At 42.4% G+C, this 144,179-nt stretch overlaps 4 protein-coding genes across 15 annotated transcripts in view; 1 reads left to right on the top strand and 3 right to left on the bottom strand.

The window, feature by feature from the left end:
- Positions 1–26,293: 26,293 nt before the first annotated feature.
- FAM76B (family with sequence similarity 76 member B) lies at positions 26,294–36,771 on the bottom strand. 8 transcript variants are annotated; one of them, XM_039718319.1, is made up of 9 exons: positions 36,621–36,771; positions 36,341–36,395; positions 34,667–34,822; positions 33,595–33,791; positions 31,599–31,646; positions 31,319–31,399; positions 30,515–30,650; positions 27,757–27,858; positions 26,294–27,123 (listed from the first exon to the last, which is right to left on the bottom strand). In XM_039718319.1, exons 1-9 carry the CDS (start codon positions 36,686–36,688, stop codon positions 27,034–27,036), a joined length of 933 nt encoding a protein of 310 aa, XP_039574253.1. In that variant the 5' UTR covers positions 36,689–36,771; the 3' UTR covers positions 26,294–27,033. The 8 variants fall into 8 exon arrangements, with proteins under 8 accessions (XP_039574253.1, XP_039574254.1, XP_039574259.1 ...); XM_039718320.1 differs by having other exon boundaries at positions 30,515–30,647; XM_039718325.1 differs by having other exon boundaries at positions 36,341–36,443; positions 36,595–36,725.
- A 674-nt stretch (positions 36,772–37,445) lies between these two features.
- Positions 37,446–59,949, top strand: CEP57 (centrosomal protein 57). Of its 2 annotated transcripts, XM_039718310.1 has the most exons (12): positions 37,449–37,572; positions 39,184–39,240; positions 42,176–42,332; positions 45,309–45,488; positions 45,804–45,925; positions 46,814–46,930; positions 51,405–51,482; positions 52,888–52,992; positions 53,152–53,229; positions 53,570–53,811; positions 57,187–57,331; positions 58,713–59,949. In XM_039718310.1, the coding sequence occupies exons 1-12, from the start codon at positions 37,531–37,533 to the stop codon at positions 58,947–58,949; spliced, it is 1,560 nt and encodes a 519-aa protein (XP_039574244.1). In that variant the 5' UTR covers positions 37,449–37,530; the 3' UTR covers positions 58,950–59,949. The 2 variants fall into 2 exon arrangements, with proteins under 2 accessions (XP_039574245.1, XP_039574244.1); XM_039718311.1 differs by lacking the exon at positions 39,184–39,240 and having other exon boundaries at positions 37,446–37,572.
- Positions 59,950–60,766: 817 nt separating this feature from the next.
- Positions 60,767–123,402, bottom strand: MTMR2 (myotubularin related protein 2). Of its 4 annotated transcripts, none has more exons than XM_039718314.1 (15): positions 123,362–123,402; positions 100,987–101,092; positions 86,138–86,213; positions 82,816–82,910; positions 82,528–82,638; positions 80,396–80,497; positions 79,624–79,707; positions 72,659–72,808; positions 71,680–71,868; positions 69,459–69,644; positions 68,430–68,636; positions 66,770–66,862; positions 65,317–65,430; positions 63,729–63,905; positions 60,767–62,749 (listed from the first exon to the last, which is right to left on the bottom strand). In XM_039718314.1, the coding sequence occupies exons 3-15, from the start codon at positions 86,181–86,183 to the stop codon at positions 62,588–62,590; spliced, it is 1,716 nt and encodes a 571-aa protein (XP_039574248.1). In that variant the 5' UTR covers positions 86,184–86,213; positions 100,987–101,092; positions 123,362–123,402; the 3' UTR covers positions 60,767–62,587. The 4 variants fall into 4 exon arrangements, 3 of the variants coding, with proteins under 3 accessions (XP_039574248.1, XP_039574247.1, XP_039574246.1); XM_039718313.1 differs by lacking the exon at positions 123,362–123,402 and adding an exon at positions 119,899–119,953; XR_005628553.1 differs by lacking the exon at positions 123,362–123,402 and having other exon boundaries at positions 62,614–62,749; positions 63,729–63,861.
- Positions 123,403–138,480: 15,078 nt separating this feature from the next.
- The window catches only part of MAML2 (mastermind like transcriptional coactivator 2), a 210,278-nt gene continuing 204,579 nt past the window's right edge, over positions 138,481–144,179 (bottom strand). The window contains exon 5 of the mRNA XM_039718525.1: positions 138,481–143,208. Coding sequence (XP_039574459.1) covers positions 142,226–143,208 — 983 coding nt within the window. The 3' untranslated portion in view covers positions 138,481–142,225. The remainder of the gene's footprint in view (positions 143,209–144,179) is intronic.

Raw genomic sequence — 144,179 nt, 5'->3', positions numbered from 1 at the left:
AGCTGTGGTTTGGACACACAGAAAATGAAACCCTCTCTGTGCTGAAGTCAATGCTGAAGCCTCAATAGGAGTGCAGGTTTTTTCCCAGCTGCTGAAACAAAATATGGAAAAATGTTAAGGACCTAGATGCATCTCCTTAAAAAGGTTGATCTTGGAAATCTGCACAGAGGCAGGCATTGAACATGTTTCTTGGGTCCCATATCTGTATATTAAAACCCTACTTTTTAGTTCCTAACTCCTAATGCTATAAAATATAAGTGGCAATAAAAGAGTGGCCATGACATTGGTCTGAGCTATGCAATGACAAAAGCTCTGTTGCTGGTTCTTTGATAAACTGTTCTAAGCAAGTGACAAATGCCTGGTCTTTACAAAGGAGAGCAGAACCTCACGCTGTGCTGTGGTGAAATGTTTGCAAGGCCTGTGCTGTCCCACTGCTTTCAGTACCCTTGTCTATGAATCCATCGTTTTCAGAGAGCTGTGCCTGGTGCCATCTCTCTCCTGCCTCCAGATGGCTGCAAGGCAGATGTTTGTGTGGGAGTCAGTCATTTCAGCTTCCTAGAGAGCTGATGTAGAAGGATAGGTGATTCTGAGGCACAGCACATGTCAGCCAAAGGCTGGCAGTGAAAGTGAGGAGATCACATGATAGCAAGCTGGAAAAGCATAAGGCTTAAAGATTGAAATGAAGTAAAAGAGGGACAGGAGGAAGACCCAGGGGAAGGAACTGACTAAACCATGACAAGATGCACAAGGCACCAGCTGGACCTCTTCCAGCTCCCGTTCTCTCCTCATGAAGAGACCTATATAAACTCGTACACACACACTCATGTAATGAATGCTCCTTCATATAAGCCAGCTGCAAATGTCTTGCCTGCACTAGATTATTTTTTTGAGGTCTGTTTTAAAGGAAGGCTGTATTTGAGGGGGGATGATTAGAAATGCTTTGACTTTTCACCAGAATCCAGCCCCAACACAAACTGGAAGAGCTGCCATTTGACAACTCTAATTGTTTTCAGGAGACATAATGAAACAAAACCTATCAGCAATAAAAAAAAAAAAATAGAAAGGCAGAGGTGAAGGTGCTTGCCAGCTGGACTAGGAAGAGGCAGCTGTTGGTTATAAAATGGCTGCTTTGGGTCTTTGTCTTGCCAAATTTGGAGAGAACTCATACGGCTTGCAGAGAAAAAAGTCTTGTACTTCAAAAAATGAAGTTGAAAGTACTCTCGGGTTATGATCTTCGTCAAAGTGTTTTCTGCAATTTTACAACTGAAGTATGCTGCTTATAAGTGGAAAGGTAAAATTAAACTTTTCTTCAAAATTATTAATGATTGCTGTTTTTTCTGTTGCAGTAACATCAACATTGATAACACAGATAAATCAGATAAATCCACCACAGTTCATCAAGAAGATTGTTTGCCTCCAGCCTATTCTCAGTCAAATTAATCAGTTTCCCAAACATGGGACTGGACTCACAGCTCTAAGATCTGTTACAGGCTGATGCCCTCACAAAAAACCCAAACTGCAATATGATTCTCCCAAAAAGTCTAAAATATCTAGTTCAAGTCCCACTATATAACATGTCAAAGTCCCAAATAATATCCTGCTCCCCAGATTAAAACAATAACAACCAACAAAAAAATGATCAAGCAGGACCATCATTTTTTTGAATGGTGTCACTGTTGAAGGAAATTTTTATCGGCAATCTGTAGTATCCTAAATTAACTTTTGCCACTCAAGTCCATAATTTTTTATTGCATCTGACATGCTGACTCAAGATATCTCACTGTTCAACATAAAGCTTGCTCTGTCTTATTAGCCACGCAGCCCATAGGCAAAGCAGTCAGCGTGATGGACCCCATGTGGCACAGAAATGTCCTGAATGAACAGAAACATCAGGAGGTGCATTCTTCTGCTCAGAATGAGCCTTAACAACAGCTGTTCACAGTTTCATGATAAACTTCTTCCAGTCTGGGGCAATTCTAGCATCCCCTCCCCCATGTGCACACACTGTTGTTGTGCTGTTATCTATTGATGCCTACTCAGAAGCTGAGAGGAATGGTCTTAACACTATTTGCCTTAAAATAATATATTTGTCTTAAAACAGATGTTTGGTGGGAGCACATAAATTAAATTAAAGCCAACATGAAATAGTTATAAATTTTTTTTTTTTGAGGAAAAAAAGCACTCACCTTAAATATATCTTCTTATCTGCAGATCAGCCACAGTCAAGCAAATCAAAATTTGACAGAAGTCAGAATACCATATCCGTGTTATAAAAGATGATACCAGAAATATGGATAATTTCTTTCGATCTTGGACAGAAAATACATTTAAAATCTCTGTGCTATGGAATCTGCATTAAGGCTTTTGAATACCATGTACTCCAGCAGAAGAAAATTCTTTGTAATAAAGTATTAGTGAAAAAACTCTCAAGTTCATCAGCTCCTGGACTGTCCATTAATGTGAACAAAGTGAGGTCATAGCAGTGAAGGCACTTTGCTCTGGGGGCTGCTACCTGTTACCTCATTATACACAAGCCAAAGTACACTTGATGACTCAGTGTAGACTTCAGAGAGAAATGTGCTGTTCATTTTTTGTGACCCTGTACAATGTTATTAATTCTTCTGTCCTCACAGTGGTTCAGTAATATACATATGGATTTGAGATATGTGCTCTGAATGTGAAAGCAACGTTGTTTTCAGATGGAGTACAGTTGTGGGGATATTTAAGCAAGAACAGGCTGCTCCAAGCAGAAAACATACTGAAAGAATCAGCTCTAAAACCAATATCAGACAGAAAAGTGTATCTTAATATGAAGAGACATTGTTTATAATTTGTATGGCTAAAAAGAGAATGGAAAGCAACATCTGTGTCCTTTTTGCTAATTTTGTTTTACAAATGCACTCCAGCAGCACACACCATTTATTCTTTGTGGAATAAGAACTGGTGCAGATTAAAAGATGAATAGATAAACACTCTTCCATAATTGCAAGGTAGAAAGAAGGTAAAGAGGAAAGTTCTTCCCTATAATTATCCCCAAGCTTTCTGTCATTCCAGCAAAGCTATTTATTGATGATATACATGTTACTTACACAGAAAAAAAATATTAAGGCATCAGTGAGGGACTGGATTGTAAATGGTTAATGGCTCAAACAATCAGCAGGGTGCTTTGCCAGTGATGTGCAAAGAATCCATGCAGGTGCAGAGGGGTGCACACCCACCACCAGAGGCTACAGCTGGGTGTTGAAAAAGATAAGGGAAGAGGCTGAGAAGAGGCAAATCCTTCGAAGTGAAGTAGTGCTTTTTATCATGCCGAAGTCCTTACACCAGTGGCTCAGCTCTGAAAACTCCCCACCAGAGAAGTACCAGGATGTTCAGCCTGAAGGCATTCATCCCTTCTGGTGGGCCAGAATTGACTCAACTACGTGTAACAGGCAGCTGTGGTGTCTTAGAAGGCGTCAAAGACTCCTGAAGTGTCCCTGATCCACAACATTACATCATCCAGTGTAAAACTCTCTAGAGAAGGTAACTGGGCTTTCCCACTGAGCCTGAACATAATAAAAAGCCACCACACTTTGTGTTTTGTGGGTTTCCCCCACCCCTGATGGATCAAGACTTGGCACTAGTTGTACTTTTTCCATAAAAATGTATCTCAAAGAGTTGTTCTCAACCTTGGTAGCCTGCAAGAACCAAGATAGCACAGGGGCCTTCTACCCCCCAGGGCTTGGAGCTCTGGAATTTGTTTTGTCTTTCTGCCTAGGGAAAGGCCATGGATCCCTGATGGATCAAGGCCATCATTTCAACCAATGCAGTCTGGTTGTGTGACCATGGGTAGTGACCATGTACCTTTCCACTCTTATATTTTCTTTCTTTTCCCTGGTATGTTTTCTTAAGTAATTTTTTGGGGTGCTTTTATATTCTTGCATTTCTAGCCATTTGAAATGTGGCTAGAAATGAAATTTAAAACACATTTTAAAAGTGGCCAAGAACCTTGCTCTACCTTACTGTTATAAACTTTACAACTAAAAGTTTGTTATTGGACTTCCCGAGAATTTTGTTGTCCCTCCTGCTCACTGGCACTCCTTGACACTCCTCTGCTGTCATACTCCGGAAGCCACTCCGGGCTGGTGACTCGCCTGATCTTCAGCCACTGTGCAGAGAGCCAGCCCAGCGTGAAGCCGGGGCCAGCAGCTGCCCCTGACCTGGGCTGAGCCCCTCTCCTGAGCTGGCTGATGGATGGGCGTTGTGCTTCTCTTCTTCTGCCCAGAGAAGTCTGCTATGCTCTGATTGTAGGGAATTGAGTGCTGTGTCAGCATGGGTGTGCAAGCTCCAGGGGCACAGAAGGGAGGTCTGAACACCCTGCTCCCCTTTACCTTTACTCCTTATATTTAAGACATGTCAGTAATGTGCTTAACTGGAAGCCATAGGACTTCTCCCTCCCTCCTCCCCAACATCAACAAACAGCTCATGGCACTGGAGTTAAACAAAAGCTCTGCCTGTGCTCTCCCTGATGCTGCGGTAAATCATGCTGTCACGTTGCCATAGAAACGGCAGCTATCACAAATATCACTACATCGTGGCATCAGAGCAGCTCCAACAGCCAGGTCTTCCTTCTGGGGCCAGACTTCTCATCCCTCACCCAGCCCTGTCTTTCCAACTCTTCTACAGCGTGCTGCAATTTTTGATGAAGAAAGAGAAATTCAAGTTTTATCCTTGGGAGTGGAGAGTTTTATCAAGGAGGATTAATTGTAAAAACCCACACTTGTTAGCTATCAAATACTCCATGTATTTTTGGAGTAGGACAACAGACCATGGAGACTTGAGACTTTGGTGATATAAATTTAGCTTACTCACATTTGAAAGACAGTGAAGAGAAAACTAATTAATTGCAAGTTGATTTGAAATAATCTGTAAACAGCTTTGGTGGAGAGGACAGAGAGGTTTTTTTTTCCTCAAATATTTATGAACCTAGAGATACAGATGGGTAGTGGGTGAGATTTTTAAGAGACATGCTATGCTAATTTATATTCAACAGGGATTTTTGCATTTTCTATAGCAGAATTGGAAATCATTAAAACATTTCCCTCCAATCCTCCAGCTCCCCTATGGACAAATACCTATTACTTTCATTGAAAACCCTTTATAACTTCAGTATTGTCCAAATAAAGGACATTGAGCTGTGTTTTAACTAAAATGAGCAGGTTGCCCTGCTCTAGTGTAATGAAGAATATCTATTGGGGTAGGCTTGAAATCTCACCACTTTTGACTTACAAGAAAGATTTGCATTCACATGAGTACATGTTTCATGCACTGAGTAGAAAAGACAACTCTAATTTTTAAATTTTTTTTCAGGGAACAGTAACATGAGCTTTCAAAGACACTGGCTTTTTTATTATGAAAATGCCTTTTTTTTATTTCATTTATTCTGCTTTTGCTAGCCACATGGTTAAAGTTAGGAAAACAAACAGCAGATACTTTCCAGTGAGGAATGTTTACATTACATCTAGCTTATCTGTGCGAAGAATAATCTATGAACTCTCCCTGGCCTTTTGGATAAGCAAACATAAACCTCATTTCCCTTTATTGTCCACTCCACGTAATAACTAGCCTTTCCAGAGGGTTTCACAGAGGTTATTCAGTCCAGGATGGCTCCTGGGGATTTCCTTTAATGACTAAAGGGATCACTGTGTGCATTATTGAGCAGTCATATTGCAGTTGGGATGGTCGAAGGATAAAGCACAAGAGTTTGGAGGGAGAGGCATCATCTTGTATCAAGACTAGTCAATATAGCTGGAAGAAGAGAAGTCTTCAAGCATGAGTCTTTCCTCGTCTCTCTGGAGGTACACTGATATGCTCCACAGGTTCATGTCCCCAACCACACAGTCCCATCTCTTTTTTGTGAGCATTCATGCAAATCCTCTGTGAGTTAAACCAGCTCAGGAAATTGGTAAAGGACTAATCTAACAAAAAGCAGTGGATTTTTTGGGGAGAGTCAACAATCTGATCTGGCTGTTTGCAAGGTGACACTCAGTGCCACAGGTACAGAAGATGAAAAAAAGAGACAGAATGCCCTTTTTGGTGACCATGAGATGTATAATTGTTGCAGTTGTACCATTTCATGGTGGTGAGGCTCTGGTTTGGACATTTCAAAGGGCTTCTTTAACTCTGCTCACATGACATTCTTCAAAAAACAGCAATCGGCCTAACCAAGGTAAGGATACACTTAAGATTTCCATAGCAATCAAGAGGGGGATGATGCTGTTAACACCTTTCATCAGAGCCTTTGCACATTTCTTGCAGCCCCTGCTCTTTCTGGCAGGTAGGCACTGAGACTCTGGCTTTCTCAGGGCACTCACAGAGCTGTTGCCAACACTAGCCAAAATAACATTCCTTGTTACTGATCCTGCCTGTATCTTTATAAAGAAAGCAAGATGAAACAGCTTGAGCATCATATTCTTAGTGTGGGGGTCTCTTCCCTAGAATACCAAAGTTACTGAAGTTACTCATGCTAATTTAAGTGATATTTGGTCTCACACAGGTTGGCATTCAAAGCATGCTGAGGAATATTGTTCTGCTGTAAAGATTATAGGATTTTAAATGCAAGGTAAAACTATAAAATCTAAGCTGCAGGCTAAAACTGGGGTGTCACCAGAGCAGAGGAGGAGAATCCCCTCCCTTGACCTGGTGTCCAGTCTGCTTTTCAGGCAGCCCAGCCACGTTTCTGCCAGCATTCATCCTGCTATTCTGATTTCTCTCTCATTTATTGAGTAAACATCTGAGAAAGCTAGGTTAGGTTTCAGGGTTCACATCTTGGATTCAAGCCTTGCAGGCCACCTGCAAGAAACATGATATCCCAAAATGCCTGCTACATGCCAGATGCTTGCAAGGCAGAAACGTCAAGGTCTCAAACACCCCGAATAGAAGAGGGCTTTCAAGCTTTCCACTCTTCAGTGAGGAACATCTTGTAGTATTTCCTAGGTCTTGCCCTTTGCATTAGCAGGTGCCCTGACCAGGCCTGCCAGAAAGAGCTCAAAGCCATCTTGAAAACTAAGATGTTCTCTGGAGGGCTTGCTATACATGAGGGCAAGTCTTCTCCATAACTGGCAGCACCTGGAAAGGAACCTTCAGATGCCCAGGGTCAAGCCAGGTCAATCAGGGGATGCAGATTGGTTATCTTACCTTGGGCCCAACTCATTATCATACTCTGTTTTTCAGACCTTTCAGATTTTTTCCTAATCCACCCTGGGAAACTGAACTACATTGTGTCTTGGGAAGGTCTGTGTTGGGTCAATGTTCTGGAGAGAGATTGTAGCAGTGGGGTGCTCTGTGCATCCTCAAGAAAAGAACACAGTTTTCCAACTCGAGTGAATCACCCCGCCAATTTCTGATACAGACCTCCCCAGCACTCCTAAATCTGTACACAGTATGGAGGAGGTTGAATGTCACCTCAGAGGACCTCTCAGAATTAGCACTCTTGTGCCAGAGAATTTAAAAAAAATAATAATTCTTAGATTTAATGCCAAGTTCTGTATCTTTGCTGAATTTTACAATTTAATCTTCTCTTGCACACCTTTTTCACCATTTCTGTGACTGAAAGCTGCTTAGTCACCTCTGTTGCAAGATCTTTTGCACCTAATTTCCTCACATTTTCTACAAAAATAAAATTTAAACACCTTAGGGAAAACTGATGCTTCCTAGGTAATAAAATCTAGGCATCCAGTGGTTTATTTCTTGTCCACAGATTCCTTTTAGGGTCTGCAGGCACTCATAACACCAAGAGACTCATTGCATTTCCTTCCGTAAATGTGCTACCAGTGCTTCCAACACTCCTGTCACACTACCATCTATTGCTCTAGGCAATCACCACCCTGGAAAAGAATCTGCTAGTATTCAAGTCTGTCATGATGACATAATTCCTTTTTTCCTCCTGCATTTGATGTTTGCCCTCGCTTGACTTAGTTTGTATGTCCAGGGGATTCTGTTTTCCATCTGATATTCTGGGGAGGATAATATTCTAAGTGACACTACACTTTCCTTTTGTTGATTTCTTTCCCATGCACTGGGGAGAACATAATCTTAAGGTGAGCATTTTACTTGTGCTGTTCATTTAGAGCATTGGTTGTTGGAGCAAAGATTGGTGAAAGACAAAAATATCCATTTTCCTCTGCAGGACACTGGAACGTATAGTCTGAGCTGGAGAAATAGTCTCAGAAGCAGCTGTGGCGTGAGGATCTTCACAGGGCCCAGATGGCTCTGACTTCTCCCTTGTCCCACAACAGTGACAAGTAACAGCCAGCCCAGACTAGAAAAAGTTAGGGACTTGTACTTTATCATTGCTTTGTTGTGTGGGCTGGTTCATGGGAAAAGGGAGGAAGCATCATCAGTATTCTCAAGTGGATGTGAATTGAGCAGGAGCAGGGCTCGAGTGAGGATCCAGCCTTTCATCAAGAGCACAACACTCCCACCAACTTAGCCTCACAGGTAACCCATGCAAAGGAAAAAAATGGAAATTTCATCTCACTTTCTTCCTCTCTGTAAGCAAGTACATAAAATTAATTTCCTTCTTTTCCTGCAGTATCTTCTGATGGAAATACTTGCATTCTATAAGTTTTTGCTGGAAAAAAAAAATCTACACATTTGTTTAGCTTGGACTCCAAAATTCTAAATAATGTTATTTGGATTCTCCTTGGTTACACAGGTTCAGCACTGGCTATACTGGAGTGATGTCAATCAAAGTGGAAAAGTCATCTCACTTTATTATTTCTCCATCCTTGATTGTCTTTCTCTGCAGTTTATTCCTTTGCAATTATATAGAGATTTGTCACATGATTATTGGATGGAATAACTAAGTTCAGCAGTTCATAATCACTTACATTTCCTTGCTTTCAAATTCCATGCAAAAAAAAGAAGGTATATCAAGAGTTTATTTGGAAAAACAAATGTTCCAGGTTGGTATATTCATTAACGAGATTTGTCACATGATTATTGGATGGAATAACTAAGTTCAGCAGTTCATAATCACTTACATTTCCTTGCTTTCAAATTCCATGCAAAAAAAAGAAGGTATAGCAAGAGTCTATTTGGAAAAGCAAATGTTCCAGTTTGGTATATTCATTAAAGACTGCCTAATAATCAAGTTCTTGGCACATTATTGTTATAATTTTTCCCAGCAAGACACAGAAATTGGCAAAGCAATCACCAAAGCATATAAGCATATATCTTAAATAGATGCTTCAAGTTAATCATGTGGCCAAGTACTTTGCTGAACTGGGAACTCTGCATTACACAGCGACTGCTTCCAGAGGTCTGGCCCACAGACAAGGAGGTGCAGGACTGGCAAAAGGAAAAGTAATCTTGAAACTATATGGTAACTACCTCTGCTTCTGATAATATACAGTCTTAGCAATGTAATGAAGCACAAATTGAAATAAAAAAATAAAATTCTTTTACTAGTCAAGACCTATCCACAGCCTTGTATTCAGCCCATAACCATGGAAGGACATCCATGAAAAACAGGCAGAGGCCACATGGATAGAAAGAGTGTAGGAGGAGGCAAAAGGTGATTTCTGGGAGATGAGAACAAATGACATGTCAAGGCTGATGCCACCAGCAAACCATAAAGGATGGTTGCTGTGAGAACATGAGAGGCATGAATGAAACAGAAGTACAATTCTGATAGAAGGAGAAGCTTTAAACAACAGAGATTGGAAGAGTAAAGATCTATGAACAATTGACTTCATGCAACCCTTCTGATTTGACTTGCTATAAGCACGGCTTGACATAAATGGGCTGTTGTACCAGCAGTGGCTGAGAGCACTCTGCCTGCATCCTCTTCCACAGCTCACCTGGTCAGCATAATCATCTCCACAACCTTTGTGAACATGTATGAAGAGGCATTTTGCTCCATTTCCATATGCAGGGATACTTTTAAATTCTGTGCTTCTATCTATTGTTCAAAAACGATTCTTTAGTCTACAAGCCTGACCTGTGATGCTATTATCACAAGAGTGTTTGAAGTGTTTTTCCAAATAAAAGGCAGGCACAGACTTTTAAAAACACTTAAAGGACTGTTGTTCCATGAAACCTGAAGTCTCAAGATAAGAGAGAGATAAGGCACTGATTGGAAGATTCTTCTGCGCTTTCTGGTAGGAGTGTCAGGAAGACAGAAATTAGCTCTAAAATGGCTTTAATGACAATGTAATTTTCCAAGAAAACAAACATCATTTTCCACACAAAGTTCAGGGTGTGCAGGTTTGTAGTGGAAGTAAATATTTTTTTTTTAATATGCAAACAAAGTACTCAGTAAATATCAGCATCTAATCATGCTATTTTACAGTAACAAAGTTTTTGCTATAATGGCTCCCATGGCAGGCATGCATTATGAGAAAGAAATAAATTTGAAACAAATTATCGCCTCTAAAAAACATAATAGCAAGAGTGAGGACTGCTTTTGTTCAAATGTATTTTCTGTTTTGGGATGTATGAATTATTAAACATCACTGTACAGGGAAGTGACTTCCACACCAAAAAACCAAGACTAAAGTTAAAACAAAGTGGGCTCAGATTCTTATCCTAAACATATGACTTTAAGAGGAGAGTGTCTCCTGTGCCTTTAGTATAGTCTTTCTGTATTTAAGCAATTAAAGCAAGTAAAAATGAGATCAGCATACCTTTCAGACACCTGCAAGGAAAACACTCAAATAGCAAAACATCATTTCCATACAGTTCCAGTAAGTGCATTATGTTGGTAATTTACTGACTAATTGCAAAATCTATTATCTTGGAGATGAAAAGATTTTTGGAAGACTTAGGATCAGATTTCAAGTTTAAGAAAAGCAGGAAACAAAAAAAAGAACAATAAATACTGGAAAACACATGCATGACTCAAAGTCCTGCAATAAAACAGCTGTAACTTCCATACACACTAACACGATTACAAACAATGACATGATATGCTGGAAAGTCGAGCTCTGTATCAAATGGAATAAAAAAATTTCAGAGAACAACTGAAAATGAAAAGGACAAAGAAGCATGTACCTTGCTTTGCCAAAACAGAGCAGCAAGTGCCTGGGGGACCGCAGCAGTAACACTTACCAGGCAGCACAGCAACATCTGGACAAGGCTTGGGGGTCAGCATCTTCCCAAGCCATCCATCAGAACTGCCAGGTGTGCAAAGTGTCTCAGGCTCTGGAGTGTCTAAGGCAACTTACTCAGCAGCGTACAGATAAAGGAGTAGGGGGACAACAACCCAGGAAAATGTGGATAGCAAACTTATGTTAGAGGTGAAAGAGCTTATAAATGTTGTTATGGGGACCTGGCTGTGTGAGCAACCCATGGTTGCTCAAGTGGGACAAGCCAGTGGCTCTTGCTGGGTAAAATCTGCCTCTGAAGAAAAGGCCAGTTTGTTTTGAAGACTTGAGTCAGACATAAATAATGGAAAAGCCTTCTAATGGCTTCTCTCAATGGACTAAATTTAGCCTCCTGTGCCTACCCTAATGACTAGAAGCAGAAATTGAATATTTGGGGCAAGAAAATGCATGCTGAGTTAATTTAGAGTTGCTTTTCAAATAGGCTTCTGGGCCAGAGGTTGGTATTGGCCTTGATGATCCTTGTGGGCCACTTCCAACTCAGGGTATTCTATGATTCTAGGTCTCATCCACATTTTGGTAGGTTTGAAGCATTTTCTCTTTTATCTCAGTCTCTGAAAGGAAAATAATCTTCAGTTTTCTAGACTGTACATAACAGCTTCAAGTGCCCAGAGGGCACAGAAACCTGCAAATCCTTGGCCTATCTGGGAAAAAGAGTGTCCTGAGAGTACTCACTGAAATGCTGGAAACCATGAGCCATTAGTGGTACTGGCATAGATACATGTAATGTAAACTGGCAGCACAGACTCAAAACATTAATACCCAAGCAAAATTAACTCTGCACACTTGTAAGTACAAAGAAATGCCAAATAACTGCTTTGCAAAGAATGGTAACATATGATAAAATAGAGAAAAGCAGATGATAAACACTTTAAAGGAAAGAACAGTTGTATTGGTGCCTCCATTTTCTTCTGATCTTGTTGGCCTTTTTCTAGAGATGCATACATCTTATGCACACAGCTTATGCACACAGCTTATCCTTTGTAATATACCAGTGTGTTAACTTAAATGATGCCAGTGCTTTGGAAACAAGAAATCAAGGATGATAGCAGATCTGTTGTGCAATGCTCACAGGCAAGGGAAGGACAGACACCAGCTAATTCAAGAAGACCACAGAAGACTAGCACAAAGAAAGTGCATTTCATTTGGAATGAAGTCAGCATACCCAGTGGGACATGAAGCAGATTCCAGAACTACTCCTACTACACCACCACCATTTCGTATAAGACCAACATTTACACATACACAGAAAATAATAAGAGGAAAGGTCTTCTATACACACAAATCTTACCTCTGTCATAGACTCCAGGGCATGATGTTAGTCATCCCTGCAGTAAACTCTAATCATTCAGGGCTATAATTAGACAAGCAGGCAAAGGTGAGCCAAATATGCCTTTTAAGAAAATCAAACCCAGTCTCTCGGCCATTCAGGTCAACCAAAGCCAGGGTGGGAGGCATTGGGAAGGACAGAAGTGAGACCAGACACTGACACATGCTGGGAAGCACAAGATTCCTTCTTCTACTTCTCTTCCTTCTACCCCAGCTCCTTTGTAGCCATTGATCCTTCCCACAGCCATAATCCTGCCTCCATAGGACCCCTCAGGCTGCACCTATTATCCTGATCCTAGAAGCTGTTTGGAAACATCTCCTCCTCAACCCATCCTGAGAGAGGAGGGGATAAGCATCCTAATCTTACTCTCACTCTCTGCAATGAACAGGAGGAAACCAAAAGGGAAAGGAGAAAACGAAAAAGTGTGAACATCTCTAGTCTAAATGGTCAAGGAAGACAAAAAGAGCATGGGAAAAAGTAACCTGAATTCCATCTGTAAATGGGAAACTAAAAGCAGAGGTGAAGTCCCGAGAAAGCTGGTGGAGGAACCAGAAAGGCAATCTTTCTCTCCTTAAAGTGATGCAGTATCAAGCTCAAATCTTATTTGCAATATTCTAAGATTTAATACAAAGAAATGAAGTATGTGTCTAATAACCAGCATTCAGAAGGTAGTTCAGCTATGTCTTTAAAGTCTCTCTAATTTCCTTATTTTATCAGATTTCCTACATCTAATGTCAAATATTTACTGAGATCTATTTATTTTGCTTTGTATGCTTATCAGCCCATGTAGCTATCAAGCACAAGGATCTGTATTTTACTAAAATATCTGGAGTTACTGGGGTTTTTTCCAATATTGTCTGTTCTCTTTTGTCTTATCCTTGTGCTTTTCTAGTCTCACTACATGAAAGCAAAACCAAAATTAATATCCACAGCCAAATTGAGGTGCAATTCATGAATACAAACCTAGAGAGGGATAAGCAGAAACTCCCTCTGCTGTCATGCATGGCATTCATTTCTCTGTTAATTAATGCCTCTTTTCCCTTAGGATTGCTTTGTCCATTGATATTTTCTCAAAACAGCTCATTAGTTTATCCATCTGATTATATTGTTGCTTTATAAAAGGCATTTATTATTTTTCGTCTTAAGAATTATTTTTATGGCCTCAGTGTAGAGACAAGATGTTTTGTTCTTGTTCTTCCTGAAGGGCTTGTATTTTAATCAATTCACAACATAATTGCAGTGTTTTATATAAACACCAACCTTAAATTTAGATCTTAACTAGAACATTCTCCATTTATCCAGTTAAGTGCTCCAGTGTTTCCCAATAGTTTTGTGTTTGACCGTCTAATGTTGCTTAAGGTATTTTCATAGGGCAGAGCTATTTTCCTGGATAGAGAACTGAAGAAAAGTTGGAGAGTTCATCAAAAGAACAAACAGATCCAGATTTGCACTACTGATGGGGGATGAGCTTGTCTCCCACACAGCCAGCCCAGGATGCTCCCAGGTTCCTTGGCCAGCACCAGCTCTGACCCAGTGCAGCCAGCCAGGCTCACCAGTCACTGAATTACAGCTGCTTTTCCCTGGGCATCAAGGCCAGGTACTTCTGCCTGTTAAACCCTTTTTTTGCACAAAGCATGGATGGGGCTTTGAGCAGTCTGGTCTACTCAAAGGTGTCCCTCCCTGCCCATGACAGGGATCTGGAACTAGATGATCTTTCAGCTTCTAAAATTCTGTCTTGTGAAGTAGTTGTAATTTGACTGGGATGGGATTCATTTTTTTTTCCATAGAATTTAGTTCAGCCTGCAAGATGTGGCATACAATAATATTCTTCCTCTAGAAGGATGCATGTGCTCTCCTGGAAAAGTCTGCCAATTCATTTTGGATATTGGCAACAAGCTGGATCTTTCTCACAAAGCCAAGATGCAGATCAAACAGGAACAGCAATAAGCAATAGATCTCCTCTTTGCCATGAACAGGTACTATAAATTCTTAATCAGGTTACTAAGCCTCTTTGCACTCTTTGACAGAACCAATTGTGGACTTGGCTATTTATTCTATTGCCAGAAGGAGGAAAGAGGAGCAAGATTACACAGCAGTGATCTCATGATGTCCTCTCAGGATACCCCAGGACTGCAGTTGTGATTGTGTAGCTGCCACTAGAGCTCTCTGCAATCTCAGCCCTATAGGAATGGGACTGGAAGAGCTTATCAGCAACACAGATTGAAATGTCAGGAATAGTTCAGCTATTATAAAATGGCATAGGTTGGAAAAAATATAGAAACGATAAAAAAGTAATTTAGGGTGAAAGGAAGTTATTTTTAAAAGCTGCATGCTATCAAACTGTGAGAGAAAAAGATCATTAAATCCTTAAGATGGTCTGCAGCCTGACATTTTTCACTGCTCTTGGATTTCCAGATAGTTGTGATTAAGGAAAAAATACCTTGGCTATCAGTATCTGGTTCCTCTTCTGGGATCCTCTCTTGGCAAGAAGTAAGACAACCTTCCAAGACATGTTCTCCCTCCCCAAATACAACTAATTTTTGTTAGAAGACTAACATCATCCCCATTTCATGCCTGCTTCAGGACAAGATTGCCCATTTCTAAGTGTTGAATCCCAGGAAGCCATCTGTTCAGGAGACATAGGTTTCCCAAAGTACACCAACCTGTCATTTAGCTCCATCCCAGACTCAGACACAAGATAACAACAGACAAACAGTTTGGGATCCAGCTGGTGATACGAGGCAAGGGTTCATTACACCTTTGAGTACTCCTCGATTTTGATAAGTATTAACTTACCAATAACATGAAGGATCATTTAAGACCTATTAAAAACACTGGGGAATAAAAGAGTTATTAAATTGTGTTGGTTTAGAGTATTCCTGTGATGTTGCTTTAGCTCTAACAGTTATAAATTTGTTATTTGTTTTTCATGCTAATATGTCTCCATTTACTTGGCAAAAGTGATGACAACAAAAGTTCTGTCAAAATGTCACTGAATCACATGAGAAAACAAATACTTACAATAATGATTTGCTTAAATTATCTCTTCTGGCCTCCTTGGAGGTAATTTAGGATCACTGAGTTCTAGTATTGTCAAAAAAGAGCCTTTGTAGAATACCATATGGCTAAAAACATAATGAGTTTTACTGAAGTTCGGCAGAAGGTGTGTGTTTGTATGCAGTGACTAAGCATATGCAAGTAGGAGGCAATTACAGATGGCTGGAAATATGCTACTACTGCAGAACACATATGATGTTTTGTATCGCAGAGCAGAAAGCAGAAATGCTCCAAAGTACCAAGCTTGGCTACTAGCTAATACTGTGATTCGGAATTTGTGTTATTTAGGGCCACAGCATCACACTCAGCAGCTGCAGACCAGCAACAAAAAGTTGCTCACTTCTGTTTCCTACATTGAAAACAAGTTAATGCAATCATGGAATGTATGGGGAGGTAAGGAGACCAGACCAAGTGGGAAACAGTGTGATACATCCAGTAAAAGCCCCATTAAATCAAAGGTATGAATTAACTGTGACACAGCCATGCTTAGAGCACTTAGGAAATGAAATCTCTTTACTACATGTATCAGAGTGGTTAGCCTGCATTCTCTCCTCCACTGTGGGGTTGCTTCATTGACTTTTTAAGATACTACAGTTCTGAGTTTGCTTTGGGCTTCTGCTGACTGTAAGATGTTAATTTGAGGAGTGTTCAGTCACTAAGGTAAACTATACATGTGTATTTGTTGCTTTACCTAAGCAGTCGCTGGTGCATTGAGATATCAGCCCTCACAGTATTTGCCAATTTTCTACCCTAACTGGAGAGGGAGGTATCCTGGAGAAGCTTATCAAGGGATTGCTTTGGAAGTGCTGAGCGGGATCTGTCATAAATGTGAGGTTTGTTGGAGAGGTCAGGGAAATAAACAAGTTGCAGTCCCTTCCCACCCATGCGAAGGAACAGAGACCTGGCATTGGATAACAGGTTTGTATTTGGAAAGGAGGTATTTACAAAATAAACCCAAAACAACAACTTCAAAACCAAACCACAAACCACTCCCTATTCCACCCATTTATGTTTCAAACCAAAGAACAATCCTACTGATGTCTACCAACTGATCCAAGGTGGGCTGAATGGAAACGCCCTGCTTTTAAGAGAAAATAAGTCTATAAAAGGATAGAAGGCATGACTAGGACCCACGCTACTGATCCCATCAGCTTTGCACTAGGCAAGAGAAAAGACAAATAACAAGGCATTTTATAGAGACATGAAATTATATTTATATTCTAAATAAAAAATATTATACAATACATTATGTATTATACAATACATTGTATTGTATAATATTATCGTATATTATACATAATTATGTTTTATATAAATGATATCTATAATTTATATAAATTAGAACTACTCATTTCTTCTTGCTTTATTTTCCCCTCTAAGGTCTGTTTAGCAACATTATTGTAGGGTCAGCAGGGCACAGAATTCTTCCTTTAAGCCTCAAAATTGCATCAATGAGTGCAATTGCATCTTGAAAGTCTGGGAAAATGAAAAGAAGCAAGCATTTCCCACTTGGATACAGGAGGTAATACACATTAGCATACTCTGGCCAAAATTTGCATGTGCAGCAAAACCGTAAGAAATAAGTCAAACAGAGGCCTCTTTAGGGAAAGTTACACTAAGAGTGTTCACACTTCCTCTGTTAGGGAGTTAAGACCCATATACAATGATGTAAAATAGGCTCATCCAGAGGACAAAAATGAAACCCCATTTTTTTACTCTAAATTGCTCTCTGGTGACTTGATGGGAAGCACAGACTGACTGTCCCCCACGTGGGCAGTGAGAATGGCCCTAAGTGCCAGAGATGCTTATTGTGGTGGAACTGGTCACTGAAAACATGTCAGCTTGATCTCAAACCAGCCAGCAAAGGTGTACTCTGAGCAAGATGTGGTCTACCCCTCAGGGGCCCACGATCTGCATTGCCTCATGGATTTTCCCTCTCAGGGCTTCCATCTTGGGAGTGGCCATCAGCAATGGTTGCAGTGAGGCTGGCAGCACGCCTTCCCCCACCCCTGCAAAGGGACTGAGAGAGAGAAACCCGGGTGGGACGGGCACCCAGCAATTCTGCCTGCCTGTCTCTTGTCTAAGAAAACAGAGCCCGTGCTGAGGCAAGGTGTGCTGAGGCTTTCTGGGGTGTGCAGAGCTGCCAGCCTGAAGACCTATGCTCCACTGCGCGGTAACGTGTGGTGGCTTGATGTGCACAGCCTGTGCCAGCCTCTTGGAGAACGGCTGCAGGTGGACATGGGCTGGAGCTCAGCCATCCCAGTGCGTGGGATGAACTGGAGAATGGAGTCACTCCAGGGTGGGCCGGAACAGCTTTCACTAGTGCCAGCACCCAAAAACTGGGCATTTTTACTGTTGCTAAAAAATAGCACCAGAAAAACAGCTGGAAATGTATTTTACATTAAGGAGCTGGTGCCTCTTTTTTTTATTCTCCCCCAGATGTACAGTGACTAACTTATTGACTCCTGGAAGAACAAATCTTACTGCTAAGCGGAAAAGTCAATGGTGCTAATAAGCAACAAAGTGGCATAATTGAATACAAGTGCTGGGAGAATCTTTGAATGCACTGATCCTTGAGGGCAAAGTCTCAGTCTTTAAATCCTAAGCCAATGAATGTATTAACGAAGAAAAACCATCACAGAAATTGAGATAAAATTGATTGATTTATGGACTTTTTGGCCAGAGAATGCAACCACAGTTACAACGTTAGTAAGATTTAAGAAACAGAAGTTAATCTAGAGGAAATTTCCAGTGGGTTTAAAGGGAAAATTTATCTCTCAAGAAATGATTTTCTGTCAACTACCAAAAAAATTCTTTAATGTTCTACTGAAGAAGCAGAGATATTTTTAGACTACATAAATTACTGTTTTTATAAGCTCAATTCTATTTTAGTAAATAATATATCAATATCTGTGTTCCTAACTATAGTCGAAGAATGAAAAGCATGTTTTTGTTCTGTTTTCTAAAGCATACTCATTTTTTTGTCTTTTATAAGATCAAGCATGTTTATCAGCCTGATAACAATCTTGACAGTAGAATCAAGCTTATGAGTGCATTCTGAATCACTATAAAATTAATATTTACCGCTTTTAAAAATTATCTCAATAGCTTATGTTTTTTTTCCACACTATCACCTAGTTTACTCAACTTAAAATGTTAACTATGACAGAATTATGAATGGATTAAGATGGTATCTGATTTTTGCTATGGTTTCTGTATGCCTCAGGAACAATATTCACTGAGTCATTGCAAGGATACTTTTCAGGAAAATAAATGCAAATTTTCTCATGATAGTAAGTCAAAAAGAAAGCTACATTCAAGTGGAGGACTATTCTCCTGACACAAGGAAAGATGTGAGCTACTCTGTACTGTGAGTTTGGTTTTCTGACTCTTGCCTTAGTATTTTGATACACATCCAAACCCAGGTTTAATAAAGCAGAAGTTGTTTTAGAAGTGCAGTGCTTGGGACTTCACTGACAAGAGGGGATACAGCCTGAATGTGATCTACAACTGCACTTCAGCCACAGGCCCTTGGAAAAGGTAAGATGTATCTGTGGATAAAGGGACAGGAGCACTATAAATACTGTTGAGGTCCTACATGCCTCACACTGAACTTAGAATGCTGTCTCTAAACAAAAAAAAACAAAAAAAAAGAAAAACAAAACAAAGTAAAAGGACTTTAGAGATCTGCACAGCAAGATAAGTACTCTTGTGAACTTTACTATTTTCAAACAGACTTGTTTCTGACTTTGCATAGTATAAGAATTATATCATGTTGGCAACAGATTAACAGGAAAGAAATAGATGGGAAGTTACTTCTCCTTGCTCTGTTTATTTGAAATTTGCTACCAAAAATAACTTTTAGAAATGCTTCTCCATGCAAAGCTATTTCTTTTACAAGCTCAGCAAATCATCTTGATGGTTATGTAACAATCATACATACAATTTAATATGTTTCCCTAGTGCAGCACTCTGCCTAGCAGGTGAATGGCTATTACAAAAAATGCTGGAGTTTTTTCCTGTTCTATTCAAATGAACTGAGCACTGTGAGGGAAAAAATGAACACATAAAAATGTTGCTTACCTATTTTTTTTGCATTAAAAAATACTGTATTTTAATAGATGAAGGAAAAGAATTATTGCCCTGTTTAGGTTTCAGAGTCACAGGACAGGTGAGGTTGGGAGTATCCTCTGGAGGTCATCTGGTCCAACCCTGGCTCAAGAAGGGTCACCTGGAGCCAGTTGTCCAGGATCGTGACTGGGTAGCTTTTGAGTATCCCCATGGATGAAGACTTTACCTGGGGAACTTGTTCCACTGCACAGTCATCCACACATAGAAAAAGCATTCCAAAGCACTATATTTCAGCATTTAGGATATCCTCATTTTAGCCTCAGTGTTGAACAGGAACAGCTACCCACTGTGGGTGCTGGCTGCTGCACAGAAAGCAGAACCACACACTATGGGCTTTAAGCAGCATCTAGTGGCTAATCTTAGGTAGGCAGCCATCCTATTTAGCTCTGTTTTCCCTTAACATATTTAGCATCAGGAAATAAGGGAAGGGATGCATTCCATCAGTTTTGATAAACATGATCCAAAAGTGTGCTTGCTTTAAAAAAATCTTTACATATCACTACCTCTAGAGCCAACTAAGAGAAAAAAACCACTGTACTAATCACACCTTAAAAACTGGAGCATATTTATCACCAAAGAAAGACAGAAATATCTTCAGTGAAGGAATAAAGAAATAATTTTCCAATGGATCTTGCAAGGCAATTTGGTTTCTAAGCAAAATAGCACCATGCCATTCCATAAGAGGAGGTATCAGGTGCTCGCTCTACTTTTGCAGATGTTATAAGATAGTTGGAGGCCCCATGCACATGATTTTGTGCACAGTGATCATGAAACACACTTCAAGGATGGGGAAGGTCATGGAGCAGATCATCCTGTGTGCATAACATGGCACATGCAGGAAAACCAGGGGATCAGGCCCAACAAGGATGGATTTAGGAAAGGCAGGGCCTGCTTGACCAACCTGATCTCCTTATATGTTGACCCCCTTAGCAGATAAGAGAAAGGCTGTGGATATTGTCTGTCTGGTAGTAAAGCCTTTGACACCACTTCCATGGCATTCTCCTGGACAAGCTGGGTGCTCATGGCTTGGGCAGGTGCTGCTCACTGGATAAAAACCAGCTGGATGGCCAAGTTCAGAGAGTGGTGATGAACACAGTTACATACAGCTGGCAGCCAGTCACAAGTGGGGCTCCCCAGGAATCAGTATTAGGGCCACTCCTGTTTTATGCCTTTATCAGTGGTTTGGGAAAGGGATTGAGTGCCCTCAGCCAGCCTGCAGGCGACATTGAGGGTAATTGTTGATCTGCTGGAGGGCAGAAAGAGTTCACAAAGGGCGCTGAACAGACTGGATTGATGGGGCCAATTATAAAAGGTTCAGTAAGGCCAGGTGCTGGGTCCTGCACTTGGGTCACAGCTGAAAAGGCCTGGGAATGCTGAACAACAGCAGCTGAACATGAGCCAGAAGAGTGCCCAGGTGGCCAGAAATGCCAGTGGCACCCTAGCCTGGATCAGCAGGAGCAGGGCAGTGATTGTCCCCCTGTACTCAGCACTGGTGAGGCCACACCTCCAATCCTGTGTCCACTTCTGGGCCCCTCACTGCAAGAAAAACTTTGAGGGGCTGGAGCATGTCCAGAGTAGGTACACAGAGCTGGAGAAAGGTCTGGAGCACAAAGCTGATGAGGAACAGCTGAGGGAGCTGGGGGTGTTTAGCCTGGAGAAAAGGAGGACTGGCAGGGAAATACTGTTCTCTAGAACCACCTTAAAGGAGGTTATAGTGAGGTGAGTCAGTCTCCTCTCCCAGATAACAAGTGATAGGACAAAAGAAAATAGCCTTCAATTGCACTGGGAAGGTTTATATTGGTTATTAAGAAACATTTCCTCCTGGAAATGGTTGTCAAGCATTGGAACAGGCTACCCAGGCAAATGGTGGAATCACCATCCCTGAAAGTGTTTAGAAAATGTGTAGATTTTGTACTTAGGGACATGGATTGGGGGTGGACTTGGCTGAGTTAATGGTTGGATCTCCATGATCCTTTGCAACTTAAACTCCATGACTGTATGGCAAAGGCTTTTTGCCTACAGTAATTTCATTGATTGCTACACCCTGTCAGGTAAGTGACCAGCAAGCAAATCCTTGTAGATCTTGAAGGAATGATTGAAATTACTGGTTTTGGTTGTGTTTTGTAACATGCACTGCAACTACAGCACTGCAACAGGTTGTATGAGCACTACTAGACTGCTTCAGGGGAGTCAGCTTGAATTAATTGTTTGCCTTTCAGCAATGGTTTAAGTTATTCCAGCAAATACAGCTTTACAGCTCTTCCCCTTTTTGGAAGGTTGTAAAAAGTTTCCCAATGAACCTCTATAAATAAAACTAAAGACATGAGTTGATGCACCTGATGAAGGACAAATTATGAATGCTCTACACCTTTTACTGAAATAAAGCAAAACACATTTATTTCTTGATTCAAATAAGGGAAAACATGAGTTTTCAGCACTCAGTTCAAAACACATTGCTCTAAGATACTGAAAAAGTGGGAGAGGCATTACAACAGGAGGTAAAAATCAATTTGGGAAAAATCAATTTGCAAATTCTAATACCCACAGAAGTCATAGGAGGAATACATCACATTCCTCTGACCCAACGCACAGTAAGGTCACCTGGGTCTAAACTCTCACCTATTTGTTTGTCCACAAGCCTACAGTCAAAAGAAGACTCTGTGAAAGTAGTCTTCTGCTTACACCTGCAATACTGACCTTTTGTATGCAGAGGTGATGCGGGTTTAACTTTAGCCTTCAGTAATATCCAGAAGCTGGAATGCCTGTTTTACAGCTGCCAATTAAAAATTAATGTACTTCCCAAGTACTCCAAAGTCAGAAACCCTTAGCAGAAGGAAAATGGACACTTCACAAACAAATATCTACTGTCCCCTGGCTTGCCTAGCACATCAGCATCCATGGCACTTAAACCTCCTTCAGTCCAAATGCAACATTACCTTTACCCACCACAAGATACACTGAAGAGAAATTGCCAGGAGCAACAAGGCCAGTTAGAACAGTGCCACTGTACTACAATGAACATTTTCAAAGGCAAACAGACAAATCCAGACTTGTTTTCTGTTAATGCAAGGGAAAATGTCAATAATTTATGTGCTTCTGAGTAACATACCTTCAACAACAATTTCTGTGTAATGTGTAAGAATGCAAACAGACAAATCCAGACTTGTTTTCTGTTAAAGCAAGGGAAAATGTCAATTTATGTGCTTCTGAGTGACATACCTTCAAGGACAATTTCTGTGCAATGTGTAAGAACAGAGAGATAGTTACTTGGAGTCATTCAGTGAAACCTGCACCATTACCCAGCGGGGGTTATGGTATGCAGTGGCCTGTTGCAGTTTTACCTGGTTTTTTCAACTTACACAGTTATGACTAACTGCTTAAAAGGTGGATGTTACATCTTTCTATTTTAATTTAATCAAGCAGTTTATTCTGTTCCTTTCTAAAACCTGGACTCTAGTATTGCTAAAAACAAACCAAAAAATCTCCTGTAAGCAATGCTGCATTTCACAGACATAGAAAATATGTATCTCTTAAAAAAAACCACAGCTGTATGATTCACTACATTGCATAACCAAGTAACACAGTATCTCAGAGGTCTCTCTTCCCCATTAGCCCTGACACCTCCATTATCCTCCTCTTTTCTCCAGGAGCACCACAAACATCTCCTTTCACCTCAATAATCCCCCTGTCCAATACCCCTACTTCTTCTGTGAGATTCAACCAAATTGTGTCATTCCTGTACCTCAGTAGTATCCGTCCCTCTTCCACCAGGAAAGCTAAAGCAAATGCACATAATATATCAGAAAAAGTATCTTCTATTGTAGTATCAATATTTTAGTAATCATTTGAATGAATAAAAGTGACATGAAAAGCTTTTACTCAATTTCAAAAGCTATAGTTTATAATCATAAACATCAGTGTTTTCATAAAAATCAGTGTGGATTCTGAACTTTTGAAGGTACCAATGACCATAAAGAACTGCTTGAATGCCTATACACAGGTTATATCAGTTTAAATCTTCTTTAAGTAAATTTGCTTCAAATGATGCAAATCTTTTTTCAGGAGACGGTTACATGGCCAGTTACACACATTTTCCATGTGTCACATGGAGGCCACACCTAAAATAAGTACACCACACATAATTTTTACTCGCTCTCAACTTTAAAAATAAACGACTTCAAAGTTGCTGTTGCAAGTTTGCATTAAAATGAGTCTAAGAGCAATCCAGTATTAGATTAGCATATTGTTCATTAATATACCTAACACAAAGTATCAACAGTTTTGAGATGCTCTGAAACTCAAAGATTCTCCCCTTCTCAGTAACTGCCTTCACCAGAGAGATACAGATTCTTACTCTCTTGTTGGATTTGGGGGGTTTTTTTGTTGTTGTTTGGGTTTTTTAAAATTTGTTTGGGTTTTTTTGTTTTGTTTTGAACTTTAATTCTTGAATGAGAAGTATTCTTCTGAATAGTAGAACAGCAAAGATCGATTGCTGAGAATAATATAAAATGAGATTTACAATCTGCTGCACCAGTGCTCTAAACACTAGGAGCCACTGTGACTGATAGCCAGCAGGATGCTGCTGTGGGCACCTAACTCCTCACACAAGAAAGGGAACAAAGAAATTATCAATGTCACTTCACGTGTTTTTCTTCTTAACAGGAAAATATTTCTATAAATTATAATTCTGTTGTAGAAAACAAAAATATTTTCATGAGACAAAGTAATCTGTAGCTCTAGTTTGTTACAATGTGTAGACAGGCCAAGGTCTCTAATCTTAATAGAAACTGAAATATTAAATTCTGCCCATTTTTTGACCACAGACTTTTAGTGAGTGACACAACATGAAAGATTAACACAAAATATGGATTTTTGAATAATTTTTAGAGGACAGGTGAATGTTTTGACAAGATTTTATTGTGAAACATTGGATTTAGAAAAGGTACAAAATGTCAACGGTCAGATGTGTGCCAGTACAGGATTTCAATTATCTATACATGTGGACAGCTGAACAGCTTCACTGCAGAACGTGGATTTGGACAAACTATCTAAAAGGGGGCTGCAATATTCACAGGCTTAAAATACATAAATAACTTGAGCCAAAATGGCCATTACTGGTCAATGCTAATCAACATCTGGAAACAGGCTAAAAAAGCACAATACAGTACAACAATCTCCTCGCAGATCCACGTTTAAAGAACATCAGTTTATTATGTCAATAATCTATAGCTCCAGAACATGATTCTCAGGACTGGGATTCAGTTGGCTAGTTAAGAATTTAAAAAACTTAATGTTAAAAATGAGATTATGTAAGAAAACCCACAGGTATTTGTTTAGAACTAAACACTCTGAAACCCCTAAAATTTTTTCTGACTGGGATTTATGAAGTCAATTACTTCTAACACAGAACTTCTGCTTGTTTCTTTAAAATGTCCTGACTGCAGCTTGAACTCATATCATTAAGTAATCTTAATACAAACATTTAATTTTGCTATGTATTTCGGTATTTTAAAACTCATTTCACTGAGTATGGGTCACCATCAAAATGGAAAAAAATGACCCAAATATTAATTCTGAATTAATAAAAGTAATAAATTTGTATACTAGCAAAATTAATAACAACCCCAAAGATAGCAGCATTCTTTACCCTAGCTTAATATGTTTAAAGAGGAGCTTTCATAAACTTACAAAGTTGATTTTAGGGTATAAAAATACACATATAGTATATGAAACAAGATAGCTCAAGTTTTTCATATTTTTCAGTAGTCTTTTGCTGCTGGAACTCATTTAACTATTGAGAAAGTGTTCATAGTTTAGTACCTGGGTGAACAGCCAAGGGTCTTTAGACTTTTGCTCTTCAATTAAAAATCTGTAGCTGTTTCTACACAATCAAGCTTGCTGAAATATCAACAGCTACCCTGTTACCAGTCAGTATCCAGAGCTGACTTAAACCTTTACCCATGTAAGTCTACTTCCTTTTATGCTGATTCATAACTTACCTTCCTGAACAGATACCTTGGGGTATACCAAATTATTGTTTAATAGAAATTTCTGAATATGACTCATGTCCATTAGGAGCAGAGCTAACCTTAAACTGATGTAATTTAGAATGAAAATCCAACCAAAACATTAAAACCCACATCCATTCCCTTAATTAATTTCAAGACCGTTAGTTTTGGCTACTCTTTTCTCAGTGTGCATCTTCAGTGGGGGATGTGAATCTTGCAATTCATTAAGAAGAATCACCATAAGTTACAACCAAATACCTTAAATCAGAGAATGGGGAAAAAACGCATTTAAAACTTTGACTGTGTATCACTAGCATAGGATGTAACATTGGAATACAATGTCTGCTATGGAATTAAAATTAGTGCTGTGCCAAATGGGAAAAATGTATAAACAAACCACAAAACTCCAGTGTGGCAAAAAAAAAAAAATTGGTTTTTGTTCAGGAAGTGTTTGGCATAAGCAGCACTAATAAAATTCTACACCTCACAGACACAAGCTACAAAGGTTATCTAAAGCCAATACTCACTGTCCATCAATCAGCTAGCCAGCTCTTAATGCTGCTTCGAGCACTGCACTAGCCACTTTGATCTTTGTTTCAGATTCCTCTGTACACACATTTATATTTACATAAAACATTTATTAAACATGATTTTTAAAACATAAAAACCTTATGTACAAAATACCAACATTCCTATAAATAAACAGTTGGAGAAAGGCACTTGCAAGAAAAGTCTACAGTAAATCTTACAAAAACCACACTGCCTCTGTTACTGTACAATAGATAATCTTTCAGTCAGTCCCTATCACAAGAATGTAAAACACTAATTACTTGTTATAACTAAGAATATAACCGTTACAGTTGTATTTACACATACATATATGCCTCTTTTTAGTTCCACTTGAGAGCACCATGATTTCCATTCCAAATTTATATTTTCATAGAAAGCAAAAGAACAGTTGCCAGAAACCAGTGTTCAGTGTCACTGCAGATTCATGAACTTTTGGCTGACATCATCGTAGTTTAAAAGACTCAGTTGCTACTTTGTAAAAAGTACACCTAGTTTGTTATTGCATGTTGTCCTTTCAGAGAGAACACTGCTATGTTCTCTATGCAATTGTTTAATACTATTGCTGGCAAAAGGTTTCCAATATCAAAAAAATAAAAACATTCTTCAAGCCAGTTGAAGTATTTAATCTGAACAGTAACTAAAAAAATGCTGCATATTAATTATAAAAACATGTAGGAAACATGCCAACTAATCTGGTGTGCAAAAATATTTTTTCCACTACACAGGATTTTAAGGGCTTCACAGAATTACTCAAATGTACATTGAGTAGCAAACCCCACAAAGAACCAGTTCCTCAAGGAGATGTGAGGATACTCCCACTTTTATCAAACTTTTTACCCTTTGACAATGCTGCGACCTGTTTGAGTAGTTCTCTGTTTTTGGCCTGCAATACAGATTAAAAAGGTATGAGTTACTGAAATAGTAGTGCCATGCACTTTGTATTTATCAACAAATTCTCAAAATGTACAAGCTAAGAACATTCAGAGAAGGTAATAATCACTTTTCAAAGAAATGTATATGTTTCTTGACATGCATATTCTGTCTTCACCAGAGAAAGTAATCACACTCCCCATATTGCAAAATTTAGTCTATCCACTATTGCATTGAGTGTCTGCTCAGTCTGTGATTTGTAAGGCAACTAATTCAGGCTTTCCTCCTGATAAAAACACCTTTTAACAAGAGACATCTAGATGACAATGTGTTAATGCTGAGTGCTTAAATCAGATCCATAGCCCAATGACAACTGAGGAATTGTCAGAGAACAGACACAAAAAATAAACTTTGAGAAAGCATGTGAGGTAAGGCTTTACCTTTTAAAGTTCAAAGAGTGAGTTTAACTCACATGGAGACTGTCTGTTGGCTCCAGAACTGCTGTACAATGCATCCAAAATTAAGCATAGCAATGACCACTCATGAACTTGGTACTATTGTATTGGAGTGAACCATCCTGAATGAACATGCTGAATATATGATTCTACCTGAAGTATTTCCCAAGCATTGATAAGCAATTACGCACCTGCAACTGTTCCACAGTTTCCTTGTGAGCTTTCTCCATACTGTTCATCTTCGTCCTCAAGTTAGACTCTTGGTACTGGAAATCTGCCTTCAATTCTGTCAACTGAAAAATACAGATCCTATGAGAATTCCCTGAACTGCAACAGGATACATCTTCTAGTCAAGATGAGAAATCTTTAGTGAAGGCTCAGGAATCTCAGGAAATGCTGTATTTAATTACTATTGCAGTACTGACAGCTCAGCACTTGAGAAGCAGTTTGAAAAATCTGTATACCTGTTTTATATGCAGAAAGCAACTGTAGTCATACAACCATACTATTGGCTCAGAATTTTGTATTAAAAAAAAAATCAAATACAAGACTAGTGATTTATAGTGTTTGCTATTCTTTCAGCTGTGAGATGCTTACCACAATCTTCAGTTACATCTCTCAGTTATATGGTAACACCCAAAAAAATCTTTCCTACAAAGATAATAAAAAGGATGTTTTTGTGTCCTTTTACACTACTTTTGTCCTAAGCAGAAGGAAAAATATCTACAATGTATACATTCCAGATTTATTAGGAAATGGAGCCTCTTTGCAAGCAAAGATGCCTGCCATAACAAACCAGAGAATGCCCTCCTAAAGTGACTACCAAGACTGCTACTGCCAACCTTAGTATGTGTTAAACCACATGTAGTGAAACAGATACTGTTTAAAAGAACAGTCAATCAAATGGCCAAGTGCAGGAATATTACTATAATGGTAGATAACTCGCTGAACACACACTGCTGCTCGAGGCATCCCTTATGGGTGTTGTAGCCTACAGGGCATCCGGTGCAAAGCCACACAGCTCACACTAAATATAAGAGAAACTAGTGGTAGTGTTGCACCACAGTGAAATATGGAACTAGCTGAGCAAACACACTACCTGTGAACATGCAGCACTCTGTGGTCCTCTCCTAATAACAAAGTCTCAGGGCTCCACAGTAACGTTGTAGTTTCTCACTAAGGTTTTGTGCTGGAAGACAAACAGGGCTAGTACTGCAAACAATAAGCACTGATATTGACATGGCTGATACCTTGACTCATAACAGAAAATGATGAATAATCTGTAAAGCTGGTGTACTGAGCTGTTTTTGTTGCCATGCTATACAATTCAGAAGCTTTACTTTTGGAGAATTCAAAACTGTTCAAATGCTGTCCCTTCACAAATCTTGAGACACAACCTTAACAGCAAGCTCCCACAGGTATGGCTCAGGCTTTTCACCCTGTACATGTCTTCTACCTCACAGTGGAAAAAAAACTGCAGTATGTTCATTTGTTGTAATTTTTCAGCAATGCAAACACTGTATAATGTGTTCAGCTTTTGTCCTCTCTGCAGCAGCTGAAAAAGTAAGTGACATTCTGAAAGTGAGGACTTTGTGCCTGAAGGAGACTAAGTTTGAAGAACCCTGAAGTAAAATAGTTTTAGCAGCGGGGACGCAATAGATGCTCTCCCTATGGAAACAGCACAAAACAAGTCACTGCAGTGGTTATGCAGAAGTAGGTGACATTTCCTTACCTACCATTTTTGTTAGCTTTGCCTAATAGATTGAAAATAAAAAGAGATAAGTGAATTTCCTACTAACTCACGATCTTCTCCTAGCTTTGTAAGAGAGAGATCAGGGCCTAATGTCTGTCCTTTGAAGAAAATACCTAAAGAGAATCCTTGACAGGCTGTTCAGCTCTTTCACATTAAACACTTAAAGACTTGAAATAGCAAGTACTTCCAACACTAGGTATATTTTAACAGTGACATAAATGAAAATAGGATCAATATCCTTTACAAAACACAACTATGTGTAGAAATGAAGATAGTAAACTATGGTTTAAAAGTATAAGCATTTTCCTTTCAGTATGAATGAGTCTTTCTTAACCATCAATGTTTGGTAGGCCACCATGCATTCAAAATCAAAATTTTGACTTGAAAATATAATACATTTGTTTGGAATACAATTCCGTAACCTACTCAATCCTGAACAGACATTCTAGAGCCACTGTTACCATGTCCTAAAAGCACCTAGTTATTCAGATGGCAGAGAAATAAAGCAAATGCAAATCAAAGTGTGTATTTGTTGTTATTTCTCTTTTCTTATTAGTCATTAGTTTGTTTAAAGGGTGAATCTTCTGTAAGTGTTTTGCTGCAGCCACTTGGGCCTGACAATTTCACTCAACTTTTGTTGACTGACAGCCACTTAGTCCAAGCTTTTCTTCTAGTCTCTGACTACCCACAAAGACTTGACAACTCATACTACACATACTTACCAATGCTATTTAAAAACCCACTTAATTTTCATACACTACAAATGAAAATTTGGACATCAACTTATTATGGCTAGCGTTGATTTAGATTAAAACTAAATAAAAACTGTGCTAAACTCAGAATGGTTACTACTCTTTGCCATGACTCAGTTAAGAGCATGTAAAACATGCAAACCACATGGATAAAGTGTCAAAGTCTGACACTTTATCCATGACATGTGGCATGCACCCTGAGTAACAGACTAACTTCTTCATGGCTGAGGTGAGGCAAGATGAATTACTCTTTGACTTAGGAGACAAAATATATTCATGATACAAGAGTCCAAAATCTTTCCTTTAGGTGTCAAGATCCGATTAGCTGCTATATAAAACAATTGTATCTGACTGTTGTTTTATCTTAGTGTTTTGACATTTTTAGGAGACTACAAAGCAGAAAACAAAATTATAAAGTTCTTATTAAGCAGGTGTAATTTTTACCTTTTTATCTTTCTCTAAAATAGTCTGATCTCTTTGCTGCAGAAGACGTTTAAGTGACATTACTTCTTCTTTCAGCTGACTTATGAGGACAAAGTTGTCAGTTCCTCCACTGTCTGCAGACTGATTTATAGAGCTACTAAAAGTGAAAACCAATAGTTACTTACAGCATCAAAAGAAAAAAGAAAAACACTTTAAAAATTTTCAAATTCAATAATTAATAATTCCATAAACATCCTTAAGGACTAATGCAAAAAAAGTATGTACCTGACAGAAATGGATGCAACTGGCAAATTACCTTACTAATGGCACACATTACATACACCTGCAGAAATATAATTCAGTATTAGCTTTGAGGGGGACAAATACCTTTTGACTGAAGCAGCCACTTTTAACTTTTATTCTGACCATTTGGCCAGAGACAGAATAAATATTCAGTCTCCCACATTAAGATTCAAAAGAATTCTCTAGATACTGGGTCAGCTTAAAGCAGCAGGTTCTACCCTGCATCTAACTGATAAAACAATTTCCCGATGTGAGGGAACACCTTTGGGTTGATAACTGTTACCTTGTACATAAGCTTTGTTTATTTTTGCCCCAAACAGCTTAAAAGCAGGAAAATAACTGCTAGTTTTCTGCTAATGAAGTAACTTAATTGACTGACAGCACTCAGATGCCACTTAATCCATCTGGCAGGACACAAGTTTCACATCCCTCATTCTTCAGACAAACAAAGAAAGGCAACTAGCCACAAATCAGTGCTCTCTTTGGTTGAAATGGCTCAGCTTTACAAAAATGTAACTTTACCTATCTCCATTTGATGGCTTGGATTCCAGTTTGGGTTTTTTCTTTGGAGTTTCATTCTGAATAGTTGCAGAGGATTTATGGCTGAAATCAAACAAAATGTAAACCTAAAGCCTCATACTATGCAACTCTCTAATATCACCATTTGGTACATGTGAAAAAACTAACTCATGCTGCTAGGTGGAATGCTAGAGACTAGCCAGAAATGCAAGAAAAAAGAAATTCTTTAAATGAAAACTGCAAGGTAAATGAAAAGAAAATTAATAAATAATATCATATTTACCTCTGTTTCCATAGTCCCTGATCTTGTTCTGGACTCAGATTGCTGATTCTGAAATACGTGAAATGTACTTGGTAACTGATCAAACATGCCATTATTTGTAAGCTTATGTGAATGGTATCTGTACTTGATAAAAATCCTTCCCAGTTTTTTTTTCCTAATATGGTGAGCATTTATGAATTTTCAGTTGGACACTGAAGCTCCTGACCATCATTTATAGTATGTAAGGAGGCTATAAAATTATTTATTAGCTAAATATCTACAATATTACAAATGACAAGGGGTAGATCTCAAGACTGATGGCTAAACCTTTTTGCTGATACTTCCCAATTTTTGTGAACTTTGTGTTGCTAATCTTGTACTCAGGCAGCTGGTCTAAAGCAGCTCTCCTGGGATTCCCATACTGCCATATGAACACTGCCTGAAATGGTGCTCATTTGGTGCCATAAGAGTAAAGTTAAGTTTTGGATCCCTGAAAATAACTGCTTCTCAGCTGTAAACATTTGCTTTCAATCATTTCAAAAGGAACTAATAATGAACACTGATACAGCAATGGTAGAATGAAGAAGATTGCACTGAGTGAAATAGCTCCAGGAATGTGCATTTCTACCTCACTGTCTCTATCGTCTAACCTTAAAAAAAACTGAAATGGACAGGGGAAAAGAGTCACATTAATTAGACCAGAAGCAATAGACCTGTAGCAGTCTACAGAAAAAAAGGTGGGAAACCAGCAGCATTGTCATCTGTATTGATACAAGCACTGCTGTAACTCTTGAGTATATCAGAAGCTCTGTCCTGTAGTAAAGAGCTTATTTTTTTTATTTAATCCCTACTGTACCTGTGCCAAATGCATTAAATTAGATTTAACTTTCTGTAATTCAATTTTCAGCACAGATTTGAAAGAACAGGAATAGTACAATATCTCAATGCACAGACGAGAAAATTTTTTTCTTCAAATTCCTAAAATGCCAAATATTTTCTCTTTTTTAAAGTGAAAGTATGGGCCTTTCTCTTTTACTCATTACCAATATAATTTAATCTTATTTTCCTTCTATCTTTAAGTCACATTTAGACAGGCAAGCTTCAGATAACATGAAAAATTATAAGCACTAGAAATGTAAAGTTTAGAAGGAAAATGTCTGTGTGTCTGAGATCAGGGTCATTACCACCGCAGACATAGTATTTACTATCAAACAAAAAAAGTAAGTAGTTCTGAAGTTATGATGCCAGAAATATATCAACGAAAATAAGAATCATGACTACTATTATAGCAGCACAAAATCCAAAATGAATTCTGGAGTTTATGACTAAATAAATGTGATATGTGCATTAAGGTTGGTACGCTGTTTATGCCATGGCCAGAGATGACGTGTGGAGAAAAGCTGCAGAAAATGGGACAAAACTATGTGAAATGTTATTAGAGTGACAGAAACTGAACTGACAGTCTTATGTCCCTAGGTCTGTATCACAGCTACTCCTAAACTGCCTACTCCAGCAAGACTTGTTATAAAAGCTAGCAAAGAGGTACAAACTGCTTCTAGACTGAAGGCAATCCCACACTGTTGTTTCTGCTTCTCCTCTTAATTCTGAGTATTTGTACACAAATAAGTCAGGGTGAAGCAAGTCAGGATGAGGATTCTCACTGCTAATACACAACTTTGGCAAATGCAGGTACCACACAGCAGCTGCTGCATAGAAACCCAAATACAAGTTTGCCCTCAAGTAACTAATTTCTGTAGCCATTCCATGAGCTTTTTTCCTCGACCTGTTACCGATTTTAACATCAACTAGTTGGACAATCACCAAGAATTCCTAATTTTTAAATGAACCACCTTCATTCAAACTCTAAGAATCCAAGAATTTTGAAAGACCATGAAGAACAATTTTCTGCTATTGCTTTTGACACCATGTTTTAAATAGTTTTTCTTACTATCTCGGTACAAACAGAACACAGAAGATGAAGAGCTACCAACAATATTTTGATTTTTGAAAGACTTACTTATGATGACTGCTGCTGTGACGATGATGGTGGTGGTGATGGTGGTGGTGTTTTGAATGATGCTGGTCTTTCTCAGTAAGAGATGAGGATGAGGAGTTAGAATGTGAAGATCCCAGGCTCTTCCTCTGTTCTTTTGTCTTCTGTAGCACTCTCTTGTAGGACAGTGTGCAGAGCCAACACAACAGCTTTCCATCAACCTTTTGAGAAATAATTTGGGTTATTTCCAAGTACATTGCACTAGAGAGACGTACTCAATATTTGCAAGGAGATTTTGTTTCACTTCATCCATTGTCTTTGGGAAAACAGATATCTTTGGCATGAAACATCACTATTGTATCTCCAATGTATGCAAGTTTCTTTTAGTAAAGTGAATCTTACTCCACTTGTCATTTAAAGTTATGCTACAAAGAGTCCTAGCAATTTTTGAACCTGCTCTACATTTCAGAAATAACAATAACTTTTTAAAAAGACAAGTCTTTTTTTACAACATGTTACTTGTCCCAGATAAATTCTTCTGTAAAAACAGCATTATTCTTGGGTTCAGTCAAGAGGCTTTTGAGGTCATTTTCTCAGCACCTTTTGGAATGAGAAAGTGGCACTCACCAAAGCCATTTAACAAAACAGAACACAAAGGGCTGCTCAGAGCAGTCTACCTCTCTGGTGCTCTACTTAAAGGGAAGGCAGGAAAATAAGAAGAGGTAAAGTGACAGATTCAAGCTATGAACATACATGAGATCTAATGGTTAGGAAAATAAAAGTAAAATAAATATCAAAACACAAGGAACCATTGAGCTGCTTAACTTCTGTTCCCCTTAACTTCTGTTTCCTTAGCTACAATTGTCTGCTAACACTTATGCACCTATTTTTAGAAAGAGTGATTTAATTAAAAGTTAGCTCAGTAGCTAAAATACCAGTTGCAAATTACAAAATTTAATTCAAATATTGTAAAGCACAGATCAGCAACTTTAATCCAGTACTAGAGAACTTAAGATACATTCCTGTTAATCTTTCTCTTCTGAAAGAGGAATGCTACTGTCAGCCTAAGCCATGAGAGATGTGGAACAAAGCCTACCTTCCTTCTTCCCTCCTCTTTTCGATCAAAAGCACATTGCTGTTTGCACTGCTCACAGGTCTGGGGCGGCCCATACTTCTTCTCTGAGTTGGTGCAACGCTGGCATTTTGTGCCAATAAATGCTGCAATAATGTTACAATACTGACAAGGCTTGGGCTGGAACAAAAAAAGTTGAAGTCAACACGTTTGTATTTGCAGTAATGAACACAGGTATTTGAATTCGCACAATGATGCTTCAGAACTGGAAGAGCTTCAAACAACCTACCTCAGAAAACGTTTTCCCTACCATTTTTATCTTCAGTACCAAACCTTTCCTCTAAATGATGCTTCTTCAAGGGTTAAAACCAGCCTCAACTTTCCATGAAAACACAAACACAATAAAAGAAACACACACATCTATCTGGTTACTAACCTCTACACCTACTGCTTTTTATTTTTTTTAAATATGTTGACATTTTCTCTCTGTTTTACTACACTATTAAAAAAACTACTTACAGAACTATAAAAGAAGAGTAACCAAGTGATTTTTTTTAGACTGGAAGTTTCTGATGGCACCTCTCTCCTTTGCACAGCTCAGGGATTCAATAACCCTACAGTTCCAAGATTAGTATCCTAATCCCTGCAATCCTGCAGGAAACCTAAAACAAACCAAAAAAGCCCCACCACCAAACAAAAGCCAAGTCCAGGTCTATTTGATCTGAACTATCAGGTCAGGTTATCAACTTTTATATCACACACTCAAGTAGACTAATAGAGTGCTGAAAAAGAAAACTGATGTCAGTTTTCATAGGTTAGAAGTGCTGATTATCTTCACTGCAGTTCTGTTTTTTGATGAACTACTGATAAAATCATTGATGGCTCTGTCCTGTAATTCATTTTGATGCCTTTTTAGCTTTTGAAAGCATTTCTTTGTTCAGTTTACATACACATTCACAAAGTGCCTGACTACATACCAACAGCTATTATGTTTCTCAAATAAGTTGAATTTCAACTAATATGGTTTAAGTATAGGAAAGTTATGCCTTTTTGTTTCACAACAAGATTATCTTGAAACCTCCTAAAACTCCTATCTGCAGGGCAGCTCAAATACAATGTGTGCATTCACATAATAGAGAAATTCATTTTTCCAACAGAACTGAAGCTAAAATTCAATATGAGAAAATGCAAAGTAACATGAATGCAGACAATACTCAAAGTCTTTTGTACTTATTAGCCCGACATGACTAACATGCATTTTTTAAGACTTACATAATATGAAGTATGTGGTATTACTAGATTTTCACATTAACCACTCATTAAGAACAATGAGAGCTAATAGTCTTCCTGCCATGAAGCGTGTGCTTATGAGAATATGCAGGGAATAATTTAACGTGTGTGGCATGAAATAACATTGCTTTGTTACAAAGAGCTATATTGAAATTACTCTTAACTGTTAAGCTATAGATAACCCCAATGGATTTCAATTTGGGAAAAGAAACTGTAACCCACAGAGGAAATCAAGAGATGCCAGGCTTTTCCATCACCTTTCTGGATGGCAATCTATAGGGTGGGTTTGTTTTGGGTTTGGTTTTTTTTTTATCAGAAGAAAATAAGATTAGTTGCAAGAGAACTTTGTTTTTGGTTTGAAGCACAAACAAGCTCAACTTCAGCATAAAGAGCCAAGTAGCTACTCACCGTTCCAAACTGCTTCACGTTTTGGGCACATTTCTTGCATATTGTGTTGGTTTTGCTAAAGAGATAAAATGGCAACAACATTGAATTAGGCGACGAACACGCACTTTGATATTCTTCCCCATGCAACTACTTGCAAACAGAATCAGAGAGGAGTTGGCTTGGAAGGCACCTCCAGTCCAAAGCCCCTGCCAAGGCAGAGCCACCTAGAGCAGGTGACACAGGAACACGGCACAGGAACGCGTGCAGGCGCCCGCCGCCCCGGCCGGGGCCGCCGCCGCACCTTGCACAGCTGCTGGCCCTGCGAGAGCTCCTCGAACGGGTACCGCTGATTGCACTTGGTGCACGCATAAAGCGCCGGGGCGGCCGCCGCGCCCGCCGCCGCCATCCGGCGGGGCGGACACGGGCGGGCCGAGGGAGGGGAATGGGGAGGGGACGCCTGTTCCAGTGCTCTGCCACCCTCAGTTTCTCATGTGGAGGTGAAACTTCTCCTCTTTTAGTTTACGGCCGCGGCTCCTCGTCCTGTCGCTGGGCACCACCGAAAGGAGCCTGGCACCGTGCTCTTGGCACCCGCCCCGGGGATATTTATGGGATTGATAGGATCCCCTCTCCGCCTGCTCTTCCCCGGACCCGCCAGGCCCGGCTCCAGCACCCGCGCCGGCCGCTCGCCGTACCTCTCCTGCTGGAACTCGGAGCGGCAGTAGGTGCACTTCACGATGGGGTGGGCGATGCGGCACTCCTGCGGGGGAAGCGCCGCGTTACTGCCCGGCCGAGCCCCGGCCCGCTCCGCCCCCGCCCGCCCGCCNCCGCCAATCCCGCCGCGGGCGCCCTGCCCTGCGCCGGGCGGCGGCGGCGGTCCCGCTCTGCCATTGGCCGAGGCGCGGGGGCTCCTCTGACAAAGGCCGGCCTCTTCCGCCCTCCTCCCTCCGCGCGTGCCCACGCGCCGCCCCCCGCCCGCGCCGCTGGCTTCAGGGGCCCGCCCGCCGCCCGTCGCTCTCGATTGGCTGAGCGGCGCCCTCGCTCTTCTTTTATTGGACAACTGCCCTGTCACTCAATCCTGAGAGGAAGACGGGGCGGGACCTGCACCCGGTCCTCTCCTCTGATTGGCAGGCTGGCATAGCAGTCAAGCGAGCCAGCGAGCGGCCGCGCGGGTGCCGAGCCTTAAAGTGACATGGGCTGGAGCGGGCTCCCTGATGGCCGACATGGCGGCAGCTAGGGGCGGCTATCCGCACACGGTGAGGCTCTCAGAGCGTCCCCGCCGTGAGGAGCAGGGCGGGCGGGCGCCTCGTGAAATCCGGGGGGCCGCGGCCGGGCAGTGCGGGGCCGGCGGCTTGCGTGGCGGGAGCCGTACAGGCTGTGGGAGCTGGCTTGTCTGTTAAATGATGTGCATATATATATATGTGTGTGTGCATCTACACGTGCATATAGGTGTTTATGTGTGCGTGTGTATGTGTATATATATATGCGTGTGTATCTACATGTATGTATGTATGTGTGTATATACACATACATATATATAGTAAGAAAAAAAAATTAAAGAAAAATATATATGTGTATACACACAATGGGGCAGAGCTGGCGGGCTCTGCGCCTCCGTTGTTTCCCTTCGCGGGCGGGAAGCGCTGCCCTCAGCCGAGGCTCGGCTGCAGCCGCTGCCCGCGCCCTCAGGCGCGTGTGGGAGCGCCCGGGGCGCTGGCACCGGCATTCCCGTGCCGCCCTGCTCCCGGGGCGCTGGCACCGGCATTCCCGTGCCGCCCTGCTCCCTGGCTGTGCCGAGCAGCGGGACCGTGGCTCGGCTGGTGGCAGTGACCCCCGGCAGGAGCTGTGCTCGGCTCCGCACGGAGCCTGGCTGACACCGCAGACAGGTTCCCACTTGGGGTTCCTGTGTGACGTTTTGGCGAGATGTTTGCAGCTTTCTGGAGCAGGTTGCGTTTTTAGTTGCCTTTCCCCGTTCTGGCTGTTTTTCGGGTGAGGAGCTGTGTCCTGTGCGAGCTGTGGAGGAGCAGGGCGGGCGAAGCGGCTGCAGTGGGTGTGTGCATGGAGAGCGAGGCAATCCTGTGGGATTCCTGCTCTGGGTCTCGCCGGCCGGGTGCTGAGCACCCATCCTGGGCTCTGCCCTGCAGTGCGCTCCCGTGCTTACGCCTGGCCAGCAAGAGGAGCTGGAGGACTCCTGTCTCTTTTCGCACCAAAAATGTTTCTAGCACGCCTGGAGAACAATGTCAGAACACTCGTTTTAGTCTTCAGTAAGTAGATGTAGGCCGTTTAATCAATTTAGTTAGCAAACAGAAGCTTTTTGGGCAAAAAGTTTCCCCCTGTAGACTTTCTGTATGTGTTCAAAAAAAGAAACAAACCCTAACTTTATATTTTTCTGAACTTTGAAATTAGTTGCTTTTAATACATCTGGCACTTTATGGCAGACATTTTTTCTTCTCCATCTGATGTAGTTGCTTAACTAAATTAAATTTTTTTATGCCTGCTTTCAACTAGAGGTGTTACTGAAACGTAGAGTGCTCCTGACTCTGTATCAGGGAGGCACAGCCAGCACTTCGTTTGGCCTTTGAGTGATAGGGGCTGTTCTTCCTTCCCCCCTTTCCCACTGCACTAATGAGGGAGGGTAGGCTGCTGATTGAGACTGTCCCTCCAAAATGACTGTGAAAGTTTGATTAACTGGGTACTTGTATGTTTTATAATCACTACATTCAGTATCTCATTGTTTTGGGGTATTTTTTCTCATTCCCTACATAATTTTCCTGCATTTGCTTCTTTTTTTTTTAACTGTGTGCAAAGACTACTGTGTGTCACTTAAAGCATAGCCAGGTATTAATCTTTTTTTTCCTCTTTTTCAGATGAGAACTTGCAATAGCACCCATTCTAATTTAATTCCTGTTTTAAAAACTTTCTGTGTGAGTTTGTGTCTTTTTGTTTCTCCCCGCCCCCACCACTTTGTTTAGCCTTTGAGAGCTTTGGGAGGTCCCTGTGCTGGTGATGTGTGAAGTTATCTCTGGTGTGTGTTTTCAATATTCCCTTCTTTCTGCTCGAGTGGGCCGCTGATATGCAGTGGTGAAAGCCATGAGTTTTGGAAGGCAGTGTTCTCTGACCTGTGGAGACAAAACACGCTCAGCTCACTCTTATGTAATAGCGTGCACTTGGCTCCTTGTGGGACTGTTAAGCTTCTTCATTTACTGCTCTGGGGCTTTAGTGTGGCTTAAAGAAGACTATGAGGAGTACCCTGAAGGAGAGGAGATAGAGTTAGCAAACATGACCTAGCTGAGATTCAGAACAAATATGTAGAGTTTCCTGCTTTTTTTATTTTTCACAATTTTCCTGAGCATTCGAGCATGATACTCCCTGTGAGACTTTCCAAAAGCAGGAACAAATTTCAATGATTTTTAATGATTTGAGAGAGAGGGGAGAAGAGCAGACAATCACTGTGATCTTTGAGCTTTGTGAAGGGAAATCCTTGATACTGTTTCATAAACTTTCCCAAAGTATTCAGTCAAATTATTTAAAGTTGCCATTTGTGAAACTGAATATAAGCCACATTTTTGCTTAAAAATAGATAAGAAAAATATGTGGTAATTTATTATTTATAAAAATAAATTATTTAGACTGAAAAAAAGAATGATTGCTTATGTAATAGATGATATTCCAGCACAATTTTTTTTAGTAGCTATTTGAAGCAGATATCTGTACTGACTACTACACTGTTCAGATTGCTATTACAAGTTACTGTTACTGACTGTTCAAATTAGTGCCTATTGCCCTCATCCAGGCAGAATTCAGAAGACAGGTAACTAGTCAAAAGCCTCAATTTGCTTTGCTTTGTGTTCCTTTGGTGCTCCAGGGTTTTGAGTAGACCAGCTTTTTCTTTCAGCTAGTCTGCTGTTGGCTAGAAAAATATTACTAATGGCAGTAAAAACAAACAGAAGAATTCCTTTACTTTGGTGTTTTCATGCAGTTGGATTTAATTTTCAGACAAGACTTTACCTGTAAAGACACAAAAGATGATAGTGACATCCAGAAGGATTGTGATGCTGTCAGCCCTAAGCTTTGGCTTCAAGCTGATTCCCCTTTTTGTGTTGACTGTTTGATGGGGTACCTTTGGTTTGGATCAATAGCAAACAGGATATTGATATTTGAATCGATAGTTACTGGTTGCTGGGGCTTAGATTGCTGCTCTTGTTGTACTGCCTGCTGCAGAAGTGCTGTGTTTTGCCTGGTTCATTTTTACTCCATCATTTGGTCTTAGTAATCTGTGCTCATCAATGCCATATCCTGTAATGCTGATGGCTTTTTTGATGTTGGCACCTAACAGGCTTTTGATCAGATGGATTATTGTGTTCTGGTTGGACTTGTGAGGCTGCTGGGTTTGAAACAGTGTGTTTATGCATAAAACACCTGTTAAAAATAGTTTCATTAAAATATTCTTAATTAGAGATTAGTGTTTTAATTCACTTTCTGTGGTAGAAAATATATGTGCAGATGCAGTTATTTTGAGAAAAGCCATTATGTTGTGTAGGAAAAATGTTATAAACACCAATGCAAAGCAGTCATAAAACTGTGCTTAGAAACAGCAATTGATACACTCAGAGTAGTTAGGATCCTAATTTTCTTGCTCACAATGAATCACTGTGTTTATAAGAGGAAATCAGCTGTGTATGGGCTTTAAATAACTTTAAAATTTTTTTAATTCTCTTCCCCATATTTAGCTCCTTGTAATGCATTTTGGGCTGTTATTTGATTTACTATGAGATATGTAATATTTTCTGTATTTTTAATTTAGGTCACTGTATGCTCCTAAGGATTGGTATGCAAAAGCGTAAGAACACCCTGCCAAGATCTGCAATTGCTCCTTTTACTTACTCATGAACAGGAAAGCTGTAGGAGCTTTACATCTGCCTGCACCCATCTCTCTTAGGGTGCTTTAAATTCTGTCACTGAAATGTTTAGTGATGAGTCCAGTTGAGAGAAGTTAAAAATAAGCATTTCATTTAATTTGTACATACAGATTGTAAAGCTTAGGCCAGGTAGACAGTTTTTGAGTCAAAACCATAAACACACAATTCTGCCATGTCTCCTCTATTTGGAAGAGCATCTTCCCAGCTAGGTGGTCCTTTCAGGTCATTGCAACATCCAAAGCACAGCAGGTGTTTGCAGAATTGGTGCAGACTGCTGGGAGATCCATGATCTCCACAGCGACGTTTTTCAGAACAGTGTGAAGCTGATTTAAGGCTACATTACTGCTTAGAGGCAAGAGTGCTTTCCTGGCTGTGATCTGCTGGCTTTCCATGGCTGACACCACTAATCAGGTGTAGCATAAAGTCATCTGGATGTGTCTTGTGAAGTTCCATCTATGAATGGAAAGATAAGAAAAATTAATTGAAGTGAGTGGAGTGGGAGGGATTGGGATCTCAGCTCACCTTCCCAGCTGTGTCCTGTGCCCCATGTGCAGCCAGTGAGCTCCTGTGTTACATCAGGGGTGCAGGACCACAGTCCTGGGTGTGCCTTATCACATTTGGCCACCTTAGTGCAGTATCTCCTGCAGTAAATGTGACCAGTAATTAAGAGCACAGTTGTTTTCCAACTGATTGTGGGTTTCCTTCTCCTAATAAGTAGTAGAGAGTACAAGTAAATGGGAAAAAAGTGTAAATCAGAAACTAGTATGGGAAAAACATTCTTCTGTTAGGTACTGGTTTTAGTGGAGAGGGAGTTGCATGTAAAATGACACATCCTAAGGCAATAAAGAAGGAAGTTCAGCTTTTGAGAAATGAGTCTCCTGTAACAGTACTTCTACACATCATCTGATAGAATAGAATAACAGCTTTATTTTGTTTTCAGGATGATCTGCACAACACTCAGAACTCCACAACAGCCACAGATGGACTCTCTTCAGCTTCATTTATAGAATATCCAAGGCACAAGCCATTTATTAATTCAGATTTGCAGCGTTCCCCGTGGAAACCTATAGTTCCATATCCTGAAAGCCACAGCAGAGGTAATAGTTCAGCAAAGTTGTTTTCCTACATGTTTCCAAAATGTGGTAGAATGCTGTATATCTTCCACACCTATGAAGGTTGCAGTCTTTTTATCCTTTTATCAATTCCCAGTGATGTCCAGGTCACCTGTTTTGTAGGTCCTTGGCACTTCTCTTTCCAAAGTACACCTGATGATAAAGGTCGTCTTACAAATGGAGAAATACACTCCTCTTTGGTAGTAGATTTTGTAATTTTGTAAAATTGTCTGTCAGTACAAATTCATGAACTACTCATATATTTTGTCCTTTCTTCAGTCTTCGTCTCCATCAACTTTTCCTCTCCTGAGCTCCTAGCTGAGTTAGAAATAAGGAGATTTTAGTCCCCAGAGTGGTTTGGAGCAAAGGAAGAGGTTTGCTCCTGTTAAAATTGGAAGGCTTATCATGGATGAAGGATGTGTTGTATTTATTGTATCAGTGAAGATTTAAAGGATACAGAGAAGGCTTCAGCAAAGTGCTGAACTGAGAGCTAACAACACCAAAAATGGAGGCAATTTTACTCCCATTTATTCTTCTTGTTTCTAGGCTCTTCTCCCTCCCTTCCCATGCTGGACATTAACAAAAAAACTATTCTTGGTTAGTTTTCTGTTGTTTTAGTGAATTATGTAGTGAGACAGACTCCAGAGCTGCCTTGGGGTGCGTACAGGGTGCATCATCAGGAGCTGGGAGACCAGAGCAGGACCAATCCTTTGAAGGGCTGTTTGGCTCAGGGTCATTGCAGAAATGCTTCCTTTAAGACTGGAGCGTTATGGAGGCTTAAAGATATGAACTGCTTGATATTTTTCCTTATGGAGAAAAGGGAGAAATGTTTAGGATGAATCATAATATTACCCAAACTAAGTAAAAAATCAGGATGATGGCCTCAAGTCCCTGTTCCAGTAACACAATTCATTCTGAGTTACTAGGGACTTGTGTGTTAATGACCTTAAAGATGAAATCTCAGTTCTTGCAGCACTATTTAAAATGCAGTATGTGCTCTCAAGGCCATCCGATTTGAGAGTGCTGTTTACACAAAACTAAAACAATCTTTACAGATGAAAAATTGGATGGGCAGGAAAGAGCTTCCTTATGAATTATTGATGCAGGTGTATTTTTGTAGAGTGTGCTGCATGTTGCATTAACAATAAAGTTTTGACTTCCAAGTTTTCACTTGGCAATTTTTTTTCTAGTGGTGCCGTTGCCAGCTCTGAAATAAAGATGGGTGGTGGTAGACAATTGGATAAATTATATCCCATTTTAGAAACTGGCAAATTTTTTACTTTCAAAAAATGTTTAAATTAAGTACAAGTGAATGTGAGTATGTACTCAAAATTTAATCTAACTTGTGGATGATCCAGTATGTTTCTTTTTGCATAGCTTTTAAAATGCAGAAATGTTCTGGACTGTATATATTAATAAATTTAAGGATATGGGAATGAATTTCAAATGGCAAAATTGATTTGATTTCTTGAGGGTCCTTATTGCTCCTCCCATTCCCCATATTAAAGAAATCTTATTAAAAATCCTGAAATTTGATATAGTAAATTCTTTTTATTGTGGGTTAATGTCTTTGTGTTGTATGTGTCAGCATGCACAGTTGGCTTTAATACTCCAACATGACTGGATAATACTTGGCCTATTGGGTTTCACCTTTATCTATTCACTGCTTGAGTTGCTTCATTGCTGTGTTTTGTTAGTCATTATTGTGTGTATACTGAGATTTCAATGTAGCTTTTAACAATAATAGTAACAAACCTGTTCATTGTTTCAGCTATGCCCATTTCAAGTGAACCCTAGGAACAGTAAATAGAGAAGAGGGTGCAGTTGTTGATTCTGATATTACAAAGAGGAACAAATGATCAATAAGTTCTCTTTAGCTGTGACTGCTGCTGCTACTTCTTATCTACTTAACAGGTTTGCATTGATGTAATACTCTCATGTGCTGTTATTCACTTCAAGATTTGATAATTTTTAAAAGTTTTTTTTTTATGTTATCTGATGGACAAGCCAATATGCAGTCCCAACTCTTGCAGCGCTCAAGCATGCTTTATTACAGGTACATTCTTTCTCTGGAGTGGATTTAAGCACAAAGGAGTAGGCTAATGTGACCTTGCAGATTAGTCTGCTGTTTGAGCTGTGTGTACAGATGTTCTTGTGTTTAACTTCAGCAGCGCTGTATAGGGGAAAGGGTTTATGGTTATGGTTCCCTTCACAGAGTGAAACAGCCCAGCTGAGAGACAGGTAATACATCAGGTTACCAGCAGATGGTCTAATTGCAAGGTGATGTGTGTTCTGTTACAACTGCTTTTCCTTTTGTGGTGAAGCATATAGAAAGCCTTTGTTTAGTAACTGGTAAAGCTGGGAGTGCAGCAGAAAGGCAGAATGGTTCAGCACTAAAGAGATGTGTTTTTAGATGGAGGAGGGGAACACAAAAACCAGAAGAATTAAAAAAAAAAAGTCCATTTATTCATAAGCGCTTTCATAGCCCTTCTCATTGTTAACCTTTACTTTGCTGTGTGGCCATTCGTGGGAACACTATGTATTTGTTGTGGTAGGAATAATATGAATATGGAGAATTGTTGCTGTTTTAACTATCTAGTTGTGACTTTTCATTTCCTTTTGATAAAGGGTCAGAGGATACTCTGTTTGTTCTCAATTGACACAATATTTATATGCCTTGTTCTGGGAAATAGTTGTATCTTTCTGTAGGAAATAGTTGTATCTATCTATGTGTCAGGTGAAGGGTGTGCACTAATGGCATCTCTTTGTTTGAGACTAGTTTTAGACTCAGTTATGGTTTCAAGGGAAACAGGTCTTAATTCCTGGAAGGACTCTTGGATGCTGGTAAGGAACACTCTGACCTTCTTGCATAACATGCTTTTGTAATAACATTTCAAGTCTAATGGTGTCTTCAAGTGATGATTTAATGGTATCTAACAAAAGCTACTTGCTCAATTGCAGCAATATTTTCCGCTCTGAAGAATCTCCAGGAGAAAATTCATCAACTGGAGTTGGAACGGTTTGAGGCAGAGGAGAATGTAAAACAGCTCAGCAGTGAAACAGCAAACTTTAAAAAAATACTGAGTGAACAAATGCAACACAAGGAACGGGACAAGACTGAAGTGGCAAAGAAAAATCAAGGTTATTTCCAAACTGTATATAGATACTACAGAACACTGATGTGGATGAAACTTGATTCTTCTAAATGCATCAACCAATTTTAATTTACTTTGTTCAGCATCTTTCAATTTGCAGTGACATGGGGAGTTAGAAAGAATTTTAAGGCATTCTTCATTTTAGGGGTTTTTATACAAAAGTTCTTTAGGCATAATATGTAAGTTTCTTAGATGGTCCTTTTTGTGTTTGTTTTGAAACTGTCCTGAAAACAACAACAACAAAAAAATCCCAGCAACAAGCAATGCATGATTTCTACTTTCTGCCTTCTGTTGTCTTCAGAACTGACTTCTCAGCTGGCAGCTGCTGAGTCTCGATGCAAACTTCTAGAGAAACAGCTGGACTATATGAGAAGAATGATCCAGCATGCAGAAAATGAGAAGTCTCATCTCTTGGAGAAACAGGTGGGTTCCCAAAACTTTCTCAGGGTTATATCATAAAATTCATTAATTGTGTTATGACTTTTTCATAGTTACTGTAATTTTTACACCTTTAAGTGTGGGTGTTTACTTCAGCTGGCCTTCATATTGTTAGGTATGTATAACATGCCTACTTAAATTTCCCAATCTTCTCATGGCCCTGGTATTTTCTTTGTGCACCTGTTTCTAAGGCAATAGCAGGCTCTGGCATTAATATGAACTGTTTGCTTCTGCGTGATTGGCTTACTGTAGTAGCTCATCCTTATTCTCCAGTGTTATACCTGTGTGCCACTGGGACACAACCTCGCTTTTGTGTTTACAGTCTTCAGGCCTTTGGGGATTTTCTTTACTAGCACTACTCTTGCTAAATTTGGGCTGAAATACTGATTCTGTAGAAATAGCAGTAACATTTCTATTTCCCATCATCACCCAACCATTCCCAATCATCAGTGGTTGTGATTTTGCCTATGTCTAAAATGAATGTGAATTTTGTTTTATAGGTATATGGGTCACCTAGAGCTATCTGTTAATTGGTCTCTGTGGCTATTCTATTTCAGTCTGTTAAATAGAAGAAAAAAAATCAAGAAAGCTGTTTCTAATTTCTGCATAATTCATTTTTTAGTGTTTTGAGTTGGGAGGAGGGAGAGACTGAAGAATCCTCTCTCAGATGTGGTTAAATGTCTGTTTCCCCAACACTGGTGGACCAGTGGTGCAGCTTGTTCCCTGATTGTGGCACCATCTAAAATTGCACAGAGGAAATAGTAGTTCCTTTGGACTGTTTATGGACCTCCTTTGTGCTCCAGACAAAGATGTTACAAAGATGCTTACTATAGGTGGTCTTGTGTTTATAATTGTTTTTCTTCTCCCTTCAAGGGCACCTTGGAGAGAGATCGGCTTCTTGACCAATCTCAGGTTCAGTCTAAGTTGGAAAAGCTGGATATACTGGAAAAAGAGTACAGCAGACTAACTACGATGCAGTCCACAGCAGAGGTCTGTCATTTGTCTTGGATACTGTATCAGATTTATCTTGCTTATTGTAATCTGTACTTCATAGCTTATGGCAAGGGCAGAGCTGAGCAAAATTTAGTGCTTTAGAGTAAGACAGCAACTAAACTTTATTTTAAACTGAGGGGTTGTGAAAACTTGAAGTTATTGCTGCAAGTGTACATGACCATGTAGGCTTTGGGGCACTGTACATGTGAGAGTTGTCATTGTATTATGCCTTAACAGTCTGTTGGTGTTCCTCTTTTGTGCTTAGTTGATGCCTAGGTATTGTAAGATTGCAGCCATTCTCAAGATGTTGACTTGCTTTCCATGCTACTGAATGCCAGCAGTTATCCTCTGTTATTATTGAGATTCATCCTGACTTGTATGAATTTGGTTTTTTTTCCTCTTACTCCTTCTTGTTAAGAAACACAGTTATTACTAGTTAATTTTGTATGCAGACTTTTGTGGTTCATGTTGCAAGACCTCTAGCACTGGGTGACTCCCTGTGGATTTGAGTCAGTCTGCTTTTTCAGGACTCTTTGAATCAGTAGCTTCTACAAACTCAACATGACTGTGTTTGGTTATTTTCTGGTGTGGTGGGTTCACCCTTGAATTTTTGTATTTTTTGTAATTTTATGGTGAGGAAAGAAACTTAATCTCACCATGGGCTGCAGGGGAATCTCTGCTCTGACACCTGGAGTACCTTTTCCCCCTCCCTTGTTGACCTTAGGGTCTGCAAGGCTTCTGTTTTCAAATATTCTCACTCCTTGCTTCTGGCTGCAGTTCCCCAGCAGGTTTTTCCCTCTCCTTAAGTCTGTAATCCCAGAGATGCTCCCACCATTGCTGTTGGACTCAGCCTTGGCCATAGTGGTGGGTCTGTCTTGGAGCCAGCTGGCATTGGCTCTGTTGGCATGGGGAAGTTTCTGGCAGCTCCTCAGAGAAGGCACCCCTGTAGCCCCATGGCTACCAGTGCCTTACCACACAAACCCCATACATCTCTGTGGTGTTGGCCTCTGATGCTCCATCCACATACCTCTTTCTGCTGCTCTAAGAGAGACCACAGGTGTCCCAAGCCTGGAAACTACAGAGATCTTAAGCAGGGAGAGGCTTTCTTCTACAAATTTCTTCCCTGTTCCCCCAAAAAGGACCAGATAGCACATGATTAGATTGTAGTATTGAGGATGGCAGTTCTGGACTCTGTCAAAATTATGGGCTTTCCACCCTGCATACCAGCCCTTACCCCAGGTGATGAAGTAGATGGTGTTTCTCCAGAACTATGTAAGGAGATGTTTGTGTTAGTAAATCTTTAGCTGCTTGGCTTGCTGCAGGACATTTAGATGCTGCACCTCTTCTTGGAAGTCCCTGAGCCAAAGCAGCTGCAACAAGCTTTTTAAGATCTTGACACCCTGCTGTGGTGAGCTGCAGTTGTAGGTTGCATTGTTTACTCAGGCCAAACACTTGCAAAGAGAAATAGGAGTCTCCTGGGTCTGACTCCTGGAGTCTCCTTTGCACTCTGAAAGTAGCAGTGATTTCCTCCAGGGTTAGAGTTGAAATAACCCGTTCAGCAGCTGGCATTCCCTCTGAAAGGCTTTTAATGAGTTTTTGACTGTTAGTAGCTGAAGTTTGGTGAGACTGGGTTGTTTGTCTTTTTGTGCTTGGCTAGTGAAAATAATTTCAGCCTTATGGTTCTTTTTGTGTTCTTTTCTGGATCAAACCAGAGGTCTTTAATTCTTTAGGAATTAGTAGCTGTCACAATTAAATATGCTTTAGAGGAACTGGGTGTAAAATTCACACAATTTTGAAGCTATTCTAGGACCTGAAATGAATCTGGATTTAGCTGTAATGTGGAGTCATTTTTCTTGTCATCGTTATGTAGTTATGAGCCGTTTTCTGGTTGTCAGGTCTGCCTGCCTCTGTGGTTATAGGCTGTTTGTATGTGAGCATCTGTGTGATGGGTATTACCTGAATATCTTCGAGGAGTGACTGCACTCTCTACTCAGAAGCATTGTGTCTGTTCCCTCTTTGATCTCTGCTATAGTTGTGGCAAGATTGGAGGAACATTTTCAAGTTGGATTTGAAGCAAGAAATAAGAGACTGTTTCATACATGGTGTGCTGAAATGGATGGAAAGTGGTGAGGTGATGGCTCATGAGTGAGTGGTGATGTATCTGCCTCTGAGTTCAGACACTGCCAGAGTGTGTGAGGGGTCTTACTGAGAGCATTTAATCTCCCCAGAGACACTGCCTGGCCCTAGAAGTGTTGTCTTCAGGTAATTCACTAATGTCAGTAGTGGCTGTGAAAAAGAAATGCTGAGATTGCTTTTTATGTGGAGTACTTACCCTGAAAATGCTTTTGAGGATCTTTAGTTCAACTGTAGTTCTGCAGTATGCTCTTTGGACAGTTGACTGATAAGATCTGAACATGTCTGTGTGTGAAGATAGAGTAAGAAATGTGGCTGTTCACTAAAAGTGCAGTTTGGGCTGTGGTCTTGTTTGCAGCCAGATGGCCAGAATTCAAATGTGTGTATGTGGATGACATTTTCAACAACGTAGTAATTGATCTTAATGCTGACAGTGAGACTTAAAACCACATCCCCCATTCTATGGATTGGGCAAAACACTGGAACAGATTGTCTGCAGAGGTGGCAGATGCCCTGTTCCTGGAAAAAAATCAAGATGAGTTAGGAGAAGGCTCTGAGCAACCACCTGGTTTAGTGGAAAGTGTCCCTTGGACTTAAGTGAACTTTAGAGGCCCCTTTCAACCTAAACCATCCTGTGATTCTGGGGTTCTGTGAGTAGGTGGTTGCATGAAATTAATTTTCTGTTACAAAACACACCAAAAATAGACAGTGAAATATTTTATTTCTATTTTGTCAACTAAGTTTTTTGCAGTGGCCCCTGGTGATTGAATAGATGTTCAGCAGCCTGGTGCTGACCTGCAGTCTGCTTGCTGCCCCTTGCAGTGCTGTCTGACATGATGGGCAGCACTGCTGGGCGCGGTTTGTTTGCTTGGCTCTGTGGCCTCTCTCTTAGTAACAGTCCATATAAACAAGAAAAAAATTATTTAGGGAATCTAAATTGGATATATAATTTCTAACAGGGTCTGTTGCAGATGATACAGGAAGATACATTCTTGCTGTGTAGTTTGAGCTGCACCCCGCAGCTGAACAGGTAGCTGAGGGAATTCTCATTCATTTCAAATAAAAGCCTTGATCCAGATTCATGTCAGTCTTTAGTTTAAACAGGATATTTTCCTCAGTATTTCCATACTAAAAATTCTGTCAGACTTAAGAGGTTAATAAAAGGTCTTTGAGACCGACCACATAGATATAAAGAGTTGTGCCAATAATTGTAAAGGGCAGAAGATGACTTTAAGATATCTGAAATACCTTTGTTTTGAATGAAAAAAAAAAATAATCAGAATGAGTCTTTCATTCAGAAGAAAAAGTCGGTTCCTATATATAGTGCCTTTGTCCTCAATGTTTATCCAGGTTTTGCCTTTTAACACCTTTGTATAACATTATTCTTGCAGTTAATGCTGAAGTAAAGCAGAACTGAAATATTTAGTACCTCTGTGTAGTAGGTTTATAAACAAACAAGTGTACAAATACAGCTGTCACTCTGTATAACGTGCTCTTCTGTGTTAAGTTTGATTAGTGGCTCTGTGAATTTTCAGTCTTTGGGGGAAGAGAAGGGCAATTGTTTTGGGGACTGGAGCTCTGGGTTGTTTTTTCACAGCTGTATAAAGCCAGAAAGTTATTTGGTAACTTTCACATTGGGAATTTCAGTGTATCTTGTTTAAACAATGTTTTTATCTTGTTGGAGGTTTACAAAGAAATGTGTGCTTTCCCTGTTAACCCTTTCCGTTAAACAAGTTTCAAAAGAGGTCTTAAAGCTTTTGTGATAAAAAGATGAGATTACTTCCGTTTTATTTATAGGTATCACAGGGCATCATACAACCTTTCCTCCCCCTTCTTTATTAGAAGGGTGGCTAGATGTTCAAAAATTCTTTTGTTGTAAGAGTGTAAGCTATGGCTTTTAGCAAAAATACCATTATTGGTCTAAATAAAGCAAGTCTTCTCGTGCCTTATAACAATGTGTCTTTGTTAGGTCTTTTGTAGTACAGAATCTTAGAGGATCATGCACACAAAACAACCTACTATCTAGGATGTTTTTACAATTTAAGAGAAAGAGCCTTGTGTATTGCTCTGTGTGTATTTGCTGTGACCTAACTTCAGATACCTATTGTGAAAGTAAGAATAGAAAAATCAATTTAAATGTTAAGCATAAGCTGTTGACTGCTGTATTTATGCCTATACAGGCAAAGCATTAGCAGTCATTCTAATGCTCAAGTCTCCATTTATGCTTTAAAGTCGTAAGATGAATTCAGTTTTTGCAAGCTCTTAATATTGTAGGCTTCAGAAAGAAAAAAAAACTTGTTTCATTGTAACACTATTATTTTGATTTAACTTTGACCAGAAAAAAATGAAAGAGCTGGAACAGAAGCTTCATGAGGAAGAACACGCAAGGAAGCTTGTTCAGGAAAAAGCAGCTGAGGTAACCAACAGGAAATTTCTTTTGTACTGGTATGCACTGGAATTAGCTCTTCCTTTTTATAAACTTTTCAGCTAAGCTTACTAAAAGTGCCCCCCATATGCTTCACAGAATAGTGAAATCCTGGTTTTGTTTTTTTTTTTTTTCCTTTGGTTTTTCATCCTGCCTGAGGTACCGAATGTTCTGAAATTCCCTGAGCTTTTTGGAAACCTTCCATATGCTTCACAGAATAGTGAAATCCTGGTTTTGTTTTTTTTTTCCTTTGTTTTTCATCCTGCCTGAGGTACCAAATGTTCTGAAATTCTCTGAGCTTTTTGGAAACCTATCACTACATGTGCACTGAAGTTTTGATTTATGTACTAAAAGTTGGAAAAGAGGAGTAGAAATTCAGACTAGTCCATAATTGAGTATGCATGGGAACCTTTTAATAGATCTAAGTCAACAAATGGGCCCCCTTCTTCATAATTGTAATTAAAATACTGTAAAAGGAAGCAAAAAAGAGGCAACATACTTTTGATTTTGAGCCCTTAAGGATGCTGGGTGGTGTTCTAACCTGAAAGTGTGGTGTTCATTAAGCATTCATTGTATACTGGAGAATTATGGACATAGTGTGTTAGGCTCTAACATTAACCTTTGCCATCAGTTTGGTGTGATGGGGAAGGGGTACCTCAAATTAATAATGAAAAACTCTGCTGTGAATGCTTCCTCAGGACATGATTTCTGAAGCCATGCCCTATCTGCCACTTGAGCAGTGAAGCGTGTTAGGATTCTCACTGTCAACAGGAAGTGCTAGCCTTAACTCTTTAGCTGGTTTGGTGGTTAGTTAGTTTGTTTGTAGGTTTTTTACTGTCAAATTTAATAGAACAGCTAATAATGAAAAACTGTGCTGTGAATGCTTCCTCAGGACATGATTTCTGAAGCCATGCCCTATCTGCCACTTGAGCAGTGAAGCGTGTTAGGATTCTCACTGTCAACAGGAAGTGCTAGCCTTAACTCTTTAGCTGGTTTGGTGGTTAGTTTGTTTGTAGGTTTTTTTACTGTCAAATTTAATAGAACAGAAGGAGTAGTTGCTTAGTCATGTCATGGGATCAATTGATGATGGTTGGGTGCCTTGAGCTCCCCCATACCTTGCCAAGTGTAAAGCACAGTTGATGCTTTGGCACTTGCCTGCATGGGACTAATGGACTAAGGCTAGTTCTCCAATTTGCTAGGATTACTGATGAGTAGTGCTAACAGAGGAAGTATTTAATGTTTTAGTTGGCCTTTGACTGCAAAAATAACCTAAAAATTTGCAGCCCTTGCTTCTGGAGAGCCTATGTTTTAAAAATTCTTGAAGTTCTCTGCTTGTACTGTCTGTGATTACTTATTAATATAATTTCAGTAACTGCCCTTGTTCCCTCAATTGTAGCTCCAGACAGGCCTGGAAACCAACAGACTGCTGATTAAAGCAGCATCACCCCTACTTTCTCCAAAAGTAAGACAACCCAGGAAAAAAACTAAGCAGCCAGAAAAGGTAAGATGTGGGGAAGAGAAGGGCAATTACTGAGGAGTTAAATAAGGTTCTGTGCATGTGGTGAGGGAGCAGGTAGCCTCTTTTACTACAAAGTAAAGGGAAAGGGTTTTTTTCTGTAGTATAATTTTTGCTAAGTACTTGTCTCTTCTTTCTTTCCAGAAATGCTCTGTCAGACATCCCACAGTGCAGCCCCATTACAGGTTGTGTCTGGGTGATGTACCCTTTGTGGCTGGGAAGGTGAGCTGATTAATTCCTAAGCTTAGAGCCCAGTAGCTACAGCTCCTTAAGGGACTTTGGGTTGGTGCACTTCTGACACCCAGTGGCCAGATCATTTAATTTTCCTTGACACTTTTCATACAGATTGTCTTCAAAATACTTGTTGAAGATTGACAGCTAGCTGAGCTGGTATTTCCAAAAATAGGCCTGCACTATGTTGCTTGACAAGATGTTCTTGTTAGTGCATATTAATTCAAACAAAAATTACATTCTTGTCAGGAGAACAAAAGTGGCACTGTTTTTAAATGCTCTCCAGTATTATTGTGTTGTGTCATTTAAAAGAAATCTCTTTTCCTTTCAGTCTACCAGTCCCAGTCATTCGGTTACTGCCAACGTGCAACACGTGCTACACCTGATGAAACATCACACGAAAGCTTTGTGTAACAGACGTGTGGTGAACGATACTCCAGCAAAACCCACCAGTACTGGTCATCCTGCCTGCAAAAACAGAAGGCCATCCCTGGCCATGGACTCGTCCTCCTCTCAGGAAGAGCTCTCAGAAGTGTTGCTGACTTTACAAGATGAATTTGGACAGATGAGTTTGTGAGTGTGGTATATTTTCTTCTGTAGATTATGAATGCAGATGTTTCATATTTTTGCCTTGTTGCTTTGAATTTGGAAGGTTTGCCTGAAAAAGTTCTTAGTTTAGGAAATCTCTAGAGTATAATCTTTGTCTTGCTGGCTGGAGAGGCTGTCAGTTGTCCTTGCAGTTAGAGTCTCTGCTAAACAGTCTGAACACTGGACCTGTGCTTATGTGCAGCAGTATTAATTTCAGAAGAGGCAAGGGAAAAAAGTGTGGTCACAGCCCCAGTGCACTGTTGTGGTGTGGACCCAGCCAGCACAGGACCCTGCTGCCACTCACAACCCCCACACCCATCCCTCCCCCGTGTTGGGATGGGCAGTATTCATCCCTTATACTGTACCAAGCCCCACACTTTCCAATGTGTCCCAGTTAACCACCATCACCTTTCCAGTCTTTTGATGTAGGTACACACAGATACCATTCTGTAGTCTATGGACTGTCCCTTTACTAGTCAATTGAGTTAACCTAGTCCATGACTTTGGACTTGGCTGTCCTAACAGTCTTTCAGGGCAGGAAGAAGTGGTGGGGGGGTAGCTGAATGGCTGAAGTGACTTGGGAATGCTGGGGGGTGAGAGGTTGGACATGACCCACCCATGGGCACTCACAGCACAGAAAGCCACATGTGTCCTGGGCTGCATCCAGAGCAGCGTGGGCAGCAGGGCCAGGGAGGGGATTCTGCCCCTCTGCTCTGCTCTGCTGAGACCCCACCTGCAGGGCTGCATCAGCTCTGGAACCCCCTACATAAGAAGGCTGTCGGCCTGCTTCAGTGAGCCCAGAGGAGTCCAACAAAGACAATCAGAGGGCTGGCAATCAGGGAGCACCTCTCCTCTGAAGACAGGCTGAGAGCTGGGCTTGTTCAGCCTGCAGAAGAGAAGGCTCCAGAGAGACCTCACTGGGGCCTTTCAGGGCTCAAAGGAGGCTACAAGAGAGGGACTTTTTATAAGGGTATAGAGCATTCGATAATGGCTTTTAACTGAAAGAGGGCAGAGCTAGATTAGGAAGAAATTCTTTACTGTGAGGATGTTGAGGCACTGGAACAGGTTGCCCAGGGAAGATGTGGATGCCCATTCTTGGAAACATTTAAGATCAGATTGGATGAGGCTCTGGGCAGCCTGTTCTAGTTGAAAATGGCCCTGTCTATGGTAGGGAGTTTGGAACTCAATGATTTTTAAGGTCCCTTCCAACCCAATTCATTCTGTCACCCCTTATTCTTTGACCTTCATCAGCCCCACATCAGAAGGGTCCTCTGAGAGAGAAGGCAGGATAGCTGGATGCTTCATTTCCTTTGTCTCCAAGGCACCTATGTGGAGAGCCCACCGGTACCCTTCTGAGTCCTCAGAATGCCCCAGCCCAAGACAGCCAAGGGTGCACAGAGCCTCTGCGCCAGTCACAATGGGGTGGTTTTGCCAGTCATTTTCTCAGGCTGGTTTCAGCCTCCAAGACCATCAGCTGTTGGGATGCCCCTGTCACTCCAGAACTACAAGTGGGTTCTGTCCGTGTACAGCTTGATGGCTTTAGGGTACACTGCACCAGGCTCTGCTAAAGCCTTGTACCCTCAGGGGCTGATGTGCCCAGGCCATCTGAACCACACAGTCCAGTAAACCTGGATGTCCCTCTCCTGCACCTGGCTTGACACAGGGCTCCTCTAATACTGGTCCTAGGATTCTCCATTTCCTGTAAAAAAGAATTAAAATTCCTTTCCATAGGATCAGGAATAACATCAACCCTGCCACTCTGTCTGGGAACTGCCCACTGAAGACTTAAGCAGCAACTTTCCTGGAAGAATTTCTATTTGTGGTTGTTTTTTTCCCTGCAGTTTCACATACCTGTGCCTCTAGGGTTGAGGCATGGGTTTTCCATCCCACTTGATGTTCTCCCTGTGGTGCCAGAGGTGAAACTCTGTGGTGTGTACCCTCACTATCCTGTCTTTAGTGCAGAAGGTAGCTTTCTCTGTTGTGGTTTGACCAGCAACTCAGGCCCACGCAGCTGCTCACTCACTGCTCCCAGACACAAATCCTCCCCTGATTTGAGCCCCCTTCAGCACCATGCTGGATCCTAGCACTGGGACCACGCTGGTTTGAGCTCCCACGGGATACTGCGAGTTCTCCCAGGCTGCTGTAAGTGGCCTGGAGCAGGAGGGCAGGCGTGGCACATCTCCTCTGCAGGCTTGGCTGGCCGGGCCGGGAGGGAGGGAGCCAGGTGTACTTACAGCGATTCCCCAGGAGAGGGCTCCCGCAGTGCGCGGAGGGCGCCCATTCCCCGGGAATGTCATGGCCAGGGATTCCGTGGCACCATAAACCAGCGCTGCGACCAGCCACTACTAAACTAGTACAGCCATGCCTAGAAGAGATTTATCTTTGCACACTCGTGGTCCATGTTGGGTGCCAGAAAATACTGTCTTGGTTTAACCCCAGCTGGTGGCTAGAGCACTATGCAGCTGCTTTCCTGCCCTTCTGCTCTGGTGGGATGGGGAGGGGAATTGGGAAAAGGAAAAACCCATGGGCTGAAACAAGGACAGGTTAGTAACTGAAATAAAGTGAAATGTAATGAAAAAGGGAGAGAGATAAAATCCAAGGTAAAAACTGATGTGATGCACAGTACAGTTGTTCACACCTGCTGATCGATGCTCATCCCAGCAGCAGTTGTCCCCTCATGGCTAACTCCCCCTGGTTTATAATACTGGGCATGATGTTCTATGGTATGGAATATCCCTTTGGCCTGTTTGAATCAGCTATCCCAGATATCTCCCTGTCTCAGCTTCTTGTGCCGCTGCTCACTGGCATAGCAGGAGACACTGAAAAGCCCTTGGCTTAGGGTAAGTGCTGCTGAGCAGCAATGAAAACATGAGTGTTATCAACATTATTTTTGTACTGAATCCAAAATGCAGCAATGTAACAGCTACTAAAAATGAAAACTCTATCCTAGCCAAAAGCAGGATCTGGACAAATAGTCCATTAGAGGACAGTTTTGCTTGTCCTGGTTAACAGAACGTGAATTGTTACTGCACTGCACAGCTGCAGTAGGTACAGATACACAAAATATTGAGTGCTGAGATCAAGCTCTCATAGGGTTATTTGGTCATTTTGAATATACATGTCATTGTTGGAAGCTACTTAAATTATTGAGACTCAATGTTGCAGCAGCCTGCCACCATGATGTGCTACTGTAATAATGCTGCAAAACAGCAAAACTTCTTACTGGTTTGTTATGGTGTGTGGAACATGTCTGGCTGCTGATGCTTTGGTTTCCTGGAAGTGTTATTTCTGAACTGGGTACAAGATGTAGAAGCCAATGGAACCTGATGCAAGCCTTGTTCTGTCTGAATTGTGTGCTAGTGATCACCAGCAGCTGTCAAAGCTCATCCTGGAGGCCCCAAATGCTACAGTGAGGGAAGAGCTGGAGAGTGAACTTGATGCACTGGTGGGAAGGATGGAAGCAAAGGCAGACCAAATCAGCAAAGTTCGGAAGCATCGTTTGCAGGTGAGTTTCTTTTGCTTGTGATCATACTTAGGTAGAGTTGCTGACTTAAGCAAGGTTTTTTTGTTATATCCTAATCTAGCAGCAATTGCATAAAGCAGAAATAACTAGAGTAGCACTGTGTAGTTCTACCTTTGATGTCCCAAAGTTAGTCTGCATTCCTCCATCCATCCCAGTATCTTTGCAGAACCATCCTTTCTGTCACCCTTGTGCACACTCTTCACTCTGTCCTGGACAGGGCTTTCACATCTGTTCTCACATTGCATTCTACACTCCTCTTGTCCCTTGAACATTGTTGAACAGTTTTCCTTTTCTTGGAGTAAATGACCTATTTATGTTTTGATTTGCATTTTTTTAAGACTCAAAATACCTGTTTTTCTTATTTTATAGCTTTCAGAATGTTTTGGATAGTGTAGCCTTTTCATTCAAAGCTATAAAATGTACTGATTCCCAGTTGTCTTTTGTCTTCATTAATTTTAGTAAATTTCTTTCAAAGAGCTTAACCCCATGTACTTAATCTGGTTCAGTTCATATAAGGCACGATTACCCTCACCTGGTGTAATTTATACACAAAACACATGCTGAAACCTGACATCCAGAATGGACCTGTGAAAGGCTTGCTGTTAGAAGCATTACTCACTTTTGGTAGCTTATGGTCTTCAGAGGAACTGCTGCAGAGAAGCAGATGTGCTGTAGTTCTCAGCAGCATTGATGCTGAATGTGCTCTTGGCACAAGTTTTAGGAGCTGGGGTTTAGGAAAATTGCTGCATCTTGTCAGCTAGAAGGAGAGAGCACCACCACCTGCAGAGAGGGGAGCTGTAGAAGCCACCCATGTTGTGGTTTGGGTGTATGAGGTTCAGACACATTCAGAGTGTCCAGTTCCCCATTCAGTCTTTGCTGGGGACTACTGAGACTCTGTGATGTTGCAGAGCTCTGTGTGGGTACCACCTTTTCACTCCAGCATAGCTCTGGTATTCTTTCAGAGCTACATCTCTGACAGTGACTAGCTATTAGAATTACTAGTATGTATGTAAAAAACCCTTGTTTTGTTTTCTGTTTTAATTACTGGATGGTAACAGTGATAAATCAACTTTTTTCATCTGCATCTTTTTGTTACATTTCTGATGGCAATGTTCCCCCATAATGAACGTCTCAGTTTTTAGAGAAGGTAAACACTGTAAGCTAAACACAGCTCTAAAGTTGCAAATATAACAATGCTTTGTAAGGCAAATAAAGTATTTATTGTTCAGTGTGACTTGGAAACAACCATTTGCTTACCTTGGTGAGATAAGTGGTGGGATGTTTCTGCTGATTATAAGAATTGCTGAACACAAAACTGAAACAAGATCACTTCTTAATGTTTTTCTTTGGGTTTCTCTTTTAGCTAGAGAGACTTAAGAGAGAATGCAAGTCCAGAAAGACTTCTGCTAAACAAATAAAAGACAGCAGGTTCCCAGTCAGTGAGGTTAAAGTAACAACTACAATAACCGCAAAAGGAAAGAATGCAGGTCCCATCAAAGTGAAGCCTGGAGAAAAGAGTCGGAAAAATCTTCAGTTGCTGAGAGACATGCAGACCATACAGACTTCTCTACAGAAAGATGATGTCAGCTGGGACTACTGACTCCTCTGCAGGAGATGTTCTTGAAGCATCCTGGCCAAACTTGCATTCTGGATCTAAAGCAGCTGCCTTTCTTGCTGTGTGGAAGAGACTACTGTACGCTAAGCACACTTTTGAAATACAGGCTTACAGGCTCTTGGCTCTCCATCCCTGCATTTGATTGTATGTATTATGGTCTAGCTTAAATCACATTCTATTTTCAAGGTACAAGGCCAGTGAATCTTAACAGTAGGGTTCCCCCAGTTCCCTATGTTATGGTTCCAGCAGTCCTTCTGTTTTTATTCCAGCACACCAAGCACTGCACATGTGTGTGGGTTGGTGTGTGTGTGATGTGCCAATGCCATTTCCTGCTGTTGATCTGGGATGTGTCTTATGTGAAAACAGTGCTGCAGTCCTGGGTGTTGAGGGCTTTTGTCAGTTCTGTTCTGTGTGCAGCTGCAATGACTCCATCTCTGGCAGCATCTGAGGGAGAACAGGTAAACCCCTTCAAAGGTGTTCTGTGGGGCTCTCCTCAAAAGGCATCCCTGGTTCTTGATCTGCTACATTGCATTAGTCAGCAACAGTGGGAGTGGATGTTTGAGTGCTTAGAAAAGGAGCAAAGTAACTTATGAATTACGTTGCTTAATGATCAAGTGAAATTTTTCTACCGAAATCCTGCTTTAGGAAAATGCTGTAGGGTAGGGGGTGATACCCTGTCTCTAGCTGACAGCTTTGGGTGGTAAAGGAGTGAGAGAAACCATGCAGGTGTTTTAAACTGCAAGTGCCTCAATCGTGCCATTTGGTCCTGGCATCTTGCTTTTAACTTAAGTATGTGCTTTGATGAGCTATCAACTTCGGTAGTACTGCAATTAAGTTTGTGCTCTGATTTGCACAGCTGATTAAATGTTATTTATTATGTTAATAATGTAAAGAATTTCCTGTTAATGGAATGTATAGAAGACCCAGATTACCTGTATATACAGTTGAAAAATAATAAAGCCAGCTTGCCTGTTGAATGAATTGTGGGAAAGCTGCACTTCCTCTATATTGGCTGGGTGTTTGCTGCAGCACTGTGCCACAGCCAGTGGGCTTTTTATGGCAAGGTGACTTCTTCCTGGTCAGGGGATGAATGAGAGCTGCAGGTAAGGTTAGTCAGAGCAGCCCAGCCTTGCCTGTAGCTGAACAGGCAGGGAACTCTGCTGGGTTAACACAGGCAGAAGGGAGTTGAGTTTATTGCCTGTTGGTGATCCACCCAGCTTGTCTCCTTGCACATAAGGTGTCAGCTGCTGTTAGATGCTGCTAACCAGGTATAGTGGTTACTACACCTTACTACTATACTTAAAGTTACTATGCTTTACTACTTAAAGAGCAGTTCATGCCAGGAGTCCTGAAAAATCAGTAGCTGAAACTTACACTTGGTCATTTTGCTTGGGAAGGACCTCTGGAGATAGCTCTGTCCCTGAGAGTAATCAAGGCTCGGTTTGATGGGGCTTTGAGCAACATGGTCCAGTGGAAGGTGTCTCTGCCAGTCAGGGGGGTTGGAACTGGATGATCTTTGATGGTCCCTTCCACCTCAAACCATTCTGTGATTCTGGTTTTATAATACTGAGCAGCTAAGTGCAGGTCTGTACGGGACAAATGAAACTTGTCCAAAGATGAATCTTGGTTTTCTGTCATTCTAGACTTCAGAGGTTTAACATTAGCAACTTGAAAGACCCTCTACAGAAGAATGAGAGAGATTTGGATTTCGCACACTGAACTTGCAGTGCTATTCATTTAATGTCTGCATGTCCTGCAAGTCCTTTGGAAAACCACATAGTTGAAAATAAGAGCACAGGAACTTATCCATTTATCCATTTTTATTAGCATTAAGGAAGCTGAACAGCCTTCATCAAGAAACAAAATATACACACAAAGTCAATTTGCTAATACAGAATAATGCTTTAAACCATCTTACATAGTGATTGTAGGTAAGAGCAGACCTGCCCTTTAACCTCAAAGCAAATCCAAGTCCTTGGGAAGTCTTTTGTGTGGATTCTTTGCACTATTGAACCATAATGTGACAGGCTATCCCTTAACAACCGTGGTGATGCTGTGCAGCCTGTTACTCATCCTGTTGGAAGGTGGCTGTGGATTTCTCTGTAAGCATGGTGTGGTGATTGCAGCAGTAGAGCAGGCAGAAGTGGAGACTGCAGGAGGAATGACTGCTAGCTGCCTTGGAAGGAATATGGCTTTTGAAAGGCCATTTCTTAGGTGGGAATAGGTCTGCTCTTGTGCTCCCCCCCAAAATCCTCTAGTGGCATAGCAGCTGAGTGAAGCAGCTGACAGGCGTATTAAACAGGTGACCACAGTCTGGGATCTGGTCCTAAAAGAGCAACAGAGGAACCCTCAGTAAGCAGTACCCCTTCTCCTCAGCAGAGGTGGAGAAGCAGCCTTGCACACACTTAACTGCCTTTGCTCTAAGGCCCCTCCTCTGCAACCCTGTGCTTACCTGTTGGGAATAGCAAGGGGGTAGTCATGGTTTCACCAAGTATGTGTTGTATCCCCTACAGTAAATTTTTGTATTAAAATTCAATTTCAGCTTGAGTTTAGTTGAGTGACACCAATTCTTGAAGCAGACTCTGAGGAAAAAGGGTTTGGAAAATGGCTAAGCTGTTCAGCCAGCCAGAAAAATCTAAAGCAGCAGTTGCAATGCAGGCAGAAAGGCGTCTTTGGTTGATGCACAGTTGCTTCCATTAGTTTGCAGAAAGCTGAAATACCATAAGTACACCACTACAACCCTGCACAGAAGCATTAACATTGCTAATTATGCTTACCCAAGCAAAATGTAATGGCTGATCCCAGCAGTTCACACGTGCCCCTTGGTATTCCACTACCTTTTCCCTGATGACTATGAGGCACTGGAGGCCAGAGGAGCTGTGGAAAGCCCAGGGGAGCCACGTGCTGCTCCCCACTCTGAAATAAAGGTGCTTAAGTTGCATCCTGGCACACCCACTGTAAACCATAAGTGAGATTCTAAAGTTGCAGAGATGGAAGTAAACGTTGTACAAAATCATGTCCTGTATCGTTGCTCCTCTACCGCAGTGTTTCATTGGGAGAAGCTGCCCTTTCTTTAAATAAGGCATCATTTACATGGCTTCCTATGATCTAGGTTGAAGTGAAGGGAATGACTTGTTTCAGACACTGCTGTTGCTTGTTTCCAGGGGTGCTGGCAAAGGCCCTCATTGACTCTGCTGTGCAGGTGGGTGTGTGATGGCACAGCTGCATCTGAGGCTGCAATACAAAATCAGGTTTGGCCTTTCAAACTTCTGGGCAGACGTTTTTCCTCCACGGTACTTCATGCTCGTGCACAGACTCTTTCAAGCCAAGTGATTTCCAGCACATCAGTGAACAAAGAGCAAGCTCCAGGCTTCTTACAGGTGGCAAGTGCAATTGGCTTGTATTATAAGCTAGCCACTGAGAAGGGTAATTGCATAGGGGGACTTGTCTGTGTTGGTTTTTGCTTTAAGCTTTCTCTAGTGCTACAGTACTAATAAATTATCCTGGAGAGAAATAAATAAATAAGTTGGCATCTCCCAGGCACCATGCTGGAAATCCAGGAGGTTTCAGAAAAGCTGCCCCCTGTGGTCCTGGGAAGGCAGTCAGCAAAACAAGAGTCCGAATTATACAACTGTCTGTACGGGAGTGACGCACTGTGCGGGAGAGCCGGCTCGCTCCGAGGATGAGGTGGAACGGTTGGTGATCTCTCTCTGCAGTTCCTCCACTTTCTTCTGCAGCTCAGCCCGCTTGGCCAGAAGCTCCTTGTAGCGATTGTGAACAGGTTCCTGCAAGGAAATGGGAATAGCTGAGCACTTGGAGGAAGAGGGAGCGTGAAGCACAAAATGCTGCTGACCTTACAGACAGCTGTGAGGGAAGGAGGTTTGTGAGTGTCATCAGTCTCCAGCCCACAGGCACCTGAGTGGTTGCTCTGGCTCTCAGCTGCTCATTCGGATCCAACATGCACAGTGCAGCAGTGGCTAAACAAAACAGTCTGTATGTATTTTGAAAGATGACAGCTGCCAGACTCCGATCTCTGACATTTCTGGGGGACACTGGCCATGGCATCTCAGCCTGGAAATAATTTCAGGGGCTTGGGAGGAAAAAACCCAGCCAGATTCTTCTAAATATTTTTACATAGTTCTGACTGTGGAACAGTCAGTACTGCAAAGTGTTTGCTGGGTTCCTGTCTCTTAACACTGCAGATCTGCAAAACTGCTACCTGCAGACAGGCACTGAAGCAACTGGGACATTTTGTTCCTTTCTATGAAAAAGTGGTATCAGCATTCAAGGTTGTGCTCAGACTACTAGTCTGAGGTGCCTGCCCTGGGCAAGCCAGCTTCCCTGCTGGCTGCAGTCAGGCCCGTGTGCCTCAGGCAGCCAGAGCAAGCAGCAGGTTCCCAACACCAATAATTTAAATACAGCCCCAAAATTCTTATATAGAACCCCATATTCAGAGAAGTCTCAGGGGTTTTAAGATCTTTTGTAAAGAGAACTCAGATAATTTTTCCCACATTCTAAGTGAGGAATCTCCCAGATCGCTGAGAATCTTCAGCTCCTGCAGATTTCACAAGGTGGTGATGTCCAGCTGAGCACCTGCATTAGGCAGCTCTAGGTGGTGCTTGCTCTTGCTGGCATTTGAATTTAAGTGTTTGTTTCCAGATTTAAGCAGCGGCGGCACGTTTGTACACTACCTAAAGGTCCTGACCTCCAAAGTAACAGTATCCGTACTGGCAGAGAGGGAAGCAGGAGTAGGAAGAGACGTACCTGAGGCTTCATCCTGGGGTTCCAGCGGATGTAGTAGCCGACCCACAGCTCCAGGTGGCGCATGCTGGCCACGGGATACAGGACGTGGTTGGAGTAGCTCACGTACAAGGGGTTAGTGAAGTCTTCCAGTTGGCTGTTGATGTAAGACCAAAGTGATACAGTCTTTTTTGGAAGGCTCTGTAAGGGAAGGGGGTGGAGGAGGCTTTATTTGCCATACGAATCCCAGCTATCTACAAACTGTAGCAGCATAGACATATGCCTGTCATTAATATGGAGCTGGTTGGTTTTTGTAGCTGAAAAAAAAAAACCCCAAAACTGTTCTTTTGATGTGGTTATTGTACTCAAAGCACATGCATGCAGGCAGGCACACATGCCCTGGCATGGAACAACCCCTCTGACCCACCCAGCTGTCAACACAGATCAGGAATCACCACTGCTACAGCGAGGGGACACGGCATGTGAACTCCCAGTGCTTTAGTTAAACTTCACTTCTCTGAAGTGCTCCTGGAGGACTTGCTGGAGTATTTAATTGCAAAGGAAGAAAGGAAAACATTTGACTTAGGCCCTGATCTAGTGGAATAATTACGCCTGTGAATACTCCCACTGAAACCAGTGCTGAAGTACTTTCTAGATTAAGTACTTCACTAGGCTGAGGCCTTAAAAAAAAACAAAACCCAAGCCCACGTGCAAACAGCATGCAAATTTTCTTCCCTGGAAATGATAATTATTCTATCACTGTGGACTCCAGAGAAACAAGGACACTGATTTCACTGTAGTAAAACACTATCACTTGTATTTTACAGCTAGTTTTTATGATTATTTTTAACTGATGTTCTATCACATGTAATCACATCAGGTCCACACAGCACTGCCCTCGTGTACCTCCGTGCTGTTAGGCTGCAGCCTTTGGTGACAGAATGCTTCATCTTGACGTAGGTGAGACAGAGTGAGTGCCACTGTTTTCCTTCTAATTCCAGACTGGGTCTGGATGTACCCATCTCTACACTCCTCCCTGGGCAAACAAACCTTGGCCAGACTGCAGGGCAGAGCTGGCTTGTGGCAGGACAGAGAGGCACGTCCTTAATAATAGTAGGAGAGTTGTCCTCTCTTGGGAAGATGCAAGCATAGCAAGAACACACATAAAGACTTGCTGTAACCTCGTACCTCTGTGTGCAGAATGACAGCACACCCTAGGTAAAAGCACCCTAAAGGGATCACTTCAAAGACAAGGCACAACAAAAAAGTACCAGTTCCCACAGAGAAGGTTACTGTAAACTGAAGTTCAATGCAAAACTGCATTACTACTACTTGGGAGACACCAGGAGCTATTCAACCACTAGTGACTAACTGGAAGTAGAGAGCATATCCAGAAAGGAGAAGGTGTTGCTCTGAAACATGAAGCCTCCAACAGACAGCAGTTTATGCAAAGAGGAAAATCCTCCAAGTCCCAGCTCTTGAGAAGGGGACTTGGCATTTCCCAGACTCACATCTACAACTACCTCTGAGTGAGGAACCAGCTTCTGTAGCAATATCTGGCCAACTAAAGCAATCAGGAACAGGCTTTTACCTTGGAGAGAAGCTGTCTTACCTCCTTCACTCTCTGCTGCTCACTGCTGCACAGGAAGGTCCCAAACAAACAGCTGTACAGGTGATCCAGGATGGTGATCAGGAAGTACTCATTGAACTCAAATGCTGTAGGAAACTTTAGGCAGAAACAGAAAATTAGATTGGGATTTTAAAACAGGAAAATAAACTTTCTTCCATGCTGTGGTCTTGGTAAGGAGTTGGCCTCTTGATTTCTAGAACAGGATCTGTCCCTGTTCCCTGCCTGGCTGGATATTCAGGGTCACATTTGCTCCTTCCAGGAGCAAGAGTTCCCCTCTTGGAAAGCTGCTTTGCATGTTCAGAGAGGAATTTTGAGCAAAAGCCAGAGGTCTGAGCGGTTAGAGCACTGTGTTTATGTACACTCAGTACATAAAACTCAGCTTCAAATTGAAGCTTGCTCTGCTATGCCTGTCCCTCATGACAAGCCATGCAGCCAGATTGTGAACAAAAGGCACACATGAAATAAATATATTCAAGAAGTGGAAATTTCCCAGGGCAAAATGGAAATAACCTGGGTGCCCAACACAGCACTTCCTAGAGGGAACAGCAGGGAGGCACCTTGTGACAGAGGCCAGCAGGAGCAAAAGGTCTGTGGGCACAGGCCGTGTTTGCTGCTGAGTTCTGTGCAGAAACAATCTGACCTGAGACAGGGACAACTGAAGCTCCACAAAGGGTCAATAGAAATTAATGCAGTGAACTGCAAAGACATGCAGGGGTGATGGAGAGGAGAGCAGGAGGCCTTCCTCCTCTTCCCAGACTGCTCCAGTTGTGGCATCCTGACCTCATCAGCTGCAGGTCAGGATGTCCAGCTGTAGAAGCAATCCAAGGAGCCCATAATGAAAGTGACTTTTGATGGTGGTAAAGCCTCCTCTCTGCATAGATGTGGTACAGTGTCATATATAGTGGCATCCTTATCTTCCACTTCTCCTGGTTTAACTCAGGTGAGCCTAGCTTTTTTTCAGTGAACTGCCTGACCATAGCTGACTTTCGTGTCACAGCAGATCCAAAAAAACCTTCCAGGTTCCACATGCCTGGGAAAAAATCTCCCAGACACAGGGGATCTCTCCTGGACCGTACCTTTGCCATGCCAGGTCTGAAGTGAGGCACTCAGCTCTGTACCTCACATTATGAATTGGGAGCAGTACATTTGCCTTCAGAAGAAGCTAAAATGGAACACGTTACAGCACCAGCTTGAGCAGAGGCAACAGGGATCTGTTGTACCCACCATGCTAGGGACCTACATTAGCAAGTGCTCTCAGGCTCTCTGCTAAACAAGACTCCCAAAAAGTCTGCTGCCAGAATCAAAGCAGGAGTACAAGCCCAGGAAGGAGAGCCTGCACAGGTCAGCTTGGAACCCATTCCCGTGTCCAGACACCATGCAATGTCTCAGTGCACCGTGTGTGGCTCTGAGGACACAGTGCCACCCAGCAGTTTACCTGTCTCGTCATTTGCCAGACGCAGTCGATGAACTGCAGGAAGACGGGAGAGCGATCCGCATCCGCGTGGTTCTTGTCCCCGTGGCCAACTCTCTGAAACAGCAGGACAAAGAGCACGAGTCACACAGGCCTTCGTGGGGAAACTGCTTCATGGGGTCTGCTCTCAGTCACCTAAACCTTTACCAACAGCTTTAGAAAACTTCAAATAAGTCCTGATATTGCTTTGTCCATATCAGTGGGTAAAGAAGTAAAGACAGCTACTCTCTTTGTCTTTGAAGTGAAAATTCTTTATGGGGATATTTTCAGGCTAAGTTAAAACAAGCGTTGTTTGAGTAGAGGCTCCAGATGCTATGCTGGCACTGATTTCAGTTAATAACTAAAGTTCAGAAGGAAGAAAAATGAGAATGCTTTTTGCTTCAGTTGCAGCTGTTGTCCTGGCTACTTCAGTAGTAGAGGGTGCTAGATGCAAACAGCACCTACAGGCACGGCGTGCGGCGATAACCGTCACGCAGCACCTCGCCGCTTCCAAGAGCTGTACAAACACCAGCCCAGCCCATCTCCTGCCACCTCCAGAGAGGCAGCAGTGACAGTATTCCCAGAGGCAGCCTCCAGCCCTGGCCGTGCTGTGTGGCCAACACGTGTGAGGCACGACTCCTCAGAACTCGCACAGTACATTAATGATTATGTATTACCTGGGAGCCCCAAGTACTGTACAAAGATAGAACAACTACACTTAAGTAATGGAGATCCCTAAAACTGTTCTCCCCTCACCAAAGGAAATCACTGTCGGTGTCTTCCTTGCCTAGACGTGAAGAAGCTAAAGCACTCGTTGCTCAAATACCAGATAAGTTTTGCTGCAGCAGAACCTCAGTCGCTTTAGTGCCTCAGTTTCCCCGCCTTCCTCAGAGCATTTGACAGTGCAATCCACCACTGCAAGTGCTGCACACAGACCTTGTTCTAGCCCTTGCAAAATTAACAACCACTAGAGAACAGCTATGAGCAAAACACAATAGGAACAAACACTGAAAGGATAGTACTGAAAGGCTCTCTCAATTCCCATCAGTGCAAACCATAACAAACTGCTGTGTCACACGCCCACAAAGCTGCCTCTCTACCAACTGCTAGGGCACAGCCACAAACTACTCTTGGTCCAGGCCCAAACTGCTGTTCTTTCACTTAAATAATTAGAAGCCTCTCCAAAAATAAAGTGTGCCTGAAGAAAATGTGAGGTCAAGGCTATAAACAAATTCCCAAACCTCTTCAATACCAAAACATTTCTTAAATGATGGTGCCCAAGCAGTCTGAGAAAACGGACTGAACTGGAAAGAAAGACAAAAAATACGCAGTGCCCTCTGCCAGCTCCCAGCAGAAATGCCAGCACTGAACCCAAAGCACACTGCTAGTTTAAGCCTAAGCATGGAAACATGACATTATCTGTCAGACACCTGAGATATTTAAATGCCACCTGTTCTCTGTATCTAACCAATACAGTCCCAAGGAGGTTAAGAGGTGAATGGGTAGAAAACAATAACATCAGCCTTCACCTCTCTTCCGTGAGTTCAGCCAGGAAACCTCTCACAGGAAATGTTAAACTCCTCTAAAATCCTTCAAGAGGGACAACAACTTTCTCCTCAGTGCTTTCCATGGGCCAGCGACTCACCAGCTGAAACCTGTGGCCGAAGCTCAGCCACTCCTTCTCCACGAGCACCTCAAAGCCCCTGATGGTGCGGTAGTAGCCATCCAGCATGAGCAGGGCGAGGGAGGTGAGCTGGGCCGTGCGGTCCCAGCCGTCGCTGCAGTGCACAACCACCGACGTCTTCCCCGACTCCACTTTGTCAGCAATCCGAAGGGCTCCGGCAAGGATGAGCTAGGACAAGGGAGGAAACAAATTACAAAATCTCTTTGGAACAGAAACTATAAATGAAAAATGGCTAGTGACAGCGCAGGACAAACCAAGGGCTCTGCTTGCCTCAAGGAGAATGGTAAATCAGTTCCAACTACTTTATAACTAGGACGGCAAACCGGTGAACACATTTTCTGTTCCAGCAAGATGATGACACATCTAAACTGCAGTGTAGGCACAACTCTAGAAGAGCCCTTGCATAAAACTCAGTCCTTGGACAAGTCAAGATTTAAATGCAGGAGCATTTCATGTCTGATAGGAAAGGCCATCACCTTGCAGCTGCCCCAGGAGCACATCTGCCCCTGCCTGCATCAGCAGAAGCTGGACATTTTTAGAACAGAAAGAACATTATTTGAAAACCAGCATCTGGAGAAGCCAGAACATTTTTCCTCCTTATTCTGATTCTGCTTGGATTCCTGAAAGGCTGAGAGGGCCCAAACTTCCAGCATTTGCTTGTCTGGGCTAGGCAATAGTGCCAGGATGTCAAGGAGCTGAGCCAAGACCTTGGAAATTCTGATTCCTGAGTTCCAAGCAGAGCTTTCACAGTTATACGTCATCTAGGAACATCCTTCACTTCCAAAACACCATCTTTCAGTATTTCAGTCCCCTCTCTTGTTCCTCTTCTGATCTCCTTAAAATTCCTTACTCCAAGAAACTATGGTTTTAATTGCTTATAAATGGAAAACAATGGAATTGAAAATCCTGGAGTTAGCTCTGGATACCTTTCCCAGACTGGTAAGGACTTGTGGTTGCTCAGCCACATGCAGTGGATGCAGACATGCATACCTTGATATGCTCCAGCCAGTGAGTTGACTCCAAATTAGACAGCCAATGAGTCTCTTCAATATTGGGATACACAATTTCTTTCAGTTTTCTCAGTGACTCTCTCATAACATGAATGTTGTGAATATCCAGGAACACCAATTCTGCATTCTGATAGGCATCCTCGCTCTCATAGCCCCCTCCTTTAGCCTGAAGAACAAAATTCACACACAAATCATTAAGCAAAACCATGTTTTGTACTTTATCCCAGTCACTTGTCCTGAGCAAATAGCAGCTGACAAAATACCACAGTGGCTGGGCTATCTAAATCAGGCAAAATCCATTGGCTTTATCTTACAGCTGGGAGCAAACATGTACAGGCACACACTTTGTGTCTCTCTTCTGCAATACCTAATGAATGCTGTAATTTTTACCAAAGAATATCACATTACAAGCCTTCTTTTCCTCTGTAATTATAATTTATCCCCATTCAAGCTGTTAACTCATTACATTAGCTAATCTATCATTTAAAAATTTACCATACTATTACAGAGGAGAATAACCCACACACTAATTGCATTCCCTAAGTAATGGGAAAGGCAGATTTAAAAAAAAAAAGGAAAAAAAGATCTTTATTGCAACAAAGCAGCTCCACCATTAAAACAAAGCTTGACGTGGTGGCATGGAACACAATTTTTAGAAGGGTAGGAGGATGGACCCCAGGAACTACTGACCTGTCAGCCTCACTTCTGTGCCTGGCAGGATCATGGAACAGATCCTTCTAGAAGATATGCTAGGGCATGTGGAGGACAGGGAGGTCATTCGGGATAGCCAGCATGGCATCACCAAGGGCAACACCTGCCTGACCACCCCAGTGGCTTTCTATGATGGAGAGACTACAGCAGCAGACAAGGGAAGGGCTATGAGTGTCATCTACCTGGACTTCTGTAAAGCCTTTGCCACAGTTCCCCACAACACCCTTCCCTCTAGACTGGAGATGTTGGGCAGACAATTTGATGGATGAGAAGTTGGATAATCACAGCCAGAGTGTAGTGGCCAATTGCTCAATGCCCAGGCAGTGACAAGTGGCATCCCTGAGGAAACTGCATTGGGACTAGTGCTATTCAATATCTTCATCAGTGACACAAACAAGGATCAAGTGCACCCTCATTAGGTGTGCAGATGACACCAAGCTGAGTGTACAGCTGACACTCCTGAAGGATGGGTTGCCATCCAGAGGGATCTGGACAAGCTCAGGAAGTGGGTCCATGGGAACCCCATGAAGTTTAACATGACCAAGTGCAACCTGCTGCACCTGGGTTGGGGCAGCTCCTTGCATCAGCTCAGGCTGGGGGATGAAGAGATGAGAGCAGCCCTGCCCAGGACTTGGGAATGCTGGTGGGTGAGAGGTTGGACACTCACAGCCCAGAAAGCCACACGTGTCCAGGGCTGCATCCAGAGCAGTGTGGGCAGCAGGGCCAGGGAGGGGATTCTGCTCCTCTGCTCTGCTCTGTGAGACCCCAGCTGCAGGGCTGTGTCAGCTCTGGGGTCACAGCACAGGAAAGACAGGGTCCTGTTGGACCAAATCCACAAAGATGATCTGAGGCCTGGAGCCCCTCTCCTGTGAGGAAAGGCTGGGAAGGGAAGGCCCTGGAGGGATCTTATAGCAGCCTTCCAGTACTTAAAGGATGCTAACAAGAAAGATGGGCACAGATGTTTTAGCCGGCCTGTTGTGATAGGACTAGGGGTAATGGTTTGAAAGTAATAGAGGGTAGAGTCAGACTAGACATAATGAAGAAATTTTTTTACAATAAGGGTGATAAAACACTGGAGCAGGTTTTCCAGAACAGTGGAAAATGCCTCATTCTTGGAAATATTCAAGGTCAGATTGGACAGGGCTCTGAGCCTTGTTAGAGGAAGCAGTCTTTCAACCATATTAATTGAAAAATGGTGATACACAAGGGCTAGGGTGCTAGAGTCTGACCTCACTACTTCAATTTTTTTCTCCCCTTCCAATGTCATTTCCCATTGTAAATTAATATAATGGATCATCAGCAGTCACACTGATATCTTACAGATACCAGTGCAGGTATAAAAGTCTGTCTAGAGAATCAGATTCATTGCATTCAGACTTCTTTTGCACTGGTAAACCCTTGTGATCCTTAAGAATAATATGAAATGGTGGCGGGAAAATTGCTCTAAATTATTACATTCCCAGTTTTAGACAGAGGAAAAGGTACCCAACCTTATTGGCTACAGCATTCACACTAGGCCTTGCATCAAATATGAAGATTTTATGGGACTGGGCATTAGAATCCATGATGGCTTGAAGGTACTTTTCATCTTCCTTGCTCCGCTTGCCACTCACTCCCACCATGGGCTGGCTGCAGCGCGTGATCGTTGCTTGACTTTCTGGGTGAATCCATGACAAGACCTTCAGAAACAAATGGGAAATAAATAAAGGAAAAATGGGATTCATTAAAGCAATGAAGAGAATTACCTGTAATGGCTTGCTCTGGGATTCTCTATCAGGGGGTTGCAGAAGGCTGGATTCTATTAAATCACAACTGAATGAAAGAAAGAACTCTTCTCTCTTTATTCATTCTGGTGGCATTCCCAAAGTTTGAACAAACAAAAGGCGATCAAATTATTTGAGTCTGACTTTTAAATGTGATGCAGACTGGTTTTTTCTGGCTGATGTGTAAGTCAGTATGTGGGCTATGTCTTATGTTACACCATGTAAAAGTTAAGCACTATAGGAACAGACTGAATTTCCTATAGACTTCAGGAGTAAACCAGTACCTTTTCAGTTATCTCTGAAATAATCATCATAACAATGTGTTTCTCTTAATTACATTAAATAAATGCTCTCATCAAGGCTATCACTACGTATTTCTCTGTCCCGAAAGTCGGAGTAGACCAGACAATTGTAAACAGCCAAAAAGGGCTGCCTTGTGTTTCCCAGGAACTGAATTGAGATTTGGTCTGAGTTGTGCTAAATTATCTTATCTTCTAGTTTTGGTTTAGTCTACATCTCTTTCACAACAGTAGTTTCAGCAGATACTGTTGTTTCCTATGTCCTCAAACATGTTGTTGTCACTTTTATTATCCGCTGACCATTTATTTGCTCCCTGGAATCTACTCAGCCTGATCTTGGTATTACTTACTGCCCAAAGGTATGTGTAACAAAACCACATTAAAGTGGCTTCTTGTGTCCCACTCACTGGTATGCGTCCTCTGGATCTGAAGGATGCCACTCTCTTTAACTCCTCGTCGGGAATGCTCACAGGCACAGCTAGAATGGCAGGGTATGTATCACACAGCTCATAGCGCTCATTAATCTTGGTCAGCCTCCAGCTTTCATTGGGAATTCCCTAAAGAGGAAACTGCAGGTTAGCAAATGAGTTGCTCTGAGGCCTCAGCACAGACAAATCCCCAGACCTGAAATTCAAGGGAACTTTTGTTAATGAAGGTCATTTAAGGCTGCACCTGGGAATGCATTATCTTGGTAATTTGCATTTCATGTCTCTCCCCAGAGAGGTGGATGCTTTGTTCAAGTCACTGAAGAGCAGGGAAACTGGGCTTCAGGCAGGGTCACCTATGGCAAAGGAACTGTGGTGGATACACAGCAGCTTGCAGCAACACAGGTGGTTTGCCCTGACTCCAACTTTAAGATGCCTCCTGGTCTCATCATGGGCTTACAGGAGAGCAGGAGCAGGACAGAATGGGTGACCAACTCAGTCCCCTCATGGCACTTAGTTCTAATGTGTTGGGTGAAAACCGGGGATACAAAGTGGAGTTACCAGACAAGTGGAGGGGAGGGGGAGAAGGGAAACAGGCAATAAAACACCCCAAAAGTCAACCTGATTTGAGCTTAGTTCAGTGCTTGTGGCACAACCATGCAAACCCCTGAAAACACCAAAAAACTTAACAATTGTATGTCTCTGTTTGCATGACTGGATGCGATGTGCAACTCCTGTGTTTCTATCACACTAAGCTCTCTGGTTGAACTGAGGACTCGGGCTGGGAGAGCAGGGAATCTCCACACACACATCACAGAGCTCAGCATGCTGTGATGGGGAAGCCACTCAACAGCTTCCCAGACAACAATGTCCAAGTAACACCTGAAGCAGAATGGGGATGACCCTGGCAACCTGCAGACGTGGTTCTGCTGAAGCAGGGAGGGAACAGGCCAACAGGGAGTGGCTGGTGCAGCTGCCTGCAAGGAGAGATTTAAACAGACCCCTGCTGCAGCAGGGGTGAGCACTGACAAAAGCATCTCTGTGGGGAAGACACATCTGCTGCAGCAAACATGGCCCGGCTGTGAAGCACCGAGTGTGTCTGAGGGGAACATCAACTCCTTGCACAATACACGCCTCTGTTCTAATAAACACTACTCCATTTGGAAGCAGGGTGGTGGGACACTGATCACCACTGTCACAGCTCCCACAGGAAATAAACAGCACATCTGACACGGGTCAGACGAGCTGTGATAATTATGGCTGACCCACACAGACGTGGCCGCTCTCCCATCCCAGTGGTGAGTCACGCTGCCAGAAGAGGTCATGGTCAGAAATCTGAGGGGAGGCCAGACCTTCTGCCTAGTACCAGTCACACACTCTGCTTTGTCAACCACTGCTGTCCTTTGGCTCTCCCTGAGAAGGAAATGCTACTACAAGGATCACCCCAAAAGCCTGAAGGAAAGCTATTTTTGGCCCATTTTTCTGAAGCCAAAGAACTGGCAGAACCAGACATCAAGCAGTGTGTATACAAAGTTCAAGCTTACTGATGGCTAAAACATGCCAGAGGTCTACCTGCTGTACACAGCAAGGATGGAATCTGCTGGGCCCACCAGCTCTGCTGCCAGCCATGGAATAGTTAGGCTCTTGCCAGTGACCAATCTGTTTACTACCTGGAAGTGGACTAATGGCTAATTAGTTCCCAGTCCTGTCCTAATAAGCACATGCAATGGATCCAAAAGCAATTCCTGAAAACTCCACTTCCCCCAAATCTGAATGAAAATGACGCTGTCAGCACAGTCTTTGCAAGAAAAATGGGAGCTAACAAGCAGCTACATGGAAGAAAGGCTCATTTTCATTTTACCCATCAACTCTACCAATGCTCATGGAGAAGACCAAAGAGCAGGCACTGGAAAGCACCCTCTTCACAGCTGGGAAGTGTGGCTTCAGAACACACTGCTTGGGCCAGCTAAAAGCTAAAAAACTCTAAAGCTCTCCAAAGCTCTAAGTCTTTCAGCTGCCACACTGACAAATTTGAAGGAAATCTTTCCTCTACAATAGCCCAGACCAGAAAAATCCATGATGAGCCCCCAAAGAAAGAAAAGATGCTCTGTCTCAGCATTCAAATTTCTTTTGACTCGTGGGGAATGTCTGCTTTTCCCTGGCCCAGGAGCCTTGAATCACAGCACCACCCAGAACGCTTCGGATTCGGATCGTGACTTTCTCTAAGGACTGGAAGCAAACAGAAATAAGCCAAGTGGGCTAGAAGAGAAGCTGAATTTGCATCTTCCTTGGACGTTTGCCATAATGCAGTGTAGCTTCTGCATTTATTCGTGCTCCTTCAGATTTGCCCTTTTTCCAGCTGGAATCAATAGAAAAAGCTAAACGTGATATAAAGCACACTGGTATTTCCTCATCTACGATCCATTTCACTGCTTCCCGGTAAGTTGTAAGCACCCAAAAGCCTACTATGAAACAAAACTGTTACAGATGTAACTCAATAGGCCTCTGCTGGATAAGGAGTGGCTCTGGGAGCTGCCTGCCTGTGCACCTGCAGGAGGAACTCAGGCATGCCTCCCTAAAAGCAGGTTGTGATCATCCCGAAGCTGCCAGGGCACATGGCATGTCCACATTAGTGACCACAGACTTCTGCACAGGTTTTGTCTTCAGGTAAATGAATGCTGCTAGTAGCCCCTGATTCTGGGGGAATTCACATCTCTGGTGGATGCCACAGGGCAAAGTAAGGAAGGCAGCAAAGCCACATGTATGGTCATAAATTAAATATACCCATGACCATTCTCACTGAGCCCAGCTGAGCCAACACACCTCACATCCATACCAATAAACTCATTTATCCTCCAAACAGGATATTTTGTCCAAAATGCCACTGGTGATCCTTGACTTGCATCACAGTACCCTTGTGCATGGCTAAAGATGCTCAAATACACTCACTCAAAAGATGGAGGGTAACAGCCTGGTCTGTAGCTATGCCTGAAACTTTCTCCTGTGCTTGGGAACACTCCTTACAACTGCATCATCTAACCATAGAGACAGAGCCTTTGTGTCCTCTCCACACACAAACGAGACTGATGTCCTCAAGACATTCATGCCTTATTGTAATTACTTATTTGGTTTGGTTATCACTTGATTTACACTTGATGTTGTAGAAGATGGAGTTTCTTTGTTTGCAGGGAAAACCTGTTGAAGCCACACCAGCACAGCACTGACACCATTACCTTGCAAAGTACATGGTTAAGGTTAAGCACAAGAGGATCCTTCATTAACAGGAAAAAAAATAATTTCCTTGCTGTAGTTACACACAGTCACACCTCTCTATGGGATCAAGCAGATCCACTCTAAGCTTACACATGTAAGTGCACCTTGATCTGCAGCAGGCAGCACAGGATACAGCTGCAGAGCCAAGCTGGTCCCTCTGCATTTACTGAGCCCAGGCTGTGTCCACTCAGCACCAGAGAGCTGTGATCTGCTCTGCAGTAGAGACACACACAGCATAAGCAGGACCTCAGTTAAACCATGGGACATTTAACAGTTAAATCCTCACTTTGCTCCCCAAAGTTACATGCAACAGTCCTGAGGATGATGTTACCAACAGTTTCTACCTTTCTCACTCTGCTTGTATACTAATGCTGGGCACTTCTTTAATCCTCAAAACAGGTCAGCTCTTCTGAGTTATTAGTTTCTACGTGTTTTCCCTGAAAGCAGCAACCACAGCCCTACACTGTGGCTCCCCAGTAGATATGACCAGAGCAAAGGATATTAGACAAGAATGACTTTTGTAAGGAAACATCACACAACTTCACAACCTCTTGTAATATTTTCCAAATGCTCCCCACCTTATTAAGGAAAATAAAGCTTTAAGTTACTCCAAAGGCATCTTAAGGACTTTTGGTTTCAAGTGAGTCTTATTCACTTTGCAATTCTGTTTTATATTCTGCCAGCCCATGTGTAATAAAAATCAGGGAGCAATTTCAGTTTTAAATTTCATTTGCCACATGTGATTCCATTTACCAACTAAATCTCAAACCTCTCTGAGTTCCTTTTGTTCTCTACAGGTTGTTTATTACTCCCCATAGTTTTACACAATCACAGATTTTTAATAAGTTACATATTTCCATCCTTCCCAAGAATGCTAACGGGGAAGTTAGGGGTTTACTGACTATCTTTCCTAATTGCTACAATTGCTAACATCTCAACATATTTCTATTAATCTCAATAAAAATTGTAATAAATAATGCACACTCAAACTTGCCATGTCTACCAGTATGGACATAGAAATTACCATGGATCCTGGTCTAAAAGTCTTTTCTGGATGCCTGGTAGCTGGAGTTTACTTTTGCTCCACTCCCCTCTCCATGTGTGCCTGCTCCCACAGGGAAAAGTCTGACCTGGCCTAAGATATAGCAAGTTAATGCCTGGCTGTCCTGCTGGGCTGCTGATGCCCTAGGCCAGCCCTTCTCTAACAGTTTCTAAACCAATTCCAGAAGATCCTGCTGACAGTGCATATGTCCTGCTTTTCTATTTCTGATCACAATTCATAGAGTCAGAGACAGGTAATCCCATTATCTGATTTGATGATGCCAGTTTTGTTTCACTGTTAACGAATCCCTGCTGCCATTTCAAGACATAATCCTGATTTACTGTAGTATTTGTTATTGCTTTAGCAGAACCTGGTTGGATTAAGAAAAAAGGCTATGACACTCACACAGATAAATTGAACATCCATAGTTACAAATGCTGGAATTAAATAAACAGACTGAAATACCTAAAAGTTTTGGAGGGGACATAAAGCATCATGCTGCAGGACCTAAATCAATCTAACAAAAGGGATGAAATTCTCCTCCTGGCCAGATCACAACATAAACATCTACTGCAGTATGGCTTGCCTCTTCTTCAGCAGCTGGTGTTGGTCACTTCTGGAGATAAGGAACTGGAGCAGATGGATTGTGTGATCTGGAATGGTAGTGACTGTGGCCCATCATGGGGAAAACTCAGAAAGGCTGTGGCTGCAAAAAATCCTGGTTTGGATTCGCTTTTGCAGTTACCAGTATAAGGATATGACCACGGGCTTTGACACGTGGACATTAGTTTGGTTTCTTGACATAGAAGCAGTCAGGCAAGTTTGTCCTTCCCACTCACAAACAACAAAGCAGCAGGCCACAGCACGAGTACACACTGCAGCAATGCCTCAGCTGTGTCATCTCTTACACCCATTCTCCTTACAGAAAGGCCACAAAGAGCTGCAAATCACAGGCATGCAAACACATGTATCTTTTCACCATGTCACCAAATTCCTGACAAATTTAAGGCGCACCAAATCACAGTATAAAAACTAATATGGACAGAAAAGCTTCTATCATAAAAACTGGCATGCCAGGATTTAGAAAGTGGAATAATCTACACTGAAATTGTCTAAGGTCACCCTTTCTTCTTTCCAGCTGTTGTAAAAATGTTTTTTGTACTTCACCTGCTGTGACTGATGCTTGACTGAGTGAATGCTGTGTTTTCCAGGGGAGATTACTTTGACAGCATAGGTATTCTTTTAGTTGTTACTCCAAAATTTTCAGCCCAACCTACAAAGAGGTGCCTTGCTCAAGTAGCTTGGGCTGCAAATCCTTCTCTACAAGCAGATCTTCCCATAAAATCACTACCAAGAAGGAGGTAAAATCTAAACAAAGCAATAATCACTGCATTGTTTGATCTTATGCTCAAGTTGACCTTAGACACAAAGTGACTACAAAGGATTGGAGCTTGTCTCGACCAGGATTTTAGATTGTGGCATCTCATTGCAAAATACTCTTTGCACTGAAGGCAGCATACAGTAGGGTACAGTAAGATACATCTCGCTTCCCATTAGCAGTCTAGAAGCCAGCAATCTATCTTAGGCAGCTATTTCAGGAGAGAACAAATCACCCCCAACAGTGAAGCACTCTCTCCCATCTGTTAATGACAGGCCTAGATAACCAATTTAGAAGGCATGCCCAACTTTTAGAAGGCTAGAGCTAGAAAAATGAATCCTTAGGTTTTGGATTTCAGGAATCAGATGAACAACTAGGCAGGGCCAGAGGTCTGGTTTTGTTTGATTTGACAAGAAAGACCCAAATAAATGTTTAAACTGCATGGTTTAAAATTTCTTAATTTTACAATAGAAAATTGGTTTTATTCTGACAGATTAATCAGAATAAAACCTTTTTTTTTTTTTTTCTGATGGAACTGGAGGAGACAGAAGCTTATTATGTCCAGGGCAAACGTGCCACCAAATCACGCTCCTTTTGCTACTTGAGAATTTTATGACAGGAATCATTTCATTATAAAAATCAAAATTCTCTCATCTTTTACTCCAAAGAGAACTACTCAAGTTTTTACCACAGTATTCCTAATTGACAGCCTGTCACTGTCATTAGTACCTTTGATCAGTTACTCTGGGCACACTACAACTGTAAATAACAGTACTCTCTAGGCTGATCCCTATGCTGAGAAACCATGCCTAAGATAGTGAAGGTATTCCACACTTATTTTTTTTCCTCACAAGTTGCTGTTTCAGACAGGAAAACCTGGAAAGAATTAAAACCAATACAAGCAAGCACTGAGGTGTGAAACTCAACAATGGGATGTGTGTACCTGGAACATGCACCCTCCATTCCCCACTGCCAGCAGTACCTGATCACCAAACCAGAGCATTAGTTTTTTCTAGCAGAGCCTAAAGTCAGCTCTCTGCCACTTGAGCTGACATCCATCAGTGGATGCCTCTATCTCTAGAGCTGTACTGCTCTCAACAAGAACTGCAGTGTGCAAAACAACATCCTAACCAAGCCTGCACAGCATTTGTCAGCAGAATCATTCTCTGCTCCATGTAACCTGTAATTTTATCAGTGCACAGACCCTCATTTCTGAAGAGCAGAGGATGAGGAAGGATGTGACACAATACCCACCTGTCTTCTGTACTCCCAAGTTGGGTCATACACTTTCCATCCATTTTCTGGGAAAACCTCTTTGTACTCAAAGGCAAAAAGTGGCTGAAAGAAAGAAAATTTACCTTTAAGAGCCCACTCAGAGCCCATTTATAGAATGTTTGATATCTCAAATAGTAATTCATGACTGACCCTTCTTTTTTCCCACCATCACTTTTCTCTCAGGGTTTTATAAAAAAGATTAACACTCTCACTGTGTTGCATATTAGTACAACAATATACTTTTCCAATATGTCCCTGATCTTGCTTGACTATTACCCAGTACTTCACAGACAAAAGAACTTTGTTATTAAAGAGAGAAGATAAAACTACTTAGGCAAGAATGCTCTTACAGATTAACAACCAGAGCCTCTCAACCAGCAATTGAAACAATTGCAGTGTTATAACATTAGAAAACATGGGGGCTACATTCCAGATTTGGGGCAGTGCAGCCACCATTAGCTGTGAACCTCTGATGGATGTCACTGTGATTTGAGTACTTTCCCTCTGTTACAAGCCTTTATCAGTAAGTCATTCCCCATGCATGAAAGAAGGCACTGTAATAGATTTTTCTTGTTTCCTATATGATCTAAACTCCTACAGAATTAAGTTTAAAACAGATTTGAAAACCAGCACTTCTCATCCCTCAAGAAAATACACCCCACGTGAATGCTGTATTAAGTAGATGGGACAGAACAAAACAGTTTACTGCTACTCTGTGTCTTTTGGCAAAAGCTGAAGAGAAAACACTTACCAGATTATTTGAAACTGGAAAAGCATATTTCATTAGGTTCTCAAATATGGATCGTCTAGTTCTCCCTTCAGGCTTATGAGCAAACCGCAGGTTTCGAATGTCCTAGGGGAAGAAAGAGGGAAATCAAGTGGCAAATTTCTGAACCACTTCAAAATCCAAGGAAAATCTAAAAGTCAGAATTCAAAATGGGGTCACATGACAGTGCTCCTTCCAGCACTGATTTGATACTATACTTTGAATAATGTTGTGTTGCAAACTTGGGCTTGGCTGAGGGGTTGTCTACAGCCTCCAACAACAGCAAAGCAACTGAGGGAAGGCACAGCTGTGCCTGACCACAGCATCTTGCCTTCACATGAAGCTCTCCACCTGCTGAAAGTCTTTGGGAGAGCCCTGCTCAAGAAAAAGCTGTGTTTGACCAGCTGGACTTTTGTGAGACAGACTTCCTTGGCTCTCACTGAGCTCTCACACCAAGCAGTGCCAAAAGTCCATTGGAGGGGATGGCCTAACAAAGTACCTCACAGAGGGGCCCCAAGTAGGGGCCCCAAGAACAGCCAGCTGGTTGCAAAGCACCCAACGCCACCTCCCTTTAAAGCTTCCACCTCTCAGAGCACTCAAGAGGATGTCTTGAAACCAAGAACTCCTCCACTTTGCATAGCAGCACAGTTTAGACAGAAAGCGGTCATTCAGGACCTCCTTCCCATAGTCATCTACAAAACCAAATTTGGACAGTAAATAAAACATCTCTACGTTTTTTCCAGCCAAGCCTGCAACTAAAATGCTTGCATCAAAGAGTCTAAAACTCATCAGCAGGAAATGAGCCATCGAGTTCAAGTACATGAAGATGGTAGAGCAAGTCAGAGAATGCGATAAACAGCTGAAGATTTTGCTTCCTCACAGGGATTACATGACTGGTCTCAGATAGAGAACTTTTCAGGATGCATAAGATGTGTCTGTACCACTCTGTTATTGCACTAGGCTGCTGTGCATATCTGGTGAAGCAGGCTGACATATATAAATCGGCTACCAAGGGCCAAAACACCCATCCTATAGTTTGTGCCTCAGTTTCCCATACAGGGAAATGATACAGTTCACTCCAAACCTGACCAAGTGCTTATAGACAAAATGGCTGAGGATTAGGAATCCAGATCAAAACAGGGAACAAATTAGCTTGCCAGCACAAGCACCCTACCCTATGTTAGCTGGGGCGGATTATGACTCTCACAGGACAAGGGAGCAGCTGGATTATTTGGTACAGATTGCAGTAACTGGTCTGGACTCGGCACACCCACAGCTTGACAATCTGCTTAGCTTCCTGATGCCTCAAAATCACAGCAGTGACCAGAGCACTTTGGGATTCCTTCTCATCCATCCATCTGCTCTTATCCAGCATCCTTTTATCATTGAGGGGCTTTGACAAGCTCCAAGCAGCCCAAGATCTACAAGGCTCTGAACTGAGCTCTTCCTATGTGCTCACTGAGGGAAGCAGAAAGGCCATGCCACCCAGAGATATGGATTTAGGAGGGGAGATGGTGGCTTTATCTACTTTGTGGGTCTGTAGTAAGCAGACACGAGGAGGCAAACTGGTAATTTTTACTGCACTTTGTATTTCCAGTTATTCCACGGGTTCTTTAGAGGCACATGTGAAATATGTACTGCCTTGAAAGAAATGAAAGAACAGCCCTGATGAGGACTGAAGGCTACTTACCAGTCTCTCACAGCAAAGCACTGCAGCAGGTGGGCATGAGCTAATGATTTAGGGGGGAAATGTGCCCCTTTCTTGCTCTTGAAATGCAAATGAATGAAAGGCCTACTGAATTCTACAGTAACTGGAGTCTACCTAGAATAAACCTGGTGGGCAATCCTGAGAAATGAGGATGCAGGCCTACACTTCCATAATGAAGAAAAGCCATTGCCCAGCACAAAGCCTGAAAAAAGGTTTGGACCTCTTCTCAAATGAGTGGAGCTGGAGAATACTGAAAACTACTTTTAAAGTCGTGTTTTTTGACACCTAAGTGTCAGAAGTGAAGTCATATTGCAGAAACATTTTGCAGAACTTCCTACAGTACCACAGAGACAACCTTTAAAAATATACATTCCCCTTCCTCTATTGTAAAACACAGATAAAAGTTTACCTTGCACACAATCTCCAGCCCGTATGAATTTTCACCACGACTGGAAGCACCTCCAATTTTCTCCACTCTGTTGATTACACCTAAAGATGCATCTAGGACAAAAGGAGGGTCCTGTAGACAGTTGAAATTTGTGAGTTTAAAAAGGGGAGGGGGAAAAATCCCCAGCTCCTGCTCCCTTATGTCTATATTCACAAACATATAGCCACATTTCACATAGAAATATTCTCAAACAACACTCAAGTCTAAAGATTGAAAAGGTAGCAAAAGCAGATTATTTCAAAAGCTTACCCGTTCCATGCTTTTAAAATACAGTCTATAATTGGTGACAGTAAGGGTTCCTCTGATTGCTCCAGTGAAGGGGCAGATGTAAGTAACATCCTTAGCTTAAGAAAAAAAAAAAAGAAGATATAAATTTCACAGTTAATTTATGGGAGAAAAATTATGCCAGCAACAATATTTGTGGGCTATACCTTGCAGATCATGAAATTAAAACAAGCTTAATCTGTGGTTCTAGCCTAGAGCTAACTTGCAAGTTTCAGTTCTGTGGAGAAGGTAAGAGTTTGGGTAGAGACAGTACCACCACCCAGAATCCTACATTTGCACAAAACTGCTACCCCTGTCAACAGGCCAGTATTTGGTGCAAACTGTTTGCTCTTACTGCCAGTAGCTGAGAATATCATGCAGGAAAAGAGGAGACCACTCGTGTCTGGATACACACATCTGAAGCTGACAACAATCTGCATAAAAGCTAAGGATTGTGCCCAAGATGTTTTGTGCCACCAGGGGCAGGAGAAGGCAGTTCTCTACATGTGGTTTTTAGGATGCTTGGGTCCTTCTGTACACCTTTGCATGTGGAGTCAGCCCTGGGATGAAGGCCCTCATGCTAAAAGCCAGCAGAGCTACAGTGATTTGCAGGAGTCATGAGTCTGTGTAACACCCTGCTGCCAGTGATCTTAGGTCTGAAGTCAGAGATCAAGTTACTCTGCACAATTCAATTATTTTCGAGCCTGAGTGACGGTGACTCAAAACAGTCCCCTTCTTAAATGGCCTCAAACATTTCTCACTTGTTCCAGCAATGGGAAAGAGGTGCTGCTGGCTTTCCACAGCAAACACCTCTAACTGCCCTTCTGTTTTATATCACTTAAAAATGCCGAGATTTAAGTTGTTGCCTCCTCACCTCTGCTGCCTATCACATCTGCCACCGAAGCAGTTGTCTGGCTGTGTCGTGGCCACAAAATAATTTACACTATCAACGACAAGTAATGACACCCCTCAAAAACATAGAGGAGACCCACTGAGCTGCCAGATCCATGAAAAAACTCCCTGGATCATCTGAACAACCTCAAGCCTCCAAGCCCTAGGGGATCCATTTTGCAAGGGCTGTGTCAGGAGGACGGCTCACCTCCCACCCAGGAGACAGCCACCATGAGCATGAGGCTAGTGGGGGTCAGAATGGGAACCTACATTTTTTCCACCTTTATCCCGTGAGATTTAACCCAGAAGGAGAGAGAGAAGAAGTCTGCCTTATTCCAGGGCACTGGCAACTCATATAACTAAATCATACTCAAGTCAGCTCTGCTTCTGCATTGTCTTCATTGACTCTCAAGATCTGGATGTGGAGAAAGATCCTTAAAACATCAGAAGTGACTACTTTGGAGCAAAATATGTACCACAATATCTGGTTAAAAAGCAATAAAATATACATATCTATAAAAAAACATGCTAGTAATTCAATTATTTATTTGTTTATATAAATATACATGTATTTGTTTGAAGGACAATTAAACACAAAATGGTTACAACTATTTCTAATTAAACCAAGTGTTTCATTAGTGTCTGATTGTTAATCACTTCTTTTCAAAGACTAGTTTGACAGAGGTTTGAAAGCAGACTCAGGAAGCATAACAAGGGTGAGGGCAGCCTGCCTAGTTTTTCCACTGGAGTTCCCATTATTCAAAATGTAATTTTGAAATACTTTAAAAAACCCCAGCAAAATCCACTAATAACAAAAGTGTGCATTTACATCTCAAAAGGAACAGAATTTCTGAGTAAAGAGGAAAGGTGCTAGAAAAATGTTTTCCAGGTAAGGAACCCCAGGCACGATCTCAAACACTGCCCTTGCCAGTGTGTAAGCCACACCACCTTTCACATTTGCATTTTATTAGCCTGGTTTCCTAAGGAAACAATTTTACTTAATTACACTACGCATGTACAAATGTACCTACGCACATGGTTTGTCTGACCTTAACCCTGCCACAGCTGTATGATTTCAGCAGTCTCTACTTGATAAACAGGGATCTCCAAGGCATTAAAGTGCTTCACTGTTTGTGAGAATGAATGCCAGGTATAATAGAGAGGTTGTAGTGGGTGCTATCACCACAGGAAAGCCTAATGAGCTCAGCCTTTGGTATGTATAAGAGAATACATATGGGAGAAAGAAACTGGAAACCACATTTACTAATTCCCCTGCTTGTGGAATTCCTGTCTTTTACAGGCCAATCTTACCTTGGATTATTGGGTTGGCTGAAAATATTTTTTCTTCCCTTCCCCGTAAAATACAAGGAGAATTACTTTTGCCTTTCTTCACACTTCTAAGAGGAAACAATTATTGCTTATGAATAACAAAGATTTCCTTTTGCTGCCTTTAGTTTCTTGCTAGAACAGGCAGCTGCTGTCTGGGCTACTCCAAAAGCCACCCAGTCTTATAGATTTATGTGGCTCATCACACCATTTGCTAACAGATAAAACACTGGTAACTCTGACCTCTTAAACCATTCCCTAGGAACCCTTCAAAATACTGCCTCACTGTTAGAGCTAATAGCATTCTGTGGAGTGAGTCAGATATCAGTCTGCAGTATATGATTGGAGTATGAGTTCAGAGTCCTTAGGACTCTGAGGAAAGAGGTTTAGAAACAGATTAATTATGGAGGTGGGTTGTTTGGAGGTTTTCTTGCTTGTTTTTATATAGCTGTTGTCGGACGCATTTTTTTGTGAAGTATTTTCAGTTTTCATTTTTTGATTTTTTATGTTTAGGACTGAAGTTGCACTCTTCCCTACCGTTTTAAGAAGAAGGCAACATGTTATAAAAACAAATGCAAAATCTTTCACAGAAAATTAATCAAGAGGCTTACTCAAGCCTTCAGAATGGAGAGCATCAGCAAATGTGATGCATGTCAGAATTTTTGGATGAAAAAGGAAGAAACCCATCTCCCATCACAGTAAATTCCCTGCAAAAGCAGAGCATCCTTTCCTAAAGCCCATGACAGAGATTTGACACATAATTGTGCTGTGTCAGCCTAGGAAGTTACCCTGTGGCAAGGACAAACTGAAACAGTTGATCCATGTCCTCTCAGGAGGCAGCAAATGCAGAGCTGTACAGCTCACACCCCATCACTCACAGTAAGAGCGTTGAATTGCTTTGTACTTGCTACGTGCTAAAAGAAGACACAGTCACCTTGGCCCATGTGATGTGCAATTAATGAAACAATCTGATCATGGTTCCCAGAACATCTGCAATATGCTGTTGTTGATCAGTGACTGCCAAGATATTTTGCTCTATGGATATTCTACTCTTTGTCAGCAAACAATAAGGAATTTCCTCTTCACGTACCCATGTCTTTAATGGTTTCCCCTGGCAGCAAAGGCGGCTCTTCCATTTCAGCCAATTTATTGGCCTCCCTCAGGACCTAGGCAAAAGATACAAGTATGAACAGAAATTCATTATGTTTGCATAAACCAAGAAGTTTACACCTACAGGTCAACAGTATCAAGGACAACAAATATTCAAAGATCTTGAAGTACTGCCTAGGGTCTCTTCAGAGGCCAAAACAAGGCTCTGTATTTTGGCAGCATACTTCCAAGGTGTCCTTTCATGCTCCAACCTTCTCTTGCCCAGGCCACCTTCACAAGTCAAATTCCCCCACAGTTATGGACAGAGCCAAAGGAATCAGCTCCTTTCCCAGGTGAAGTGCTCAGTGATTACCACAATGACACCAATAATCAGCAGAGCAATTTCTAGTTTATGCTGAGGAAAACTGCAAAGGACACCTTGGTCACTCCACTGTGCTCAGTGAGTGTCCCACAACTGCAAAAGTCCTGACTTGACTCATTTACAAAGGTACTATTTTGACAGATATATATAGGAGGTACAGTTTTGATTTTTTTTTTTTTTTGGCTGCCAAATGACCCCTTCTTCACTTTCCTTTGGGTTTACGTTATACCACAGAGCATGAATCCTCAGACCTATGATTGCATTTACACAAAGACTTTCACAAGAACAGCTGCTATCATGGGCAGATGGACATTTTAAGAAAGCATGGCTGTGACTAGGAAAGCATAACCTGAGGTCTAAATCTATAAGAACTTGGAGAGAAATGCAAATACAAGTGATTAAGATTAAGGCTAAGTCTGTGTGGCCAAATGTAGATGGATTTAATCAGGTTGTCTATGCCTCGAACTGGACAAATGACCACAACCTCAGCAGTACAGCTTGCTCAACCTCTTAAAACAGACAGAGAGCAGGTAAGTTAGTCCAGACTCTGCTTCATGTTATAGCAACCACAAAACTTTGAGTTCAAGGTTGGTGTGTGTCCCACCTGGTGAAGACAGGCAGAGGGAGCTCATTGCTGCTCACATCTGAATGTGCAGGCTCACCCAAAATGGTTTTTTTATCATAATGCAAGGAAAGAGAAAAAAAATTGCTTCAATTTGGTATCAGGAAATCCCTGCAAAGAAAATTCAAAGACATAGCCTAAAGTGGCATTCTAGAACCTGACACGTCTGTGGTCAACTTTCATGTAGGATCAAGCCAGAGGGAGAGCCTCAGGGAAGAAAAATTCCCTAAACTATGCAAAAAAAAATTGGAAACAAACCCAAAGAAAGCCCTTGCCACAATAAGAGCACATTCCAGCATTTTCACACAACAGATTGATGCATAGATGAAAAGATTAACAAGATCAAAGCCTTCTTGAGAACAAGATGTACATTTTAAAAAATACATTCAAAAGACTTTTAGAAAAAAAATTAATATTAAAAGCAAGTACAGTCCTGGCTTCCTAAGAGAATCCTCCCAACTGCACCCACTTAGATCAGGTCTTACCAGGGAGGCTGCCAAAGCAGCTGGGCTGGGGTCCACAGGATGAGTAAGGAGAGGTCACCATTGACAGAACTCACACTGGCAGCAACTTGTCGGGAAGCTTCTCTTCCCCCACATCAGCAACATCAGTAAAAATAAGGTTGTGCTGGTATAACGAGCAGAAATCGATGCTGAGGATTTCTTGTCAGCACAGCTGTGTTGGCCAAAGATCACACACCCCATCAAAGCCCTGACTGAGGGCCTCCCTGACAAAAGCCTGTGATGTAGACCCACTCTCAACTTCTGTGTGTCCAATTTTGCGCTTGAGTAACAGCCCTGAAATTAGCAGGATAACATCTGGATTATGATAAATGAGATGGAAGCTTCTGGCTAATTAGCCCATAAGTGGTGGTCATCTTTTTGGCCTTTTATCTTGGAAGGACATTAGTGAAAATACACTCTGCACTCAGACCATGATCACAGCTTCTTTGAGAAGGTCCTTACCCCACACGGGCAGCAGCTGCTGCCAGGATCACTTTGGTCAACAGCTGGACTCACTGCTCTCCTGCAGATGTCAGCGGGAGCACGGCCAGCAGTAAACATTTGGGAGACTGGGTTGTATCTCAAGCCAAAACAAATATGAGGTAAGACACATAGAAAGCACTCAGTATGACAAACATCTGCTGAGGTGGCAGAGGTGGGTAGTGCTCAGGTGGGTTTTAAACCCTGTCCTGCAAGTGGGGCAGAGAAGGAGGGAACAGGCTAGCAGTATGAAAGACAAGGACCTCCATGTCAACATCATTCTCTAAAGACAAGGCTGAAAGCCTTTTTCAATTTAAAAAGTGTCTCTTCTAGGTTTAATAACATCCATCTGCTCAGTCACACTTCTCTGAAATGTCCCCAGGATCAGAGGAAAGAGTTAGCAATCCAAACCTGTGCTCACTTCAACACAGGGCAGCAGATCGCTGGCTTCCTGGAAGCACAGCACTTCAAGGTCAGCCTCCTTGCCTCCCCTCTTATTATTTCGGGGGGTTTTTTGCTACAGTCTTGAGGATTAAACTCATTTTCACCATCCCTCAAGTGACTTCAACACAGTACCTATCTCAGGTAACAAAGCACTGGGTCCATGGTGATTTCAAAGGTGCAAGCACATAACCCCTGGAAAACTGCCATCCTTTCCACAAGGCTGAGACAGACATGGCCAGAAAGCCCAGGACAAACACTTCTCTGTTGTGCCAGTCCATGCACTGTCTGCCCAGCAGATTTTGAATGAGCCTCTAGTTGGACCATTGGCACTTGAAACCCAACCTGGCAGATACCAAGAAATGAATGGTAGGCATTTTCCTGAAACCCACCTCCACCAATGGCTCCTTAAAATTGATTCAGAGAAATACAATCTGTGCGGGGCTGAAAATGCAGGCAGCAGGCAGGAGAAGACATATGCAGCACCAGCCAAGGACAGGGCCACCAGCAGGTAAGAAAAGTGGGTGGATAAGAGAAGAGGAGTTTTGGACACAGATCATGGAGAAAGAATGGTATGGGACAACGCACATGAAGCTCTGAGATGACGTCAGTGTCATAAATGGTCCCTCTGCACCTTATATGACTAAGGAGATGACATGAAAAGCCCTTCCATCTTACTGCCAATCCTCCTCTCCCCCTCAAAATCCAAAAATGGTTCATTAAACTGTGAGAAAAATCTTTTTTTGTACATTAGCCCATTTTCAAGACTCTAAAAATAACACTCTTGGGCCCAAATTTAGCCCTCTGCAAACCTTACAAAATTAAATTAAGAGCACCAGTAGGGCGAGGAAGCAGGGAATGGAGCCAGGGACACGACTGCGGCAGCCTGGCTGCAGGGGGGGATGGCAGCTGCTGATACATAAATGCTACTGAGGCAGGTACCACATATGCCTGCAGCTGAAATGTGCCACCTCCGTGTGCCTCAGCCTTTGAAATTGTTCAGTGGGAATAAAACCAAAGAATTCTTAGAGATCTGCAATGAAGAACACATCCAGAGCTGGGAGAATCATTATTACTTAGGAACAGGTCCACAATGACTTAAGAGTCACACATGGCTCTTTCTGTCACAATCATCACTAAGACGGTTTCTGTAAGAAACAGATATAATGACCAAAAACCAGTGGAATACTCTGCCTTGCCCCTAAGTCAAAGCAGGTCTTCATTATATTTTCCCCACAAAAATCTTATGCTTGGTAACTGAATCTCTGGAGGAATGAAGTCCTGTTTCACACCAGAACAGCCTTTATTTCTGTCTTCTTTTACCAAGTAACATCATGTACCCATCCCACCTGTCAGCAGCTCTCGCTCTAGATGAAACAGCTCTCTAAGAGTCTGAGAATGGGAGTACCTTAGAACCTAAACACACATCCTGGCTCAGCTCAGAGGGTGTGAGGACTTTGTGCCACCACCTACCTTTGTCCTCTGCTCAAGCAGTGACTTGGCAGAACAAACCCACATTACTACATTCAACAACCACTTCTCTACTCTAGGATCCCACCCTGTGTAAGCTCCAGCACAGTCACCCCCAGCTGAAGGCGCAGAGCTCTCTCACGCCCTCCCAACTACTGCCCCCAAGACAGGGAAACTGCTGTTTTGTCGAGGCAACCTCCAGATCTGAGCCACAAAATCATCATCTCCTTTGCTTGCATGTATGGGGTCAGGGAGAGAGATTTAGGTCCTGCTAGAAAGGTAAGTGCTGCGATTCAGGGTACTGCAGTTCTGGCAAGTCTCTCCAAGCACATGTTCACACTGCCTCCTAACACAGCAGCCAGCACGCTGCTACAAAAATCCCTCTCCTGGATGATGTTCCTGCACAATTTGTGCACGCAGCTCATCCTGAGCAGCTGCAGCCAACCGGGGTGATACAGAGTTGAATTGCAAGAACACTCTATTCAAAGCTCTTACAGGTCTGTGCACCACTGAACACTGTTCTAGAAAGACCTGAGAGGGTACATGACACTCTAAATTCAGGGTTTGCTTTTTTGACCGTGAATGAAGCAGCCAATGTGCTTTCCTGTTGCACTGCCTGGTGAGGTGCTTGTGTACCAGCGATGCTGCACAGCCTGGCTGAAAACATCCTGCACTGGCTGAGGCCAAGCCAGGACTGCCTCCCCCTACCCTCCCTGCCAGTGCTGTCACTGCTTCAGTGTCTAGGTCAGTCAAGATGCCGGGGTCCACTTAAGGGCTTTTATAATGGAAGCTTTTCCATAACCTGGATCATTTTTCCAGGACTAGCTTAGAGTGTGACTGCAGGAGTGAAGGCAAGCAAAACCTGGCAAGAGAGAGGGAGCAGCTTGAACCAACCAGGGAGAGAGTAATTTTATCCCTGGACACTGCATAAGCCTCCTGATAAGGAAGATGCATGAGGAGAGCACCTGAGGTCTCTTCTAGACATCTACCAGGTATTCTTTTGTAACTTTCTCCTGAATGTTTGAGTCCTGAAACCACAAAGGTCAGATTGTTTGGTTTCACGCAACTTAAGGGGAGAGAGGTTTGTGTTACCAAATTGTTGTGTAACAGTTTTCCCCAGTCTACAGAGATTCTTCTATCCTGAATCACAATAAAAATGAGCAAAAGGAATATTTTTTGGCTTAGACAATATTAAAATGTACCCTTTTTTGTATTTTTTTTCTTTCCTCTGAGTTAATCTCTCCTTGGTAACCTCCTACACACTCCAAGTCACTTTGCACATTTTGAACAGAGTTGTTGTGCATAAAGCCACAACACTGGTTCGACACATTCAATCCAACAGCATGAACACCTTGCTTCTGCATTACTCCTTTCCCCAAAACCATGTCTGCTCCATCTACTGAGAAGACAAGCTCTCCAAGCTGGGAACTGCTTTTGTTTCAGCTACACAATCCTGTTTTTTTCCCTACAGCAGGAAGGTGGTCGCTTAACTGGTCCCTTCACATAAACATATATAACCTGTCTGTACAGACAAATACTATGCACACACCAAGTCCTCTTGCTCCTGCAGCCCCTGAACTTGGATTTGACATGTCTCTGTCTACCTCGTGAGCATGCACTGGTCAGCAGCAACAGCTGAAAGACATGCTGCAGGGACAAGAATGCACATGTTGTACGTGTACAAAAACATACAGAGAGAATTAAAAAAAATTCTAGTGTTTAAAAAAATCTGTCTTTTCAAATATGGAATTGAAACTCAAAAGCCAAGTGAGAGGTTTAATCTCCTGTAGGAAAATATCTCTCTGATACTTCACATTTAAAGGACTACCTGGGAATATTCTGGTTGTACTTAACATATCTAAACTTTCCTTCCCTCGCTTATTTTTCAATGTCTTTGTCTCAAGAAATGGCAAATGATTAAATGCCCTCCTTAATCACTATTTTTGCAACTTTGCAGGCAGCATAGTCAGTAAGCTGCAGGAATACCCATTTCACCTGAAACTGGAGATCTACATCTGTGCTGGTCCCCCTAGGCACTCTGCAGCAGTTGTTGGAAAGCAGGATACCTAGGAGATGCATCTTTAGGATAAGTACCTTTCCTCCCACTGAAGGCTAAGAACTAGGGTAAAGGAATGTCAGCGCAGATCTGGAAGGGCAAATCCCAATTCTGGTCCTTCCTCATGGTCAGCATAGCAAAACCCAATCTCCTGGACATCCCCAAACAACTGAGCAGTCATATCCTATGCTTTTCAGAGAAGTACAAATGTGCCATGTGCAGAGAGGAACAGGGAATGACCCAAGTCAGATACAAATACTGCATGGATTTAACTTAAAAAGGCATGACTCCAAAACTTATAAGACAGGTTGTCTTAGCTGATGTATAAAGACAGCTTTTGTGCCAGAGCTGGCTCTTGTCTGCTGTGACAAAGAACCATATAAGGGAAGTCAGCCTTCCTGCTGACTTAGCCATAGGATTACTTTTACATATTTGATTAATTTATTAACTTTAGTTGTAAATTAATAGCAAAACATATACACTTACATAACTAATTCTTCTCTGCTTTAAATGCCTTTTGGGGGTCTCAAACTGTGTTCACCTATTCCTTCCCCTGAATTGCCTACCACTCCATCCCTTTACTCTCTCATGGCTGTTTCCATCAGTCAAACGAAAGACAGTGCCACTATGGCAGGTGCATCAAGATTTATCATTATTCCTGTGATGGTGTAAAAATGTCTGAAACAAAACAGACAGAGAACCTCTTTCCATTCATGCCAGAAAAAAATCCCCACAGCGGTCTAATTCTGTCCAGCTGGCATTGACAGAAGCTGCAGAACTGACACAGATCTGTGCAGAAACAAGATGAGTATGCTTCTTTAGGACAGTTTTTCACAGGTGAACAGCTTTCTTCTCTAAATGAAACATTTCTTACAACAGGAAAAAGGGCACATTTTTCCTAGCATTTCACTGCTAAGTGCTTCTGTCCTCTCAGTGCTCAACCATCAGGACCACGGAACAGAAGCCATGCTTGCTTGACTTCAAACACTGCGTTACACTGAGCAGAATTTCAGCTGCCATTTATGGCTATTTCAAGTGTACTTGGAGAAGATTTGTGTGCTAAGAATCCTACTGGAAATGCAATAAAACATAAATCAAGGAAGTAAATGGACTTTGTTGATTATTTTTGAATCATTAAGAATACCACAGGAGAAAGACTATGGGAAAGAACAGAAATATCTCTGCCTGATTGAGGCACAGGGACTTTTCTGAGGATTATGACCAGATGGCTTGAAAAACTATGTTAGAGACATTCAGACCTGCAAGATATTAATTGCAGGGAAATGCTTTATGTCTTATTCCTTTGGGATACCAAAAGTTCACAGGGTAAAAGACAAAACACCATGGACACATGGATCATTTCAGAAGGGTACACAAAGAATCAAATATAACGTCCAAAGACCACATCAAGCCCATTCAGCCCCTAAGAGAGCACTTGGCCAAAGGCAGCCTCCTAGCTTGGTTAAAAAAAAAACCAACAAAAAAACCCAACAAAACACAAGAAGTACTTAAGTTATCAAAAAATGTTCTGACAACAGATCACGTATTACACAGTACTCTAAAGACAGTAATAACAAGTACACTGCAACTGCGTTTTAACTACTCCTTCCTGACACAACTAAAACAAACAAATCACAAACTGTGATCTCCACCTACCATATATGTTTTGAGAAAGCATAAAAGTGCTTGAGAAATCACTTGCTTACTTACCACTGCCTTGAAAACCTTTAAAAAGAAGCTGAAGGTTATTGTATTTAAATAAATGAAATACAGTCCCTGAAGTAATATAAAGGGATTCTTCTGCAGGAGGAAGCAGCCACCATGCAGTGTTTCCCTGGGGTTTTCTGCTTTGCTTTTTCCACGATGTTCTTCTCCACTCAGACCCGAATGCCCAGTGACAAAGAACAGCCTCTCTGGGTTCCCTGGGCTGGTGAATCTCCTGGGCCCTCACTGCACAACTACTAGGCAAAGCTTAGAAGCTCAAAGGAACACATTGTTGAGGGCCACTCGTTCAACCACGGCTGGCTTGTCTCTTCAAGTTTGTATGGCTTGGTGCCTCAAGACAATTCTCTCATTAGGCTCTGACAGAAAGTCGTCATTGACTCAACTCAGCAACGCTCCCTGGCACAGAAGGTTGCAGATATTATCTATTCAGACAAGTCCAACATTTTTTAATACAGAACCTTCTTCACTGCCAAGGGTTCCACATACGTCTCAAACCACAACGCCTCTGTTCTCCATGGGTTGCTCAAAAACTTTGGACAGCACATTAGCTTGACTCTATCCTTTATTTTTACTGAATTTTGTTTAGCAAACAACTTACATGCAAAAAGAAGATTAAAAGTTTCAAGGAAACCATTAAACTAGTTCAGTGAATTTCATATCAACAGTCTCTTCAAAGTGACAGAAAAACACTCTGACCAAAACCAGAGTTATAAATTCTACCAACTAAAATAAGTCAGAGAATACTGCCTCTGTTACTAAGAATTTCACTTTTGAGTTTGATACAGATAATTATATATTTATAATGAGCAAACAATCATACAGAAGGGAACAAACATGTTTCATTCCGTGCAAAAACATCTACAGAAAATCAAATCTTGGCAGGCACTGCATGCAATCACAAATCCATGTACTCCCTTTAAATACCATGCATGTTCATTCCTGCCTGATCTGTCCTTCAGTTTGCAGAACTATAACTAACAGGGGGCAGGGGGGGAAGCCACCTCTTACCTGGTTTTACTCAACAAAAAGAAAATTCTTGCACTTTGTAGCTAGGAGAAATATGGCAGTCAATTAGGAAGAGACGAAAATATTTTTGAGAACATATGAAGGCCATTTGCTCATTCTCCTTAGCTTTCCATTCCTAATAGATGGCAATCATAAATGCTTCCAGAGATTTCTTTCACTGTGCGTTACTCCATATTCAAGCATTTAGGTACCTCTATATAGGAAAAATTAGCAAAGTTTGCTGTCTTTGGTCTTTTCTAACTAGATGAGCACTTAGGGAGTATTATTTCCACATAAAGGAGACAGAAAACTGACTGCATCTGGCTTTTTCCCCTATCTAATTTGCATGAAATCAATATTTTTCAACCCAGAGGTTGGTTACTCTGTGGGTTTGTTTCCTTGAAAGGGGGCAGGGTGCAGAAAAGGACTTACTGGGGAGAAGTGCAAGGAGGCAACCAAGATCTTCTATCTCTTGGGATATTTTAAAATGCAAATCACTACAGTTCTTATGAAATATGCAGCACTTACTATAAACTGGAGTCCTCAAAAAATGTGGCAAGGCAGGGGCTAAATTCCAGTCACTGACAGGGCTGTCCTGGTATGACCATACTTATGGACAAGAGCATCATTCATTCTCCAGAGCCAGTCCTTTGTGCCTTTGTTCATCAGCAGCTTAATGCTCCAAAGAAAGGAAGCCCATTTTCCCCAGGCACAATTCGTATGGTCAAAATCAGAATTTTGAGATAGTTAAAATATGTTTCCCTGTAAGACTTCCTTACTTCTCTTCCGCTGCTCTTTAAGTCCCTCTGTTTGACACCTTTGATAACATAAAGCACTGCCTGTTCTTGGATTTGGCCCTTGGACTTCAACCCTGTGTACAAAGGGACCTATGGAAATACTACTGCAGGTCAGGTGAAGGCCACTTCTGCCTGCATAGCTTCTCCTCCTGTACAGACACAGAAAAACGTGAAGTGCACCTCCGTGTGAGAATGGAACCAAGCAATGATGCAGAGAAATACACGGTCAAGTTTTCATGCAGTGACAGTAAAAAGATGAACAGTTTATTCAATTTCACTGCTGCATCACCAGCTCACATCTAGCCAAGTGTTTTGTGACCACAGGTCAATTATCTTCACCATCTGGTGGCTTGTGCAATACAGTCTGTAACTTAATAGCAGTCACAGTCCAGCGCACCGGGAAGGAAAGCTCCCAGCATGGAAGACATCTTTGCATTTGCTATGAACCACTGCTGCTCACAGGCAGCCTCATGCAGAGTCAAGGGCTAGTCTGAAACAGGAATATTTATCTCCATATATTACCACAGAGCTGACTGGCAGGGCCGGAGGTCGTCAAAAACCATGGAGGAGCTTAGGCAGAGATTTTGTCATGATTTAGTGCTTCCAAGCTAGCATCACTCACTGAATGAAAAGTCCCTTAAAATCAAAACTGAAAAACATTGCTTAAATGAGTGCTTAGAGTTTAAAACGTTATGTCACTCTCTAAACCCAGCTCTTGTTGAACATGTGTTACACATAACCAAAGCCTGACACACTTCCTGCATTGGCAGGGAGATAGTAATGGAAAAGCTCACTGAGGCTGGTTTTAGTGATTTAATTATTAGGGAACAAACACTCATGAATGGTCATACGCTTGTACAGTATTTTGTCTGGACTTCAGAGGAGTATTAGGAATTATGGATCTCCTTGCTGCCCTCAAAGGGGAGAAAGGTTTAATGGTCACAACAGCAATGCTAACAACAAAGATTAAAACCACTTTTTCTGAAGGTTTCACAACTAAGCAGGTGACACAGATCTGCTGTAGTTTCCTTCTTTCTAGATGCAAGAAGCAATATAAAGAAAACAACATATGAGTTTTCACCCTTTGGTTTAAGCTTTTGCTGCATGCAATCCAAAAGCAAATGCAATAGGCCTTACCAAATTATCAGGCAAAGACACTGCTCTTAAGGGAAGTGGTAGCAGGCTTTAGGGTTATATCCACTGCTTCTCAATGGCAAATGAACAATCTTTTACAAGGGCCACTCCAAAGCTTTGAACGTGGTAAGCTTCAGGCATTATCCTATAAAGCAACACCTACCTAAAAATGAAAATCCCTACTGAAAAAAGATGGAGCATCAGCAAGAAGACTTGAGTGCTATAAAATGCACAGACACATTTCCTCATATGCACAGGAGAAAATACTGCCTACAGGACTTAGGAGCAAGAAACTCGCTGTATTTTATTAACCACCATCTTCCCAGATCTGTAACAGCGATTTATACACTTCAATCCTTTGGCAAAGTTGGCTTTAAGGTGTTTTTAACATCTCAACCCAAATTACAAAGTATCTATGTATTTCCAACTCCATTTTCACTTCCAACTACTTCAACTCTGTTCTTGCCTGACCTATAACTTATGTTAAAACATATGGCAGGGCATTTGCTAAAAAATCCCTCCAAGATATATATACCCTAAATCAATTCTAAACAGCTTCAGATTTAAGATCAGGAAGGGGGTGGAAGGAGAACCTAAGAGTGCTTTGTTGCTTTTCTGTTGGGGTTTTGGTTTGTTGGGTTTTTTTTGGTTTTTTTTTTCCTATGAAACTAACTGAAGCAGCCAAAAGTTATTTAGCGTTAGTTTATGAAGTGAAAATTCTGTAAACTTTCTACTGGAAAGGCAATTTAATCTGAGTTCCAGATACTGACATGCTCAATATACATTAAGAAAAAACAAAAACAAAACCAACAACAAACCTTCACAAAGGTTATTATTAAATACTTTGGAGAAAGATTTAGGAAAAATACTGCACATGCATTCAGTAGGAATCCCTAGTGGTTGTCTCATTTACCTCATTACACACATGCGTGTGCACACACAGAGTGTTAATTGCACTCCAATAGAAAACTGCAGGCACAGACTGCAAGAAATTAGGTGGGTCCTTCCTCTGGTTCCCTCCTCCCAAAGGACGCCTACTATTCTTCTAAAAATTCCCCACAGAAAAAGAGAGTGCTAATTGTAGCTATCACAAAGTGTTTTTCCATCGTCACAGAAATTTAATTCCTAAATTTGAGCCAATGCACACGCAGAGGCAGAGACCAAATAGAGGTAGGAGTGAGGATGAATCCACATAGCAATTCACTCTAGCAGGAAAAATTTAAACACACAACAAGATAATAATCCCATAACTAGAATATCCACATCAAAATCTTGAAAAGCTTATTTTCAGCCTCTTAAAGCTAACTGATGCAACACCTTCCTGTGAGAACATCGCATAGCCCAGGCACTTGCCACCCATACCACACAGTTACCACAAAATGCATCAGTTCCCTCTTCAGGGCTTGTTCTCTTACATTCTTTCAGGAACAACATGGGACCTCTTTTTGTCCCACAGTAGTGAGATGCTTAGCTCAAATCTCAGTACCTGAGTACTCAAATCCAAGTAATACTTGGGAGTTTGTGCTGTCTTGTGCCAATGAAAGCTGCACAAGATGCTCAGGCATGTAAGGAAAGAGCTGGAGTAGAGAACATGCTCATGCCATTGTATCAGTTAATGGCACTGCCTCATCTGCAATATCCATGGCAAGGTCACATCTCAGAAAGTTCAAAGAAAATAGCAAAAACAATCAGGACCTTAAAAAAAACTCTCATAGTACTGACTTTCAAAACTTGTGGAACAGTCACATGGCAGAGATGTCAATTTGAAGAAACTCAGACAAAGTATGACAAGCCCTGGAAAAGAACATCCATTGTCCTCGACTTAAGACCTGAAAGAAATCAGCACTAGCTGGCCATCACTCATAACAACTGTTCCCTTTGGGAGCTGGCACCGGGCTGCAAGAGGAAGCCCAGGGAGCAAACAGTAACACACCAGCACCGACAGCAATAATTAGAGGACAGATGGTGGGTCTGCACTTGCACTGGCAATACCAACACGACAGGCTGTACACAGGCAGAGAACAGATCATCTGACCCCCAAGAACTGCTCTCCAGCATAAGACACTCAGGAATGAGGAGTGAAATTATGAATGCATGAGTTCCTCGAGGAGAATTAAGTCAATTTGTAGCAGTGGAAACTGTCCCTTTCTCCCTATACTCTAAGACAGGTAGAAGCATGGGAATGCCTTTTCTCCAGGTCTGCCTGCCACTGACAAGCAGCCACTGGAGTGTAAAGGAATGACCCAGGTTTACACCTACACACAGCTGCACTGCAGGCACTCACACCACCTGTGCAAGAGTAAGCTCTAGGTGAAGCACAAAAGACGTGCGCCGAATTGTGCTCACTCATAGTGGATGCAGGTGAAGAGCAAGAAGCCAGCAGAAGCAGGTGCTCACACTTAGCCTGCAGTGACACTAGCATAAATAAGTAATCCTCTGCGTTACCCTCTCTCCTGAAACACTACTGTAAAATGAAAGAGGAGCTGCATTTGTTCCAATGAAGGCAGAACTTTAGATTGCTTAGAAATAAAAAAAGGAGGCAGACTGTGAAGAAATCACTCCTGTGCATTACAGGAACAGTGGCACAGCATGAAATTATGGGCTCCTAATGGCCTCCAGGAACACATAGGCATCTTCTGCTTGAAAAAAATCTCTCATGCAGTAAGTGAACATTCCTCTGTGGACACTGTTTTTGATTGCTAGTGAGTACAGAGGCTCTGTTGAGTGGGAAACCAGACAAGCTGAGGAGAGCTGGAATCCCTGCCCAGACAGCTTACAGTTCACACAGATAAGGTGACAAAAGCGAGGAAAGAATCACAATCAGAACTGCAAAGAAAACATGTTGAGCCATCTTAACCACAGGAAGGGAAAGACAACTTCAGTTCTAGAAAGAAAATATTGGCTTGGCCTCTACTTCTAAAGGTAGTCCTCAAGTGTCACAAAAACTGTGAGAAAACGAGTTGCACATCAAAACTGAAAAAAAATTCCACATATGCAAACTGCAGTAAAAAAAAAAGTTTAATTTTTTATAATATTATATATATAACATAATATTATACAGTTACAGCTGTAGCAGAATTTGCAATCTTATTCATATCAACAAGCCACTTAGCCTCAGCCTAAAAACGATATTTTCTGTATGTCAGAATGACTGAATACCCTGACTTCACAGGGGGACAACTTCAGACACATTACAAATTTCCATACCTAGGCATGTTCGGAAGATAACTATTTGTATCCATAGGCAAAAGGTGCAAACTATCATAGACTGCACATAAACTACGGATTAATTTCCAAATCTTAGCTTAAAATTGGCTAATAAGCTGCCTTTTAGAATGAAACATTCATATACTTGTCACTTACAAACAGGTGGACTCTTATTAATTATGGATGACTGAGACAGCACTCACGGAATGAAAAATCATCATGGCTGTCAAAGGAATTAGCTTTGTACTCAGAGATTTTTATGCAATTTTACAGTGTTTACATTTTACACAGATTCTCAAACACAGCTGAGAAATGCTAAAGTTGTTACTACAATGTACCAGTACCAACAGTTTTATACCCTGGGACTTTTTTTTTTAAAGCTAAGATATACCAACAAACCCCTTGGTTTCATAAGAGGAACATACATAGAGTTTTCAAAACTCCTGTGACACTGAACTAGAACTCTGAATTTATAAATTAACTAATCTAATAGCAGACTTAAAAGAGCTCTGTTTGGACCTTTTTTATGTCAGAGCAATTCGTTGTGACAGAAGATTATTTTTATCAGCTCGGAGATTGCGATCTTTCTCTGAAAGAAGGTACTTCCAAGGACTCAAGTGTTTACAAACAAGCAGAAGCTCTCAAGACTGAACACCTTGTGTATATACATATACACATAGCATACATACATGAGGAAGAAAAGTATATACAACTGACAGGTTGAGGATTTCACTTACTTAAAGCACCTAAAAGAAAATGGAGCGGCTTTGAAAATTCATCTCCAAGTGAGGATTGCAGAGTCAGCTTTTTCAAGATTAAACAACTTCATAAAGAAGGACATCATATGGTAGAGATTAAACTTCAATTTCACCTGTTTGACTTCAGGTCCTTTCAGTAATTTGGCTAAATATAGTTTGGTATTACTGAAAGCTGACATTATTTTACCATAGCAAACTCAAAGAAGCAAGATGCTCTCTGTGAAGGAGGTCACATTTTTGTATTTTTTTATTTTTTAAGACAAAACATACCCTTAAATCTGGAGAGAAGTTGTCTGCTGAGGTGGAGATGGAGTCAGACGACAAAGCAGAAGCAGATTTGGTGTGAGTGGAATGGTCTGACTGCGACGTGGAAGCACTGTAAAGAGAAACACCAGAGTGTATCAAAACTGTGCTCAAGAAAGTTCAACAGCTGACAAGTCCAGCCACTCGCTTACAGTCATATCAGGTATTTTCCACTGTTCCTACCCTTTCCACTCTCAGTTATTCAGCCCTCAGCAGTGCTTTAAGAGAGCCTGTTCTACTTGCCATTACCAGGGATTACCAAAGAGTACACAACTCATTACTAAAACTCAGCTCAGACTGAGCCAACATTAAGACAACCAGCAGCTTGTGCAGAGGAACACACTCAGTGCCCAAAGCTGGGTGAGCAGCTGCAGTGGAGCTGCAGGTTGATCTGTCTGTGGTGAGCCTGAGCCAAGAGGCCAGAAGTGCCACCCTTGGCGCAGCAAAGGCCCTGGGGAGCTGTGGCTCAGCCAGGTGACCGGACATTCAGAGACACGCAGCAGCCAATGACCCCAGACCTTCCTGCATTTACACTGGCAGGGTATAAAAGCCCAGGGTTTCCTTTGTTTGGGGTCCCTCCTCAGAGGCACCAGCTTGAGCTGCTATTTTGTTATTTAGTTACTGCAGTGAGATTAAGCTGTTTTAAGGATCAAGTCATCTGAGACCCTGCTATGGGAAATCCAGGGTCTGTCTGGGAGTGCAGGGTGTAGCTGCAAAGGGGCTTTGCTCCCAGCTCAGGTGGTGAGAGAGTGACTGTCAGACTGGCTCCTGGATGGTTGGACAGGGAAGTTTCCTTAGCGCTGGATCAAATCCTAAATTACAGAAACGAAGGGCCTCCATTTCAGCCCTTCAGATGGGAGATATTAGTGCACTGCAAGGGGATGAAAACAGACAGACTCCTGAACACACGCCAGCACAGCCCCGACCGCAGCTATACAGCGGTGGAAGAAATTCAGAATTAAAACTCTTTTCATCGCACACAACTTTTCTTTTTCAAGGACACGTACAAAGCTGAGGAGAATAAAAAGACTCTCCCAGTATATGTCTCTGGTGATATAAAATGCGATTCTCTGAATAACAAAGCAAAACAAAAACTTTCCTTTTCTATACTGTTTTCCTAATACAGCTGTCAACAATTAAAAGAAGCTTATATTTTACAGAAATTTTATGCTGCAACCTCTCCTAGAACCCTAGAATTGCATAAAATTAGCATTTGATACTAAGGCTTTTAAAACCCCAGATTACGGTAAAGAAAGATCCTATGTGGTACAACGTTACTCCCTGAAGTCACTGTGCAGTGATAAATACTACCTGTGCCAATTAATTGCCACATTCTTACTGACCCCACAAAGGTTTTAGCTGGGTGTAAAGATACCCTTAAGATCAGCTATGAGACTTGGAAGCCTAGCCTTGGCCGAAGCAGAATACCAGCAGGAGTATTACTGTTACTACTTATATTAATTAGACATGTGACAACCTAGAAATAGCTGAATCTGAGCTTCCAAAGGGCCCGGAGATTTGGCAATTGTCTGAAAATTGTTTTGCTGCTGATAAACAGCCACCAAAAGGCCAAAATGTTCCATTTTTATTTCTATTCTTTGGAGTTTGGCAAAGTATTGCACTGGGAATATTAAAAACAAAAAGGACCACAGAAAAATTGGGCTCTTGCTGGGAGTTAGTCCTGTCTGTTCAAGAATTAAAGAGCACTGGCACCTCTTTCATCCTATGAAGCAGAAACTTCAAAATGGAACCTTTAGGAACAGTAAAAAGTTATTTAAAATAAATTACACTGGTGTACCAATCGATTAGCACAATTCCACTGAATGCACTTGTTGTACAAGGTTTAACAGCCAGTCACTCAGCTTTCCAATGTGCTCACCTCCTGTGGTGTTGCCAGGTAAACTCACATAATTCCAAATGGCCAGAGTGACTTGTGCATACAACTCATGCCCCAGCCACCCTACAGTCTCTGTTCAGGCAGAAAATTATCTTACACTGAAACAGCAAGAACCAAATCTGCAAAGCCTCCCATTCTTGTCAATGAAAAGGCCTCATATAAGCACTGCATCTGTGTATAGTTTCACATTACAGCAAAACTGATATGAAGTGTCTGCTGCTGCTGATGGGCTGCACACATTCCTCTCTCCTCTCGACCCAGCCTGCACATTGCTGCCATCTCCACTGTGCTGGATGGGCATCATGGGATGCATGGCTCAATCTGCTGATCTGACGGGGCAGTAAACTATTAATAAACATGAAGAGAGTCTTCTGTTGGGTAACAAGGCTGATTGGATTCATTACATGGCTATATAAATCATCAGATGCAGCACACAGAGAGGGAAGGAATCTGTATCTGGAGATGATGAGGAAGGCTGAGAACACTTTGCACACAGCAGCCTGCAGGCATGCTAAATTAGGCTTAGCACTAAACCACATTTTTACATTATTCTTCTCAAATGAGCTCAGACCCCTTATGTGTTCCCTTGAAACTTCTTTCAGCCTGGTTTCTGCATGGTCAGTCTTCACCCTCGCCTTTGCACCCATTTAATTAACTTGAATTTTAAAAGCATCTTAAAAAAAACAAAAAAAAAAAAACAACCCAAAATGCTCAATTTAATCATTCCTGAATTTTAAAAGCATCTTAAAAAAACAAAAAAAAAAAAAACCCAAAATGCTCAATTTAATCATTCTACAGAGCAGCATCCATTTACTGTACAGCAACCTATAAGGAGATGGTACTCAGAGTGTACTTTAAGGTATTCAAAGGTACTCAAAGTCATCAATGAAGAGCAAGCAGATACTGTAAATGCCATTATCATAGGGTGACAAGCCTCACTCCTCCTGTCCTTGGGTCCCCACTGTGCCTTCTCCCACACCAGCTCCAGCCGGGGGAGCCAGAGGCTCAGGGCAAGCCTCCAGGAGCCATGCCTGCTAGCTCCCTCCCCTTTCAGGGCCCACACTTTTGTGTATTTAAATGCATTTTAAAGGTCTGCAGCTCTGCTGTGTTTACAAATCCTTTAGCACAGGTGTAAGTACCTAAGCCAGGGCACACCAGCAGCTGACCTGGCCCTGTACCCCATGCAGGACAGCTTACTCAGGCAAGCAACGATAGCACAATCACAGTAACCTACTGGCAGAAGCATTTGCATCAAAAATTTAACGTCCTTTAGAGACAGAAAAGGGAGCTGGAAAGACCAGACAGGTTTAGTGGAGCATGCTAGTCTCAGCCCCAAAGCGAGGACAAGCTAGACCCAAACAGTTCCCAAGAGCTGTCTGTCTAACTTGCTCTGAACAGCTCCCAGGGAGGGAGAGTGGTAACAAAAGGATCAAAATTTCACCAGTTTTCCTGCTGACACAACTTGTCTGCCCAGATACATTCCCAGTGACTGCTTAATACACAAACAGCGATTATCTAATCATTGTAAACCAAATATTTTTATGAAATTGTTAATTACTTTCTCTTTCAAACTAAGGGGCAAACAGCATTATGCAGGGGAAAAAGGAAAAAGGAGCAGAACCATAATCCAGAGCATGTCTGAACTGTGAAAGTGTTTTGTGTTTATTGATTTGTTTATTGACGCTTGGCTTCAAGTGGCTGTTAAAGAAGAAAAGCATTTGCATTTTAGAAGTGGATTTTCAAAAGCTCCCCAAACCAATGTCCCTGCACTCCTGCAGAAACTACGAGTGAAGCCTCCCTCCAGTGACAGCAGTGGGAGCTTTTGGGAAGTGACGCCTGCAGACACAGTGAACAATACCCCTGGATTATGCAGCTCAGCACAGTATGCATAGGTTGCATATGTTTGGCTCGCTACCTCTGTTCTCATCTGCCTTTTCCAGGGAGCTGAGATGGAAGGAAGGAGCAGACAGCAGAAAGGCCGCTGGTTTGTGGCTCCCTCCTCTTATCGTTGTCAGGCAGCTGCACAGCTCCAGCTCCACTGCTTAGCAAACTAATTAATCTGATGTCCCTGCATGCACATGAGAAGTTTATTAGTTTCAGTGGTTTAGTTCAATCTTAGCTCCCCTTTGCTGCCAATACAACAGCAAAGATCCTCAAACCACAGAGTTTCATATGCCTTTGGGTGGGGGAAAACAGGAGAGCATCCTGGGACAAACTCAGAGTGAGGACACCAGGGCTCCCTCCATGCATTGCCACCAGCCCCTCTGCATCATCTCAGGCAAATCATTTACTCATGCTTCTGTCATGGCTTCTGCACATTATCCCAGCTTTTGCCAATGTGAAGTTAAAGCTGTCTCGTGCAGTACTTTTGGCAGCCTGACGGGTATGTCTGGCAACAGTTTAATGTGCTGAAGACCCCACTGAGGACATTCTGTTCTCACAAGGACAGACAAACCCCCAACAGCTGCATTTCACCAGTAAGGCAACACAGAGCAGACCCGAGGGATGGCCATGGCATGATGGGCACATGTAAGTGCTGGGGGGCAACTGACAAACATCTGAGAACACAGGTAGGGGTTTGGAGAGATCTCAGCCAGGGTTAAAAATCACTAGAGCTGTGCCAGTCACTGCTAGCTGCAATACTACTTAAACATGCAAAATTATGGTATTGTCTCTGAACTTCATTAAGGTTCTGGAAAACAACACATACTCAGATTCACAAAATACTTTGAGTCGGCCTACAGAAAAATGAGTGAGATCCTGTGAGGAACCAGGGATGACCAAGGACCTGTGCAGCTTTTCTCTTCCCCATGCTTCAGAACCAGACAGCTCTTTGTGTCCTTGTTGATGGATGTCTGTGTTAAGTATGAAAAGAGACCCCTTCAAGAGGTCAAAAAGTACCTTCAGGGCAAGAATCTTACTCCTGTGACTGCCATCTCTATTCCTCCCCCATGCAGAAGCAGGAAATAGGTCTAGGGTGCAACTAACACTGATCTTTCATCTCGGTAATTATTTTTATTATTTAAATGTTTTTCTTTATAGCCAGATATTGAATGATAAATGGTCCAAATGCGAGCTGTCGGCACAATGGTTTTATACAATGTCTGCACGCTGTAGTAACCCTTTGGCTATAAGGAATACATACATGCAACTAGTAAGAGTATTACACTGGAAACCGAGCACAGTGACTCAACTCCTGATAAAGTGTTCATTGTTATTATTAGGACTATCCCACAACATGCCAGATGGTTTTCAAACATAATTCAGATTCAGACAGATGCCCTCCGGTGGTTCCTGTTCTGGCAATTGAAAGGTATTACTGCACCCAGAGCAGAATTGAAGGTATGCCAGCTTGCTGAGCTTAAAGTGTCAACAAAGATGGAAAGAAGCTGCAAACAGAAGTGTCTGTGATGCACAAACTTGACCTGTTAAACTATGAACATGCAGGGAAAATATTTTGGGTGAAACCCATGATAAAGTCTTAAGCCACTTCAAAAAGTATCATTAAATGGCATTTGCCATTAATGATACAAAGTAATTTCCCTGCAATGTAAAAAATGTGATACATAAGAAAGCCCAGGAAGAGAAACAAAACTCATAGTTGCCATTGGCTCTGGCAACTGCTACACTATGAGTTTGAATATGAAGTTCTTTCTTTCCCAGCATAGAGAAGCAACAGTTTTCCCTGGAAGTAGATAGCATAAGCACAAGCTTCTGAAGAGGGTGCTTTGACCTTGGGAGAATCTGAGCATGACAGTGAACCCAAGTCAGGTAGAAGATAAGCACAAAGATGCAAAGAAACTGCCAGAATCAAACCATGAAGCCCTGAAGCTTTAACTTGATGCAGACAAATGCACCAGTTCTGCAGGACTGAGCTCTTCTATCTGTAGCCTTACCCCTGTTTTGGGGAACTTAATACAACATTCTTCATACTACAAAGCCAGAACATTTTATTTTGCTGTCTTCACACTCCAGAGGAAAGAAAAACTCCTACTAGATCTCTGTGAAAAGCTTTCTGTGAACATCAGGCCTAAGGGTGACCACTCCATACAGCGTCTTCTCTTGTATCGTGTGACTCAAGAAGAAAAGTTACAACAACCAATTTCATGTATCGCTTAAAGCCAAACAACAACTTCTGGCAAAATCTTACAAGTCACAAAATGAAGTGTGATCTGGCTAAACCATCTCAGCCTGTAATTACTGAGAATGATCATTTCTGAGCAAGCTCTTAGAAGTGTGGCTCATTTTGTTCAGGAAAAACATCAAGTATAGATATAGTCATTCTATACTTGATAGTCATGCTATACCTCTGATAGTCATGCTATACCTCTGATCAGCAAGAACATAAATTATATACACCTTCCCGAAGACAAGCAAATTCTGCTCAGAAAGGGACTGGAAACTATGAGGGTGGTGAGACACTGGAACTGGACAGAGAAATTGTGGATGTTGCATTCCTGGAAGTGTGCAAGGCCAGGTTGGATGGGGCTTTGAGCAACCTGGTCTAGTGGAAGGTGTCTCTGCCCATGGCAGGCGGGTTGTAACTACATGATCTTCAAGGTCCCTTTCAACCCAAACTATTCTATGGTTCTATGACACTTGTTCAGACTGAAAAGTTAAAAAGAGACTTTTGTCTTGTTTCAAAGTAAGATACTGTATTAAAAAAAAACAAAAAAAACCCCAAAAAACAAAACCAAAAAACCAAACAAACCCAAACAAAAAAAAACCCACCCAAAACAAAATAAACAACAACCAAAAAAAAGCAAAAAAAAAAAAAACCAAAAAACCAAAACAAAACAGAGAACATAAAAAGGAAGACGATAAGGTAAGTTCTGATCCCTACAGTTCCCCGCCTAAATCCAGGAGCAGGAATATGTATATGACTTTAACATCCAGAACTCTACAAAAAAAATTAATGGAAAAGAAGAGAAACACATCTCTGGAAAATTAAGTTGCAGTATATGCACCGGGCTTGAGGACACCTATTTTCTGTACCAATGTCTTAAAAACTAACCTGGCTCACTCCTATAAATAACACAACCAAAACCAGTAGTCAGTGATGATAAAGCCACCTTTCCAGCACCTTCTTTATGAATATTCTATCCCTGTCAGCACAACAAGCAGCTGCTTCATTGCTCACAAAGATGTGCCAATTACTCAGAGACTAATTGGCATGAGCTGCTCACACCATTTCTTCTGTATCAAACAGAATATTTTGTTTCAATAGTCACTGAACTGACACAGAAAACAGGTGACAAAATGCACCACTGAGCAATACAGTTTCAGACACAGAGGTCATAAATGAGAAAAACACTGCAGAGGGCAAATTTCCATTTCCTCTCTTCCTGTTTTTTTAAAAGTTTCTCATTATGTACATTCCTAAAAATTAATCAAGGTGAAAGCTGCAAATTAATGATGATGAGTGGCAAATACAATTTAATTTGAAGCTTCAGATGCCAAGAGAGCTGGGTCCAAATGATTTGAATTTACAGCAGGGCCATGAATAGAAGCACTTGTAGCACTTGGGCAGTTCTCTTACAAGTATAAAATGCTCCAGAGTTATTGAGTTCTCCCTGCTCACTTCCCGAACTCAGACTGACAACACTCCCTCCCCGATACTTCTAACACTCCTGTTTCTTCAAGAGAAGAAAAAGGTAATACTGAAAAACCTCCTGGGTCACATCAGAGCAGAGGGACACAATCCAGCACTTGTTCCCCATGAATATGACTCTGTCCTAGCCAGAACTGGCTGAACTGGCCTGGGACACCCAGCTGTTGCCTACATCACTCCCATTTGCAGCAGCTCTTTGTGGATCTGTGCTAAGGCTAAGTGGTCCCCATAGTCCTTATCTGTGTATACACAAATACTCCTAAGGGTCCTCAGAAGTCCCTCATACACCCTCTCCAGGCAAGCACTTGAAAGCTTCGTTGGCATCTTGCTGGAACCAGGGCCTTGCAGCAGGAGCTGGGCACTCTGTGCTGGCTTCCACTCTGCCATGAACAGGCTCTGCTGCTGTAAATTAGGTTTTAGCATTTTAACAACATCCCTCCTGGGACAGGAATCCCACAGTGACTGGCACCACGTGTGCCCATTATAAAAGTCTATGCATTTCCCAAAGAGATTTCACTGACCGACAAAGGAGTGGTATCTCCAGCGAGCAGTGACTGGATCTTAATTCTTCACAGTGAAATAAAAAGTCAAAACAGACTAATTCTACCTAGACAACAAATGCCACAGGAAACTACCTATAGCATATGCAAGATGCAGCCTTACCCCTCTGAGCACCCAGTACCATCTTTTTAGGCACATGCAGGACAGACAGCTATTAGTTTCAGGTGAGTTGACTAGAACTCACAATTTTTCTTAACATTTAAAGATCCCAGTTCAACCTCTGCTTGACCTGTGACAACCTCAGAGGGGAAGAACTAAAAGCCATAAACCAATATGCTTCTGAAGGAAAGAAAAGCACACATTGCCAGGCTGCCTCTGGCATTCACAGAAGGCATACATTTACATTATATAATAATGTACTCTCGCTATTTAAAAGGGCCATCAATGTCAAAGTTGACCATCATCTAAAAGAGAAGCTATTTTAGCAAACAAATCATGGTCCATGTATGTCACAGACCTAAAATATCCCCCCCATGCCACTTGCCTGAATGAAAAAGTCACTTCTGTTGCCAAGCAAAGCCGGGTCTCAATCTGGCTTCAATGTTCCAGGGGAGGGAAATGACATTTTTTAAAAGCTGATCCTTCCAAGTAGCATCCTGAGCTGAATATACAGTACATCTTTTCCCATGAGACATAAAGAAAATGTCCTATATTTTGACTGTGAACAAGCGTTTCTAGGAATGCAAATTTTGCTCTCAATACTTACACAATGGACTACAGTGTCACAAGCACCGTTCGTGCTCCATTAGTCATTCTTTTATTTTTTTAAAAACTGAAATTCACAAAAGGCCTACAGTGTGTGTAGAGCACTTGCTAAACAATAGGCTGATTGTTTCAAATATTTGCAAGATTCCGAGAATAAAGACCAACGCCCAAAGACAAACCAATATGCATCATGTAATTAATAGCAGCAAGGAGCCCACAGCATCATGCTCTCATGAGCCAACAATCCAGAAGGTAAAAACCAAGAAGGACAAGAGCTATGAGACCCCTGAATTAATATTCTCTGATCAGCACAAGAAAGATAACTACAAAATTATCTGTATTCATGAGAGGAACAAAAGGGAAGTTCAGTTTCTAACAAAATACCGGCTGGTATGGGATGATCCTCAGCTACAAGAGAAAAGAAGAAAAAAAATTCAAGAAGTTGTTAGACTTCCGCAGGGAACTGACATTTTGACTCTGCTCTACCAATTTCTGCCCATACCCAGGGAGTGCAAAGTTAGTTCCTACCTTCTGAAAGCAGGCTGATAATCCAGTATTTTGATCCAGTCCCTAATGGAAATGTTTGTCATGAGCCAACAATCCAGAAGGTAAAAACCAAGAAGGACAAGAGCTATGAGACCCCTGAATTAATATTCTCTGATCAGCACAAGAAAGATAACTACAAAATTATCTGTATTCATGAGAGGAACAAAAGGGAAGTTCAGTTTCTAACAAAATACCGGCTGGTATGGGATGATCCTCAGCTACAAGAGAAAAGAAGAAAAAAAATTCAAGAAGTTGTTAGACTTCCGCAGGGAACTGACATTTTGACTCTGCTCTACCAATTTCTGCCCATACCCAGGGAGTGCAAAGTTAGTTCCTACCTTCTGAAAGCAGGCTGATAATCCAGTATTTTGATCTGATTCCAGTCCCTAATGGAAATATTTGGATTGCAAAATCTGGCCCAGCATAAGCACTTTTGCTTGCAGCATCAGGAGTATGGGCAGGGCGTGGCAGGCATCCCACGTTCCCCAGGTGACACACAATGGAAAGGCAGCCCTGTCCATCTGGCTCTGCCCTAGCCTTGGGAGGAAGGTCTGACAGACCTCCTAGAGAAGGTGCACACATCTAGGTCTGTGCTCCAAAGCTTAGGGGTTTCCAACCACCAGCACAGGCCCCCAGCATTGAAGATAAATCAAGCCTATAAGATGAAGAGAGGTTGAAAACACAACCCTGTTTACTGCCAACATAAACAAGGTTGTCTAGAGAACAGTGCTCTCACCTGCTCTTCTCTGTGCTTCCTACACACTGGGTTATTGCTATGCTTTTTGGCATCTCTGGTATTGTTCAGAAGAAGCTAGAGCCTTTGTTTTCAAACATCAGATGCTACAGAGGGCACGACTAAACTGGAAATGAAGATCTTGCCTGTGCTGAGAAAACTATTTCTAGGTCAAAAAAATATGGCTGAGGTGGAGACATTCCAGCACCTCAGCTTCAGATGGCTGAAGCAGTGCTGCACAGGGACAGACAGAACGCCATCAGGGAGATCACAGATTGACAAGGCGTCTGGCAAGAGATCTCCTGGGCTCTGATGAACCAGCACATGTCCTGACCTGCAGCTTTCTCCCTCAGACAGCCCAGGCAGCTGCCTCAGCCAAGGGAATCTCCATGCTGCATGACTGCTCTGGCAAAACAGGAACTCACAAATCCAACTTCAGGTGTCCCCTGGTGGTACAAGAACACCCATTGTCTCCCAGCCCTGTCTGTGGAAAATGCTGATTCCAGAGCTCAGGATGTCCTGCGGCAGAGAACTAAGACACCTGGGTGGTGCTGCTACCTCCTATATCAGAGCAAACTTGGTTTTCCCACTGCATCTCAAAGGAGAAAAAGAGATGGCAACATTTAACAGTCTCCACAAGTACTTTGACAAAAGCCATGATGGAAATCCTACAAACAATTCAGAATCACCCTTGCAGTTAATCAGTATTTATATCTACCTTATAAACATTGACACCCTTCCTTTAAAAACTCATCAAGCCAGAGAAAGACATACAAGTAAAAAACTATCAGGATTTTGTTGCAAATTCAGACATTCCTATGCCAAGTTGCAAAAATTAGTCCAGAACCGGAGAGCAAGAGGAAAGAAAAAAAAAATGGAAACACAGAACAACAAATCTTTCATTTTCTTGTTAATTTTTATTTTTTAGGAAAAATCTATAAACTTGATAAAGGAAACAAAGAGAAACAAGAATTTTATTAATGAGTACTTACCTTAGGGTAAACAAGAACTCAATAAAAAGACAGATGTAACTTCTCTTTTACAATTTGTATTCTGGCAGCACCTCAATTTTTAGCTATGTACTAAAACCAGTTGTGTTTAGATTAACCAAATATACGTGTACTTCTCACAGTTCATGGGCTGTCTCAGTTTTTCTTTCGCTTCCTTCCTATGTCCCTATTTAAGAAATATCTTAGTTAGAACGTAACACATATTGTTAAACTTTCTGATTTTCTTTAAAACACATACCACACAACCCCCTCACCCCAATAAACCTACCATCCACAGGAATTAAAAATACCAGTGATTTACTAATCAATGACATTACTTGTTCCATCCTGGGAAAAATCAAAAGAAGGAGGAAAGGATGTATAAATATAGCCAATGTGGAGAGTCTTGTATCACCTAGCAGAACTGTAACACCTTGCTAAGCTTTCACAGACACTAGGCAGCCATGTGCTCTGCCACTTCAGCTCAGAAAAAGACTGGGAACACCTTTATTCTGTTGACAGTTCAGCCCCTGCACGAAATTAGTCCCTAGCAAAATCCCAAGTCAGAGGAGTATTCAATAATTTAGGGGCTTTATTTCCTGAAATTCCACCTAGGCCAACATAAGATATTTACAGAAACACAGAGGACTTGTGTGAGAAGTGAAGGCTGAGAAGGGATCTCAGCAGTATCTCCAAGGTGGGTGCCAAAATGATGGCGCCAGACTCATTTTGGTAGTGCTGAGAGACAGGATGAGGAGCAAGGGCCATGAACTAAAACACAAGAAGTTCCATCTCAACATGAGGAAGAACTTGCAGGGTACATGTTGAAAACAAAGATCTTTCTAATTCTTCTGCCTTGCAGTGAAATGAGGAATACAAACCATGCAAGCTCATCTGAGGATTTTCTGTTCATCAGTTCCCATTCATCTGAAAAGAGGGCTGAACTAAGATCACCCACAGCCACTTCCTCCTGCCACTTCTGCTTCCTCAAGCAGAAATCAGTGTATGTGAAAAAACAAGTAACTCACAAAGGAGTAGGATCAATGAGGTCAGAATAGCTTGCCTATGGCTTCTGGATAACATGGGTGTGTTTGCTTCTATTTAGCCAAGGGGAAATCCAAGCAGTGAAGTTTAGACAACTATTCAGCCTTCCTGGAGTGGATCCTTATCTTTGCTCTAATGAATTACTTGTGGAGTGTATTGATTCTGCTGAGGGTAGAGAGGTTTTAGATACCTACTTCCCATGAAGATATAGCAATCTGAACCAGAACCTACCCTGGTTTCCTGAAGATCAGTGTCTTGTGGCAGAGTAGTTTGTATTTGCTGTGTGTTTAACAGAATACAGCCTTTTGCAGACACCAGAGAAAGCAAAGGGGAAGAAAGAAATGCAAAAATAACAGAGTATAATGTGTATCTCCAACTTGAGAGAAGACCTGTCCAAAACAATCTGCACATATTCATGATATCCTTCTCATCTAGGTATTCCCTTGTGTTGAAAATCAAACTTTTTCTGTAAAGGAAGAGCTGCTGTGCCCTCCCTTCCTATATCCATTTTTGCTTACATGCAAAATTTGTCACAAGTTACTATTTTCACTTCTCTGTAACACATAGCTAAAACTGTCTAAATGTTAGAAAAATTATCAGTGGACAAACTAGACAAATATATACACGTACATGGAGAAATGTGGCTTAGGAAACCAGACTACAAATCTCTGCTCTCTTCTCAGTTACGAATATATTTAGTTAACATGTAAAAAAGAGGGATGCTTTGAGTTAAGAAATAGCTCCTTCCTTTTTTGGAGTTGAGAACAACCCAAATTCAATGCTCTCTTTGCCCTTACCACAATGATGGGGAGGGAGTTCTGTGTAGGTGGTCACATCTGAATTACTCACTGTAGGCTCTACTTAAGAGTCACTGTGGAGAAACTGAGATGACTCATTGTCTACAAAATTGATTCTTTCTCATAGTCTTCAAAAATTAAAAAAAAATTAAAAAAATAAAAGCCACCAACCCAGAGACTATCAGAACTCAGTATTGATCCAATCATATGAGAAAAATCTCATGCAGGATGCCTGTATTTTTCTGTATGAAAGGTGGAAGCAGAATGTGGAATCAGAATGTGTAATCTAGAATCAGAGTATGTTTTAACAAAAAAAGGTGAACTCTGTCTTTCTGTGGTGCTGGAGACAGCAGTGATCAGCACAAGCTGTACCCAAATAAGTGGGAATACTGAAAACCAAGACTGCTCTGCTGGCACAAACCCTGAACACATCCACAATAGTCCCCCCACATCCTCCTTCTCACACCCCAGTGTTTAATGGCTACTCTGTTAGCATGCTGCTTCACCTTTGAGGAAAAAGACTTGGGAAGTACTCCCTCATAAGATGTGGGGATTCATTTGCAGTGTGGGAGTGAGATATCAATTCTAAGACTGGAAGACACAGCCTGAATTTTCAAGAACAGTCTACTCCAAAAGTCAACTTGGGTAAAATATGAACAGAAGATCCCACATTTTTCATCTCTTTTCAGAGAAGCTCTACTTACAAGTGAGATGTCGACCAATGCTGATTTGTTAAAGGTATCCATCTGCTGGTTAAATCCACTAATTTTGACAGTCATCCTTCAGCAGTTCATCTCTGGTACTACAGGTCCCAGTGACCTGTCCTTACCTCCAGCATCTGCTCTCCACAGCAGGCAGACAGGCCCTTCAATCTCACAACTGCTCCGAACTCATTCCCAGCCTCCAGCCCTTTCCTGGCCAGATTTAGCTGAGTCTGTTCATGAAGGCAATCCTACTGTCAATGTGTGCAATCTTTCCCTTTGAAAAGACCACTGAGCAGTGATATCAGCTGAAGTCAATAATAGGATTTATTAAAACAGCAATAAAAACCAGCACAAATGCTTTATTTTCACTAAAGGCAGAAGGTATGAATGAGGCTGTGGGTCAGCTCAGTAATTCATGTATCAGTTCATTTTGTACCAGGGTAAAAACACAACCAACACTTTGATCACAAAACACAAAGCAATGATCACAGGTATATTCACTCCAGCAGTTATATTTTGTGCAGAAAAAAACAGTTGAGTTAACCTTTAGCCCTGTCATTCAGTACTGCCATTGTTCTTCACAGGCCATAAGCTTTGTAGTGCATTTTCAAGGCCTTGGAAGATGTCACTTCTGCTTTGCCTTTTCTTGGCCTGCTTGTAGCTTTGGTATAACTGGTTTAGGTGTGACTACAATTTCTGTAACTGGTCAGGCATGTATATCCCCTCTGTTTTATTTTTGTTTGTGTGTGGTACAACCACAGTTTTGCACAGACAACAGTAAAAAGCAGCTATTCCATACAGAATATTTACCGCTAATGTAACTTTGTAGAGAGAAATACAACAGTCTGGTACCACAGCAGAGGACTGGAGAAGTGGACACACAGGATGTGGCATGGAAGAGTAGAGCCACAGGATGAGAAACGGGGCACAGGCTTGGCACCTGAGACCACAGCCATGAACAAATCACCAATGGTCAACCAAAGAAGCAGACCTGGAGCTGCACATGGCTGGGCTCAGAGATAACAAAGAGAACAAAGAAATGGTATCTAATAACAAAAAAGCAACTATATATAGCAAAAACTCAGATGCAATGTGGAACTGCAGAACAATGGAGAAAAGAGACGTAAAGTTGTTTTAGCAAACAGACTAAAATGACCCCAGGTGGATCCTAGAGGAAAGGAAGAGAGGAGGAAAGGAAGAAATCAACATGATGAACCTTGTACTTCACCCAGGAAAGTACTCCAGATGATTTGCTCTAACACCGACTACTACCAGAATAAAATCAGCAACCTTGGAATCCAGAGGAGCAGAAGAGGGGTGAACTTAACACCAGGAAGAGGGAGAGAAACCAAGAACTAAAGGTACAACAGTTTTAACTGCGTTATTATTCTTTATTTTTCTGTAAAAATTGCATCTGGATTAATCGTGATTAGACTTCCAAAAATTCAGTTACGCTAAGAATAAATTCTTTGCTATATAAAAACACATTGCCTTTTTGGCTATGAACAAGATTTCAAGTATAACACTTTGTCTGGACATGCAGTCTTCACATCACAGTAAATAACTCCAGATAAAAATGTTGTTTTATTCTAAACAGGTGTTGCCAGTTTTCCCAGAACAAAGAAAAAAAAACCTCATAAACTCCTGTTTTTCCAAACAGTTCAGCAGAAATATGATCACATACCCATACCTGACCCAGACCAGATTTGAATCATTGGGTGACCTAGCATTAATGATTCTGGAGCCATGGCCAGAAGACTACAGAAGTCAGATCTGCAAAGTGGGAGCATTTGTAAGGAGCTAATAAAATTACTAGAAAAAAATCACCTTGAAGGGGTTATGGACACAAAAACTGCTAACACTTTCTCTTCATCAAATATATCAGGGTTTAGAAAGCAATGGCAAAGAATTCACGTAGCAGAGAAGCAAGAGAGAAACAAAAAAGAGAACTACCTTGAAATCACTGGAAAATTACTGAGTGAGAACATTCTCTGGCAAAAGTAACTACAGATGGTAGGAAAGGGAAAAGCAAATACTTGAAAAGTTCCACTGATTTTTTTTGTTGTTGTCTTTCACTCATTTTTTTCTTCAATTAGCTCCCAGTACTGGGGCAATAAAAAAGCAAGATGTTCTTTCAGTTAAAAATGAAGATGGGGTAATTACTGTGACAGTGTCTCTCCTATATTCTCACTTCCCAGGGTTATCCCAGACATCTCTAGGAACCAAGCACTTAATTCCCTTCCTGTCACACTCTTTCCTCATGGTGGAATGGGCTTCCCATAGACAAATAAATGTGCTTTATTACACATTTTCATGTGCTGTATTACAAGTACTTTTGTACCTTACACTCGTATATCAAGGTGACCTCTGGACTGTTTCCCTCATTTCTTATGCAGGCCTGTTGTTTGCTTTCCTTGACTAAGCTTTCTGGTAACACAGAATATCCTGAACTGGAAGGGACCCACAAGGATCAAGTCCAGCTCCTGAGTCAACAAAAGCGCTTTGGTGTATGGATCAGGTCTCTTTTTACACTGCTGATACCCTCAGAACTGAAAAGCCCATAACAGTAAAGCAGGTCACCGGGAAAAGATTAATGAAAAAGAAGATGCATCGATCTGCTGAGCCATTAAAGAGGTATTATGACCTTTCCAAATGCAGTTCTTGCCTGTATGCGAGGTGTAAAAGAATCAGCAAAGAAAGGGAGATGATAAAACATCAGAAATAGGTAACAAAATATGTTTGAGACAGGCGTTAACCTATCAGGAGCACAATCGTGCAACAGATCGGAATTGTGTAATTTGACACTGTAAGGTCATCCACAATCTTAGAATTCAGGTTCTGTGATTGCAGCCATGCTGGAAATAACCTGTAGTTAAGGAACTACATGTACAACTCCGTGCTGTCTAGCAAACAGGCTGCTAGTCAACACAGCATTACCATCTCTCTTCAGAGAAGGCAGTGCTTGATGGGACCCAAGAGAGTCGTGTTCTGAGCCGAGCTTCACTCCTCGCCAGTTGCCAGATCTTGCCTCACGTCTCCACTGCAGCTTCTCATCTCCTCCTTAGACTTTCTCAAGCTGTGCCCAATCTCTTCACAAGGAGTCTCAGTACTCAACTGCACTTCCAAGAGCTTAGTAAAATTACCCACCAGGCATTATTAAAAATAGACTCGCCCTGGCTAAGGCACAATTAAATAGCTGGTCCCCATCTCCTCAACACAGAAAGCATCACCATCTGTACAGCAGCTAGAAAGAACTACAAAACTGCAAGTTCCTGTGAGGCTTTTAAACACCAGTGTAACCTTAATTACAACACAATGAACAGGTGAGTGTCAATTGTATTTTATATTCTCAAATGGAAAATATGTTTAAACCCAAATATTTTTGTCATCAATAAAAAGCATTTTATTGAACGATCAGAACTGGGACCAAGAGATGTGCATGTGCCAGACAGAGGAAAACTTTCAAGCTGAAGGTCTCACACTCTGGGAACAGTAGAAATAGTTTCTGCTGAATGCAGAAGCAGAAATGTGCATGGCAAAGACTGCTAGTAAAACTAATTTGTGAATTCTTTAGAGGCAATGGTTTCTCTTCACTGCTATAAATTAAAAGCTCTGAAGTCCTTTTCACTAAATGTTATTTTCATTATTTTCTGCCCCAAACTCTGAGACTATTAAAAAGATTCTCCTCATTTTACAAATATTTTTGCAGGCAGAACTGATATTTACCTTTACAATACACAGTACACCAGAAAAAACACTCTTGTCTCAAAATGGACTTCAGTTGCACGTAAGTGTTAGAAATTATCACTCATTTAATAAAATCAATGATAATGAACCCATCTGGAGTTGCTAATTGTTTGTAGGCTTAGTGTCAAGTTCCTGAGATGCAAAATCAGTTCATTATCAACACTCAGCCTGCAATGTACTTGTCTTTAATGTAACAACCTTGCTTTGCACTTACAAGAAATCAAATGCAAGAAATGCTCTCAAAGCCCATGAGGAAAATGACAGCTACTTGCATTTCACCAAACACCAGAACTGGCAAAAATCTTCCCTTTCAAACATTAACTTCAATGATTCATCACAAAACAACTCAATCAGCAAAGCTTACACATCTGGTAGCAATGTGGTGCTACAGCTAAAGCCCTCCTCAGCCAACAGCTCACAGACCCAACTCCTTCCAGCATCACTCTCACCCATGGGGAAAGAATTCCTTCAACACAGCCTTAAATCAGACCAGGTACTGACAGAGCCTTATTTGAGACAAAGGGGGAGCTCATACCTCATGGAGTTACTGGTTCAACAGACCTTGCTGCACTGATTTACACCGAGTTTATGTTTTCAGATTTATCCCTGCAAACATAAAGACAAGGAGCATGATTGCTCTCATATGCCTCAGTAAAAGTGCAGTGCATCGGATCCGCAGTGTCTGCAGACCTCTGTGGATGATAAACACTAGAACAAAAGGCTTGATAACAAGCAACCAAGAAAGCTGTAACATCAAGCACTGCTACAGTCATGCTGGTGGGAAACATCTACCCACTGCCTTATCTTTCTCTAATTTTATACTGATGTTGAAATATCACTGACCTCTCCTACAGCAGTTTTTTTACAGTACACTCACCTCCACACTTTTACCCACTGCCTTATCTTTCTCTAATTTTATACTGATGTTGAAATATCACGGACCACTCACCTCCACACTTCTGCACAGGCAATACAAATTTATCTTCAGCAGACCTAACAGAAAGCCTCTTATGTATCTTACTGGACTATTGTTCAGACTGAACTGTGATATGCTTTTTCTGAGGAATACAGAGAGATGTATGCTCATTCAGAAACTACAGAACATAACCACATAGGCTGCACGAACAAAATGCCTAATCACTTCTCAGGGAAAGTAAATATATGAAGTTTGCCTTTTTCCCTAAAGTCATGTGCCATGTGTTCTGCTAAAGTCACACACAACTCTATCTGGCTTTCCTTTCACAAAAGGAAAAGATCATGGTAGAATTTTGTTGGCTGTACCTTTGAATTCCAGAGGTCACAGGACCATATGCAACTTCAGATTTCCAAAAACAATAATACAACAAACCACCCACAAATTCATTTTAAGAATGGTCTTGGAAGAAATCTGAATAACCAGCAGAGCTGAACTGTGTTTATCACTCACTCACCTAGGATCCTCAGACTATTCTAGAGATATAAAAGCAGACCATAACACTGAGAAAAGCTCACTCTTCTGGACATAACCATACTGTAGCTCATCAAATGTTTCAATCAGTGTTTTACCTCACTCCTTCTGTCTCACGGGTTGTTCCTGGACAGACACGGCAGACACACGAGCACTCCTTGCAAGCTGCTAGTCAAATACCACCACAGCTCTTTATGAGTAACTGGCTCATGGTCATGCGTCTTCCATGAGAACAGGATGGAAGGGGAATGTCCACCCCAAGTACTGACCTTTGGAAACCACAGAGATCTGCAGAACCCGGTGCTGTGCCACACAAAGCCAGCACTGGGTGAGACGGCTGAGACTTGAAAAGCAGAACAGCTGGTTCAGCACAACTGTGAGGGCAGCTGAGTTAATTAGCTGTGACCTGCTCATCTGAAACTAACTCGGTATTTTCACAGAGAGCTGGCAATTTTTTGCCCTGTACAAACAACTACACTGTAAGTTTCATTAGGAGTTTTTCAAATGTTTTTCTAGTTGGGACAGGAAGTAGGTAACATTTGTTTAATTATTTCTACATCTTCCTCAAGGACCACAAGTACTGCACATTACTAGGGCCTACTAAAATATCAAAGCAACTTTCACTGTCAAATGCCCTTACTGCCATATCTCACATGCTTTATGAAAAGACAAACCTGTAATGTTCTTCAGGACACTTACTGAAATGTGAGCAGCCTTATGTATAAGTAAACTCCATCAAGCATGTCTCCTTGAGGAGCTAGATCTTAAGTACCTCTAGAAATAATAACACTTCCAACCAGGACCCGAGAGAATCTAAAGAATGCACTGCTGTATGTATGTCATATTAGCACCTTTCTAAGTCTTCTAAATCTTGCATAAAACAATTCAGCAACTACAACTCCATAAGGCTTCACATGGCTAAGTAATGGTGATTCTGGGATGAGTGACCTTTGAGTCATTTTTTGATTTTTGTTCCTTTTAAATAAAATGAATTATCAAAACTGATGACAGCATCCTCATGATTCATTGTGTTCCTCACATTATCCCCAAAGCTAACTTCTTCTTTTTAAACAAAATCATTTGATGAAAATGTGTCATAGGTTACAATTTGAAGCTGGGCTAGATATTAGATCACAATCACAGAGATTAAAATAAGTCTATTTCAATGCATACAAATAGTCCAATTAGCTTCAGAGAATTATTCCAATGTATAAAATCAAATTGCAATACAGCTTTAATGAAAAAAAAAAACCCAAACCTGATGATAATCAATCTACTGTCCAATTCATAGGTATTTATTTGTGCATACGCATCATTCACTGGATTGGCAAGGGAAGCTGATAATAAACATTCTGAAGGTCACTAGACATCTCTCATTACAAGACTCTGGTTTTATTTTCTTGTAATTTTGCCCTAACCTTGAACTGTTTCAACTAAAAAGTTTCACAGCGTACACCAACTCAAGATGAGGGTATTTTTATTAATAATTACAGATGAAAAACATCAATCTACTTCAAACACCTATATTTTGCTTGGAGTACATTAAACCCTCCCAACTGGCTAGCTTTCTTCTACAGACTCTAGATGTTCAAGCAGAGACTTGAGATTCGGAAAGCTTTTGAATAAGCCTTTTTTGCATCACAAGGAATCTGTTAGAGTCTGGGCCTTTCCAGGGCTTGGAGGACACAGCTTGTGCATGCTCAACAGCAACAGATTTATCATTTCAATTTCCCCATGGTTCCATTTGTGCAGGGCACGCTGCCGAGAGGCTCAACAGGAGCTTCCTTGTAGCCACTGGCTCTTCTGAGTTAAGCTCTCTTTAGTGTCCACAGGCCTCTTACAGTGAATGACCTCCAGATGGGTCCAAGTTGCCTGAGCTGATGCAGAGATAAAAAGAAGAATATACTAGGTCAGTTAGGTAAGGGGGAAAGAAGCCTGCAGGTTCTGGCAGGGCACTGGTAAAAGTGCACAAGGAAACCAGTACAGAGAGCAGGGAACAGAAGAATTTGATGAAGACGGGTGAAATGAGGGTCAGGAGTCATGAAGGACTCAAGAATGAGGAAATCCAAGTGCAAGCTGGGCGTTGCCTGTCTGAGGAGCAGCTGGGTAACATGCAAGAATGGGAGTTTTGAGATGCTGGCAACAAAGTGACCACCAGCATCTTGGGTTCTAAGAACAGAGGCAGAGCCAGGAGATCCAGGGAAGGATCCCCCTCTGCTCAGCATTCAGTAGAGCATTTCTGGACTACTTCATCCAGGTATTAGCCTCACAGTGCAGGAAAGTCACTAGGGAGCTAGAGGGAGTACAGGGAAGCACCACTGGGGTGGCAGGGCGGGAGCACCCTGCCTGTGTGGAGAGACAGGGGAGAGACTGCTTTAGGGGGGACCAAAAAGGCAGCCCCAGTGCCCCCAGTGCCAGTGGAAGATACACAGGAGATGCCAATGGGATGTCCAGAGAGTCTGTGTGCACTTCATCTTTGTAGGTTTTCAAAACCAAATGGGTAAAAGCCAGAAGTAGCCTGATCTTAAAGCTGTCTCTGGTGTGAGTGGCAATCTGGACTCAGGGATGCTGAGATCTCTTCATCCTGAGTTATCCAGTGATCCTACAAACTGGGCATGGCAAGGGCAGCCAGAACGGGACAGAACAACCTTCAGCAGCCATCAGGATATCCTGCTGCCAGGCTCTACCACAACACCAGGGTTCCCACACCACCAGCCCTACCAGTCTCTCAGTGCCTGTCCTTGCTACTCTACTGCAACCTTCTCCATCAAACACAAGGCCCAAGCAGGATGTGCTTTCAGTCACTAAATTCAAATTTCACTGATATCTCACGGACAGTGGGAAGAACACAGAAGTCACCTTTCGGTTTCCGTGGCTTAAGGACCTTGAATATTACCCACATGGCACTACAAGCCATTCAGACCACAAAGTCAAGCTCTCAGAAAAAACCATGACGGCAAAACCAGAGGCTCAACACGCCACAGGAACTTTGTTCCTGAAGAGAACAAGGCCTGGCATGGGCACAGCAGCGTGCTGAAAGGCAAAACCAGAGGTTCAACAAGCCACAGGAACTTTGCTCCTGAAGAGGACAAGGCCTGGCACGGGCACGGCAGTGTGCTGAAAGGCAGCTCCCAAGCGGGTGCCTTTCCTTTCCAGCACCGCTCACCTGCGCTGCCCATCTCCCAAAGCCTCCACCGAGCTACCAAGGGCAGGGACACTGCTCTGCCTAGGCAGGGATTTACCGAGAGCCCGGTGGAGGTAGCATCTCCTGCTCTGCTTAAAGGCCTGAAAGAGAAGGCGGCTGTGCCACAGCCACGCCTGCCTTCCTGCTCCGTCACCCCACGGCCGCCCCCAGCGCAGGTACACCCCAGCAGGAGAGACCCGACCGCGGGGAAACGCAGATTCTCCTGCCCACGGAGGGAGCGAACAGCACGAGCTCCATCCCTCCGGTCTCCCTTCCCCTGGCGGCCCCTCCCCGCTCCCTCCCTCTGCCCCCACGCCCCGCGGCGGTGCCGGCGGCCGAGCCCCGCGGGCGGGGGCGATGGCTCGGGCGGGCGGTACCTGGACAGGGAGTCGCCGCTGGGCGGCCGCGCCGCCGCCGCCCGCCCCGGGGGGCGGGCCCGGGCGGGGCGCTGAGGGGGCCGAGCCGCCGCGGGCGTGGGGAGCGGGGCAGCGCCGCGCCGGGCCGGGCCTCGGGGTTGGATCGTGAGGGTGCACAGTGGGCCGCGATCCCCCTTTTCGCCCTCTTGAGAACCGAGGGAAGGTGGCAGCTCCCGGGTTCTATCCCCGGAGCACGGTGGTCGTTCCTAAGGGCAAAGACGTGGTCTCTCTCCAGCATCCCTCTTGAAGTCAGCTCACCCGCGTTAGGCTTTCCTAACAGTTGGGTTGTGTGCCCACAGCTAAAACAATTTGTGCTCCTCACACTCGTTATTGCCCCTGTCTGCTCGAGAATCCTCGCTGAGCCCGTCCCTCGAGTGGCTGTGGAGGTGGCCGGTCACAGCCACACGGGTCACGGCTGCCGGGCGCTGGCACGGATCCTTGCGGAGATTCCCGACCGAAAGCTCGAGCGCATCCATGGCGATCCGTGTCCGGAAGGCTTGGCAGGCACAGTTCGGTATCAAGTGTTCAGCGCATCCATGGCGATCCGTGTCCGGAAGGCTTAGGCACAGTTCCGTATCAAGTGTTGTGCAGGAAGAGCCGTGGTACGCCCAGTTCCTTGAAGCAATGGAAGAGAGTAGGAAAAGCTCTTGGCATTGCTTACAAAGACTGAGGGAATGCATCTTAAGCCTCCCATATCAAGGATGCAAAAGTCTTTCAAATGTTTAGCTGTTTTGACAAGAATCTCATGAGGCAAAAAGAATGAACCACTGGGGATGTGTTAGGAGGCTGGTGGGCTTCCAGAAAGACTTGCTTGTCGGCAAAGAGCATCTGATGTCAGGAGCATCTGTCCAGATGGACCTTTCTGTTTAAAACACTACCTAAAAATAGGATAAACCCTTCTAAACATTTGTATACTGTGTGGCTGTAGAATGGTTACCAAACCATCATCCCACTTCGTGCTCCAAGGAGTAAATTAATTGATGTGCTTCTCTCTGTTGTTTCCCATTTTGTTCTATTGTCAGAAGTCATGCAGGATGCTGAAGCAGGTTTGTAGCATCCCCACCTGAGACTGCATGATCCGGCTGTGAAACTGCCTCTGTTGCTCTTTCCTCTAGTCTCTATCAGCTGCTGTTGAGCAAGGTTGATATGGGATGGTTTTGAAGCTGGTTTAAACTTGAAAATGCAGTTCAGTTGAAGCAGGGTTTATTTTTGTATTTTTCATTTGATCTTCTGAGCAAAAAGTTACTAAATTGGCAAATGAGTTTTGGGGGAGTGAAGGTTTCAGTCTAGAAAATTGAGTTCCTTTTCTGAAATTAAAACTCTGTTTTATGGTTAAAAGTGAGATCCTTGTTCGAAAAATAAGCTAATTGCTAGTGGTTTATTGCAGCATTAAAACAAAAATGCCTTGACATCATTACAATTGAAAAATCCATAGGCCTGTGCTGATTTTTTACCAAATATAAAATTATTTTAAACGTTCATCTTTTTTCCTCCCCTCTGGTTAGGGACAATGAAAATTTTAGAAGCACCATTTATTAATAAAAACCGAAGTATGAATGGCAAACTGTCTCTCTGCCTCTTCTGTTTAGCTTTCCATCCACACTTGTGTGTGGTGAGCAGATGTCCTCTGAGGGGACATGCGGGCAGGGGGTGCTGTGTCTGCTGGGCAGTCAGGCAGCTCCTGGAAGCCTTTTCCCACTGCTGTGCTCTCTTCCCAGCCCTTCCGAGGATGGAGTTCCTGGCGGTGGTAACCCTTGGGAGAGGTCAGCGCTGCAGAGCTAGCACAAAGCAGTGCATGTCTCCCTTTCAAATCTCACCAAATAGCCTTGTGGTGAGTTGGTATTGCCTCTATTCCCTCTGCTAAGCTTAGTTTGATAGAGGTGCAGTTGTTTAAAAAAAGTCAAGTAGGAATAAAAACAATATATAAACCTCCATTGCTATGTGAAAGTATTAGAATGCCTTCCTTTCTTCCTAATTTGCTATTGATGTGGCATCTCTAAGTAGTTTATTGATGAAGTGCTCTATTTGCTTTTCACTGCCCCGTTTTGTTCTTGGCCTTATCCCCAGGGCCTGTGAAACCCTTTAGAAATTCCCACTGGTGCTTTGTAAATGAGAACAAAGCTAATCACCTCCTGCATCTCTCCTGCCGCTGAAAGAAACTAGCAGTCTGCTCAGTGAGTCTTTCTGCTCAACAATACCACATTTTGAAAGTCAGTCAGAATATTCTCTCTGTGAAGTGTGTTTCCTCAGGGCTCCTAAAAGTGATGGAGAATTAAATAAAGGCCTGACATAACCAAAACCAATTAAGGACAATTCACAAGACTGTTGTATAACTGATGCAAAATAAGTGTCATTCAGTCTGTTAACCTACTTTTGCTTGCCACATCCCCTACCATTATCTTACAAGTATCATCATTTGGATTTGGTTGGTTTTTTTTTTTTCCTTTCCTTTTTTTAATGAGAGAATGTTCTGTCATTTTGTGATTTTAACACAGGAAACAGTAAAATAAAATTAACATCATGGATAAGTAATAGAATTATCTGTGTTCATCTTTAATGCTGTGTGGCTGGCAGAGCTGAGTGATATCTGAAAGAGAGAATGACAAGGAGCTTTCTTGAATCAAGGGTGTAAAAGATTATTTCCAAGTAAAAGACAAGCAGACATCCTCCAATACTTCCTGAAATTGTATGTAGTTGTAGCATATACAAAGTGAAAAACATATAGCCCCAGGCTTTCTTAGGTGTTTAGAGGCTGTCAAAGCTGTGGTGAACACAGCACAAAGAGGATTATATTATGTACATGTAAAACATGATTTAGTGAGGGGAAGTAAGACTTTTGCTTAGTCCTTCTGGGTGAAAGTGAGATTCTATTTTATATCCATTGTATTTAAACTATGTGTGTGTTGAATAAGGCTTTCTAGCTCTGTATGTATGTGTGGTCCATACATCTGCTATATCAATGTGCCAGATGTTATGAAGCCAGATGTTCTCATTCCTGGATTAGCTCCTCAGCTTTGCTGCTGCACAGCCAAGCACAGGTCTGTTGTGTCTCACACTTTGAGCATGGGGCTCACCAAAGCTAGGGACATTCACACATCCAGGACATCCCACACAACCTTTTGCAAGGGTCTCATGAGGATGTTTGGCCATGGTCTGTGGCTGCTTGACTAAATGCCCCTGCAGCAGAGGAGGAATCGTGTTTCTACAGCAGTCAAAGGGTAGACCATGAAGGAGGATTTGTACTCAAACGATCCACTCTGAGGAAGCTTGCTCCCCTGCTGCAGTCTTTGTCATAACCTGTCCTTCCATGGTACAGCTCATCAGACATTCCCCTCCCTCCCCCTCTTCCCATCTCACAACTCATCCCATGGTTGAAAGGCCTATGAACAATAAGAGAGTCAGAGCCCTAATCCCTTCTGAAAATTATCACCTTTCCCTTTTGCTGCAATCCCAACATTGAAATCTTATCCATCCTAAAACTAGCTCTCTTTGCTGCAGCTCTATGGATCTCCCATATTTTTGCCACTATACTCATATGTTCCTGTGCCCTCTTAGACAGCATGTTAAATGGTTCATGGCAAAGTCAGCTTCACACACCACTGTGCCTTCTCTAGTCTAGTCCCCATCAATGAGTCCAAAAAATTTGCAGCATGACTCAGTCCCATAATTGTTCTGAAAACCACACAGCCAGAGACACCCTTGTCTCTCCTTTGATTCACTAAAATGGTTCTGAGATTTATTACATTTTCTTGTCTTCTTGATCTACAGCTTCAGGGCAGTGGGCAGGCGATAAAAGCTTCTCAGTGCCTTGGGAAGGGCGGATTGTCACTGGTGAGATCCCACTGTGATGTATGATCATCAAATCACACTGGAGGTGGCATGTGTTCCTTTTGTCAAGGCCCATCAGCTGATAAAGTATGAGGTCAGAAACAGCAAGAGTTTTGGCACAGGCAGAGTGGTTGATGAAGAACAACTCACTGTGGCTGTGATTTGGAGCTAGAGCTGCTTGTGGTTGCAAGAACATCTGTTACAAGATGGTCATAGGGTACATGCACAGATTTGGTCCTGCTGATGCATAATGCCTGTGCTGTTGAAGCTGGAAACTAGACAAAACAAAGAGAGGGACTTCGGACTTACAGCTACACTGAAATTGTCACTGTGCCTCCAAAGTCACTATACTTCTGGTTAACCTGATCAGAGTGGTCACCTCAGCTCACCCACAGTGTGGTTCTGTATTGGCTATGACAGCACCCTGACAGTGGTTTTGCCTTGCACCCCCTCTGTGTTTGACAGAAACAGCAGCTAATGATCAGTGACCCTTTAACACTTTTTTTTTGGTCACTTGTTTGTTGGTTTTTTTAATGCAATCATGCACGTATTGATGCAAGGTGCTACAGATGTGAAGCTCTGGACTCAACCTGCACCTAATCCTGTACACTATAACCTGTTACCTGTTTGTGAACCACTTTTGTTGGGCACGCTGTTTTGTTCTTCCTGCTGCTCTGTCTGTGTAGTGCTTTCTTGTCCTCACTCCCAACAGCAGCTCATGGCTGCCCACAGAACAGTCAGGCATGAAATAAGCCACAGGCTAAGGAGTACATCAGGTTCCATCCGTGTGTGCTCAGTGCTCACAGTCCGCTGGAGTCACCACGCGATTCACCTGGCTTTTAATTGCCTGATGCTTTTACTTCTCGATGGCCTGTGCATTATTGCAGTGCTCCCAGCCTGTGTGTGCTTACAGCTGCGTGGTGGCACCGGCACAGAGCAAGGCATGGACTGTCGTGCTGAGCAGACGGGGACCCTGAGGGCTGTGGGCACCTGGAGGGCTGCAGACCTCGGGCTCTAGGGGCAGGACTACCACTGCATGCTGAAGAACACACAGATCAGTTTTGTGTGTCAATTCAAATAATCTTTTCTCCTGAAGGACTAAATACATCACAGCAGCTGTCTGGCTGTTTGGGCTGTTGCACTCCAGCAGCTCCTTGGCATCTGTGTAATGGTCTTCAATCTGGCAAACATGAAGTAAGAAAGAATTACCCACAGGAGTTAAATTTGAAAATTCTGACGCTTGTTAAACCACTACTGCTGGAAATAAATGCATTTCCAGAAGCTGTAGGGTGATCAGGCAGGAAGGAATTATGTGGGGGTAAAAATTGGTTTGGTACTGTCAGACAATAGGAAGGTGTCTGAAGTCTCAGCACTTGCAGTCTCTGGGATGGGAAAAGGTGTTCATATGGAGGAGAAAAGTCTCTGCACCTCTTGGATCTCAAATTTGTGTTTTACAGTCCTGATTTATACACCAATTTTCAAGCAAACATTCATTTAAAATTTAGTATTTTTATGTCTACATTGTTTGAAGTAGTACTGTCTATATTGCCTGTGTGCACACAGACTCCTTAAAGTGAGATTTTAATCTGCAGCTGCTATGTTTAATAGCTACAATTAGGGAAATGGTTAAGAATACTTGATTTTATTGCATTTATACTTCCTTTTCTGTTAAGGAAGACACATTTGTGGTAGTGTTTTAATGAAACACAATAAAATGTTGATGGTAAGATCTGGAGATGATATTAAAATGAGAAGGACACTTCTAGAATATAAAACACAGTAGAAATTCATTCCTTTTGGTTTCCCTTTTATTTACCTTGATGGCTCAAATTTCCATGTGGAAGGCTCATGCTTTCTTTCAAAAGCAACAGGGTGTTATACTCTAGTGATGAAAGGGCTGGGGAGTTGCAAGCTTAACAGTGAGTGCAATAAAAGTGAAGTATCAGAGTGTTTGATTGTCTGCTCTGTGTACGTTACCTGTCTGCAGTGTGTGAGCTGTAGAAAATGTTCAGGAAGCTACTGAAGACACATTTAGCCCATGGATACAATGAGGGAAGAAGCTGATTGCCATTTCCAGTGGGACTAAAGCCTGGAAAAGGCAGATCACAGGGCTTTAATGGGGCTGGAGGAGAACCAGGCTGAGTATTGCAGGGATGAGGCAAGACTGCTCCAGTAGGAACTGGTTCTGGTGTGAGCAGAAGCCAATTTGCTCCACCTGGTTCCATGGCCAGCATCCCTCTGACCACTTTTTACTTTAGCAATATGGACCTACCCATGGAGTTGTTTCTCATTGACTCCAGGACCATCACACACCCAGTGTGAGGATGCTGGGCAATGTTTCTCAGAGCACCAGACAGCTGGAAAGGAGAGCGTGTGCTTCTCTCAAAGGTGGTAGTGAGTGGCTCATCAGGGAAGTGCACAACAGCTGGAAAGGAGAGCGTGTGCTTCTCTCAAAAGGTGGTAGTGAGTGGCTTGTCAGGGAAGTGCACAGCTGCAGGAGCCTGCAGTGTCCTACAAGTGGTCCCAGACTCTAATTTTGACATGAGCTGGAAGCACAAGCTGCTGTTCCTGTTCTCCTAGGCATGACCAGCACTGCCCTCCTCTTGAAGCTGGCTTTAGCTCAAGAAAGGAGCAGACAGCTTTTATCCATTCTGACACTTGTTTGATCAATGAATACATCAATCTGTGTTGTATTCACCAAACTAATGTATGAAATAAATATTTAGGATGCAATGCCACGTGTACCAAATGTTAGGAAATGCCTGGTTCTCAAATTTCCCCGTATAACCTAAAGGGATCCCACTCAGACATCCCATCTCAATGCTGGATGCAGGGAAAGTTCAGGACAAAAAGCATAAAGGAATTGTGCAATTAGAAACCAGTCTTATGCATGCACATGGGTGCAGGCTTCACGAGCAACACCAAACATGCCACTTCTGGTCATAGTTCAGCATTTGGTTATCAACTGTTTTTACCTTGTGCTGAATTATAAGCTCCTGCAGTTTTTGAAGGCCAAATTTAAGCATTAATTATCTTGCATGAATGTTGTAAGTTACCTTGCTGTTATCTACAGTGAGTCACCTCTGAACCTTCAGTATGGTAACTCAGAAACTTTGATGCTCTTGATACCCTCATTCTGCTTGTGCACACCTGTATGACTGGGGTCTGGGAAGTTTGAAAAGGATTGCTGTCTCATGTGTTTGGCTCAAAAGATAAGGACAAGGAGCACAATCCATTATCCTCTTTCCTGCCCTTGAAGGACAGGGACGTCAGGTCCCTGCAGTTTGGGAGATTAAGAGGGACATACACTGCTGGTGGTGAGTGTATGAAGGAAGATGCTGGCCCTCATTTTTTAGCTGGGGAATTTTTTACCCTAACAAGGAAGGAGAAGGATGAGAAGTGAGTTTTAGTGTTGGATGTGTTGGCACTGCTATGGAGGGAGAACAAAGAAGCTTAAGGCAACTGTTCTTTTTTTTCCCCTGCTCAGGGATGGCATCTCTGAGTCTGTCAGGGGGCCCCAGGGTGGTGTGACAGGATGGTGACATGATGCACAGTCCTCCACCATCTCCCAGCTGCAACTGCTCTGGCAGCTCAGCCGTGTCTCTGCGTAATATCTGCTGCTGCTCTGCCAACAGGTTCAGCCCATCCTCAGCATGCTGACAGACAAGCTCAGGTGGGTCAGGAGCAGAGACAGTTTGGAGGCTGATGCTTTGGCTGGGACATGTTTGCTTTGGCCGACTGTGCTACAAAAGCAACTGCAGAGAGCAGAGGTGCTTTGTGGTGCTGGCAGTGCCTGAAGTCAGCAGGAATTCAGAATGAGCTCTGACTTGAACCATCAGCACGTGCCTCATAGCTCCCTCGATGCTGCAGTCATTCTGGAGTGTTGCCAACATGCTTTCCAACCTAAAGAAACTGAGAAGTGAAATAACAGAGGTTTAACATTCAATGTCTCAACCAAAGCAGGAATTTCCAAGTCAAAGATACTTTTTTACCCCAAGGACAGAGTGCAGAGTATCAATATGTGCTTCCAAAAAATGGAGGTCTGATCCCTTCACAGAAAGGATCACAAGGGTCCATTGCAAAGGCAAGGGTTAAGTAATCCTAATGTAGGATGGGCCAGTGTCCCCAGTAAGAGATATTAATTCACTTTTAAAAAGGAAAAGAAGGAAAGGAGAGAAATGTCCTTGTTCTGCTCCAGCATTCTTTATGGACAAGCTATAAAGCCTTTGGCTGTATGAACATGTTGCTCAATAACCTGAATATCTGTTAGCTCAGTGCACATTGTAAAACTACTTGTACAATGTTCGAGGGAGCACATTCCCACTCTCATTAAACATAACACAAACCCCATTTTGAAATGTATTCATTTTGTGTATTCACAGAATGAATACATTTCAAATTTATACTATGATGACAGTGAAGATTAATAAAGTTATTTTCTTCACTGTGGGGCCTCTGAAGTCACAAATAATGCAGCTGTTTTAGGTGATGGGCAGTCTAGGAAGTCAGGGCTGTGTTTGCTCAGAATGAGGTTTGCTGTTACAAAGAATTTTCCTTTATTCTCTAATATAAATTGCTACTAGTCCTAATTAACTGTTTCAGTGATGACATCTTTCAGAGAAATAGGCTGGAACGGGAGAGGAGAAATATACAATGAGTGAGGTTTTCGCCTTTGCTCTGCCCTTTCTATAATGAATCAAATAAGAATGAGTAGTGAAGAATAATAATCCATAAAACTCCCAAATGCAGTAGGAAGAGATGTTCTCTCATGCAGAAAACAGCCATCGGTCTGCCTTCTAAAGATGCTTTCAGAAGCACTGGACCTGGTGTGTTGAGAGGATGATGCTGGAGACAGAAGGGCCTGGAGGCAGAGTGCAGCCACAGCCCCAGTGCGGGGCAGAGAGGCTGCCCTGGGCACAGCTCTGGGGCCTGAGGGCAGTTCCTGCAGGCTGTGAGCCACAGCTCAGCCCGTGTCCCCAAAGCTGGCTAAGCTGTGCAGCACAGCTCCGTATCAGGGGCATGCCAAGGTATCCTGAGACCCCTTTAGCCCTATTTGTGGAGCTGCAAGTTTCTCAGTTCAGTAAAAATCTGATTTAATGTCATAAGCTCTCTCAGAAAGACTCTCCACTGTTCACCAGTATTTGAAATTGTGAACTTCATTATCACTGTTTTATACTGCAGAATAGCATGCTTTTCACCCATCTGATAAGAATCATCCAGCATCTTTGTGTATAAACCTGTTAGGTCATGCCTGCATTTCCTTGTGATTGTTTTAGGAGTCTCCTTCCGGTATTTAAAGACAGGAAAATATCTTCTTTAATATCTATCGTCTTCCAGCTTTGAAGCTGTGCTGAACAACCAAGACAGACAAACATTTAATTCTCCCCTAATCCTTTAAATACCTCTACAAGCACATGGCTGTTAAGCCTCTCTCCTGCAGCAGCGGTACATGCTCTTTTAACTCTGCCTCTAAAGCCTGCAGCTTCAGCTGGGGTGGAACAGGAGCCCGTGGTACCCCGTCATCCTGTGGTGGCTGTCCTTCTGGGTGGTATGCACAGGGATGGTTTTCCATAATAAAGCAATCATCTGGATTGAATTGCAGATACCTAATCCTCTCACAAGGTACTCCTGTTTAGTTTTGTGAAGTGAACAAAGACGTCAGCTTAGACATGCTCTGGGCTGGATTCGGGTATCTCTGAGAGCTTCTGATCATTCCTGTGATTAGCCAGCCTGATCTGGTAACTTTAACACAAAAGTGCAGGCACAGGATCAAAATCTTTTTCTTCAGGAAAGGGAGCTGAAATAGAAAATTTCTTTAACTTCACTCCTCAGGAAAATATCTGAAGGAGCAGACATGACAGCTGGGACAAACCCATCTCTCTCAAGTCTCCTGCTGTTTTTTTATGGTGTGGAAGCAGAGTGGGATTTGAATAGTTGTCTTACAGGATGGGAAGCAGGCTGGGATGCATTGCTGTTCATATGAATTGGTAAGTATTCATTGACTTAAGCCCCACAAACCATTTCCCCCCCTGCCCTTTCCTTCCTCAACATGAAAACTTTTCACTTGCTTTCAATATTTTTGTTGCCTTTCTGTGAGGACCCACAAAGACATTTAGTCTGTTCTGCTGGCTGAAGACAGATAACCACCCCAGTATCATTTCTGACAGCTGCCTAAAGCAGGTCCTGAGGACCTTCAGACCCCACACCCTCCTCAGACAGTCCCTCCTCATATTATCCTTCCTGTTACAAAATTCCACCTGGCATCTAACCTGAAGCCATGGTTTCTTGGCCTGTAGAGATCATTATGGAGAACATCCAATCTTTTACCCTAGCAGCAATGATCTATCCATTCAAAGACTCTCTCTTTCTTATTCCCACTCAAATCTCTTCTTCAGGCTAAAGAACCTTCATTATTCTCTATATATTTTCTAGATTTCTGTTCATTTGCATTGCTTATTTCTGCCTGGACTACATCATATTCCCAGGGTGGCACTATTCTACAAGCTAAAATCTGAGGGCCAGACATCATCATTTAGATCAATGTAGGCATGGGAGCTGGGCTTTGGGCTTCTTATCGGAAATCTTGCCTTTTATCAAAGGCTGTAAAAGCCTGGTGAAAGCATTCTCTGATGAAAGCTTAGATAATTTAATAAAAAGTAGCATTTCTGGAGCTAATCTGTCATCCAAGTGCACAGTTACACTGTGCCACGGTGTTGGTGGCCATTGGGAAATTTTTCTTTATTGCACACTCTCACTTGCTGAAAGCTAAAACTGATCTAATAGCAGGAGGCTTTGGAGGCACAGTAAAGTGTATAAAAAAGAATCAATTCTAAATTTTTTGTAAAAGAAAACCAAAAGGGGAGGCCAAAATAGGCCACTACTGAGGGTTAAAAAGACAGATGTAACAAAAGAATATTTCTGAGGTTTTTGTGCTGTTTTGTGCACTTGAGTCACTTATGAAAAGACTATATTCAATGTTGAGAAACTAATGAAATGTTCTTCATGAAGGGTTTTTTTAATTACATTTTTAATGGTTTACTTTAAACAGCACTGTCTTGTTATCTGTTGAAAGCTTCTCTTTGTAACGTTCTAAAGCACTCCATATATTTTCTGTGAGAAGATTTTAAACTCCCCAGTATAAACAGATGGTATGTTGGTATTTGTATGTCAAAAGCTAGCAGTTTATATGGCAAAACACACTAGGTTAAATCTTTGGCATCGGAGGGAAAGTTAATGAATAAGATTATCATGGCTTTACTCTGGTAAGATCCACACAACTAATGAAGACCAGTGTGGCTATAATAACATAAAGATGCCACGTAACTATGGGCAAACTCTTTGGTTAGAGGATTTGTTACTTAAATGAAGGGAGAAGTTGGCTTTCAGGGTGTGTTATGTATGAAATCCTGATTTCAGCTGTACTAATGCCGTTAACTTGCTGCTAACGTGTGAGTGGGGACACCACCTAGCCCTGCAGCTTTCATCAGCCTTTTGGAAACACACATCAGGCTCCTGCCTCTGCTGTACACACCCTGTGAGCCTGGATATCCAACAGGCCAAGGCTGACATGTTCACACCAGGAAATCAGTGAGAGTACAACAGGTTTCTTTACACTGATTTTAATTTGCTGTAGAGTTAGGTTATTCATAGGCGTACTGTGAATAACATTATGCTAGCTTAAAGTCTTGCTGAAGGACAAGTAACATGGAAAAAAACCACAATCCTTAAGAGAAGAAGAAATTCAATAAAGGAATAAACATTCATTAACAAAGCTGTTGTGTAGATTCACAAAGGGTTATATTGCCCAGAGCATGCATTTTTTGACATTCTACAGTATTTACCTTAAAGACATTGCTAAAATTGAGGGATCAAATAATATGTCATGTGGGTTCTGACACACTTCTCCTTTTAAAAACTGCACTTTGAGAAAACTCATCAGCTTGTTTCTCAAATAAATTTGAAGAGATGCTGCCAAATTACTGAGCCCACCATACATTTTTCTTTGAAAAAGTTAATGTCTTTCCCTGATGGAAATTTCATTGGTATACAAATTATACTCATATATTAACCTGCCTGTTATGTGTGCCCACTTGTTCAGGAAATCAACTTATGGAACTAACCCCATAGGCCACATCTACACAAAGGAGCTTTCTATATCAGATCCTTAAAAAAGACCACAATAATTTCTAATAAATATTTCTCAGCAGATGGTACTCTAAGACCTCCTCAGAAACTAATTTAATGTTTAAAAAAAATGTTAGGCCTCTGGACTGGAACTTCCCTATTGTACTTAGAGGCCAGGTAAGCAAAAAAGGCAAAATCCCCTGGTTTTATTTTCAGCATGACACTCCAATATAATGGTATCAAGGACAAACCCTGCCCTTACATGATGTTTATGGAACTTCACAGCAACCAGGAACTTTACCTTTCATCTCAAATTGATATTGAGGGACAGGTTTTGCCATTAGATCTGCTAACTTCAACAGGAGTGCATGCACGCACCTATACTCAGCATTTCACCCAAACACTGAGCAGCACCACAGGGTTTTCCCCATGTTCCTGGACAAGAAGGCTAAAACAAAGCAACTGTGCCCTGTCAAACAAGGCAGACAAGTGAAAATATGTCAGGCAGCCCTCCAAAATGAATGTAGATAGAGCATCACTGTTGTCTGAAGCCACATACAGGAATGCAGGACAAGTCTGGGAGGGCGAGCTGCTCACCAGGCAGAGCAGCCAAGTGGGGCTTTATCCCTGCTGCTCTGGGAGGCTCAGGCTGCCTCTGCCCCTGCTGTCCTGAGGCTGCTGGAGCAGCTCATGCAGCCCTGGTACCCAGCACACAGCACACCAGTGACACGAAGATCCACACGTGTCCACCCACAAGGGCCATCGCTTGCTGGGTGCTCGCTGCTCAGCGCACAGGAGGTTGGGTTATTACAGGAAAAACAATCATCTAAGCTTCAGCTCTTTTAAGGGAGCTTCTTGTAATGAAAATGCCAGTTTGCCAAATGCTACTTCATGTTGAGTTTCTTTTGCTTGTTTTGGTTTTGACTTGGTTTTGGTTTGTTTTTCCTTTGCTTTGGTTTTGTAGGCTTTTGTGTTTCTTTGTTTTTGTTCCATTTTGTTTGTCTTTGTTTTTGGTTTTGTAAAGATGAAATTTCTAAGTCCTAATCAACCATCTTTTTTCAGCTTACCTGACCTTTTCTGGACCCCAAACATCTAATTTAAAAATTAGAATGAAGTAAGCTTTTACCATGGTTGAAACTTTTATTGTGGCGGGAGGAATCCTGTCCATGTCATCCCTGTCCCTGCAGCTGCCAGACCTCCATGCTGCCGTGGGAGGGAGCAGCGCTCCTGGCTGTGCTGCCCGAGCTGGTAGTGGTTCCCACCAAGTGATTTGGATGCAGTGGGAAAGGTCAGCCCTTGCCTGGGCCTGGTGCAATTCCTGCTGTGCTGCATCTGGCCAGGCAGGGAAAATATTCACTGCCACTCATGTCTCACACCCCCTCCATGTGGCCTCGCTGGCTACATCTCCCTGGGCACAGGAGATGTGCCTGGAGATGTTTTCAGGCACGGAAGCCATGTGACACAGGGTGACTTATATTTTATATTGTCTTATCCCTCTTGTCCTGCACCCGCAGTGGGAATGGATTTTGGTTGTGAGACCTGTAGGATGGTGGTCACGGCCCCCAAGCACGAACAGGGACTCAGAGCCTGGTGGCAAAGACAACCACACCCCAGGGACAGGCAGGGGTCCCAGGTTGTTTTTCAGCTCCCTGACAAAGATGTACCTTCTGCTGGTGGGCAGCAGCCCTGCCTGATGCTCCCACATCCTGCCTGCCTTGCCTTTTGCCTTTACAGCTGAGCTAGACAAAGATACACTTTTAGGACATGAGTATCTTGATCTATTTAGGATTTACCTTTGGGTGAGTGGGATTGTGCCTTATTTTCCCCCTTGAGTGCACTTTCCATCACCCATGCTGGAAATGCTGAAGTGAGGAGAGAGCCACACACCTCCTGGGCACCTCTTCACTTCAGTATGTCCACCCAGGATTGGGAGTATGGGACACTGGGCATCTGTCAGCATCCTCCCCTGTCCCTCCTGTGAAAGCACCACATTCTAGGGCAGGACAAAGGAGCCATTTGTGGGTAGGAGTCAGATACAATGGACTGACTGAGCAACATAAACAAAAAACCTGAGAGGGCAGCAGCCAGTAGAGCTGGTGTTGTCAGGGGCAGCCAAGGGAGGTGCCTTCCTGCTTTTCCTGTAGAAGGTGAGCAGAGAGGGACTAGTAGGGTGGATGTGCTGCATGGCAGTCCCTCATCATCACCACCAGCAGTGAAGCAGTTAAGATGTGGGGACCCCTTTTTTCCCCTACATCTCAAAATAGCACAAGGCAGCCTTTGAGCACAGGCAGTGATGTGCTGACATTTGTCCCTTGGAAACATCCCCTCCACCACCCCTTCTGTTCAGTTCATGGGGCAGGAAGAACCACCCACTTGGAGATGGAGCCCGGAAAGCCTCTCGAGGAACAGGACACTTCCTCAGGGCTGACCTTCTAAAAATAGCCTGTCAGGGATGAATGCTTGTGTGAAACAGCCTGCAACCCAACGTGATGTTGTACATGCTGGAATCTCTATAGGCTGGAAGCTCCTTAGGCTAGAATGAGCTGTATTGTGAAGGAGGCAAGGAGGCAAGGAGAAGTCAGTTGTCTGATTTCTGGCTTCTCATTAGGGGTCTCTGATAGTGAGGGGAGTGGGGCAAATATCTCCAGGGTGTGATCCAGGGCAGGGCACGGGCTTGGGGACCTAGCCGGCCCTCTTGGGGCAACTGACTCTTGGGGGTACACAGTTCTCAGCTTCAATTTTTGCAGAGTCCCAGAGCAAATTGCTCTGCTGGAAGATTCTATCAACCCAGTCACCAGGAGCTATTTTAGCATTTTTGTTAGCCATTATTCGTTAACCTTTTCTGGTAGTGAAACCATGTCTTTAGTCAGAAGGAAAACATCACAGCTCTCTGACAAAGAGGCAGGCTGAGCTCCTGGAAGCTGCCAGATGTTCATTTTTCCCACCCCGCCCTGTGGAAACCCAGAGCAGACAGGGAAATATTCCCAGTGCCCAGGGTACCTGTTGCCGATTCCCCGACTCCCCTCCTAAAATATCAAAATTTTAATTTACTCAGATGAATGAGCAGCTGACTAAACAGACATTCAATATAAAAATCATAGTAAGAAAAGAGACACCTGGGATAATTTTGATTGATTTACTTGGCAGAGTTTTGATAGCTACTGAAAAACATACTATTCATGTTTAGGTGAAAAATAAATGGAGTCAAATAAGTGTCACTGCATAGTACTAGGAGGTATATACAGCCACATGTAAAAATGCATAAACACAAACATTTCTGTACAGCAACTTTTCTTTTCAGTCTGTATAGAGAAACACTGGTTTATAATATGGGGAAAATATAAAGCAGACATACATGCAACAAGGACATGACAGTTACATAGGTCCCACCTGCCTCCCAACAGCTGAAATAACAATAATAACAATAATTATAATAATAAAAGCCTTTCTTGGGGAAAAAATTTGAAACCTGGAATGTTTTCATGTTGAGGTTTCCAGAGAGCTTCAGATGTGAAACATATCTGAAGGTGATTTAAAGGCTTGATTCAAAGCCCTGTGAAGGCAATGGAAAAACTCCATTGGTTTCAGTGAGCTTGGGGTCAGACCCAGCTATTTAAACATGATCCCGTTCTGCCCTCCCCCAAAACCCAAAGTTGAAATCTGCAGATAAAAATAAACAATCATATCATACAAAACTTTGTATATAGAATACAAAAGGTAACAGCTGACTTTTTGTATAAAATACAACTTTTTGATAGTATATTTATTTCACATATGTATAAATATAACCCAAATAATATGATTTTTATTATTCCTACCAAAATATTATTACTTTTTGTTGTTGTTTTTACAAAAGTTTACAAAACAAATAATTCTTTATATTTACAACCCAATACTGTGAAGAGTGCCCAGTCAATGATGAAAAATAGATTTTAAGGGTAGTGCACTTAGCCATTGCAAAGAAAGGAAAAAAAAAGACACTAGCTCCATTCAGATGCAAGTGTTCTGAAGAAATTATACTGGATTCAAGTTTTGGTTGCAAGAGTCTTTCACAAGCTCGCATTTCAAATGCATCAGGCATATATACACAGGACTGGAAACGGCCTCTACCTTTTTTGAATTTACTTAAGACAGGACGTAATTTTGCTCCCAGGGATGGCACTCACAGCCCAGTGTCTTTTGCACTCCAGGCTGAGGCCAACAGGACAACACTCAGCGTTGAGTCCACCACTGCATGATATCATAGAACCATGGAATCATAGAATATCCTGAGTTGGAAGGGACCCATGAGAATCATTAAGTCCAACTCCTGACTCCTTGGGACCAGCTCCTCAGCTGAACAATTTTTTTTTACGTCATTTGAGGACCTTGAAATCAGTCTGGCCCTAATACAGAAACCAGTGGTGGCTTTTCCAGTGGCATGTGAGGGTAATTGAAGTTACCAGACTACCGTGCCCACTGCTCATGGTGATACTAGCTCAGCCTTGGCCTCAGTGGCATCCCTGGCAGTTGTCTGTTCCTACCAGTGTGCTGGCAGTCACTGCTGACCTGCTCATGGACAGGCAGTGTGTGAGGCAGAGAAGCCAATCTTCCTTTCACTTCAAACTTGTGCAGCTACTACTTCAGTCTAGTTTTGCACAATTTATAGGGGACATATTTGTTATATCACATCTGCATCTCTCCAAGCTTAAGTGGGACCCCAGTGGCCTGAGCTGAAAAGCTCTCCAAAGACTTGGAAAAACTTGTACTGATGTATCAAATGAACCACATGCACCCCAAACAAAATGGGGAGAAGAGGGAGCTTTCTCGGCAGCTGAGTCACCACGTTACACAATGCAAAGGTGTGCATTGATCACTAGCTGGGCTGGCTGAAGGCAGGCTTTCTTGTCCCTCTTATTTCTCTGGGAATGAACAGCCTTAACTGGCATATCTAACTAAATGCCCATGTTACACCTTTTGTGGAGGTGCTGGTGCTCATTTGTGTGACGATGCTTCTTGAAACATCCTGAAAATTGTGCCCATTTGAAATGACAGGGTGAAATAACTGGAAAAGCCTTATTAAAACCTCTCACAATAAGTAGGTCAGATAAGTGCAGAGGCTATTGTCAAATAGTCTCCTCATCCCACTGCCACTAACAAGGATGAATAAAGCACTTGCACGGGCTGAGCAATGCCTCTTGGCACCGAGGCATGCGAACGTAGGCATTGTATTCCTTTGCCACATCTAGTTTTAGCTAATTCAGAGGAGGCTGTGAAACACATTGCACCATATCATTTGAAAGAAGAGCACTTTCATTTGAATTGCAAGATCTGTTCCCATCCATGAATCCTGTCTGAATCGCTGTGCACTGCTTTATAGTGACATAGCATATCCTTCTGATGCCATCACTGACCAAGTCTACAGCAAATAATTTAATACAGTCAAGACTATTCCCTGGCAGGTCTGGGGCAGCCTGTATCCTTACTGCTCTGCTCTGTTAGCCTTCAAGGCAAGGTGGCTGCAAACTGCTCATGGGAATGGTCCTTGCCCCAGTATATTTTCTTTCTATGCACAGAAACTGCTCAGGGCAATATTAGCTGGTCCATCCCCAAACCCAGAACAGATGATTGAGTCCAGTGCCCAGAAATAATCCCCAAAACCGTTTCATGTACAAGCACAGATGTGGCTGATGGAGCCTCCTGCTATGAGTTATAATTGATGTGCATGCTAGTTTCATGGGCAGAGCCTCTTGTACTCCAGACAGAGGCTGTGGGGACCTGGGCCATCACCAGAACTCTTTCAACTCCCCCCATATGGCAAAGGAGAAAACAGGATGGAACCAAAATGCTGTGCAACCAAAATGGCAGCTTCCCCCCAGGAAGGTAGATGATGGCATTTCATCTGGGCTAAACCTGTTTGAGAGAAGAAGATCAGGCTGAACTACCTGATTGATATTTGCCATGATTTGAAATGAAAACAAGGACAGTGGCTTAGCTGAGCCATTTTAGGTATTTGCCCTCCTCTAAGTTGGACTGGGAGAGTAGTCAGGGACAAATCGTGAGCACCTTTCTCACTCAAGTTTTCTATTAAGTCACTGGAGTCCCTGGGGAAGGGCAAAGTGGCAAAGTGAGGATCCTGAGCTTTGGAAGTAGTTAATCTCGTGTTTTCCTCAATGCCCAGAATGACTGTGCTGCTGGCAAAGAGAAGCATCCTCTAATCCTCCCTGCAAACACTGATGAACAGGAGAACACAAATGCTAGAGAACACCGAGTAACACGCTGGATGATCTGTTTCCTTCTTCCCTTGGATGAGACCACTTACCCTGCTGTGTGCTACAAAAGGTACAGGGTTTATAACAAAATCATTGGGAAAGCAAGTGTAAGTTTGTACTGTGCAAAAGTAAACAGTTTTTGTAATGCCATGAGATTTACACAGGGCTTGATGCTGTCAGGGCTGAGCAGTCCCAAGGAAGTAAAGGGCTGTGAACACAATGACTGAAAAGCTGTGGACCACTTGGGGTCTTGCTTGCACTCAGAGAAATGATGTTCCACAGCCCATACCACTGTCTGGTGCTTCCATGTGTGGGAAGCTGAACACATTTTTTTCCTGGAGCCCCTCTGAGAAGAACCAATGAGTTTGCAATGGGCTGGGCACAGGTCTGGGGAACAGACCCTTCACATGTTTTCACTCCTTTGTGGCAGGCAGGCATATCACTTACACTGTCACTTCAGTTTTGTTCCTAGAGCTACTCTTCAAACAGGGCAGTTGCTCTATGTTGTATTTTAAAGGACAGCCCAGTTACTGGAGTGTAAATTAATGAAGCAGGTTGTTGGCATCTAAAAAGAAAGCTAATGTCCTTGCTGCCTCTTGGTACTGTCAGTTGGTACTGTCACTTACGAGTGGTTCCCTAAAATTTCATCGAGGTTGATGTCTTTCATCCAGTCATCATTACCAGGTTCTGTTTTCAGTAAAGAATCTATAAAATCTGAGTCACTGTTGAGCGCAGGTCCTATACTGTCACCTTGCTGGTTCAGAAAGTCAAACGCTAGGTCACTGCCATGGTCACTTCCTTGGTAAGCCCGGGAGGTTTGGTTGGTGGTTGTGAAACCGGTTGATGGCAGAGATGACGGCGGTGTCATACTTGTTCCTGGCTGATTCAAGGTAGGCACAGTCTGTCCTCTCAGCTGATTGGGTCTTATGCTGAGCCCTCGTAGTGAGCCAGCAGATTGTCCATTTAGAGTCTGGTGCATTTGGTTTAGAGGGGGCCGCATTTGGACTCCCGCCGTTAACTGGTTAGGAGGTGCCAATGCACGCTGAGGAAAATGCTGGTTGCCTACGCTGCGCTGCAAAGACTGGTTAGGATATGGAGTGCCGGTGGGAAAACGAACCCCTGCAGGTTTCAGTGCATCCTGCTGCTTCACTGCAGCCTCTTGTGGGGCCCAGTTCTGGGCACTGGCCGTAGCCGTGATCATCACATTGGCCGGCCGTTGAGCAGGGATACCTGTCGCTCCGTGGGTCAAGCTTGGCCTTATTTGCTGAGAGTTGACCACTGACCCCGTGCCAAAAGCTGCCCCGTTGTTCCCCTGTGTCATGGTTTGCTGTCGGGACACCATGGGGTTATTCTGACTGGGCAGAACTTGATTTTGGTTTCTGTGTGGCTGCATTTGGTTCATTCCTGAAGTCACATTGTATGTGCTTGGTTGGTTGCAAGGAAGGTTCCCGTAGCAGCCCATACTCCGAGCAGCAGGAACAGAAGGCATTCGGGTTCCAGCAGGGGTGGACATGAGGCTGGAGTTCTGGGGCATGATGCTGTGAGTTGAAATTGGGTTGGATAAGGACATGTTGTTGGAGCTCATGCTCACAGCTGGTGAACCACCTGGAGAGGAGAAAACAGAAGTGTTACAACAAGCATTGGTGCATGAATATGTGGAGTCATTCAAATACCAACAGCTCAAAAATCCAGTTTTCTATGAGCAGAGTTTCTTGAAGAAGACACTTTGCAAGTAAGAGGACTTACATGAACTTGCTCAAGGCCTTGAAGATGTCTGTCATCCAAAGGGTGGTTTGTCTGTACTAAGCCACCTGTGGTCTTTCCATCCCTTCGGAGGAGAGCACGAGCCAAAACTGGTGCTCATTGTAAGAGAAAGATTGGAGCAGGGAAGGACAGACAGAAGCACTGGGCAGGAGAGAAGACTTTCCTGCCTTCCTCTACAGAATCACTAGACACGTCAGACAGGACGAAGCCTCTCTAAGTGATCAGAGATGAAGAACTTTTCCTTACAGGGCATGGCTCATCCTGGTTCCCTCTAGAGACAATGGGGAGTGAGAAGCACTTTAATCAGGCTCATTTTCCACCTTTCTTATACACCTACAGCATCCATCCTTTTTTGGGAATGTCTGTCCCAGATGACAGCAGGAGCCAAGACTGCATCTCACACATTTGCAGCCGTATGCTGGGACAGGAGCTCAGTCCAGTCTGTGACATGCCTGTCCTCCTGCGTGGTGGCTGAACAGGCATGGGGACATGACTTGGTGCTGTGCCTGCTGAGCCCCACACATGCCCTTTCCAAACTCTCTTCCCAGCTGGGCTATGGCTATTTACCCTTGCAGGAACAGACTTGCCAGTGAGGGAGCCACACATGATGTGCCAGCACTTGCTGCACCTGAACATCCCCTTTTGTGCATCAGAAAACTACAGGTTATGAGTTGGCAGGAATTTATCACTCCTGGCTGATTCTGCCCAACAAAGGATTTTCCTGTACTTAACAACTGCCAATGGATGACAAGAAGAGAGGATTTTCTTGCCTTCAGCCACCAAACCTCGACACAAGCTCACTTCTTTGGCTA

This window comes from Passer montanus, unplaced genomic scaffold, assembly GCF_014805655.1.
Source record: "Passer montanus isolate IOZ18808 unplaced genomic scaffold, ASM1480565v1 scaffold4, whole genome shotgun sequence".
Classification (NCBI taxonomy): domain Eukaryota; kingdom Metazoa; phylum Chordata; class Aves; order Passeriformes; family Passeridae; genus Passer; species Passer montanus.
The sequence above is the reverse complement of the archived record's forward strand: the minus strand, read 5'-3'. Positions and strand labels throughout refer to the sequence as shown.

Coding starts and splice junctions, on each gene's coding strand:
- CEP57 (XM_039718310.1), top strand. CDS start 37,531: ATGGCCGACATGGCGGCAGCTAGGGGCGGCTATCCGCACACG. Junction 45,926..46,813: donor CTCATCTCTTGGAGAAACAG/GTGGGTTCCCAA, acceptor TCTCCCTTCAAG/GGCACCTTGGAGAGAGATCG. Junction 52,993..53,151: donor AAACTAAGCAGCCAGAAAAG/GTAAGATGTGGG, acceptor CTTTCTTTCCAG/AAATGCTCTGTCAGACATCC.
- FAM76B (XM_039718325.1), bottom strand. CDS start 36,725: ATGGCGGCGGCGGGCGCGGCGGCCGCCCCGGCGCTTTATGCGTGCACC. Junction 36,444..36,594: donor CGGCGGCCCCGGCCGGGGCG/GCGGGCGCCTGC, acceptor AGAATATCAAAG/TGCGTGTTCGTCGCCTAATT. Junction 30,651..31,318: donor AAGCCATCAAATGGAGATAG/GTAAAGTTACAT, acceptor TTTCACTTTTAG/TAGCTCTATAAATCAGTCTG.
- MTMR2 (XM_039718314.1), bottom strand. CDS start 86,183: ATGGAAGAGCCGCCTTTGCTGCCAGGGGAAACCATTAAAGACATGG. Junction 79,708..80,395: donor TTCCAGTTTCAAATAATCTG/GTAAGTGTTTTC, acceptor TCTTTCTTTCAG/CCACTTTTTGCCTTTGAGTA. Junction 62,750..63,728: donor ACCCCAGGATGAAGCCTCAG/GTACGTCTCTTC, acceptor ATTTCCTTGCAG/GAACCTGTTCACAATCGCTA.